The following is a 141767-nucleotide window of genomic DNA, read 5'->3' on the forward strand; positions in this document are numbered from 1 at the left end:
CATGTCTCTACTAAAAATACAAAAATTAGCTGGGCATGGTAGCGGATGCCTGTAATCCCAGATACTTGGGAGGCTGAGACAGGAGAATCACTTGAACCCAGGAGGCAAAGGTTGCAGTAAGCCAAGATTGCACCACTGCACTCCAGCCTGGGTGACAGAGCAAGACTTGGTCTCAAAAAAAAAAAAAAAGAAAAGTTTATATTTTTGTTCTAACGGTTATCTTAATATCTTCATTCTATAATTATATGTTTTATATAATTAGCTATATAAGATATAATACCCCTAGTATGTTGTTTTTTGGATATTCTACTCGCTCCTGATGGTTAATTTATGTGTCAACTTGGCTAAGCTATGGTGCCCCGTTGTTTGGTCAAATACTTGTCAATGTCTTGCTGGGAGGTTATTTCATAGATGTGATTAACACTGACAGTCAGTTGACTTTAAGTAAAACAGATTACCCACCATAATATGGGTGGGCCACCTCCAATCACTTGAAGGCCTTAAGAACAAAAACTGAGGTTTCCCAGAGAAGCAGGAATTCTGCTTCAAGACTGTAACACACAAACCCTGCCTGAGTTTCTGGCCTGCTGACTGCTCTACAGAGTTTAGGTTCCAGACTTCGAGATCAACTCTTACCTGAATTTATAGCCTGCTGGCTTGCCCTACAGATTTTAAACTTGCTAGTCCCCACAATCATGTGAGCCAATTCCTCAATAAATCTCTCTGTATGTATAATCTATTGGTTTAGTTTCTCTGAAAAACTTTCACATCCAGTTTCCTGGATGTTAAGAATTACCGAAACTAGCTAGTAACTTCTTTTTTTTTTTTTTTTTTTTTTGAGACAGAGTTTTGCTCTTGATGCCCAGGCTGGAATGCAATGGCACAATCTCAGCTCACTGCAACCTCCACTTCCTGGGTCCAAGCAATTCTCCTCCCTCAGCCTCCTGAGTAGCTGGGATTACAGGCATGTGCCACCATGCTTGGCTAATTTTTGTATTTTTAGTAGAGACAGGGCTTCTCCATGTTGGTCAGGCTGGTCTTGAACTCCCAACCTCAGGTGATCCGCCGCCTTGGCCTCACAAAGTGCTGGAATTACAGGCACAAGCCACTGCGCCTGGCTCCTAGTAAATTCTTCTTTTCCGTGATGTGTCTCTTACCTCTAATAATACTTTTGTTCTTAAAGTCTACTTCATTAAAAATAGTTATGCTGGGCATGGTGGCTCATGGCTGTAATCTTGGCACTTTGCTGGAGGTCGAGGTGGGTGGATCACTGAAGCCCAGGAGTTCAAGACCAACCTGGGCAACATGGCGAGACCCTGCCTCTACAAAAAATACAAAAATTAGCTGGGTGTGGCTAATATAATTCTAAGTTGGCACACTTGTAGTCCCAGCTACTTGGGATGCTGAGGTGGGAGAATCACTTGAGCCTAGAAGGGAGAGATTGCTGTAAGCCAAGATCACATCACTGCACTCCAGCCTGGGAGACAGAGTGAGGCTCTATCTCCAAAAAAAAAAAAAAAAAAAAAAAAAGTTATACAGCTTTCTTGCTTTCTTGGTTAGTGCATGCATGACATATTTTTCATGATCTTCCACCTCTCTGTATTCTTATATAAAAGGCATTAGTTGGGTTTTACTTTATTTTCAATTATTTTAATTTTTATTGTCCTTTTAAATGTAACTAATGATTTATTTGGGTTGAAACCCACCACCAATTTGTTTTCCATGCCTATTCTATTTCTTCTTATCTCCTCTCACATCTTGTTTTGGATTTATTATTTTTATTATTTAATTTCCTCCTCTATTAGTTTCATAACTGTGCAGTCTTAGAGTTATTTTAAAAGATGACTGGATTATTTTAGAGCTTACAACATGCATCCTTCACTTATCAAAGTCTAACATGAGCTAGTACTTTTTGTTGTTATTGAGATAGAGAGAGTCTTCCTCTGCTGCCCAGGCTGGAGTGCAGTGGAGCAATCTTGGTTCACTGCAACCTCTACTTCTTGGGTTCAAGCAATTCTCTTGCCTCAGTCACCTGAGTAGCTGGGACCACAGGTGTGCACCACTGTGCCCGGCTAATTTTTGTATTCTTTTTTAATAGAGACAGGGTTTCACCATGTTGGCCAGGCTGGTCTTGAACTCCTGACCTTAAGAGATCTGCTTACCTCGGCGTCCTAAAGTGTTGGGATTACAGGCGTGAGCCACCACGCCCAGCCTATGAGTTAGTACTTCTATCCTCTTCCTAGTCAGTACAAGAACCTTGGAACAGGAACTAAATTTACCCCCAGTGACTTATATGCTAATATTTTTGTGTATTTTAAATATATGTGTGTGCATAGATGTATCTGTGTGTTTTTTGTGTTTTTATTCTTATTTATGTTGAGAGTGTAGAGCTATGTAAGAGTAAAAAGAATTGTGTAATGAAGCCCCGAGTATCCATTCAATTTCAACAACAATCTTATGGCCAAGCTAATTTCATGTATCCTCTTTCCTGCTTCCCTCTACCCCACATTATTTCAGTGCAAATCCCAGATACATACCTTTACCCACACATATTTCAGTATGTTTCATTTATTTTAAACCCCACAAGATACCATTTTCTATACTCCTGTCATTTCATACCAATAACATTCATTTAGATTTACCCACACGTTTACCCTACCCTCTGGGTCCTGTTTGAAAATCAAACCCATGCTCACAGGCCAATTTTTTTTTCTTTTAGAGACAGGGTCTCACTTTGTCACCCAAGCTGGAGTGCAGTGGTGCGATTATAGCTCAATGCAGCCTCCAATTCCCGGACTCAAGGGACCCTCCTGCCTCAGCCTGCCAAGTAGCTTGGACTATAGCTGTATGTTTTATTATTATTTTGTAGACATGGGGTCTGGCTATGCTGTCCAGGCTATTCTCAAAATTTCCGGCCTCGAGCAATCCTCCCACCTCGACCTCTCAAAGGTTGGAATTACAGGTGTGAGGCAAGGCACCCAGCTCAGCCACAGGGCCCTGTTGCATCTCTCTTACTAGGAGCAAGAGCTGACTGCCCCCTCATCCCCATTCCAGAGTGTTGGGGCTGTTTTGAGCCGAGGCCGGGCCACTGGTATGGCCCAGGGAGCGGGATCATTCACTGCTGCCCCAAATCTGAGATCATTCCACTTTGACAAGACTTCCTCATCCAATCCCTTTACTTGACAGCTGGAGAAACCAATGCGCACAGAGCACCCCCAGCTCACTCGGGGTCTCAGAGCTGATCCATGAGCGGAGGCTGAGATCCTGGGATCTTGTCCCCCAGCCTCCCTGCAAGCTTACTCCCTTTCTGCTGGAAGAGATGGGGCCAGACCTCGACCAGCAGCCCTGGCCTGGACATGACTGTGCTCACGCAGGTATTGAGGCCAAGATGCCCCGGCATCATATGTTTTTCTCTTTTTTTTTCTTTTTTTTTTTGAGATGGTGTCTCACTCTGTCACCCAAGCTGGAGTGCAGTGGCATGATATTGGCTCACTGCAACCTCCGCCTGCCGGTTAAAGTGATTCTCCTGCCTCGGTCTTCCAAGTAGCTGGGCCTACAGGCTTGTACCACCACGCGTGACTAATTTTTGTATTTTTACTAGAGACGGGGTTTCCCCATGTTGGCCAGGCTCGTGTCGAACTCCTGACCTCAGGTGATCCACCTGCCTTGGCCTCCCAAAGTGCTAGGATTACAGGCATGAGCCATGGCGTCACTTAAATGTAGTGAGAGGCCAGGCAAGGGGCTCATGCCTGTAATCCCAGTAGTTAGAGAGGACGAGGCTGTCAGATCACCTAAGGTCAGGAGTTCAAGACCAGCCTGGCCAACATGGTGAAACTGTGTCTCTACAAAAAAATAGAAAAAAAAATCCCTGTGTGGTGGCGAGTATCTGTAGTCCTAGTTACTCAGGAGGCTGAGGCATGAGAATCACTTAAACCTCTGAGGCGGAGGCTGCAGTGAGCTGAGATGGCGCAACTGCACTCCAGCCTGGGTGACAGAGCAAGACTTTGTCTCTAAATAATTAAAGAAATAAATATGGCCGAGCATGGTGCCTTAGGCCTGTAATCCCAACACTTTGGGAGGCTGAGGCAGGTGGTTCATGAGGTCAGGAGCCCAAGACCAGCCTGGCCAAGACGGTGAAACACTGTCTCTACTAAAAATACAAAAATTAGCCAGCTGTGGTGGCAGGCACCTGTAATCCCAGCTACTTGGGACACTGAGGCAGAAGAATCGCTTGAACCTGGAAGGCAGAGGTTGCAATGAGCCGAAATTGCACCACTGCACTCTAGCCTGGGCAATGGAGCAAGACTCCATCTCAAATAAATAAATTAATAAATACAGAGCAAGATTCCATCTCAAATAAATAAATAAATGTACACCTGTAATCCTAGCACTTTGGGAGGCTAAGACAGGTCGATCACTGGAGGTCAGGAGTTCAAGACCAGCCTGACCAATATGGCTAAACTCCATCTCTACTAAAAATACAAAAATTAGCCGGGCATTTTGATGTGTGCCTGTAGTCCCAGCTACTTGGGAGGCTGAGACAAGAGAATTGCTTGAACCCAGGAGGTGGAGGTTGCAGTGAGCCGAGATCTCGGCTGCACTTCAGCCTGGGTGACAGAGTGAGACTCTGTCTCAAAAGGAATAAAAAAAATACAAAGTAAAAAAAAATGTAGTAAGATTGCAGAGTTGTGCCGCGGAAGCGTGCTGGTCCTATCCATGTAGTGAAGGCTGATTTCATACACAAATGTCACAAGAACTTTTCTTTTCTTTTTCCTTTTTTTTTTTTTGAGACGGAGTCTCGCTCTGTCACCCAGGATGGAGTGCAGTGGTGCGATCTCGGCTCACTGCAAGCTCTGCCTCCAGAGTTTATGCCATTCTCCTGCCTCAGCCTCCTGAGTAGCTGGGACTACAGGCGCCTGCCACCTAGCCCAGCTAATTTTTTTGTACTTTTAGAGGAGATGGGGTTTCACCACGTTAGCCAGGATAGTCTTGATCTCCTGACCTCGTGATCCGCCCGTCTCGGCCTCCCAAAGTGATGGGATTACAGGCATGAGCCACCACACCCGGCCTTCTTATATGCTTTTATTGCATTTGAGCGTACCTCTTTTACAGCTAAGATCTTTTTTTTAAATTTAATTTTATTTTTAGAGATGGAGTCTTGCTTTGTTGCCCAGGCTGGAGCACTGTGGTGTGATCATAGCTCACTGCAGCCTTGAACTCCCGGGCACAGGTGATCCTCCCACCTCAGCCTCCTGAATAGCTGGGACTACAGGCATGCACCACCATGCCTGGCATATTTTAAAAATGTTTGTAGAGATGAGGTCTCGCTATGTTGCCAGGCTTGTCTCAAACTACTGGGCTCAAGCCATCCATCCATTTCAGCCTGCCAAAGTGCTTGGATTATAGGCATGAACACTGCGCCTGGCCATCACATTGTTTTTTTTTGTTTGTTTGTTTGTTTGTTTGTTTTGAGATGGAGTCTTGCTCTGTCGCCCAGGCTGGAGTGCAGTAGTGGGATCTCACCTCACTGCAAGCTCCGCCCTGTGGGTTCACGCCATTCTCCTGCCTCAGCCTCCTGAGTAGCTGGGATTAGAGGCGCCCGCCGCCACGCCTGGCTAATTTTTTGTATTTTTAGTAGAGACGGGATTTCACCATGTTAGCCAGGATGGTCTCGATCTCCTGACCTCGTGATCTGCCCGCCTCGGCCTCTGAAAGTGCTGGGATTACAGGCATGAGCCAATAAATATTTTTATAATCATTAACTACCGAGGAGAAGCTGGAGAGAAAAAAGGTGGATGAAGTTAAGGCAGAGAGACTTTGTAAGTTTCTTAGCTGAGCTTTTGGAGACTGTATATCAGAGATCCTATTTGAGGTGATTTTCAGCTACAGAGATAGGCCTGGTCATTTGAAAAATAACGGATTAGGTGAAGCTTGCGTTTGAAATCCTCCTTCTACTTTTCATCTTTCTCTCTTGTTTATTCTGAGCATCCATCTTAGACACCCAATCTTTGTCACTTTGTGGTTGTCATTGATTTCTCTGTTATTGAGATTAGAGGTTGGCAGAGTTTCTCTGTAAAGGGCTGGAGAGAAAGTACTTCAGACTTTGTGGTCTGTGCAGTGTCTGTTGCAACCACTTAACTCTGCCCTATAGAGCAAAAGCAGCCATAGACAGTACATGGGCAGATGAGCATGGCTGGGGTCCAGTTACATTTACTTGCAAAAAGAGGGTTGGAGACTGGGTGTGATCTCACACCTTTAATCCCAGCACTTTGGGAGGCTGAGGCAGGAGGATCACTTCAAGCCAGGAGTTCAAGACCAGCCTGGGCAACAAAGCAAGACTCCATCTCTACAAAAAAATAAAAATTATTATAGCTAGGCATGGTGGTACACACCCATAGTCCTAGCTACTCAGAAAGCTAAAACTGAGGCAGGAGGGTCAGTTGAGCCCAGGAGCACGAGGCTGTGGTGAGCTATTATTGTGCCAGTGCACTCCAGCCTGGTGACAGAGCAAGAACGGTCTCGTCAAAAAATAAAAGGCTGGGCACGGTGGCTCATGCCTGTAATCCCTGCACTTTGGGAGACTGAGGTGGGCAGATCATGAGGTCAGGAGATTGAGACCATCCTGGCTAACACGGTGAAACCCTGTCTCTACTAAAAATACAAAAAGTTAGCTGGGTGTGGTGGCGGGCGCCTGTAGTCCCAGCTACTCGGGAGGCTGAGGAGGGAGAATTGTTTGAACCTGGGAGACGGAGGTTGCAGTGAGCCAAGATTGTGCCACTGCACTCTAGCCTGGGCTACAGGGCAAGACTCCATTAAAAAAAAAAAAAACAGCAACAACCAAACAAAACATAATGCATGTTCTCTCTTATAAATGGGAGCTAAACATGGGGACTCATTGACTTAAAGATGGCAACAACTGGGAACTGCTGGATGGGGAGGGAGGGGAGGGGCAAAAGGCCAACTGTTGGGGAGTATGCTCATATCCACGTGACAAACCTGCACATGTGCCCGCTGAATCTAAAATAAAAGTTGAAAGTAGATGTAAAAAACCCCAAGAGGGCTGGGTTTGGCTTGTGTGTCCATAGCTTGTTAACCTCCGCTTTAGATATTAACTAATAGAAACATAGTGCTTATCTTCCCAGGCCACCTATTTTGTTCCTCTCCAAGGTGATGGATAGATGAAGGCTTAATCCAGCGGCCTGGAAGTTTGCTGACGCTTGTCCTGTCGGGGATTAATGAAGCATTGTTTTCTGATGAAGGTTTCATGCCGCTGTGCTGATGTGTCTTCTCTTCTCTCTAGGCAGGAAACTGCATATCTTCTGGTTTACATGAAGATGGAGTGCTAATGGAAATGCCCAAAACCTTCAGAGATTGACACGCTGTCATTTTCCATTTCCGTTCCTGGATCTACGGAGTCTTCTAAGAGATTTTGCAATGAGGAGAAGCATTGTTTTCAAACTATATAACTGAGCCTTATTTATAATTAGGGATATTATCAAAATATGTAACCATGAGGCCCCTCAGGTCCTGATCAGTCAGAATGGATGCTTTCACCAGCAGACCCGGCCATGTGGCTGCTCGGTCCTGGGTGCTCGCTGCTGTGCAAGACATCAGCCCTTTAGTTATGAGCCTGTGGGAACTTCAGGGGTTCCCAGTGGGGAGAGCAGTGGCAGTGGGAGGCATCTGGGGGCCAAAGGTCAGTGGCAGGGGGTATTTCAGTATTATACAACTGCTGTGACCAGACTTGTATACTGGCTGAATATCAGTGCTATTTGTAATTTTTCACTTTGAGAACCAACATTAATTCCATATGAATCAAGTGTTTTGTAAGTACTATTCATTTATTCAGCAAATATTTATTGATCATCTCTTCTCCGTAAGATAGTGTGATAAACACAGTCATGAATAAAGTTATTTTCCACAAAAGGACTTTGCAGTTTTAACGGGGGGCAGTAGGGATTGTGCTATAGAAATTCAAAGGCAAGGGAAGTCACTTCTGTTGTGGGGCCCTGGGAGGAGCCTCCAGGCTGGAAAGGGTTAAGGTGGAGGTCTCCGATAGGGGCAGCGTACACAGTGGACTGGCTGCAAAAGGCCGTGCTCAGCATTCAGACAGCATCACACACTCTGCTTTTCTCTACCAGGGAGGCAGGTGGGGAAGGATAGCGATGGGAAGGCAGGCGGAGCTCAGAATGTGGAAGGGGATCCAGCGAGGCTTGGAAGTTTGCACCTGATCTGGTGGGTGGTGAGGAGCCCTCGAAGGGGCAAGGAGGCGAGGAGCACTCAGCTGTGTTCTTACGCTGATCTGCCACTGGGGTTAGAGACAAACGTGGTGGGAATGGAAAGCCACGCACAGTCACTAGCGCCTCTGGGGGAGAATGGATGTGGCTGGTGAGAGAACAGGGGCCCAGGGAGAGTCTGGCACCAACCTGGGAGGGGAGCCCGGTGGGTGTGAGCACCCCCACTTTAGAGATGAAGTGATGGAGACATTCAGATGTTTAACCCGTTGTTCAAGATTCCATACTTGATAAATGGCAGATCAAACTCCCAACATAAAATGTGGGTCATTTCTTTATTATTTTATTTGTATTGGTTAACAATGATCAGCCATGCAAGAATAAATGATTATTGTAAAATCTGCAAACAATGTAGATATGTAGAGAATCCCTTCCTTGGAGCTTGACCTTGTCAGACAGGTATAGATGAGTGTTCGGGGGCAGCCGTAAAAACTGCCAGAGACTGGGCTGCTTATAACAGAAACGCATGGTCTCCCAGAAGCCCACATTCAAGGTGTCCAAAGGCCTGGCTCCTGGAGGCTCTGGAGGAGAGCCTGTTCCCTGTCTCTCAGCTTCTGCCGGTTGCCAGCAAGTGTTGCCGTTCATTCACTCCAGCCACTGCCTCCATCTGCACACAGCAAAACAGCATATCCTGAAGTGCTCAACCTTATAGCCATTATTTTTAAATATCCGGAACATACAGGACCGTGGGAGTGGCTGTTGGAGAAATTTTCATGAAGGAAGAAAGATTACAACTAAGTTTTAAAATGCTAGTTTTGTTTGTTTTGTCTTGGAGAGGAGGTAAAAGTGGGAGTAAAAATAGGGAGTTTGGTGTAAGGTGGGAAAAGCAAAGGATCCCCGCATGGATGGGCTGGAGGGTGTGATGGGAGAACAGTGAGAAGTACGTTTGGGGAAGCAATTGGAAATAGTAGCTAAGCTTAATCACAATCTATCAAAAGGGACTTATTGAAGAATTAATGTGTGACTAGGAACAGGGAGGTTATGGGCTTGTCAGCTCGACAGTGGGCACTCAGTTCCACTAACAAATGCTGCCCGTGTGGGCAGACAGAATGATGGACAGACAGAATGATGGGCAGGCAGATGAATGCATGGGCTTTACGTGAAACAGGTCCACTTGGTTGCTGACAAGATACTGTTTTAAAGTTCCATTTTGCCATACTTCGAACAGCTTGTCATTAGCTCAATTTAGCCACATGTAAAATCACTAAGGCAGACTTCCAGAGTTCCCACATGAAAATCAAAATGTAAACCAGCTGTGACCTGCTTCAACACCATCATCGGAAGTCAGAAGTTGAACTCTTTTTTGATGTTTAAAGCCTGCATAATATTCGCTGTATTATTATTCAGCATATTACTATTTCCTTCGTGATGGAAATTTGGTTTATCCCATTTTTCTATTCTATCAAAACACCGCTACATAGAAAATCCCCATGTACATATTTCTCCTAATTGTGGAAATAGTTTACATAGAAGACTCTAGACATGGGATGAAATTCCCAGGTTATTGGAATTTTAAAATAGATAGGTACTTCCAAATTGACCTCTTACAAATTATATGAATTCATAAACTTCCAACTGTTATGGAGTTACCCATTTTGAGAAATCTGTGCTAAAAGGACCCAAACAATGCTGATGACAATGATCAGGATAATAAGTGCGCTGGGAAGACAACAAAATGATTTAGATCTTAGACAAGTCATTCTAGGTGTCTCCATTGTTTCAGTTCTTGCGTTCGTTCATTCTTGTGCTTTTTCATTTTACCAAATAAAATAGCTCCTTGATGTCATATGAATCCACGCTATGCTTAATGAGTATTGGTTAGTAAAATGCCTATAACTAGTAATCTTCATCTATGCAATTAAATATTAATTCATAAAACACTTCAAATGTAAACAATAATTAGTAAATGAAAAGTACATAATACCTCAATTAGAAAAAAATCACTCCATTAAAAAGACATTATTTGTGTGATAAAAGAGATTGCCATTTTTGTATTTTTCTACAAGGTTAAAGAAAACTAAGTCAACTTATACAAGTGAATTTTAAAAGACTTTAGGGTGGGCATGGTGGCTCACGCCTGTAATCCCAGCACTTTAAGAGGCCGAGGAGGGCAGATCACCTGAGGTCGGGAGTTCGAAACCAGCCTGACCAACATGGTGAAATCTCATTTCTACTAAAAATACAAAAAAATTAGCCCAGTGTGGTGGCACGTGCCTATAATCTCAGCTACTTGGGAGGCTGAGACAGGAGAATAGTTTGAACCTGGGAGGCAGAGGTTGCAGTGAACCAGGATCGTACCATTGCACTCCAGCTTGGGCAACAAGAGCGAAACTCCATCTCAAAAATAAATAAATAAATAAATAAATAAATAAATAAATAAATAAATAAATAAAAGCCTTTAACCCAGAATGCTGAGTAAATTGGCCAAAAATGCTAACCTACGCATTTCAATACTATAGGAGTTGCATGGGTAGAAATAACTAGATGAAATACTTCTGGTATTTCACCTTCCCAACCCACACGAGCCAGTGTTTTTTCTGTGAATAACAAAAACAGCAGAATTTACTTGCCTATCCATAAGAGGTTACCACTTCTGTGTGTTCCCCTGAAACAGGTGGTGGCTGGATGAGAAGGTGGACGGCACTAGGGCAGGAGATGGGGGCTCCAGTATCGTGGGTGAGCTTCCTAAACCTCTGCAACTTTCAGCCCCTAAATGGGATGAGCCATCAGAATTTTTAGCACAATGCCCAGAACAAAGTAAGGATTTGACAAATGACGCCTCTCTCCACATTGTTCTGTCATCAGCCACCGCGTCCTGTACCTCCAAGCCCACTGGGCTCCGGCTGTTTCCATCACATGCAGAATGACTCAGAGCCTGGCCTCCAGCCACCCTCCTGGCCTTTCTGCTTCTCACTCTGCCACTGGCCTGGGTGTCCTCAGACATACCACACACTTCACTGTGGGAGTCACGCAGCCCTCACTGCTCCTTCGCCAGGGAGCCATGGGGCTTTCCTCCTCAGGAGGACTCTGCAAGCAGCTGGATGAAGGGCCCTCCCGTCTCTCATCCTTCCTTAATTTTTGTCGCAGCTCTCCTTCCTTCCACTCAGTGCAGCGCACACTGATTGATCCTCCATCTTCCCCAAAAGACAGGAACAGCATGAGCAGTAGAGAGTAGATTCCAATGATAGAAAAAATAGTCAGTGATGTCTCATTTCCATTGATCATCAATGAAGAAAATGTATCCTGAAGGTCATGTACCTCCTATGGGGCTGCTGCATCCTCAGCCTCCTGAATTTCAGCCCAGCACCTTCCTCCCCAGCACAGCAATAGGTCAGCCCTTACCAGCATCCCTCTCTTATTGCCTTTGTGCAGAGCCAGCACCAGGGCCAGGGGAGGCCTTGGGATTGTCCCTCCCCAGCAATCTGTGAAACAATCCTTTATGTCACCAACAAAGCACAGCCTTATGCACTGGTGGTCAGTCCCTCCCAACACCTCTGTCACTGTAAAGCTGGCAGGCAACCCTCCAAGGTTGGCCTTCCCAAGCACTGCACCTCTAGGTGACAGAGCACGTCCTTACCTTGAGGCCTGGGCGCCCAGTCTATCCTATCCAATGAGCGAGCTGTGGAGAAGGGGGGATTCCGGGTTAAGGGGTGACTAGCAGGGCTCCTGCTTTTATGTTGCCCTGTTGGGAAGGCTATTAAAGAAACACAAAGTGCTAAGCAGTGAGGATAGAACATGTTTTCATTATTTAAACCAATACATTCCACAGATGGAATAATAAGAAATGCTACAACCAAGCTAACTGAATCCAACAGCATATCAAAAAGATAATCCACCATGATTCAAGTGGGTTTCATACTAGGGATGCAGGGATGGTTTAACATACGCAAGTCAATAAATGTGATACATCACATAAATAAAACTAAAAACAAAAATCACATGATAATCTGAACAGATGCAGAAAAAGCCTTTGACAAAATCCAGCATTTCTTTATGATTAAAACCGTTCATCAAAATCAGCATAGAATGGACATACCTTAAGGTAATAAAAGCTATCTATGACAAACCCACAGCCAACAGTTTCCTGAATGGGGGAAAGTTGAAAGCATTCCGCCTGAGGACGGGAACAAGACAAAGATGCCCACGTTCACCACTTCTCAACACAGTGCTGTTCACTACAGCATTGGTTATAAGAGCAAGACTGGAAACAGAACAAATGGATACCCATAGCGGGGTGCTTAAGTAATTTTGGGAATAGTCATGGGGTGCAGTACTTTATAGCTCTGAAACAATACAATGGATTTACATTTGAAATGTGGAATGATAACTAAGGTGCATTGCCCAGTGATATATGCAGAGGTACAGAGGACTTTGTGTAAACACAATCACACATCAGCCTGCATTCCAGGTGCATGCTTCTATTTGCACATAGATTGCAGGGATGATATGCAAACAAAAATGTTGACTTGGTGTTTGGAAGTTCAGAGTGGAAGGGAAACTTCCTTGCTAACCTTTTATGATATTTAGAGTTTCTAAATGTGAATACATAATACATTTAGAAATCTTAGTTAATAAGAAAAGCCTCTGTTCCTGGCCTCTTGCTGGCACATGTCAGGTGGAAATGGGGCTGTCATGCTAATGTGTGCAAACTGAGAAAAATCCAAGAATGGGAGTCTGCTTTTTTCATCATACAAATAATTGTTAATAGAAACAGTATGATAATTGCTCATTGATATACCATGCATATTCTATTAGATAATAATAAATTTCTGAAATTTGAACTATACTTACACATGGAAATTGAAATATATGGATGAAACATTGTGGCTTATATAGGCAATTGTTTTATTGGCATTTTACAAACTGATCATCATTCCTCATGGCACGGGTCTATGTGATATTAAGTAGCTTGTTATGCTTGGGAAAGGCAGTGATGACCACAAGAATGACTTCAACTACTAAAGTACAATGGAGATTTCAACAATGTTTTGTTTAATATTTAAATATTTCATTGTGCTCCCAGGCTTTTTCTCACCCTAATAGCTCTCATCCATATCATGTGGGTCCCATTAATACAGATACCTCTGAATGCACCACTCTTCCATTATATCCACTCAATTGCTGGTTACCTTGGGCCTACAACTGGGGGAGGGCAGGGGCTGCTGGCCACCTCCTCATCTACAGTAAGAGTCAATGAGCAGTTAAATGGATACTGAAAACCATTTATCCTGCTGGAGTGAGAAATAAATGGTTTCTTTCAATAGCGTGGTAAAATGCATCTTTTCCAAACTATTTATATGACTCAAGGCCCATCTCAATTTCAGATGTGGTTAGCCTCAATTTCTGATTCTCACCAAGGTGTGTAATGTCATCCACGGCCCAGTGCAGAGGAACACAGGTGCTGCCGTCAGACTGCCAGGGTCCGATCCCGCCTCCTCACTCACCCCGGGAGATCCCTTTAAGCCAGGAGTCAACAGTGAGGCTGGAAACATGAGTGCTTTTTAAAGTCCTGAAAGTTCAGAGGCAGACTGTCAATTTCTCCTCCACCCCTGGGCACATACCAGGAGAACTCTGTCTCCAGGTTGAAGGAAGTGCCTGTGAGAGAGTTGTGTCCCTCAGATTCTGTTCACCACAGGTGACACTCGATGCAACCCCAAACCTCTTCTGCACAATCCCAAGGGGTGCTGACTAATCCAACCCAAAGGCTGTGATGTTTGGCAGAGGCAGAAAAGAAAAGGCCAGGTGTTCTGGGAAAGACCACCTTTAAATAACACAGCACCCTCATAGCCCAGAGAGACAGTTCTAACTATTATGCCAATAAACCCGGAAAAGACCAAATCCAATATGACACATATTTCCTGTTTCGTTTTGATTTCATGCCCCCTCCCTTAACCTCCCAAGCAGCATGGATACCCCGAAGGCCCCTGGGAACTCTCTCCAATTGGATCTTACGTGGAAAGTAGTTACCTACCTACAAATCCCCATCATCAGATATGCTCTCCACAATCAAATCTTTAGAAACACAAACACCAGGATAAGTCATTAGAGAGAGGCCCACCCACTCCTCCCACCCTAGCTGAAGCCATGGTGCTTCGCACAGGATCCCCTGGTGTTTCCTCTGGGCTCACAGATATCCCTACAGCCTCTCTGGACATTGTTTTATACTTGCAAAATCATTTGCTCTCACCAGACCCCAAATCCTCCTTCCCAAAAGGAGCCCAGAATCAGGTTTCTGTACCCTAGAGATGGCGCTTTTTCCTCAGGAAGTGAGTTCTTTCAGGGTACGTATCATTCTCCAGTGTCAATGGCTCCTGCAATTATAGAAAAGAAAACATTAGGAGGGTGAAATGATGCCATACATGTCACACAGATCTGATAGTCTCTCGACAACTTGAGAGAGAAAATAAGAAGGGGTATAGTGATTGAGTCAAAGGTCGAAGTCCCCCAAAACTGGCACGGAAGACACCTGTGGAAAAGACAAGACCTTTTCCCACAGAATTTATCTTTAAAGTGTATCTAGATTGGCAGTTTCACAACTCTTAATCCATGGGGGATAACTGCTGTGGAGGGAAACACCTCTGCATTGCAGTGGATCATGGATGCTGCCATCTACCACACCCCAGTGTGCCTGGCATGGGTTGGTGAGAGGCTGCCAATCAATAGCACCACACCAAGGGAATTGCAGATGTCATAAATAGTCCACATTGGCAGATGTTCATGTCTACATTTGATTAAACTGCAGATGACATCGATAATGCACACCAGCAGATGTTCATGTCTACATCTCATTGGAAAGAAGCCAGGAAAGTAACATTTATGTTCAAGACAAAGAAAAGTGTCTTACATTGGCAGCATCTTCTTTTTTACCGATGTCTTGTACAGTGTCCTCATTAGCAATGTCATATACAGCGTCCTTATTAGCGAATTCGTATACAGCATCCTCATTAGCGATGCCATATACAGCGTCCTCATTAGCGATGTTGTATACAGCGTCCTCATTAGTGATATCGTATAGAGCGTCCTCATTAGCGATGTCATATACAATGTCCTCATTAGCGATGTCATATACAGCAACCTCATTAGCTACGTCTTGTAAAGCATCCTCATTAGCGATGTCATATACAACGTCCTCATTAGCGATGTCGTATACAGTGTCCTGGTTAGCGATGTCTTGTACGGTGTCCTTATAAGCAATGTCGTCTACAGCATCCTCGTTAGCATGCCTTGTGGGTGTCATTAGCGATGTCATATACAGCATCCTCATTGGTGATGTCTTATATGGTGTCCTCATTAGCGATGTTGTGTACAGCGTCCTCGTTAGCAATGCCTTGTACAGTGTCCTCGTTAGCGATGTCATATACAGTGTCCTCATTAGCGATGGCTTGCACACTGTCCTCATTAGTGATGTCGTGTACAGCATCCTCATTAGCATGCCTTGTATGGTGTCATTAGCGATGTCGTATACAGCGTCATAATTAGCGATGTCTTATACGGTGTCATCACTAGCGATGTTGTGTACAGCGTCATCGTTAGCGATGCCTTGTATGGTGTCCTCATTAGTGATGTCGTATACAATGTCCTCATCAGCGATGTCATATATAGCGTCCTCATTAGCGATGTCGTATACAGCGTGCTCACTAGCAATGTCTTTTTTTTTATATATATACTTTAAGTTTTAGGGTACATGTGCACATTGTGCAGGTTAGTTACATAAGTATACATGTGCCATGCTGGTGCGCTGCACCCACTAACTCATCATCTAGCACTAGGTATATCTCCCGATGCTATCCCTCCCCCCCACCCCCACCCCACAACAGTCCCCAGAGTGTGATATTCCCCTTCTTGTGTCCATGTGATCTCATTGTTCAATTCCCACCTACGAGTGAGAATATGCGGTGTTTGGTTTTTTGTTCTTGCGATAGTTACTAGCGATGTCTTATACGGTGTCCTCATTAGCAATGTTGTGTACAGCGTCCACGTTAGCGTGCCTTGTCGGTGTCATTAGCAATGTCGTATAAAGTGCCCTCATTGGTGATGTCTTGTACAGTGCCCTCATTAGCGATGTCCTGTACAGCGTCCTCGATAGCATGTCTTGTACGGTGTCATTAGCAATGGCGATGCCCTGGGCGGCGTACTCGTTGGCGATGCCCTGGGCGGCGTCCTCGTTGGCGATGCCCTGGGCGGCGTCCTCGTTGGCGATGCCCTGGGCGGCGTCCTCGTTGGCGATGCCCTGGGCGGCGTCCTCGTTGGCGATGCCCTGGGCGGCGTCCTCCTTGGCGATGCCCTGGGCGGCATCCTCGCTGGCGATTCCGTGGGCGGCATCCTCGTTGGCGATGCCCTGGGCGGCGTCCTCGTTGGCGATGCCCTGGGCGGCGTCCTCGTTGGCGATGCCCTGGGCGGCGTCCTCGCTGGCAATGCCGTGGGCGGCGTCCTCGTTGGCGATGCCCTGGGCGGCGTCCTCCTTGGCGATGCCGTGGACGGCGTCCTCCTTGGCGATGCCCTGGACGGCGACCACGTTGGCGATGCCCTGGGCGGCATCCTCGCTGGCGACTCCGTGGGCGGCGTCCTCGTTGGCGATGCCCTGGGTGGCGTCCTCGTTGGCGATGCCCTGGGTGGCGTCCTCCTTGGCGATGCCGTGGATGGCGTCCTCCTTGGCGATGCCCTGGATGGCGTCCTCCTTGGCGATGCCCTGGGCGGCATCCTCGCTGGTGATTCCGTGGGCGGCGTCCTCGCTGGCGATGCCGTGGGCGGCGTCCTCCTTGGCGATGCCGTGGACGGCGTCCTCCTTGGCGATGCCCTGGACGGCGACCACGTTGGCGATGCCCTGGGCGGCGTCCTCCTTGGCGATGCCCTGGGCGGCATCCTCGCTGGCGATTCCGTGGGTGGCATCCTCGCTGGCGATTCCGTGGACGGCGTCCTCGCTGGCGATGCCCTGGGCGGCGTCCTCGCTGGCGATGCCCTGGGCGGCGTCCTCCTTGGCGATGCCCTGGACGGCGTCCTCCTTGGCGATGCCCTGGACGGCGACCACGTTGGCGATGCCCTGGGCGGCATCCTCGCTGGCGATTCCGTGGGCGGCGTCCTCGCCGGCGATGCCGTGGGCGGCGTCCTCGTTGGCGATGCCGTGGGCGGCATCCTCGTTGGCGATGCCCTGGACGGCGACCACGTTGGCGATGCCCTGGGCGGCATCCTCGCCGGCGATTCCGTGGGCGGCGTCCTCGTTGGCGATGCCCTGGGCGGCGTCCTCGCTGGCGATGCCCTGGGCGGCGTCCTCGCTGGCGATGCCGTGGGCGGCGTCCTCGCTGGCGATGCCCTGGACGGCGACCACGTTGGCGATGCCCTGGGCGGCGACCACGTTGGCGATGCCCTGGGCGGCATCCTCGCTGGCGATTCCGTGGGCGGCGTCCTCGTTGGCGATGCCCTGGGCGGCGTCCTCGCTGGCGATGCCCTGGGCGGCGTCCTCGCTGGCGATGCCGTGGGCGGCGTCCTCGTTGGCGATGCCCTGGGCGGCGTCCTCGTTGGCGATGCCCTGGGTGGCGTCCTCCTTGGCGATGCCGTGGACGGCGTCCTCCTTGGCGATGCCCTGGATGGCGTCCTTCTTGGCGATGCCCTGGGCGGCATCCTCGCTGGCGATTCCGTGGGCGGCGCCCTCGTTGGCGATGCCCTGGGCGGCGTCCTCGTTGGCGATGCCCTGGACGGCGTCCTCGCTGGTGATGCCGTGGGCGGCGTCCTCGTTGGCGATGCCGTGGGCGGCGTCCTCCTTGGCGATGCCCTGGACGGCGACCACGTTGGCGATGCCCTGGGCGGCATCCTCGCTGGCGATTCCGTGGGCGGCGCCCTCGTTGGCGATGCTCTGGGCGGCGTCCTCGTTGGCGATGCCCTTGTCGGCGGCCTCGTTAGTGATGTGGTGTACAGTGTCCTCGTTAGCGATGTCGTGTGTGGCGTCCTCGTTAGTGATGTCGTGTACGGCGTCCTCATGGGGAGCTAGAAGAACACAGAGTTAAGGTCAGTGCCCTGGTGGTGGAGACTGTGAATCACCCAGGGGCTTGCTTGGTGTGGTGCATGGAGGTGGCTGATCACAGCATGGGCCAAGCTGACGCTGGGACATCCTCCCAGGTGGACCTGCACTAGTGAAGCTAAGGGATGTGGCTCAGAACACTTTCTACAGTGGGAATCAGTTTCCAGGTTCAGGTATGCATTATCCGGTGAAGTGGGGAAATATAAAAAATAAAAATTGACAAATTCATGAAAAGCCTTCCATGAGTGCAAGTGTGAGTTTTTTATCCACTTTACATTCAGTATGCATTCACACATACAAAATATTTTTACAAGAAATCAGAAATTTTAATTTTTGTCAGTTATGTTAAATCTAACTTAGCTGCCAACATAAAGATTCTATCTCATTTACTTGGTCTCGAGAAAATCTAGCACATAGTAAGTAGACCAAAATGTTTATTAAATGAAAACACAGAGCAGAGATAGGGGGGCTGCTAGGCAGACTGGGTTGCACCTGATTACCTGGATGATAATAAACTGCACAAAACCTCGGTCAAATTAATATTGAAACTGCCTTTTGCTTGGGCTCGTTTCCCTTGCGGAAGAAGGATGACCAAGAAGTTGAACAGGAAAGAAATGAGAAACAGAGGCCTTTGCTTAGTAGCTAAAGGCCACCTTCTGTAACATGAAATAGTCTACAAGTGGCCTTGAACTCTGCCGTGATTTAGTGACAGAGTTCCCTCATGTCTTCTACCCAGGTTGAAGTCCAGCAAAATTGCGACTGTCCTCTTTACAACTTGCGAGACCACACTGCTTCTGCATTTGCCTGTTGTATGTATGAGATTTACACTTGTTTTAAAGCAACATTTTGTTTCAGTTGGGCTGGTGGCCATACCCGGCACTAGCCAGTCAATAGTGAGATGGCTCCTCATGGAGGAGGCTTGGCTTGAGGCTGAGGGTCTTTAACCCACATATACAAGACAGTTGCCACTAAGGGATGGAAGCCAGGCTAATAACCAAGTGCCACACAGAGTTCCTATCTGTTCCTCCTCACCATTTTCAGCTGGCAGGATTTGAGCATTTTAGGGCTTGGGAAGATAGTATTACTAAATCTACTAAAATACATCACCCAACCTTATAGACTTTGGCCAGTTGCTGAGCAAATTAACTTCACAACTGAAGTGGGCCACACTGGCCTTTGTGGTCCCCCACTCCTCTTAGAATTTGTGAGCGTGGGGCCTACTGGAGGGTGGGAGGTGGGAGGAGGGGGTGGATCAGGAAAAATAACTGATATTAGGCTCAATATATGGGTGATGCAATAATCTGTACAACAAACTCTCATGACACACATTTATATATGTAGCAAACCTGCACATCCTGCACACGTACCCCTGAACTTAAAAGTTAAAAAAAAAAAGGGATCTGTGAGCTGAGCCAAACACCTGGGGATCTTTGTGCTTTTGACACACTGATGACTATGCCGGTCCGTGGGGAGATGAGCCTATAACTGCCCTGGGTTGTGTGACCACGGAGGCCACTTTATGATGATGGGCAGTGTCTGGGGCCTTTTGGGCTCATTGCTTTAGGGCTTATACATGAATGCTGGACTCCCTGTGTGGTGGTGAACACCCCATGACTAAGTGCATGTCAGCGTCAGCACTGGCCCACACTCCTGGGTTCGTGTTTTCACTTTTTCGTTCAGGAACTCGGGAGCTGGGGCCACTCCCTTGGCCCTTCAGGTTCTCCACCTGAGCAGTGGGGTAATAAGGCAGACCCGGGGATGGCTCTGGTGAGGGTGGAGGAATCACTGTACAGAGAGAGTAGAGCGGGGGTGGATTTTATTGTTAGAAGTGGACACTGGTGATTGGGTTGTATAAGTGGGAAATCTCTCCTGAGAAAACACACAGCCTCACCTGTACAGAAACACACACATTCACACCACACGATGCAGCCTCACACAAGACACCACCAATCCTCAAGCACCCAACTCAGCACCACCCAAAAGGGAGCACAACTGCTTCCTCAAAATTTGGCCATAATTTTTCCCTGGGGAATTCAGGTTTTAAAAAAACACTTCCCCTATACTTATTCCTATCACAATCCCAGGATCAGGGAGGCTCTTCACATTGAAACTAGGCAAGGATGCCACACCTTTCTTGGCATCCAGATTGTTTTCTTGGCAAGTGATTCCAGAACACTTACTAGATTCACGCCTCAGAGGGGCCACCTGCACCACCTGCAATACAGAAACAAAGCTTTTTGAGGGGTATGTCATGTTGTGGATTGTTTGCACAAGGCTGTGTTTCTCTCAATGAATACTGAAAACTTGATCAGAAAGTGTAGTCAACTTCAAGGCCTCCAAAACAAGGGTAGGATACACACTGGAAAAGACATCAGCTTCTGGATGGTGGATCTCTCAGGTCCACGTAGGTTGGCAAGTGCAAAATACTGAATCCAAGGAGAAGACATTGCTTCCAAGGACAAGGACCCCAAGGATACAGTCTACAACCTGAAGCCGTCATAGCTAAATGCCATTTTGGATTACATATCAGTTGCTAAGAGTCACTTCTTCCTCCCCCTCAGAAAACTGCATTTAATACCTGTCATGGACATTGTCATTTTTTCACATGTAAAGTCAGTTGAAAAAGAAAGACACCAAGAAAGGAACATTTCTATTTCAGAGAAAGCAAGGCAACCTTACCCTCACGTTGACTGGCCTCTCTCCATCTCCTCTGTCCTTGTGAACTAGAGACTCCTCAGAGGCTAGGAGGACACAGAGCAATGGTTAGTCATAGATGCTTTTGTTCATGAGTTATTCAGGGAGCTCTGCTTAATGTGGACAACAGGACAGTGTGTGTGGATGTGTTTCATTAAAAGCACAGCTTGAGCTCCTGCTAGAAAATCTTCCCTCGTGGAAAGACAGGCAAGAACGAGGAGCTAAGGAGCAAGAAATAGAGTCCCTGGCATTTTGCTGATGGCAACTTAAGGCAATGGGAATGAGTCAGTCTACAAATGGTACTGAAGCACATGCTATAGTTTGATGAGAGTCCCACTGCTCACACTGTGAGGTTTGAAACCCAGCTAAATGGTTTTCTAAACCTGTAAAAACAATATTAGCTTGCAGGATTTATGTCCCAAGACTACTTTTACCTCTGAGGATCCACAGTGGCTGTCACTGCAGTTGTGTATTTTAGCATTTTGCACTTGAATAAAAGCAAAGTTTAATAGATAGATTGGATTCAATTCTAGGCAAAACAGTCTATGGTATTTATTCACTAATCCTTTGTTATAACTGCTGATGGGAGAATTAGAAGTACTGAAATTATATCTTTTAAAATTAATTAAAGCATAATTATTAATCACACAATATTTTTTCATCCAGGCTTCCTTTTCTTTGTCATGCATGCATATTAATTGAGGATGGAGAATATCTACGCTTGTTCAGGCCAGCCAACATACGACAGTTTACTTCAAGAGAGGAGACATGGGTTGAATGCTGGTGTGTTTTAACTCTGCAGCGCAAACAGTTGCAACAAGTGTGGTGAACTAATCACCAGATGGCCCTTTGCTGCCTTATTTGTCATTGTGCCTTACATGTAGCTTGCAGGATTTGATTACGCTTATGTTTTGTGGTGATCATACTTTCAACTATTCCTAAAATACTGCTTCAGTCTTATCTGTTTGGGGTCAACTGCTGAGGATTTCATACAAATTAATGAAGTTTGTGAATCTAAAGTTCTACACAAAGGTGGAAATATTTGCAAATCATTTATCTTGTAAGAGGCTAAAATTTAGAATATATTTTAAATATATTTAAGATATATTCAAAAATCTACAGCAACAAATTAACTAAATAAAAATCAGACAACTCTTTAAAAATGGGCAAAAGACTTCAACATATATTTCCCTAAAGAAGATACAGCCACAGATAGTAGCACACGAAAAGCTGCTCAGGATCATTAGTCATTAGGGAAATGCAAATGAAAAACACAAGCAGCCACCAATATACACCTACTAGGATGATTTAAAGGAAAATAAGTGTGAAGAAGGACGTAAAGAAATTGTAATCCCGATACATTGATGGTAGAAATGGATAAAGTTGCAGCCACTGTGAAAAACAGTCTGCAGTGGCTCAGAAGGTTCAATATAGAACCCCTGTTGGACCCAGGAACTCTACTCTTAGGCACCCCAAAGAATAGAGAACAGAAATCAAACAGATGTTTGTATACTAATGTTTATAGCATCACTTTTCACAGGAGCCAAAAGGTGGAAATAATCCAACCATCAGTGAACAAATGAATGTAATAAAAGCAAGGTGGTCTGCATGCAATGCTACATCATCCATCTGTAAAAAATGAACATAATTTTGATAGATGATACAACATGGGTGGACATTGAGAACATTATGCTTAGTGAAATAAGCCAGACACAAAAGGAATATATTGTATAATTGTAATTACATGAAGTGCCTAGAATAGTCAAATTCATACAAGAGAAAGTGGGATAGGAATCACCATGGGCTGGAAATAGGGGGAAGGTGCTATATTACTTATTGTGGACAAGGTTTTGTAAGAAATCATCAAAATTGTGGGTGTAGATAGTGGTGTTGGTTATGCAACCCTGTGAATATATTGAATGCCATGGAGTGCACACTTTGGTTAAAAGGTTCAAATGATAAATATTGTGTTATATATATTTCCCCACGATAGAAAACACGCACAGCCAAGCCCAGATGCCAGTCTTGTTAGCTGCCTTCCTTTACCTTCAAGAGTGGGCTGAAGCTTGTCCAATCTTTCAAGGTTGCTGAAGACTGTATGATGGAAGTCATCTGCATTGGGAAAGAAATTAATGGAGAGAGGAGAAAACTTGAGAATCCACACTACTCACCCTGCAGGGCCAAGAACTCTGTCTCCCATGCATTGCTGACCCGTCTCAGTATTTCCTGTGACCACCTCCTTTTTCAGCTGAAGACTTTGCACCTGAAGGGGTTCCCAGGTTTTTCACCTCGGCCCTTGTCAGGACTGATCCTCTCAACTACTGACCATTTCACCTCCATTCATGTCCATGCCACATCAGGCTGTCTTGTCTAGATGGAATGAATCTACCCCAAATGTCCCTTTCTGGAGGAAGCCACCATTACGCTGTACCTCCAAGCATAATGATACATCCACACACACCAAGGCACCTCGCTCATGCAAGGTGTGTGTCCTCTAACAAAGTTTCATGCTCTAAACCCAGATAACTTTTCAAACCCAAGTTCTGTTGATTCCCCTACTTTGGGTGCTCCATAGATGCTCATTTGTCTACTAAACACTGCCCCAGGCAATTAAATATTCCAAAGTGACCAGCAGAATTTTTATGTTAATTCTGACATTGCATTGTTAGTACAAGTGTTTTTCCCCCTTCAAATTTATGTCTTTGTTACTGATAAATGTAACTGATAATGCGTTTTTCAGCTATGTTGCCAAGCATATTTATATAAAAATAGATTGTTTTCAGAATTTGACAAAGATGATAGCAACAACGATAATCTCATTTGTTTTATACTAATCTTTATGTGTTACTTTCATCATTTCTTACATATTGGGGCCTACCATACATTGTACGGTGAAATTAGTGCTATGCATCATGGTAGAAATATAAATTGGCAAAAGTAATTTAGAAAACAGTTCTCTTGTTTCTTAAAAAAATTAGGCTGGGTGTGGTGGCTCATGCCTATAATCCCAGCACTTTGGGAGGCAGAGATGGGTGGATCACCTGAGGCTAGGAGTTTGAGACTAGCCTGACCAACACAGCAAAATCCTGTCTCTACTGAAAATACAAAAATTATCCAGGCATGGTGGCGTGTGCCAGTTGTCCCAGCTACTCGGGAGGTTGAGGCACGAGAACTGCTTAAACCTGGGAGGTGGAGGTTCCAGTGAGCCAAGATTGTGCCACTGCACTCCAGCCTGGGTCTCAGAAAAATAAAATTTTTTTTGACCAAAATGTCATTATGCATTACATGACTGTATATGAATGCTCAAAGCTACATTACTCATCAAAGAAAATAACAAAACAATTAAATGTCCATTAACTGATAAATGAATAAACACTATCTGTATGAGTAAACACAGCAGACTATGAAGGAAAACACATGACCAGCACGTGCTAACACGTCAATTAACTTCAAACATAGTATGCTAAATGAAGGAAGTCAGATTCCAAATATATATATATATGTCCATTTCTATTAAGCAAGTGGGAAATTTGTGGAGACGGAATGTCACAGCAGTATTGCTTAGGGCTGGAGATGGGGGTGGGGATTAACTGCCAGTGCGCAAGAGAGAATTTGGGTGAGGGAAACATATTTAAATTAGATCGTGGTGATGGGTGCACACAGTATCAATTTAATAAAGCATCAAATTGTAGACCTTTTCAGTGGGCAAACTTTATGGTGGGTTCACACCCAATATAGGTGTTAAAAATAAATTAATGTTACGGAAATTCTTCTCGGGTTTTTAACAAGCCAAGAGATATGCTGTGAAAGCAGCATTAATTCAAATGGTTGTCACAGGTCACTTAAAGTTAATCAGATGGTTGTCCTACAAATATAGGGTGAATGTTATTCATGAATTTCCTGAATCTATTGCAATAATCACATTTTTTTCCATTAAACTCTTGAGGTAGCTAATTTTATTTATTGCATTTTCAATGTTAATCTACTATTTCATATATTGAGATTAACTCACATTAGTCAGAATTTACAGTATTTTAAAATATCACAGAATTTAATTTACCTTATCTGGTTTCGGTTTCAAGACTATACTAGCCATTTCATTTAATTGTACATGTAGGGTATTCTAATTTATGGAAAACTATTACATCTTCCTTCATTTTTTTTTTTTTTTTAGAAATTACTTCTAGGGATCTATATGGTAGAGTCCATGGAGAATTGTTTTAATTCTTCATTCATGTCTTCAGTGGGTATAGGATTGGTCATATTGGTCATAGTTTTCTGCTCGGATTTCAATAAGAAACTTGTGGAAGAACCTGAAGGGTGGGATCTTTGAGGGAGCCTAAGACAGAGCAAGACAAGCTAAGAAGGAGGGCAGTGCCACAGCAGAAGTGCCATTGATGCCCCCTTGCCTAGATTGCGGAAGAGACATCCAGCTGTAGACACTGAGGTGCAGGAAAACAATGGAGCACCATCAGAGAAAGCAGTGCCCAGGAACAAGGAGGCACTGATGGTGGCAAGGGGCAAAGACAGCTGCCACAAGGCTGTTCACATGAGGGTCTCAGGCTGCATAGACACCCACACCAGCTGAGGGGTCCTGGTTTTCATAAAGTGTGTGGCTCAGCCAGGCCACCAACAAGCAGTTCACAAACAGTAGTAATACGACACTTTCCAAAGACCTTACTTGAGTAACACGGTGATCCTCACAAATTTCCAATCAGGATGGTTGCACAGTTCCTCCTGCTTTAGGACTCAGAGCCTGCCCGTGGTCACAGTGGGTAGGTGCAGACTCTGAAGATGCACTTTGGTCAGAGACCCCGCTGAACTCTGTCTAATGAGGACCTCTGTCCTGTCTGCTGACCACCGGTCAGAGGTGCAGGCTGCAGTGGGGAGTAAGAATGCCACCTTCTCAATGTTGGGAAAACTCCCTGCCAGAACTGAGAATGGCCCTTTCTAAGCAGAAGGCAAGCTCAGACTAAAGAAGGAGGCCGAACACATCAGGTTGGCAGATTGCCAAAGATTCACTCAGGGAGAGCCCACATCCTGGGCCATCTTGGGTGGTGGCAAGATGAGGTAGACGACTGCTTTTGCAACACATACCTGACAACAAAAAATCAACAACTGTAAAAGAGCCACAAAATCCCCAAATATTTGCAAATTAGCAATGCACTTTTAAATAACTCATGGGTTAAAGAAGAAGTCTCAATAGAAAATTAAAAATACTTTTAACTACATTAAAAGAAAATGTGACTTGGCAAGATTTCTGGATGTAGCAAAAGCAGTCCTTAGAGGGAAATCTATAGCATTGGATGCAATATACTAAAAATCACAAGACCTAAAATCAGTAATATCATGTTTCAATTAGGGAACTGTAGAAAATAGAGGAATGCAATGGAAAGCAAGTAAAAGTAATACACAACATCACAGAAATCAATAAAATTAAAACACTCAAATCATCAGAAAATCAATAAAACCAAAAGCTGGTTCTTTGATATGCTCATTACAATGAATGAATTGATATGCAGGCTAACCAAGAAAAAGAAGATAACACAAATGACCAATTTCAGAAATAAAAGAGGAGCCATCTCTACTGAACTGTTAGGCATTAAAAGGAATATCATGAACAGTTCTATGACCGCAGTTTGATAACCTCAGTGAAATGTATCAATTCCTTGAAAGGCAATCTTCCCAAGGTCATGCTAGGATCCTAATTTGAATAATCTTATGTCTATTAAATAAGTTGAATTCACATTAAGAGCATTCCGAAAAAGAAAGCACCAGGCCCAGATGGTTTCTCTCATGAAATCTACCGAATTCTTCAACAGGTGAATAAAAAGACAAAAATTCATTTAATGCAATATTATTTGGTAATTTAATGTGCCATTTTTTGCCATTAAGGCATAAAAAAGACATGAAAGCAGCTAAAGCGTACATCAATTTAGTGCAATAAATTCATCTGAAAAAACTACATAATATATGATTCCAACTATATGACATTCTGGAAAAGACAAAGCTGAAGCGATAGTGAAAATATTAATAGTTGCCAAGGTTTCTGGAGAAAGAGGACAGAGATTAATGAGAAGAGAGGATTTTTAGGGAAGTGAACATTTTCTTTATGAGACCATAAGGGTGAACATAATGTTTTAAATATTTCAAAATTCATATATATGTATAACAGAAAGAATGAACATTATGCAAATGTAGGCTTCAGATAATAATGTATCAATATGTTCTCATTATTCTAGCAAATGTACCACAGTAATGTAAGATGTTACTAATAGGTGAAATTAGGAAGTGAGGGTGAGGAGACAGAATAATATGGGAACTTCGTGTATTATATACTCAATTTTTATTTATTTATTTATTTATTTATTTATTTTGAGATGGAGTTTCACTCTTGTCACCCAGGCTGGAGTGCAATGGCATGATCTTGGCTCACTACAACCTCTGCCTCCTGGGTTCAAGCGATTCTCCTGCCTCAGCCTCCTGAGTAGCTGGGATTACAGGCACCTGCCACCACACCCAGCTAATTTTTTTGTATTTTTAGTAGAGATGGGGTTTCACCATGTTGGCCAGGCTGGTCTCCAACTCCTGACCTCAGATGATCCGCCTGCCTTGACCTCCTAAAGTGCTGGGATTATAAGTGTGAGCCACCAGCCCGGCCATATGCTCAGTTTTTATGTCAATTTAAAACTCTCTAAAGAAATATATTAATTGAAAAATAATAATATAGCACCATTCTTTCAGGGAGATCCATGCTTATGTTTAACAACCAGGTAAGTTCTAGACATTAGCTTGAAACATTGTCTATCATTAAACATGAACCAAAATTGACTTTTAAGTAGATATTTACTTTTGTGGTTGTAGCAATATTTACTCACCAGGCAAATTAGAATCCTGACACATTAAAAAATATGGCTTAGTCTCTTCATAGTTTCCTCTTACATATGGGACACTGAATACTCCCCGCAATTGCTATTCTTGAATCAACTTAATTAATGAACTTCCACAGTACCTTCTTGTGGGTACCTCTTCTTCTTTACCCGGGAGCCAGGAGGTCTCTGACACTGGTTGGTGTGCACAGCATATCTTCTTGTATTCTCTATCAGAGAAGATGCTGGTTAATGCATTTACAATAGATAGGGCTGTTGACATCTTGCTGACAGAAGACCAGAGGGAAAATAGTGATAATCTGTTCTAAGTTTAAACTTATGATCCTTTTCTTTACAGGCTTCCAAGCAGAGCCCACTGAATCAAAGTTGGGTTTCAGGAAGATCACAGAGTTCAGTGAGCACTCAACACCTCTATCAGACAGACTGCGTGGGCAGTGCCTTCCTGGAGAGGAGAACACAGCAGGATGACTGTGAGTGCAGGGCTGGTGCAGAGTGGGGGCCTGGATTCAAATTCCACTAAGCCATGTGGACCTGGCAAGCTCATGTCCTCCCTCTGCCCTCAGTTCTCTGCACTGTCATAATGTAATTTTAGCAATACTTTTTAGGCCCTATTTAGGCCCTACTTCTTAGTATCACAGTACAGGGCTAAAAAATCACTAAATACAGGAAAACCTTAGAGAGGACTGGTACTTCAGTAATGTTCTCTAAGTGTTTACTACATGCCAGGAGGAATAAGCTGGACACTTAGCAGTGGCGGAATATGGAGGGGGAAGTTGGATGGCTCCGGGGCAGTGGAGCATGCTTTCCTGTTCGGCTTTTCCGTGGGCGTGATGCCTTATGGTTTATGGAGAACATCAGCCCTGCAGGGGGTGCAGAGGAGGGGCTGTGGCTGAGATTTTACACTTGAGGGTGCTGACATTCAGAGATGATAAGTGACGAGCAGAACCTCAACCCCGCTGAGTGAAGGACCTGAGATGGGAAATGTATTTGGTTCCCTAGAGAGAGAGATTCCTGAAAAACTGCCACCTCTTCCTCACGCCCTGTGCCAGAGACCCAAGAGACCCCTCACTGTCTTTCTCCAGTCCTCCTAGCCCAAGGTGTGTGGGTGGACAAAGGTGATGCTCTGGAGGAAATGCCTGAGATAAGGACAGGTCCTTAATGATAAAGAATTCTCCTTCCTCTTTCAGATCCTTCACCTCCCCAGTATGACAGCTTAAAGGCTGTCATCTCTGTGGCCTGCCTCCCCTTTCCCTTCACCCTGCCAGCTGCCTCTCAGTGACTGTCTCCTCCAGTGACTACACTGAGGGACCAGGGACTGCTTGCCTCCTGAGGCTGCTCAGACCTTCCGACACTGCAAAATGATTGTCAAAAGATGGGTCTGCAAAGAGTAACTTCCCTTCCACTGATCAAACCTGAATATGCAAGCTACTGTGAATTAACTGGAAAAGTGGCCGTGTGGGCTGGTGCTTTGGTGATTTAATGAATAAAGTCTGCAACCCCCACTGCCTCCTTGACTATTGATCAGAGCTGCCTGCAATAAGGTCTGGCTAAGAATGGGCAGCGGCTGCACCAGCTCTGGGTAAAATTTGACCTAAAATGACCAATCTCATTCACTAACCTCACCATAGTCTCATGGGTTCAATGGACCTGTCCAATCCTTTGCTCTGTTCTCTCCGTCACCTTCCTGTGTAAGTTTCCTCCACCACGCACATAATAGAAACATGGCACAGGGGAGCTAATCACCTCCTTTATCCCCCACTTCAGGCTCACACAGAAGTTTATAGTAAAAGCCTTTTCAAATGACTGCTTTAACTGCTGCTACAGCATGTGTCATCAGTTGAATGGAATCTGTCATGTGACTTTAAGCAACCCTTTGTTGAGAGACAAGATTCAATACTAGGGACAGTATTCTAGTGTACTACATCATTGATTTTATGTTATGAAGATCATCATTTATTGAAAATGTGTAAATAACGAAGCCCAGCCTTACTCTTCAATGCTGTGTGTGTAAATCCACTGAGTGTGCTGACCCCCATGCTTGTACCCACCTGCTAACACAGAAAGGGTCCACTCAGAAGGGAGGCACAGCTCCAGCACTGAGGCTGTCCACACCAGCTTCACAAGAGTTGCCACAAGGATGATGGATACCCGGATAACAACCAAATGGTAATTTGAGTACTTAATGGTCATGATCCCTAAAGTGTGTAGCTCAGAGGGCTTGTGGTGATAACTCCATCAAGACTCTAAAGCATCTCCCCAATTCTTATTGGACTTGATCCATGTCTTGAGGAGACCCAGCTATGACACGCAGGTACCACATTGCCCTACTTAGTGCCTCCCTTAGTGTTTCAGAACCTGTGATTTGATCAGAAACATGGGCTTTCTATGTTGGTTTCACACTAAGGACTATGTGACACCTGCAGGAAGATGCCTACATAGCTACCTGGATTATGAGATCATGAGGCTCTCTTATGTGAGGGATGGCGTTTGGGATCTCTGCAGGAGTGGGTAATTCCAGGCATAGAGGGTGCTGGAACTCCCTTGCATGGTGAATAGTGATCTCTTCACTGGCTGATAAATAGAGGTTGTAGTTCAGGCCTTCAACGTTAGCGCCGTATGAGTAAACATTTTGACTCTTCACTATGCAGCAAGTGAACCAGGGCACATTCATTTATGTGGCTTAGTTTCTCCATCTGGCATGTGGGCTCAATAAACAAGCTCACAACATATGGGCATGATGATGATGAGGTGTGAACTAATGTAAGTAAAGTATGTGGTCTGATTTGTTAAATTAAGAAAAATGGCACTGAGATTTGTGCTGGGTAAACACATTTTTTTCCTGGGGGAAACACACATAGACACACATTCACAAGCAAATCATGCAGACGTGCACACAGACCACCTCACCCCACCCCCGCCCTAATACACACATACCCACACACAACCTAATGTGAACACGTTCCCAGAAACTATACATAGATAAAAAGAGTATGTCACCTGGAAAACCAGTTTCTTTTACTCTACCCCACATCCTCATTCCCACCAGATGTCTTGGATCATGGAGGCTCTCCAGACAAAAGCCAGCAGTTAAGCTCCAGATTTCCCATAGAATCCTTTTCTAAGAACCAGTGAGTGATTCCAGAATACGTACCATTGAATGTGCTCCCTGAAGTCACCTGTAATTAGAGAAGGAAAACACTCTGAGAATCAGGCTATGCTATGGATGGCTCACACAGGTCTTTTGTTCACTTGGAAACTCTGGGTAACCAAGATTGGAAATAAGGTTCAAGTCAAAAGCCCCAACTCTAGAGTAGAGTTCCCTTAGGAAAGCACAGGGGCTTTTCTGGAAGAATGTTTCTGTCTAGGTAATTTTTGAGTAGCAATTGCAGAATTCTTATCTAAAGTGGAAAGCTTGTTCCTGAAGAAAACATCCCTTAACACGCAGTGTACTGTCTGACACTGCCAATTTTGCACGTCCTCTGGAATCAGGTGTCAATTGGTAAAATACACCTCCTCCATCCCCAAGGAAATATTATCTAACATCTATAATGTAGTGGATAATTTTCCCATAGCTGATATCAACTGAAAAATAAAGGATCCAAGAAAACAACATTTACATCTTAGGCAAAGACAGGCTACTTTACCTTGGTAGTAGAGTAGGTCTCCTTTTTCACACGCTTTTTGGAAGGCTTCTTTGAGTCACCTAGGGGATGTGGAGGGACACAGCATGGCTGTCAGTTCATTGGCAGTGCTACTCATGAATGACTCAGGGACTGGAACTTAGGGGTGTGCCTGGTTAACAAGCATGGAATGAGCTTCTCCTGGACCATCTTCTTCATGGACCAAGGAAGGCAAAGAAAGAGCAGCAAGGAAATGAGAGTAGAGCCCTTGGCTTTCCAGGTAATGGCAAATGAAAGCAACGTGAAATAATCAAACTCCAAATGAACAAATGCTAAAATACATGCTAGGATTCAACCACAGCATCCTGTCACTTCTTCAGACCCTTTAAAAGCCCAGCAGGACTGCCACTACCTTCTTGACATCTACCAAGTCCCTTTCAACCTCCACAGACCCACATACACTGCTACTGCATTTATCATGGAGGGTATAGGGTTCTGCCTTGTTTATGTGTGAATTTTTTAAAAACTAGATTTAATACCATGCACCAGCATTAATTATATTTATTTCTTTTCTTGGTTATGAAAATAATCAGTCAGGCATAGTGGCTCACACCTGTAATCCCAGCAGTTTGGAAGGTGGAGGTGGGCAGATCATTTGAGGTCAGGAGTTCGAGACCAGCCTGACCAACATGGTAAAACCCCATCTCAACTAAAAAAAAAAAAACAAAAAAACCCCAGCTACTCAGGGGGCTGAGGCAGGAGAATCCCTTGAACCTGGAGGCAGAGATTGCAGTGAGCTGAGATTGCACCACTGCACTCCAGCCTGGGTGACAGAGACTTCATCTCAAAAAATAAAAAAATAAAAAATCAGGCCAGGTGTGGTGGCTCATGCCTGTAATCCCAGCACTTTGGGAGGCCGAGGCGGGTGGATCATGAGGTCAGAAGATTGAGACCATCCTGGCTAACAGAGTGAAACCCCGTCTCTACTAAAAACACAAAAACTTTGCCAGGCGTGGTGGCACGTGCCTGTAGTCCCAGCTACTCGGGAGGCTGAGGCAGGAGAATCGCTTGAACACAGGAGGCAGAGGTTGCAGTGAGCTGAGATCATGCCACTGCACTCCAGCCTGGGCAACAGCGCAAGACTCTGTCTCAAAAAAAAAAAAAACCTCCCCTAAAAATAATCAATTATTAAAGATTAGAAAATACTGAAATACTTATATTTTAAAATAACCACTATAACCATACATTTTCCGTTCAGTCTTCCTTTGCCCTGTGTTTGCAGTCATCATGTGAGGGGCTGCCTATGTTCAGCCCAGGCAACCCACAGCGAGAGAGGGCAGAGCGCGGAGATGGCCCCTGGTGAGCACTGAGGCTCTTCAAACCAGCTGCCGAGGGAGTTGCAAGCAGGGTGACACATGAGGCTCATTATTTAGTGGTATTTTGTGTTCTTACTTGTCTTGTCCCCAGTTTGTGTAGCTCACAGACTTTTTTTTTTTTTTTAACATTTCTATAGGGGTCATTTGAAGTTCATAACGCCATCAAACATCAGTACAGGGTCTTCCCATTATTTACCGGCTTTGGGACATGTGCTGAGGAGTGACCGCGCACTGAAGGAATGTGACCGGTTGTCCCAAGTGTTGTCCTCCAACTCAAAATCCGCAACCAGTTCAAAAGGATTTGGGCTTTTATGTGCCTTTCACATAAAGACTATGACACAGCTAAGCTATTCATGTACTAATACCTGCCCTGAGCTGTGTGACCACAGACACCACCCTATAATGTGGCCAGTGTGTAGGAACTCTACAGGCTCAGATCATTCCACACATACATGCAGATGTTGGAACTCCCTTGCACAGTGACTCATGATCCCAAGGCTGAGTGCTGAGGGCAGGTCAATAGTTCAGAGCCTCAGCACTGGGGCTGTATGCTTGGGTTCCCATCTTGGCTCTTTTGCTGAGGGGCTCATAAGCTTGGGCACATTCATCTCTGTCTTTTTCTGCCCAGCGAAAGGTGATAGTAAATCAATCATGCCATTTGTCTGTGGTGATGGCCGAATGATTTGATGTAGGTAAAGTGTACAGTATAAGTGCTCATGAGGCTTAATTATCAGTGAAATGTCTTGCTTTAGATTTCACAGCTTAGTAAGGCTCAGAGGCTTATTCACGCCCAGGATTCTGAACTCCCAAGTCATTGTTCTATGACATACACCTGCTTGGCCTAAAACCGACCACTTTATCATAATGCAGACCCAGTTTTGAAAGAAGCAGATAAAGTTGTCAAAAGCACTGACTCTGCCTCAGCGCACACTCAGTGCGCTCCACACAAAGGGCATCACCATCTGCCACAATGGCACAGTGGCCTGGCTGGCACAGACAGTGGCAGAGCAAAGGGCAAGAGATCCCTAATCCCATCACCATGGTCGATAGGGCATCATAGACATTCCAGGGTAAAGGCACAATCCACATTGTGAGGTCCAACTGCTGCCATGTAGACAGGTATGTTTTTACATGTACAGGAAGATCATTGAAGATAAGTGTTTTATATCCATGGTTAACAGATGAGATGACCATGAAATGAACACCAGTGTACTGGGTGGAGCAGCCTATCTATTCATTCTTCTGCGCTAAAACCTGTGAAACAATATCATCTTGCCTTATTTACTAACAAATACAAGTGCCTCTAAACTTAGACAGTTTCCAAGTCATGGAACTGATGAGCACTTAGCTCCTGCAGAGAGCTCTGGATGATGGGTCGGGAGAACAAAGACACAACACATCAAAACAGCATTAAGAAGTAAACAGGTTTTCAAAGCTCACTACATGCAAATTTACACAATTATCCTCTTAATTTTTATCTTCATATATATGTACATAATCTACTTGCTTCTGAGTATAAATAAAACTGTATGTTCTTAGTTAATAGTCTCTACCAATTCATTCTATTTATCTTTCTGAGTTGAAATACTGCATCTCATTGGATAACAAAAAAAAATTTGACTAAGACTACACTGGAAAGGTGAGTAGGTTGGGTGATTGACTGTGATTGCCAATTCCATGATTCTGGATGACTTCCAAAGCACAAAAATAAATGTGTGTTTTATTTCACATGTAGACAAGACACATACTTATTACTTTAAAAAATTAATATGTGAATGGAAGTGACTTACCACAAATTTATTAAAGTAAATACACATTTCACAAAAAAAGAAGAGAGGAAGGGAAAAACATGTTAAAAACAAAGAGAGGTACATTTTATTGTGTGAAAAGCCTCCAACCCATCCATAGTAGTGTCGCTTTGTTCCAAAGTTTTGGAAAGTAATGATTTCATAGGTTCTTAATTAGGTTAAAAACTGCATTAAAATAGACTTTGCCATATTCTCCCATGGGGAATAACTTAATCTGTGGGGTGGGGGATGGAACGTTGAAAGATGCAGGAAGTAAAAGGAAATTATATATATATTATATAATTATACATATTATATATATAATTATATAATATATATTACATGTAATATATATTATATAATATATATTACATGTAATATATATTATATAATATATATTACATATAATATATATTATATAATATATATTACATGTAATATATATTATATAATATATATTACATGTAATATATTATATAATATATATTACATATATTAAATATATAATATATATAATATATACATTATAAATATTATATATAAATAATATATATTATATATTATATATTTTATACATTATATATAATATATAATATCTTACATATATAATATATTTTATATATTATACTATACATATAATATATATTGTATATTTATTATATGTATATATTATATATTATATATATATATATAATTTGGGAATTTGGGAATAAACTGAATCCCAATTCACACTGGGACTACACCAGCTGACACCATGGCTGGCTAATTTTTTCTATTTTTCGTAGAGACAGGGTTTCACTGTATTGGCCAGGATGGTCTTGATCTCCTCACCTTGTGATCCTCTTGCCTTGGCCTCCCAAAGTGCTGGGATTACAGGCCTGAGCCAAGATACATATTTTTTAAATGAAGAAAAATTTCAAAGGTACTCTGCTTGGTACAATAATCAAATATATAAATTGAGGAATAAAACATAACCATGAAACATATTTATAACTGCATATGGAAAATACAGAGGAGAATTTTTTAAACATCATATTTTGAAAGCGTTAACTAGTAATTTGAAAAGATCGCATTTGACAGGCCAGTATGAACATACCTTGAATGCAGCCACACAGATTCCCCATAAGAAAAATCAAAATCAGGGAAAATGAAACCGCAAAGGTTCAATCTGCTCTGACCTTTGAAAAACTCAGCACAGATAGTAGCACTTAGGACCAAGGGAAGGAGATCCCTAATCCCATCACCATGGCGATAGGGCATAAACATTCCAGGGTGAAGGCACAATCCACACTGTGAGGTCCAACTGCTCCCATGCAGACAGGTGTGCTTTTACATGTACAGGAAGGTCATGGAAGGCTCAGTGTTTTCTTTCAAAAACTGAATGCCAACCCCACACATTATTAGGCTGTGCTTCTTAAAATAAGTTATGAGATGGGAAATAGGGCATCCCCACATATATATATATATACACATATATAATTATATATAATATAATATATAAAATTTCTTTTCACATCCTGCATCCGTATATTACATATAATATAATATATATAATACAATATATAATAATATATAATCATTATATATATAATATTATATATTCTTATATATATAATTTTATATATAATATTATATATTCTTATATATATAATTTTAAATATAATATTACATATAATGATATATAATATATATTACATACAAAGATATATAATATGTATTATCTATAAAGATACATAATATATATTATACATAAAGATGTATAATATATATTATATATAAAGATGTATAATATATATTATATATAAAGATGTACAATATATATTATATATAAAGATATATAATATACTATATTATAAAATGCATTATATATAATATACATTCCATGTAAGATAATATAATATATAATATATATTATATTATAAAAATGTAATATATATAATATAATCTGATATATATTATATTGTATAAAATAATATATATTATATATTATATTGTATAAAATAATATTTATTATATATTAAGTAAATATAATATATACTATATATAATATCATATAAAATAATATATTATATATCATATATTATATTATATAAATATAATATATATCATATATTATATTATATAAACATAAAATATATCATATATTATACTATATTTACATAATATAATATATAACATATATTATATTATACTATATATAATTATATATTATAATTATATATAATTATATATAATATATATTATAATTATATATAATTATACATAATTATAATTATATAAAATTGTAATTATATGTAATATTATATTATATAATAGTATAATATAATGTATGATATATTATGATATATATAATATAATATAATATATAATATACTATGATATATATAACATACTATAATAATATATAATGTAATATATAATATAATATAATGATATATAATATAATATATGATATAATATAACTATACATAGTATATAATATATATCTCATATGATATATAATATATATCTCCTATGATATATATTACATATCATCGAGGATATATATCATAGATGATACATTATATATATCATAGATTATATAATATATATCATAGATTATATATAATACAAATGATATATATTATATATCATCTATGATATAATATTATATAATCTATGACATATATGACATATTATATCATATATGATATATTATATCATATATGATATGATATATTATATCATATATGATATGATATAATATAACATATATGATATGATATAATATAACATATATGATATGATATAACATATATTATATGATATAACATATATGATACGATATATATCATATATTATATATTATTATATAATATATTATATATATTATTGTATAATATATATTATATATAATATAACATATTATATATATTATTGTATAATATATATTATATATAATATAACATATTATATATATTATTGTATAATATATATTATATATTATATTACATATTATATATATTATTGTATAATATATATTATATAACGTATTATATATTATATATAATATATATTATATAACGTATTATATATTATATACAATATATATTATAAGTCACATATATTATATATGATATATATTATAAGTCACATTATATATTATATAATATACATAGGTAATTTATTTTTAGACAGTGTCTTCTTCTGTTGCACAGGCTGGGGTGCAATGGCGCCATCTTGGCTCACTGCAACCTCTGCCTCACGGTTTCAAGCGGTTGTCCTGCCTCAGCCTCCCAGGTAGCTGGGACTACACCACAGTGGGACTACACCAGCTGCCACCATGCCTGGCTAATTTTTTGTATTTTTAGTAGAGACAGGGTTTCACTGTATTGGCCAGGATGGTCTTGATCTCCTCACCTTGTGATCCTCTTCCCTTGGCCTCCCAAAGTGCTGGGATTACAGGCCTGAGCCAAGATACATATTTTTTAAATGAAGAAAAATTTCAAAGGTACTTTGCTTGGTACCACAATCAAATATATAAATTGAGGAATAAAACATAACCATGAAACATATTCATAACTGCATATGGAAAATACAGAGGAGAATTTTTTAAATATCATATTTTGAAAGCATTAACTGGTAATTTGAAAAGATCGCATTTGACAGGCCAGTATGAACATACCTTGAATGCAGCCACACAGGTTCCCCATAAGAAAAATCAAAATCAGGGAAAATGAAACCACAAAGGTTCAATCTGCTCTGACCTTTGAAAAACTCAGCACAGATAGTGGCAGTTAGGACCAAGAGCAGGAGATCCCTAATCCCATCACCATGGCGATAGGGCATAAACATTCCAGGGTGAAGGCACAATCCACACTGTGAGGTCCAACTGCTGCCATGCAGACAGGTGTGCTTTTACATGGACAGGAAGGTCATTGAAGGCTCAGTGTTTTGTTTCAAAAACCCAAAGCCAAGCCCACATATTATTATGCTGTGCTTCTTAAAATAAGTTATGAGATGGGAAATAGGGCACCCCAAAATATATATATATATATAATTATACATAATATAATATATATAATTTCTTTTTACATCCTGCATAGTTACATTACATATAATATATTATATATAATATAATATATAATAATATATAATTTTATATATTATTATATATAATTTATATATACTGTTATATATAATGACATATAATATATAATATATATAGATATATAATGTGTATTACATATAATATAATATATTACATAGTACATAACATATATAATATATATTCCATGTAAGATAATATATAATATAATATACATTATACAAAATAATATATATTTACGTAAATATAATATATATATTATATATATAATATATATATTATATATAACATATATATTATATATATAATATATATGTTATATATAACATATATATTATATATATAATATATATATTATATATAACATATATATTATATATATAATATATATATTATATATAACATATATATTATATATAATATATATTATATATAACATATATATTATATATAATATATATTATATATAACATATATATTATATATAATATATATGTTATATATAACATATATATTATATATATAATATATATTATATATAACATATACATTATATATAATAACATATATTTGTATAAATATAATATATATTATGTTACATATATTATATATAACATAATATATATTATATATAACATAATATATATTATATATAACATAATATATATTATATATAACATAATATATATATTATATATATAATATAATATATATATTATATATATAATATAATATAATATAATATATAATATATATTACATCATATGAAGAAAATATATAATATATTACATTATATGAATATAATATATAACATATTATATTATATAATATAATATATAACATATTATATTATATAAATATAATATAACATGTTATATTATATAAACATAATATATTATGTATTATATTATATAAATGTAATATATAATATACTATATTTTATAAATATAATATATAATATATTATATTATATGAACATTATATATAATGTATTATATTATATGAATGTAATATGTAATATATTATATTATATAAATATAATATGTAATATATTATATAATATAAAATAATATATAATATAATATAATATATACATATAATATAATATAATATAATATATACATATAATATAATATAATATAATATATACGATATTATATAAAATAATATAATATATACTATATTATATAAAAGATAATATATACTATATTATATTATATAAAATATAGTATATACCATATTATATATTATAGTATAATATATTATACGATGTAAATATAATATATACTATATAATATAATATAATATATTATGATATAAACATAATATAATATGTTATATTATATAAATATAATATATAATATATTATATTACATAAATATAATAAGTAATATATTACATTATATAAATATAATACATGATATATTACATTATATAAATATAATATATAATATATTATATTATATAAATATAATATATAATATATATTATGTTGTATAAAATAATATATTATATATTATACATTGTATAAATATAGTATATATTATATATTATATATTATATAAATATAGTATATATTATATATTATATTTATATAATATAATATATAATATACATTATATTATACTATATCTAATATAATATTATAATTACATATATTCATATATAATATATAATTATGATTATATATATTATACATATATTTAGATATGATTATAATTATATATCATTATATTAATACTATATATAATTATCATCATATATAATCTTATATTATACAGTAATATAATATAATATATAATATATTATGATATATATAATATAATATAATATATAATATATTATGACATATACAATATGCTATAACATAATTATATATATTATAATATATAATATAATATAATTATATATCATATAATATATTATATAATTATATATTGTATAATATATGATATAATATAGCTATATATAATATAATATATACTATATTATAGTTATATATAATATAATGTATACTATAATATAGTTATATGTAATATAATATAGTTATATATAATATAATATATAATATAGTATAATTATATAATATAAGAAATAATATCACATAATTATATATAATATTATCTATAATGTAATTATAGATAATATTATCTATAATATAATATAATTATATATAATATAATATATAATAATATTACGTATATAATATATAACATAATTATATATAATATAATATATAATATAATTATATATAACATAATATATAATATAATTATATATAATATAATATATAATATAATTATATATAATATAATATATAATATAATTATATATAATACAATATATAATATAATTATATATAATATAATATATAATATAATTACATATAATATAATATATAATATAATTACATGTAATATAATATATAATATAATATAATAATAAATAATATAATATATAATATAATATAATTATATATAATATAATATATAATGGATATCTCATGATATATAATATATATCTCATATGATATATATTATGTATCATCAATGATATATATCGTAGATTGTATATGATATATATCATAGATTTTATAATATATATCATAGATTGTATATTATATATCATAGATTACATATAATATAAATGATATATATTATATATAATCTATGATATATAATATATAATCTACCATGTATATTATACCATATAATAAAATATATTATATCATATAACATATAATACATTCTATAATATGATATAATATATTATATATTATATGATATATAAAATATTATATATTATTGTATAACATATTATATATTATTGTATAACATATTATATATTATTGTATAATATATATTATATATTATAAAACATGTATGTCATATAATACAATATATATTATAAGTCATATTATATATTATATATTATAAGTATTATAAGTCATATTATATATTATATATTATAAGTCATATATATTATATATAATATATATTATAAGTCATAATATATATTACCTATTATATATATATAATTTATTTTTAGACAGTGTCTTGTTCAGTTGCACAGTCTGGGGTGCAATGGCGCCATCTTGGCTCACTGCAACCTCTGCCTCACGTGTTCAAGCAGTTGTCCTGCCTCAGCCTCCCAGGTAGCTGGGACTACACCACAGTGGGACTACACCAGCTGCCACCATGCCCGGCTAATTTTTTGTATTTTTAGTAGAGACAGGGTTTCACTGTATTAGCCAGGATGGTCTTGATCTCCTCACCTTGTGATCCTCTTGCCTTGGCCTCCCAAAGTGCTGGGATTACAGGCCTGAGCCAAGATACATATTTTTTAAATGAAGAAAAATTTCAAAGGTACTCTGCTTGGTACCACAATCAAATATATAAATTGAGGAATAAAACATAACCATGAAACATATTTATAGCTGCATATGGAAAATACAGAGGAGAATTTTTTAAATATCATATTTTGAAAGCATTAACTAGTAATTTGAAAAGATCGCATTTGACAGGCCAGTATGAACATACCTTGAATGCAGCCACACAGGTTCCCCATAAGAAAAATCAAAATCAGGGAAAATGAAACCACAAAGGTTCAATCTGCTCTGACCTTTGAAAAACTCAGCACAGATAGTGGCACTTAGGGCCAAGGGCAGGAGATCCCTAATCCCATCACCATGGCGATAGGGCATAAACATTCCAGGGTGAAGGCACACTCCACATTGGGAGGTCCAACTGCTGCCATGCAGACAGGTGTGCTTTTACATGTACAGGAAGGTCATTGAAGGCTCAGTGTTTTGTTTCAAAAACTGAATGCCAAGCCCACACGTTATTGTGCAGTGCTTCTTAAAATAAGTTATGAGATGGGAAATAGGGCATACCCAAATATATATATATATAATTATATATAATATAAGATATATAATTTCTTTTCACATCCCACATCCTTATATTACATATAATATATTACGTACAATATAATATATAATAATATGCAATTATTATATATATATAGTATATTATTATATATAATTTTATACATAATATTACATAAAAAGATGTGTAATATATAATATATAAAGATATATAATATATCATATATAAAGATATATAATATATATTATACATAAAGATATATAGTATATATTATATATAAAGGTATATAATATATATTATATAAACATATATAATATATATTATATATAAAGATATATGATATATATTATATATAAAGATATATAATAGAATATATTATAAAATACATAATATATATAATATATATTCCAAGTAAGATAATATATAATATATAATATATATTATATTACATTAAGATAATATATGATATAATATAATATAAGTTTTATTGTATAAATATAAGATATATTATATATTATATTATATAAATATAATATATACTATATATAATATCATATAAAATAATATATTATATACTTAATATTATATTATATAAATATAATATATATCATATATTATATTATATTTACATAATATAACATATTATATATTATATTATACTATATATAACTATATAATATTATAATTATATATAATTATATATATTTCATATATTTTATATAAAATATATTTTATATATTTTATATATTTTATGTATATATAATTATATATAATTATATATATAATACATATATATATAATTATAATTATATATAATTATATATATAATTATATATAATTGTAATTATATGTAAGATTATATTATATAAAAATATATTATATTATATGATATATTATGATATATATAATATAATATAATATAAAATATATTATGATATATAATATATGATAAGATAATTACATATAATATAATATAAAATAAATTGTGATGTAGATAATATATGATAATATTATTATGATATATATAATATATGATAATATAATTATATATAATATAATACATACTATAATATACTTATATATAATATAATAGAATTATATATAATATAATATATAATATAATAGAATTATATATAATGTAATATATAATATAATAGAATTATATAGAATATATAATATATATCTCATATGATATATAATATATATCTCCTATGGTATATATTATATATCATCGATGATATATATCATAGATGATATATGATATATATCATACATTATATAATATATCATAGATTATATATAATATAAATGATATATAATATATCATCTATGATATACATTATATATCATCTATGATATAATATATCATCTATATGATATAATATATCATCTATGATATGATATAATATATCATCTATGATATTATAGAATATATCGTCTATGATGTTATATATTATAGTATATATTATATATTATTCCATAACGTTATATAAATTATTTTATAATATATATTATATATTATATAACATATTATATATATTATTGTCTAATATATATTATATATTATATAACGTATTATATATTATTTTATAATATATATTATAAGTCACATATATTATATATAACATATATTATAAGTCATATTATATATTATATAATATATATATAATTTATTTTTAGAAAGTGTTTTGTACTGTTGCACAGGCTGGGGTGCAATGGCGCCATCTTGGCTCACTGCAACCTCTGCCTCAGGGGTTCAAGCGGTTGTCCTGCCTCAGCCTCGCAGGTAGCTAGGACTACACCACACTGGGGCTACAGCAGCTGCCACCATGCCTGGCTAATTTTTTGCATTTTTAGTTGAGACAGGGTTTCACTGTATTGGCCAGGGTGGTGTTGATCTCCTCACCTTGTGATCCTCTTGCCTTGGCCCCCCAAAGTGCTGGGATTACAGGCCTGAGCCAAGATACATATTTTTTAAATGAAGAAAAATTTCAAAGATACTCTGCTTGGTACAACAATCAAATATATAAATTGAGGAATAAAACATAACCATGAAACATATTTATAACTGCATATGGAAAATACAGAGGAGAATGTTTTAAATAACATATTTTGAAAGCATTAACTAGTAATTTGAAAAGATCGCATTTGACAGGCCAGTATGAACATACCTTGAATGCAGTCACACAGGTTCCCCATAAGAAGAATCAAAATCAGGGAAAATGAAACCACAAAGGTTCAATCTGCTCTGACCTTTGAAAAACTCAGCACAGACAGTGGCACTCAGGACGAAGGGAAGGAGATCCCTAATCCCATCACCATGGCGATAGGGCATAAACATTCCAGGGTGAAGGCACAATCCACACTATGAGGTCCAACTGCTGCCATGCAGACAGGTGTGCTTTTACATATACAGGAAGGTCATTGAAGGCTCAGTGTTTTGTTTCAAAAACTGAATCCCAAGCTCACACATTACTATCCTGTGCTTCTTAAAATAAGTTATGAGATGGGAAATAGGGCACCCACAAATATATATACATATAATTATATATAATATAATATATGTATAATTGTATATAATATAATATATATAATTATATATAATATAATATATATAATTATATATACTATATATATAATTATATATATAGAATATACATAATTATATATTATACATATAATTATATATAATATAATATATATGTATAATTATATATAATATAATATATAATTATATATAATATAATATAGATGATATATATAACATATATATAATTTCCTTTTACATCCTGCATCCTTATATTATATATAATATAATATATATAATTGTACATAATCATTATATATAATATAACATATATAATTATATTTATTATATACAATATTATACATATAATTACATATATTATATAATTATATATAATTACATATATTATATAATTATATATAATATAATTATATATAAGGAGTAATATATAGTATATATAATATATAATATAATATATAATACACATTAGATTATAATATATTCTATAATATATAACATATATTGTATATAATATATAACATATATTTTATATAATATATAACATATATTGTATATAATATATAACATATATTGTATATAATATGTAACATATATTGTATATAATATATTATAATATAACATATATTATAATATGATATATTATATAATATATAACATATATTATATAATATATTATATAATTATAACATACATTATATATTATATTATAGTATAGTATATATTATAAAATAATATATACAATGTATATGATAATTATATGTATATTATATATCATATATATGATATTATATAACATTATATAATATATAATTATAATATAATATATAATATATTGTGATATATTACATATAATACAATATAATATAATTATATATCATATATCATATATAATATATATCACATATAATATATGATATATTTTGTATATGATATATGATATATAATATATAATATATGATATATATTACATACAATATATGATATATTACATATAATATATGATATATAATATATGACATATATTACATATAATATATGATATATATTATATGTAATATATTATACATATTATATAATGTATACGTTATATATCATATATTATATAGAAAATATATTATATGTATTATATACAATATATTATAATATATTATATATAAGATACATTGTGTATGTCATATAATATAATATATATTATATGTCATATTGTATATATTATATATAATATATATAATACATTGAATACCTAATATATTTATTATATATATTATATATTATGTATATAATATTTTGTAAATAATATATAACATATATAATGTGACATATAATATGTTATATATATTATGTAATATATATTATATATATATAATTTTTTTTTAGACAGAGTCTTGTTCTGTTGCACAGGCTGGAGTGAAATGGTACCATCTTGGCTCACTGCAACCTCTGCCTCAGGGGTTCAAGCAATTGTCCTGCCTCAGCCTCCCAGGTAGCTGGGACTACACCACACTGGGACTACACCAGCTGCCACCATGCCTGGCTAATTTTTTGTATTTTTAGTAGAGACAGGGTTTCACTGTATTGGCCAGGATGGTCTTGATCTCCTCACCTTGTGATCCTCTTGCCTTGGCCTCCCAAAATGCTTGGATTACAGGCCTGAGCCAAGATACAAATTTTTTAAATGAAGAAAAATTTCAAAGCTACTCTGCTTGGGACAACAATCAAATATATAAATTAAGGAATAAAACATAACTATGAAACATATTTATAACTGCATATGGAAAATACAGAGGAGAATTTTTTAAACATCATATTTTGAAAGCATTAACTAGTAATTTGAAAAGATCTCATTTGACAGGCCAGTGTGAACATACCTTGAATGCAGCCACACAGGTTCCCCATGAGAAAAATCAAAATCAGGGAAAATGAAACCACACAGGTTCAATCTGCTCTGACCTTTGAAAAACTCAGCACAGATAGTGGCACTTAGGACCAAGGGAAGGAGATCCCTAATCCCATCACCATGGCAATAGGGCATAAACATTCCAGGGTGAAGGCACAATCCACACTGTGAGGTCCAACTGCTGCCATGCAGACAGGTGTGCTTTTACATGTACAGGAAGATCATTGAAGGCTCAGTGTTTTGTTTCAAAAACTGAATCCCAAGCCCACACATTATTATGCTGTGCTTCTTAAAATAAATTATGAGATGGGAAATAGGGCACCCCCAAATATATGTATATATATATTTATGTATTATATAATATATATATTATATATAACATATATATAATTTCCTTTTACATCCTACATCCTTATATGTAATATATTATATGTAATATAATATATAAAAATATATATAATGATTATATATGGTATAATACATATAATTATATATAATCATATATTGAATATAATAGTATATAATTATATATGTAATATAATATATCATAGATAATATATAATATATATTATATATCATATATCATATATATTATATTATATATCATATATCATATATATTATATTATATATCATATATCATATAATATATATTATATTATATATCATATATAATATAATATATATTATATAATATATCATATATAATAAATATATATTATATAATATATCATATATAATATAATACATATTATATAATATATCATATATAATATAATATATATTATATAATATATCATATATAATATAATACATATTATATAATATATCATATATAATATAATATATATTATATAATATATCTTATAATATATATTATATAATATATTATATATGATATTATATTATATATCATATATAATATATATAATATATTATATTATATTATATTATATATAATATAGTATATATTTTATATTATAGAATATATTCTATATAGTATATTATGTATTATATATTATATAATATATAATTTATGATATATTTATACTATATATTATATATACTATATTATATAATATAGTATATATTATATAATATAGAATATATTATGTCATATATTATATGTAATATATGATATAATATATAATATGTAATATATCATAATATAATGTGTATTATAATATAATATATAGTATATGTTATATTATATATAATATTATGTAAAATTATATAGTATATAATATAATATATAATATATAATATACAATATACAATATAAAATATAATATATAATATATAATATATATAATATATAATATATATAAGATAATATATGATATATTATGATATATTATATATAATATAATATATGTAATATATATTATATATTATATATAATATATATCATATATTATATATAAGATATATCATTTATTAAATATAATATGTTTCATTTATTATATATATTATTTATCATTTATTGTATAATACGTATCATTTTATATTATATGTTATATATAAGATATATGATATATATGATATATATAATATATGTCATATTATATATTAATATAATATATATCATATGTATCATATATAATCATATATCATATATATTATATTTAATATATATCATATATTTATTTAAGTTTGGAGATTGCGCAGAATTATATATTTATTTTCAACTGCGCAGGAGCTGGTCCCCTAACCCTTGCACTGTTCAAGGATCAACAGTATTTACAATACTACACATTTTATTCATATTTTAGAGTGTAGTACTTCTGCTCATTAAAAAAAATTAACTATAAAACAGCCTCAGGAAGGTCTTTCAGGATTTCTTCCAGAAGAAAGCCTTGTTATCATAGAAAATGACAGCTGCATGTATGTTATTGCCACTGAAGACCCTGAAGACCTTTCGCTGGGACAAGATTTGGAGATGGAAGACAGTGATATTGATTATCCTGACCCTTACAGGGCTAAGCTAGTGTGTGTGTTTGTATCTTAGTTTTTAACAAAAATTTTAAAACATAAAAAATAAAAATAAATAAGGCTTATCAAATAAAGATATAAAGTATTTCTGTACAGCTGTTCAATGTGTTTTTGTTTTTAGATGTGTTATTATGAAAGAATCAAAAAATTAAAAAAATTAAAAGTTTATAAAGTTATGGTAAGCTAAGATGAACTTGTTAAGGAAAGAAAAAATTTAAATACATTTAGTGTAGCCTAAGTGTACAGTGCATATAAAGTCTATAGTTATGTACAGTAATATCCTTGGCCTTCGCATTCACTCACCAAGTACTCACTGACTCATGAGAGCAACTGCCAGTCCTGCAACCTCTGTTCATGCTAAGTGTCCTATACTGGTGTACCACTCTCTTTAACTTTTGTAATATATATATATTTTTTTCTTTCTTTTTTTTTTGAGAAGGAGTTTTATTTTGTTGCCCAGGCTGGAGTGCAATGGCACGATCTTGGCTCACTGCAACCTCTGCCTCCGGGGTTCAAGTGATTCTCCTGCCTCAGCCTCACGAGTAGCTGGGATTACAGGCCCACGCCAGCACGCCCAGCTAATTTTGTATTTTTAGTACAGACGGAGTTTCTCCATGTTGGTCAGGCTGGTCTCGAACTTCTGACCTCAGGTGATCCGCCCGCCTCGGTCTCCCAATGTACTATGTTTTTACCGTATCTTTTCCATGTTTAGATATTACTATTGTGATATAACTGCCTACAGCAGTGGTCCCCAAAGTTTTGACACCAGGGACTGGTTTTGTGAAAGATAATTTTTCCACGGAGTGGGGATGGCTTTGGGCTGAAACTGTTCCACCTCAGATCATCAGGCATTAGTTAGATTCTTTTTTTTCTTTTTTTTTAGACTGAGTCTCCCACTGTTGCCAGGCTGGAGTGCAGTGGCACAATCTCGGCTCACTGCAACCTCTGCCTCCCGGGTTCAAGTGATTCTCCTGTCTCAGTCCCCCGAGTAGCTGGGACTACAGGCATGCGCCACCACACCCAGCTAATTTTTGTATTTTTAGTAGAGACGGGGTTTCCATGTTGGCCAGGATTGTCTTGACCTTGTGATCCACCTGCCTCGGCCTCTCAGAGTGTTGGGATTACAGGCGTGAGCCACAGCACCCAGCCTAGTTAGATTCTCATAGGGAGCACATAACCTAGATCCCTTGTATGTGCAGTTCACAATAGGGTTTGTGCTCCTGTGAAGGTCTAATGCTGCTGCTGATCTGACAGGAGGCGGAGCTCAGGCAGTAATGCTCAGCTGGCCAGCCACTCATCTCCTGCTTTGTGCCCAGTTCCTAACAGGACACGAACCGGTGCTGGTCCATGGCTTGGGTGTTGGGGACCACTGGCCTACTGTATTCAGCACAGTGACATGCTGCACAGGTGTGTAGCCCAGGAGCAATAGGCTGTACGATATAGCCTAGGTATGTAGTAGGCTACACTGTCTAGGTTTGTATAAAGTACACTCTTTGGTGTCTGCACAGCCACAAAATCACCTAATGATGCATTTCTTGGAATATATTACCGTTAAATGAGATTTACCTGTATTAGTGTCATCTCAGGTTTATTGTCTAGTAATTTTAAAAGTATTTGTATATTCTTTCCCAGACACATCATCATACCCCGGTGCATATCTCTATTTTATTCCCTAGACCCACTCTTAATTTTTCTGCATTCTGCTTTGTTCCTTAGGAGGCTCAACTGAATTGGATACTTCAGAGATCTCCCTTACCCTCATGCTTTTATTGGGGTTCAGCTAATGGAGGGGGTGGCAGAAGATAGGTGAGAGAAGAGTGTGTTTATCCCCCACCTCTGCCCCTGCAGGGTCAGCACAGGCAGACTGTGTCCCTTTGCTGAAGATCACAGCTTCTGTCTGGGGCCTTCTTGGCAAGCTGGCACTGTCTCTAGTCAGGTGACTGCTTGGCCCCTTACTACTTACACTCTTCTGTCTGGTTTCTTTGTGTCTTTCCTGCTATGCTGTAAGTAGTCCCTTTATTAGAATCCATCCACATTACCCAGTTATATAAAGACAAATAGTTGGTCACTGATCAAGTTCACTCCCTGAGAATCAGCCTTCATCAAAGATCCCTAACAGTCAGATATTCTGTTGGCCGCTCCATTCCTGCTCCCCATTATTCTAGTTGTGTCTTCCTTGTCTCTAGCGCAGTCACAAAGCATAAGCACCTCCACTGTCACTTGTTCTTTGCAACTCTAGGATCACATCATTCCCCTTGAAATCAGAGAACCTGCAATCTCCCCAAGCCCACAAAATTCAGCCGTGACAGTACTTTTCAAGCATGCCAGCAGCCCTCCCCAACAAATGAATCCTTAATTTCTTAGAGAAACATCTTCTGGGGCTTCCTGTGGGACACAGTGGGGCTCGGCTTGGCATGTGGATCACACCTGATATTTTTACCCCCACCTCCTACTATTCCTATTCCTTTGTCTGCACCTCTCTTTATTATGCTAGGAAAGCTCTGGCAACACAACCTCAAAATAAGCAGGCCAGTGTGGATTCGCAGTTTCTGTCAGACAAACAAACTTGAGCACCCCTTCTAACTTCTTGGGCTAAGACTTTAACTTCAGAATCTCTATGTATCTATGTTGATAAACTTAGCCTATGTCAAGATTATATTCTGCATGCCTTAGTCAAACACCATGTAAATCTATGCCTCATATATTCTCTAGGCTTTAGCTGATAGGGATTAGCAAAGTAGTGTGGTTGTTTTGGTCTTTAAACAATGTCCATTTTCTACCAGCTTTCCATTGCACTCTTTTTTTTTTTTTTGAGATGGAGTCTTGCTCTGTCGCCCAGGCTGGAGTGCAGTGGTGCGATCTCGGCTCACTGCAAGCTCTGTCTCCCGGGTTCACGCCATTCTCCTGCCTCAGCCTCCCGAGTAGCTGGGACTACAGGCGTGTACTGCCACACACGGCTAATTTTTTGTATTTTTAGTAGAGATGGGGTCTCACTGTGTTAGCCAGGATGGTCTCGATCTCCTGACCTCGTGATCGGCCCACCTTGGCCTCCCAAAGTATTGGGATTACAGGCGTGAGCCACCGCACTGGGCCGACTCCATTGCACTGTTACAGACCATGTTGACAAAATTATAACTTCAACAGTCAACTACAATAGCAATTATACCTCTCATGTACCACTTTAAAAAACACATCATTCCCAATAACAACATTTGATGATTTCAGTAATCATGATACCACCGTACACTACAGATGATCAGGTTTCTGTCTCCTCCCGACAAGAAGGTCAGGAATTCATTCAGACTGAAACAGGTCAGCAAACCACTTCCAGATTCTCATCTATAAAGATCTATTTCTAGAACCATTTCTAGTACCTATACAATATTAGAATCAAGTCAGGAAGCAGAAAACATTCTAGATATTTTAAACAGAAAACAATTCATGGAGAGATCAATTACAAGAGTATGTGTAGCAAAAGATGAAAGGGTCAGGTTGTTTAAGTAACTTGATAAATCTCTGCTTCTTTTGTGTTGGGTGATAAAAATGTTGACCAGAGATCAGTGGCAGATGATCCAAGGCGTCAGCTGTCCGAGCTCAGCATCTGGAGCCGGTGCTGAGGAAATGTGCATTTCTAGGTCTGGGCGCCATTGGACCATCACTACTGTCCTTGAAGCTGCCACCGTGAGAACTCACATCTCAGCTGCTACAGCCACAGCTGATATTGTCATTGCTTCCAGAATTATTTCCCTTGCTCCATCGTGGGGATCCCGCAATACTGCTGCTGCTGAAATCACTGTTGTTGCTCCCTCCAGAACTGTCGGCACTGCAGCATTATTATCACTGCAGCTACCACTGGAGATGGCTACAGACACCAGAAACAGAAGAGCACCTTTCCCCTCCTCCCGCAGTGTGACTTTCAGTCGGCTCCTCTCATAGCCAGATGGTATAGAAATGACACACCAATGTCCTTCAGAACATAGATGCAAAATATTTTAAATATATTAGAAATTCTATTCCCCTTAGAAAACTAAGTCCACCTACATATTTTTCAAGAATCCATCAGCAATACAGAATAAAGGCATTGGTTCTATACAGCGTTGCAAGAATATTTTAACAATAGAAGGTATTTTAATGTCATTCACCACATTAGGAGATTGAAAAAGGGAAAACACAGGATTACCTTAGCAGATGTAGGAAAAAAATAAGATGATAAAATACAACATTCATTTATATTAAAATCTTTATACCAAACTAGGAAAAGCAGACAAATTTCTTAACCTGATAAGCTTATCTATAACAAAACCATCGACACCACCATATGTAATGTTGAAGCATAATCGTCATTTTTTATAAAAGCTAGGAAAGGGAATGAGATGTCTGTTGACACTGCTCGTATTTATCATTGTCCTGGGGTTTCTGGCCAGTTCACTTAAAATAGGACAAAGAAATATTATAGAAAGAGGAAGAAAAAAAGAAAACACATACGTTGTCATTGTGTGGAGTTTGTGTTTGTTTGTTTATGTGTTTTTGTGAGATGGTGTCTTACTCTGTCGCCCAGGCTGGAGTACAGTGGTGTGATCTTGGCTCACTGCAACCTCATTGTGTGGAGATTTTTAATTACCCATAGAAAATCAAAGAAAATTTGTGGATGCACTAATCAAATCAGCAAGGTTTTCAGATATGAAGGCAAAGTAAAAAGAAAATGAAATTCTTATAAACAGTAACAACCAATTAAAAATATTATATTATAATATCACATTCATGGTAACAAAACATTAATGTATCTAAGAATTAATTCAGAAAACAAATACATGATCTTTCATTTAATTTTATTAAAGTTATTTCAATAAATATACCACCAGCATTTTTTTAGAACTTGATTGGAAAAGTCATATTAAAATAATCAATGGAAAGGAAGAACCAAAGTTATTTTGAACAATAATAGCCTATCAATATTTAAATGTGTTTTAATTATAATAATTAAAATGGTTTGCTTTGGCTCAGTGATACACCGTTAAACAATGGGAAAAAATGGAAGCACCAAGAAATAGATCCATAGATATGCTGAATACATTGGACTTGTAATAAAAGATATGATACTAAAAGTCAGTAGAAAAATTATACTATTCAATAAATGATGTCAGAAAAAACATATAAATTTTTATCCGTATATAAATAAAAATCTGTATATTACAGCATATCACAAAATCCTGTATCTATTTAGGTCAAAGACTCAAATCTTAAACTACTTGTGAAATTACTTATGAATATTACATGTTTAAGATATTTAAAAGTATATACAGAGAACTAATGACGCTGGAGATTTTATTTCTAATTCTGTCCTCCCCAGGCTTAAAAGGGAGCAGTCTAGTGCAGCGGGCAGAGCTGCATGGTGGTGCTGCCTGTGGCCCCAACCCATCCAGAAGAGCAGGGCAAGTGGAACTGGCCATGGCACACATGGCAGGTAGCCAGGTGGAGAGTGAACAGCATGTGCAGAAGCTCAGAGGTGAGACAGTAAGATGAAGACAAGACACGCAGAGGCAGGAAGGCTGAGAGGTGACCCTGGCAAGGTGGATGGGTTCGAGGTGACCAGATGCCTGACTCAGAGGGCAGCCGGGGAAGAAAGGCCTTTTGCACAGAGGGTGACGTGATCATATGGTGTCTTGACGGGGGGCGGGGGAAGCAGAGGGTGGGGACACAGTCTTGCTCTGTTGTCCAGGCTGCAGTGCAGGGGTGCAATCACGGCTCACTGCAGCCTCCAACTCCTGGGCTCAAGTGGTCCTCCCGCCTTGGCCTCCCAAAGTGCTGGGATTAGATGTGTGAGTCCCTGTGCCTGGCATAATGGTTTGTCTTGAAGGTGGCTTTGGTGGTGTGTAAGGTGGTTGGAGCCAGCAGTTACGAAGGCCAGTTAGGGAGGCCATCTGAATAATTCAGGTGAAAAATGGCAACTTCAGACTGGAACCAAGGCTGTGAAAATGAACAGGAAGCAGCAGATCTGAGAGCCATTTAGGTGCTAAAACTGATGGCCCTAGCTGTTGACTGAAGGTGGCAAGAGAGGAAATGGGGGAGAGGATAAGACCTCAGCGAACACCCAAGCCTGGGTGGATGGTGGAAGCTTTTACAAAGACAGGGACGGGAGGAGGAAGGGCCAGTTCCAAGTCTGGTTTTAGACATGCAAGCAGAGGCCCACGAGATGGTCAGTGACACAGGGCTGCAGCTCAGCTGGTGTTGCTATAGTGTAGACCACATCCACACCAAGTGAGAGGTAAGAGTCTAGGGAAGGTGCACAGAGCAGAGAGAAGAGGCCCAGGCCAGAAAAAAGTTGTTTTGGCAGCAATAGGGCCAACAACACAGCAGGGCACATTCATCTAAGGGATACTGTGCAATCAGTAAACATCACGTGAGGATGCTCACTATGCCATGGCCAGTGTGGTAGCCAGACTCTGGCGTGAGTGCTGTGCTTCCGAGGGTGCATAAGGCTTTATTTATTTATTTGTTTGAGGTGGAGTTTAGCTCTGTCACACAGGCTGGAGTGCAATGGTGCGATCATGGCTCACTGCAACCTCTGCCTCCCGGGTTCAAGCAATTCTCCTGCCTAAGCCTCCAGAGTAGCTGGGATTACAGGTGCTCACCACCACGCCCAGCTAATTTTTTTTTTTTTTTTTTTGAGATGGAATTTCACTTTTGTTACCCAGACTGGAGTGCAATGGCACGATCTCAGCTCACCGCAACCTCTGCCTCCTGGGTTCAAGCGATTCTCCTGCCTCAGCCTCCTGAGTAGCTGGGATTACAGGCATGCACCACCATGCTCAGCTGATTTTGTAATTTTAGTAGAGACAGGGTTTCTCTATGTTGGTCAGGCTGGTCTCGAACTCCTGACCTCAGGGTGATCTGCCTGCCTCGGCCTCCCAAAGTGTTGGGATTACAGGTGTGAGCCATCACGACTGGCCACATGTAGCTTTAGAAAAGTCTATCCGCACACAGAGGAAGGGCCCAGAGGAATCAGTGACATGGTCAGTTATTAGAGAACTGCTATCTCTGGGTGGAAAGATTATGCAGGATTTCAGTAACCTTTCAGCCTCATTTTCAGTATATTCATATATGAATCAAACAAAAATATGAATTTTTTGAAATATGAATTTTTTCAAATGAAATTCATTTGAAAAAAATGAATTTTTTGGGAACAGGAGGTCCTCTGGGCCAAAAGCGGTGAGGGTCTCACACTGGAACCCAAATCCCAGTGTATACTCTGAATTTTGTTAAAGAGGACAAAGCAAGCATCAGAGGCTGGGGTGAGAAATAAAGACCAGAAAGCTGGGGCTGCAGCCACTGTGGCAGGTTGGGGCTGGGTGGTGTGTGGCAGCGGAGGGGGATGGAGGAGGGGCTGCCTTCCCCGACCCCCGTGTTCTGTGCTCCACAGCTTATCGGCTGCCTTTCCCACAGAAAGGTGTTTCTCGAGCTTTCTAGACACCTAACATGCTCAGCAGTCACTGTCCAATAAATTAAGCCGAATTTATCACTTATTTATCAACCAACTCAGAAGAGAAGTCTACAAAAAGAATGTTGGAGAAGAAAAACAGACAACCTTCTGCTCAACACCCACCCCAGTCCCCTTTCCCTTACGGAGGGCTGCCATCTTGGCCACAGCCTGGAAGCCCTCACTGACATTGACCCTGACCCTGATGCTGGCCCTGACCCTGACGCCGATGCTGACCCTGATGCTGATGCTGATGCTGATGCTGACTCTGACCCTGATGCTGATGATGGCCCTGACGCTGATGCTCACACTGGCCCTGATGCTGATGCTCACGCTGGCCCTGACACTGATGCTGGCTCTGACCCTGACGCTGACGCTGGCCCTGATGCTGATGCTGATGCTGACCCTGACACTGACCAACGCCAGCCGCCCCTTCCCTGGTGGCCCCCTGCCCCCAGTCCCACACCCCCAGCTGCCCAGCCAACACCACTGGCTCAATATTTCTATTCCTGCCTCCCCATCCCCATCAGCAGGTGGCCATTTGGTCCCAGTGGCCAGGTTTGTTCCCTGTTGTATCCCAGAACAGGTCTCAGCACACAGGCAGTGCTCAGTACGTGCTGAAGGGAGGCGGGCGGGAGGGTCTGGCGGGGGACCTGAGAAGGGGAGATGGAGCCGGGGCAAACTGAGGGAGGAAAATAGGGGCCATAGGAGGAGGTGCCACCAGGGGTGCTGGGGCTGGCACCCTTCCACCTGTGCCTCTGCTCACCTGGACAGGGCCCTCTGGGGACTTCCCTCTGCATGCTCCATGGCTCCTCGCCTCGTTCCAGATGAGAGATCACATCTGGCTTGTGCAGTGGAGGTCCTGCTCGTGGAGAGAAAGTGGGCTGGGCATGCTGCAGCTCTCCAGGCCCAGCTGACCTTACAGGCCGCCCCCTAACAAGGACAATGCCTGTGAAGTGGACACCCTCTCTGGGAACAGGAGGTCCTCTGGGCCAAAAGCGGTGAGGGTCTCAGACTGGAACCCAAATCCCAGTGTATACTCTGAAGACCCCACGTGTGCTGACGTCCTTACTTCATTGCTCGAGGACCGTTACAGAGCCAGCTGGGCTCCAGGGTCCCACCTTCTTCTCTTCTCTCCCTGCCCCCATCCCAGGACCAGGGGAAACACCAAGCAAGGATGCTACCAGCTCTCACGCTGTCCCCTGGGGACTTCTGGCGTGGCCGAGGCCCCTGGCCATGAGTGCCCCAAGGCACAGGCCTTGCTTCCCACCCCATGACATATCTGGCACCAGGGCCGGCACTGAAGGGATCCTCCTTAATATCTACCATGCAGAAGAAGGCTGACAGCCGACACCCAGCCTGGGGCTGGGGGAATTTTACCTAGGGCAAGAAGGTTCTGGTAGTTCTCCAACATCACATCCCGGTACAAGGCCCTCTGAGGGGAGTCTAGTTGACCCCACTCCTCCTGGGTGAAGTCCACAGCCACATCCTTGAAACTCACCGATTCCTGAAATGACATATAGGTTCTCACTCACCCAGGACTGATTCTGTGTCCATGGTTCCAAAGGAGCCAGAGATTGATTAAGGACCCTACAAGTAAAGGGTTAACCTCAGGTGACCTTCTCCCATGCCAGAAGGTCGTGCTGTAGACACTGACCATGACTGAATTCGGGGACCAGGGGCAGGGAGGGGGGCTGGGAATTGGCATGCATTCCCACACCACCTTCTAGATTGGGAAAGCAGGTCTGAATAGACACCACAGGGCCCTGGCAACTTGAGGTGGGACCCAGGGGCCGTACATGGCTGTTGTATCAGGCTCTAAGTCCTGGGTGAGATGCTATGCTTCCTGGAGTCAAGAATTTCAAACTCAAAAATTTGAGAGAATATTAATAGTACAAAAATCCCAGCAACTCTATTCAAAGCTCACTAATGCAAAAGGATCCGAAGCCAGACTAGAAACTGTTATTACACTCTAAGGAAGGAAACCTTGTATATATCAGCAAGTTCTGTGCCCCAAGGGACCAAGAGAGGCTACCTGCAGTCCTCACCTGACTGCCTTCCAATCCTTCCTGCCTGCTCCCCCTGGGCCTGGGCATCCTGGCCACCACCCAACTCCAGACTTGCTTTGATCCTTGAAACGATCAAATAGATACCAAGTAATTTCACTGCATCCCAGAACAAATCCCAGAAACACGGAATTCCAAAAACCTACTCAACAAAGTAAAATTCACAATGTCCAGCATCCAATCAAATAACTAAAAGGTGAAAAATACTAATGAAATCAGAGGAATTAAGAGTATATTAGAACAGTATGTGTTTACCTCAAAAGAAGTCATTAAGGGAGGAAACGGGAAACAAAAAAGACATAAGACATAGAAAACTAATAGCAAGGCCGGGTGGGGTGGCTCACGCCTATAATCCCAGCACTTGGGAGGCCAAGGCGGCAGATCACCTGAGGTCAGGAGAATTGCTTGAACCCAAGAGGTGGAGGTTGCAGTGAGCCAAGATTGCGCCACTGCACTCCAGCCTGGGTGACAAGAGCCAAACTCTGTCAAAAGAAAAAAAAAAAAGGACATGTAAATCCAACCATATTAATAATTACACTAAATGCGAATAGTTTAAACACTCCAATTAAAAGGTGGAGATTGTTAAACTGAATTAAAAAAGCAAGCTACAGAAACCCACTTTACATACAAAGATAGGTTAAAAGTGATAGGATAGAAAAAGATAAACCCTGCAAATACTAATTTAAATAAAAAAAAGCTCAAGTGCCTATAGTAATAGCAAAGTAGATTTCAGAGAGAGGACTATCGGAGATAAAGAGAATATTACATAATGATAAAACAGTCAACTCATTAAGAACTCATAGCAATCCTAAATATAAATGTATCTACTAAAAGAGCTTCAAAATACATAATGCAAAAACTGACAGAACAATTAAAAAACACCATCATTCAACTTCACTTAACTGATATTTACATAACACTCTAACCAACAAAGGCAGAATACATATTTTTTCAAGGGCATGTGGAACATTTACCAAGATAAACCACACTCTGGGAAATAAAATAAATCTTGGTAGACTTGAAAGACTTTAAATCACACAAAGTTCATTCTTTGATGACAATAGAATTAAATCAGAAATCCATAATAGAAAGTTATCTGGAAAATGCCCTAAATATTAGGAAATGAAACAACACATTCTGAAATAACATATGGCTGAAGAATACAACACTAGGGAAATTAGAAGCTATTTTGAGCTGAATAAAAGTGAAAATGTAACATAACAAAAGTTGTAGGATATAGTTGAGGCAGTGCTTAGAAATTTACAGCGCTGAATGCTATATGAGGAAAAAAGGTATCAAATCAATATCTATGTTTCAATCTTAAGACACTAAAGTAAGTAAAGTAAGTTTCAATCTTAAGACACCAAGGAGATAATAAGGATCAGAAATCTCTGAAATGGAAAACAGAAAATAGAGAAAAATCAATAAAACAAAAAAATTGTTTTTTGAAAAGATCAATAAAATTGACAAACATATATTTACTATATGGCTCAGCAATTTCACACCTAGGTATTTATGCAAGAGAAATTAAAATGCACAGCCATACGTGTACTCAAATATTTATAGCGGGTTTATTTGTAATAGCAAAAGCCTATGAGTAACCTAAATGTCCATTGGCTGGTGAATCGATAAGCAAACTGCGGAGCAGTTTGCTCCATCCAATGGAGCAATGGGATGAACTGTATACCCCTCACCTCAAATTCTTATGTCTCAATGCTCGGTAACTCCGAGAGAGGTTTTTTTTTTGTTTGTTTGTTTGAGACATGGTCTCACTCTGTCACCCAGGCTGGAGTACAGTGGTGCAATCTCAGCTCACTGCAACCTCTGCCTCCTGGGTTCAAGAGATTCTCCTGCCTCAGCCTCCCGAGTAGCTAGGACTACAGGCGCGCATCACTACGCCCAGCTAAATTTTTGTATTTTTAGTAGAGACAGGGTTTCACCATGTTGGCCGGCTGGTCTTGAACTCCTGACCTCAAGTGTTCCACCCACCTCAGCCTCCCAAAATGCTGGGGTTACAGGCGTGAGCCACTGCACCCGGCCTGGAGAGAGGTTCTTTAAAGAAGTAATTCAGTTAAAATGAATTCAATGCAGTGGGCCTTGATCCAATATAACTGGTGTCCTCATAAGAAGAGGAAATTTGGACACAGACATAGAAGAGGTAAGACCATGTGAAGATGCAGGGAAAAGGTGGCCATCTACAAGCCAAGGAGAGGCCTCAGAAGAAATCAACCCTGCTGACACCTTGATCTCAGATTTCTTGCCTCTGGAACTGTGAGAAAATACATTTCTGTCATTTAAGCCCTCCTGCCATACTTTGTATGGCAACCCTAGCAGACTAATACAAATGGAATATTACTCACCCATAAAAAGGAACAAACTACTGATTCACACAACAATATGGATAAACTCAAAAGCATATGCTAAGCAAAATAAAGCAGAGACAAAAGACCACATAGTATAAATTCCATACGAAATCCTTAAAGAGGAAAATCTATAGCAAAACTATAGTGGTTACCAAGGGGAGAGGGGAGACGACTGAATGCACAGGGGCATGAGGACATTTTTGGGTCATGGAAACGTCCCATATCATGATTGTGGTGCTGGTTACACAACTGTATACGTTTGCTCAACCTCATCAAATTGTATACTTAAAATTGCATGATTGTGCTGTATATAAATTATACCTCAATAAAACCTTACCCCCCAAAACACTGGATTTCAGATGAGGAGGTAGAGATGAGGACAAATGCTGAGAACACACCCCTAACTGAGGCATGCAGGCATGAAGGATGACGATAGCAGAGGGAAGGAGAAAATGGGCTGAAACAAGGCTCCAAGCCAGGTGTGGGGGCACACACCTTGGTCCCAACTACTTAGGAGGCCGAGGTGGGGGATTTGCTTGAGCCCAGGAGTTGAAGGCTGCAGTGAGCTATGATTGTGCCACTGCACTCCAGCCTGGGTGACAGAGCAAGACTCTGTCTCAAAAAAAAAAAAAAAAAGAAAAAGAAAAAGAAAGAAAAACAAAAAAATAGCTCCAGAGGTATCAGAATATGGTGTTGGCCAGTGAGGCTGTCAGACGCTACATGGCTTCAGTGCGGGGAGCATAAACCAGCAAGAGTAGGGTAGGGTCTGAGGCCCGCACAGGCCTTTTTGATGGGTATTTCTGGCCACTGGGAGAAGTCCATGTCTAATGTGTCATCATTCTGCAGGGAAAGGAATAAAAAACCCAGACAGTATGCACTGGAATCAGATGCTGATGTGGTAATGACACTAGCAGAGAAGTCAGAACAGACCACACAAGATGTCCCAGGAGACAGAACAACTTGAACTGTGAGTGAGAATGAGACTGTCAAGAGAAAATGCCAAAGCTGATGTGTACTCAGGAGAGTCAACTGGTTATTCAAAGATCTAACAAGCTAATATTTTAGGAATAGGAATATCACATGCACGAGGGACCTACCACCTAGATGGAGCTGCACAGACACATACAGACATACATACATGCACACACATTTTTTTTTGCTGAACCATTTGAAGGTAAGTTGCAGACATCATGATGTCTCACTCTACAGTCTTCAGCTTGTATCTCCTGTGGATATTCTCTTACATAATCACAGTACTATTATCACATGCAATAAATTTCATATTGATACAATATGACCTAAGAGACAGCCCATTTTCAAATTTCCTCTTGTCCCAAACTGCCCTTTATCAATTTTTTTGGATCTATCCCCTAAGCAAGGAACATGCATTGCATTTGACTGTCAAGTTTCTTGAGGACTATAAAGCACTGTGACACACTACAGAAGTGAGGCACAGCTCACAATACACGTTTTGCAGCTGTTTCTAGCTGGCTATAATCTGCCATCACCTCTTTTGAGTGGCAGGCTGACAAAATCACAAAATGCTAAAAAAAAAAAAAAAACCCAAAGACCCCTTATTCCTCCAGATCTTTCACTCTACTGTGCTCTCTTTGTCAACTGCACCATTCTAAATACAACCATGGGGTGACGTGGTTGCGGTAGAAAAACAAAATGAGGAACAGAGTCCACAGTCTGTAAAAGGAGGGATCTGGGTCCCATTTGGCTGCAGAAATTCCCAGGGCCAATTCCTTGCTGAGCCCCCAGATTCTCTAAATCTCCAGGACTCTCCATGAAGGCCCCATGCCAGGGGCCGGGTACAGAGGAAAGCACACAGGGATGTGTCCCCTACTGCCACTCTTAACCAAGTGCTGCAATCCAGCCCTTCCTGAGCTGCTCCACGTGCCCCTGTCTGATTCCACTCCCAGTAAACCAACCGTGCAAACATCCTGCACCAACCCCTGGCCAGCACGTGGATAGGCAAAGCGACCCCATGTGAGCCGTCAACTACTTTCTCAGATTCCACTAAAACCACTCCTCAGAGCTCCCAGCACAGCGCTGGGCAGAGAGATCCCCAGCAACTGACCCACTGAATTGGACTGGGCGAGACATTCAATAGAGTACATCTCGAGGGCACACCTCGGGCAACATCTGGACTCTTCACTTGGAGCTGTTCCCACTGCCCAGAGCTTCCTGAGGACTGGCCAGCAGGTACCCGGGTGAAGGTCTGTGGAAGGCTGACGATCCAGGGCTGGGGAGGGAATGTGCCAACCCTCTTCATAAAGAAGGAAGAACACACAGCCACTCACCTTGGACCTGGCTTCGGGAAGACCCCAACCCGATATATCCTCGAGATTCTCTTTCAGGGAAAGAGCAGGATCCTGAGAGGAAAGAGCTGGGGAAGGAGAAATGAGTCAAGGTCACGGCTACCAGGCTCACGGCTGAGCTTAAAGCCCACCTGTCGTGGCACAAGTGAAAATCAGAGAGGAGGCAGAAACTGCCAGCAAGGCCAGGTGGGGAACGAGACCCAGTAGCTAGCACCAACAGAAACAGCATCGAGGAATAATCTGCCTGTGTCTCAGACACTCCAATTCATGACGAAAAGAGCCGCTACCCCCAATCAAGCACGTCTGAGTGGGAACAAATGATTGGGCACGGGGAAGAAAGAAGCAGGAGGCCAGGAGCGATGGCTCACGCCTGTAATCCCAGCACTTTGGGAGGCCGAGGCGGGCCGATCGCTTGAGCTTAAGACCAGCCTGGGAAACATGGCAAAACCCCGTCTCTACTAAAAATACAAACATTAGCCGGGCGTGGTGGCGCGCGCCTGCAATCCCAACTACTTGGGAGGTTGAGGCGGGAGAATAGTTTGAACCCGGGAAGCAGAGGTTGCAGTGAGCGGAGATCAAGCCATTGCACTCCCGCCTAGGTGACAGAGTGAGATTCCATTAAAAAAAAAAAAAAGATGTTGGATGCTTCTGGGAAACTGGCCTGATCTCTCTGAGTGTCAATATCCTCAAGTGCAAATCCACAGACATACTGACTACAAGAGTGAAGCTGTACCTGTCTTCTCGGGCTCCGGGGCAGGGATCTCCATGGCCTCCACGGCAGCCTCCCCGGGAGGAGTGGGCAGCTGTGTAGCCTCCAGGATCCAGGGCAGGCCCTGAAGAGCGAGTCCTGCTCCTGGGGCTGAGGGGCCTGCAGCGGAGCCCCGCGGGGCGGCCACGCGCTCACAGCTGCACGATCACACGCACGGAGCCCCGTCCCCGCGCCCAGCTGAGGTGGGGTTCAGGCCGGCTCCGCAGATACCCACTCCCCACACCAGGCTCAGCCCCATGCCCGGCGCACTCACGCCCCGGCACACCCCCGCCACACGCTCCTCCCGGCGAACCCGCGCTCGGAGACCAGGGCCAGGCCTAAGGTTCCGCGGCCCGGAGCCATCGGACGCGGAGCGACCAGCGGACAGGTCCCGAAGCGGACAGAGACCGCCGACGGTCTGAGGGACCGGCAAGTGGACAGACCGGACTCCCACAAAAGGACTGCGACTGCCACAAAGAGCAGCAGGCGGCCGCTGCGGGAAAGTGCGCCTGCGCGAAATGGGCGCAAACTACACCTCCCGGGAGCGTTTGCGCCGCGCAGGCGTCAGACTCCATTTGCTAGAGCGAGTTCGGGCCGGTGCTTGCGTCCGGACGCGAACGAGTATCTAGCACATCCTTCTAGGAAATGTAGTTCCTGGGCCCACAGCCGGGAGCTCGGGCACCCGCCATGCTCTTGCGGGCGAATGTCGCTGTGTATCTCCGTGTGCGGATCAGTGTAGTGCCGCTGCATGGGTGTCTAATTGCGAGGATATTGGGAGGGCGGTGTCCAGGAACTAGGATTTGTCCTGTTAGTTCGTCCACGTCCCCACGTAGCTGGGAGTCGGGTGGGTTCCTGCCCACATCTGTCTGCAGGAAAGACTCAAGCCCCTGGTCTTGCGGATATTGGGAGTGGTGGGCCTGGCCTCGAGGGGTTTTCCAGGGGCCCTGCCCCCACTCCCCCTTCTCGAGCCACATATCTGAGGCCCATGGGTGGGGGTCCCCAGAGGTGGGAGAGCCTTGGCCTAGTCCCCCCAGAGGGTCCTGTCCACAGTTCACCCTTGGGGCGGGAAAGGAAGGTCTGGGTGGCGGCCCAGTCCTGGCGGCACAGAGCTCTGCCATGAACACAGTGATGACGCCAGCGACAGAAACATTGAAGATGTACTGAGCACCAACCACACGCCAGGCCTACTTCAAGAGCTTGGAGTACATTTTTCTGGCAGAATGCTCACGGCAGTCCAGGGAGGTTTGCTAACTACTGTCATCCCATTTGGGAGATGAGGAAGTTGTGGTACAGGTGCGTGGGGTAACGTGTCGCAAATCACACAGCCAGAAGTAGGAATCCAGCACCGAAGTGCATTGCCACATTCCTACTGAGAGGTGGTCCGGGGTGGGGCGGGGTGGTGCACACTCCAAACCCTTCAGCCTCCCACCTTAACCGCAGCTTAGGCTTGGCCACAGGCTCTCACTTGACACCTGTCCACTGTCCACATCAGCACAGCTGTGCCCAGACCTCCCCTGCCCAGGGCAGCGCCCGTGTTTGATTTTGTTTTGAGACTGGGTCTCACTCTGTCGCCCAGGCTGGAGTGCAGTTGCACAATCACGGCTCACCGTAGCCTCAATCTCTCGGGCTCAAACTATTCTCCCACCTCAGCCTCCCGAGTAGCTGGGACTTACAGACATGCACCACCACGCCCGGTTAATTTTTATATTCAGCGCCCATTTTTAATAGCAACCCAGTGAGAGGGGACAGCGTGCCGGCAGTCCTCACAGCCCTTGCTCGCTGTCCGCCTTGGCGCCCACTCTGGCCGCGCTTGAGGAGCCCTTCAGCCCACCGCTGCACTGTGGGAGCCCCTTCCTGGGCTGGCTGCGGCCGGAGCCGGCTCCCTCAGCTTGCCGAGAGGTGTGGAGGGAGAGGCGCGGGCGGGAACCGGGACTGCGCGCAGCGCTTGCGGGCCAGCACGAGTTCCGGGTGGGCGTGGGCTCAGCGGGCCCCGCACTCGGAGCTGCCAGCCGGCCCCGGGCAGTGAGGGGCTTAGCACCTGGGCCAGCAGCTGCTGTGCTCGACTTCTCGCCGGGCCTTAGTTGCCTCCCCGCGGGGCAGGGCTCGGGACCTGCAGCCCGCCATGCCTGAGCCTACCCACCGCCGTGGGCTCCTGTGCGGCCCAAGCCTCCCCGACAAGCGCCGCCCCCTGCTCCACGGCGCCCAGTCCCATCGACCACCCAAGGGCTGAGGAGTGCGGGCGCACGGCGCGGGACTGGAAGGCAGCTCCACCTGCGGCCCCGGTGCGGGATCCACTGGGTGAAGCCAGCTGGGCTTCTGAGTCTGGTGGGGACTTGGAGAACCTTTATGTCTAGCTAAGGGATTGTAAATACACCAATGGGCACTCTGTGTCTAGCTTAAGGTTTGTAAACACACCAATCAGCACCCTGTGTCTAGCTCAGAGTTTGTGAATGCATCAATCGACACTGTATCTAGCTACTCTGCTGGGGACTTGGAGAACCTTTATGTCTAGCTAAGGGATTGTAAATACACCAATTGGCACTCTGTATCTAGCTCAAGGTTTGTAAATGCTCCAATCAGCACTCTGTGTCTAGCTCAGGGTTTGTGAATGCACCAGTGGACACTCTATCTAGCTAATCTAGTGGGGACGTGGAGAACTTTTGTGTCTAGCTCTTTGGGTCCAGGCTGCCTTTATGAGCTGTTAACACTGCGAAGGTCTGTAGCTTCACTTCTGAAGCTAGCGAGACCACGAACGCACCAGAAGGAAGAAACTCCGCGCACGCTGCGTTTAAGAACTGTGACACTCACCACGAGGGTCTGTGGCTTCATTCTTGAAGTGAGTGAAACCAAGAACCCACCAATTCTGGACACACCAGGACAAGAGCCTTGGTGGGGTATAGAACTGTTGATTACACAGTGCATGAGTCTATGTGTAAGTTTGTGTATGTGTTTGTTTCTCTGTGTATCTTACAGGTGTAGGTGTTGGTCTGCTTTTGCCTCACATTTCTTATGTGTTTCTGTCCTGGTGTGCCTCTGGGAAACAATGTGTACGTGCGCCTGTGCACAGGTGACTATGAGTGTGTATGTGGGCACTGTCTCAACAGTTCTGGAGTCTGGATAGGTGTTTGTGTGCAGGCTTGTGTACATGGGACAGGAACGTGTACATGGGAGTGGAACTTGTGTGCACGGTGTGCTTGCTGATGAGTCTAATGTGATTATCTGTTGGCATCTGGCTGTTGACTAACAGGTCAGGTCTGAGTCTTTCTTTTTTTGTTTTTGAGATGGAGTCGCGCTCTGTTGTCCAGGCTGGAGTGCAGTGGCGCAATCTCAGCTCACTGCAACCTCTGCCTTCTGAGTAGCTGGGACTACAGGTGCCCGCCATCACACCCGGCTAATTTTTTTGTAATTTTAGTAGAGATGGGGTTTCACCATGTTAGCCGGGATGGTCTCGATCTCTTGACCTCGTGATCCACCCGCCTCGACCTCCCAAAGTGCTAGGATTACAGGCCTGAGCCACCATGCCTGGCTGGGTCTGAGTCTTTCTGTATAAGTGCACATGTGTATGTGTGTGTGTGCCTCACTGTTTACACAGATCTGAATGTATGACTGGCATATCTGTGCATGTAACTCTGCAGTTCATCTCTGTAGATTGTGGATGTATCATCTATGTCTGCTTGCCTGAGTGTGTTCTGTGTGATAGTGAGTAGATGCCTTACGCCGGTGACTATGGACGGCGTCTTGTTCAGGTGAATTTGTAGACCTGTGTGTGTGTGTGTGGTTCTCTCAAAGTTCTAGTTTGTTGTGAGATGGTATGCACCTCTTTTCATTTGTGGGGCTGTAGACCTTGCAGGTCCAGTTGTGGCTGTGTGTGTGCCTGCATGTGTTCTTCTGTATGCCACTCTGTGTTGACTTCCAGGGCTCATCAGCATCAGTATGTGCATCCTTGTGTACATGTGTATGTCACTGTGGGCCTCATGGATCCCCTGTGTCTGTAGGAAAGCCAGTGTGAGCCCAGGGATTCTATATTGAGTGCTCTGTCACCTGCGTCTCTGCAAAGGCTGTAGGGACAGGGATGTGTCCAGCCTGAAGGGAAGAGTGGAAGGGAGGATGCTGTTACTGCTTTCTGCTCACTATAGACTTCTGAGGATGGGAAAGGCATTTACCGCAAGACCATTTAGCCTAAGATTCTCACTTACATAAGAAGTCCCAGGTCATGTTCTGATTCCTAAGTTCTCTGATTCCTCAATTCTCGAGGGTTGACCAGCAGGGCTGTGTGAAGGCCCAGTGAAATAATGGATATATATGCCCTTTTTTTTTTTTTCCTGAGATGGAGTCTCACTCTGTTGCCCAGGCTGGAGTGCAGTGGTACCATCTCGGCTCACTGCAGCCTCCGTCTCCCGGGTTCAAGCAATTCTCCTGCCTCAGCCTCCCTGGTGGCTGGAACTACAGGCACCTGCCACCACGCCTGGCTAATTTTTGTATTTTTGGTAGAGATGGGTTTCACTATGTTGGCCAAGCTGGTCTCGAACTCCTGACCTCAGGTGATCTGCCTACCTTGGCCTCCCAAAGTGCTGGGATTACAGGCATGAACCACCATGCCTGGCCTAAAGGCTTTTAAAATTCACTTGTATAAGCTGACTTAGTTTTCTTTAACTTTGTGGAAAAATACAAAAATGGCAATCTCTTTTATCACACAAATGTCTTTTTAATAGAGTTTTTTTCTAATTGATGTATTATGTACTTTTCATTCACTAATTATTAATTGCTTACAATTGAAGTGTTTGATGAATTAATATTTAATTGCATAGATGAAGATGACTAGTCATAGGCATTTTACCAACCAATACTCATTGGATTCATGTGATGTTGCAGGCCGAAAGAGGGAGGGTCATGATCAACTCTGTGTACCACTGGAGGTTATATGAGTAAACAGTAAACTGTTCTCATGAATGCAGAATGTTGGCAAACTGCGTCTGCCACCCAGAGGGAATGCTGAGGGCAGTCATGCCCCAGGCGCGGCGTTTCTTGAGATTAGGCACATCTGAAGCCTGTTAGCAATAATGTGAACCTGTGATCAATTGAGAAGCTGACCAATCATTACCTCCTGCTCCCTGCTCTTTCTACTCAATAAATATGAAGGACTGTAGAAGCTCAGGGCTGCTGCCCTTGCTCACTAGAAGCTGGGAGCCCTCTTCTTCTTCCCTGGACCCTTCTTTAAACAGTTCCTTTTTTCCTTGGTTTTCATTTCTTCATTCGTCCTCCTTCGTTCAGTCCCACAGTAACTGTGGCAAACCATGGGGACTGCCACAATGTGATGTCAGGGAGCTTTTTTATTTGGTAAAAGGGAAAAGATACCACAAGAATGAACGCAAGAACTGAAACAGTGGAGACACCTAGAATGATTTGTCTAAGATTTAAATCATTTTGTTGTCTTCCCAGCGTACTTATTATCCTGATCATTGTCATCAGCATTGTTTGGGTCCTTTTAGCACAGATTTCTCAAAATGGGTAACTCCATAACAGTTGGAAGCTTACGAATTCATGTAATTTGTAAGAGGGCAATTTGGGAGTACCTATCTATTTTAAAATTCCAATAACCTGGGAATTTCATCCCATGTCTAGAGTCTTTTATGTAAAATATTTCCACAATTAGGAGAAATATGTGCATGGGGATTTTCTATGTAGCAGTGTTTTGATAGAACAGAAAGTTGGGGCAAACCAAATTTCCATCATGAAGGAAATAGTAATATACTGAATAATAATACAGTGAATATTATGCAGGCTTTAAACATCAAAAAAGAGCTCAACTTCTGACTTCCGATGATCACATTGAAGTAGGTCACTGCTGGTTTACATTTGATTTTCATATGGGAACTCCAGGTGTCTGCCTTAGTGATTTTACATGTGGCTAAATTTAGCTAATGAAAAGCTGTTCAAAGTATGGCAAAATGAAACTTTAAAACAGCATCTTGTCAACAACCAAGTGGACTCGTTTCACATAAAACCCTCACATTCATCTCCCTGTCCATCATTCTGTCTGTCCACACAGGCATCATTTGTGGCTTCATCTACATCTGGGGGCATCATCCACAGCTGGGGGCTTCATCCATGTCTGGGGGCATCATCCACAGCTGGGAGCTTCATCCACAGCTGGTTTGCCTGATCTGTATCTGAGTCACAGATACAGATTATTAAACCTAGTAATTTTATTGAGTTCCACTTTAATAGTTTTTGTTTCAAAAGTTGTTTGTTGATAATTTAATGAAATAAACTAAACCAGAATTACCCCCTTTTAATTATTTCCTTGTGTCAATATAGAAAGAGTGAATTTAAGGAAACACTGAGATGCCCCTGTCCATGTTTGTGAATGGGAGTGTTGGATCTAAAGCCTTTCTCTGGTAGGTCTCCAGAAGATTGCCCTGCCTTACGCTTGCCGTCTGTGGGTTCCAGAGGCTTCCATTTGAAAGGAGCCTCTCTCCCCACTCTGCCTCAACCCACAGCAGCTCTCCCGTAACCCACTGACTTTGTAAATGCTTTCTTCCACCTGCACCTCATTGAATTCAAGACTTTGGAAAATAGCCAAAAACTCTAAGAAGGTGGGAGTGGGTGTGATCTGGAAATCCCTGCTGTAATATTTTTAAGGGACTCTACTGGAAACTATTAGTTTATGTTTTAAATAAAACCATCCCTTAGCACTAGAATATCAAGCCATTCATTTTTTAACAGAACTTTGAGATATAATTCAAATACAATAAATTTCACCCACACACAGTGTACACACAATTCAATGGTTTCTAATATATTCACAGAGGTCTGCAAAAATTACCACAGTTTAATTTTAGACAATATCATTTACTGAGATCCTTACATGCATATAGATGTAGATATATATAATTTTAATATCATCTTGAATATTGTAGTATTTAATATTGTACTGTATCTGTGTCTTTATATTGCTGTTTTATTTTGTTATTCTGAATGACAATCTCCATGTACCTTTATATAGGTTTAAAATACACCTTTTACAACTGAAGAAATTAAATTGTTTCTAGTAAATCACATAAGAAACACATATGCTATTGTTATAAAAATTCAAATACTGCTTAGGTCTGTAGAATGAAATGTGTCTCCGCCAGCTCCCAGCCCACTCAGCCGTCTACATCCACTTACACACAGATAGACATGCCCATGTTTTTACATAACGTAATCCTGCTTTGTGTGTTGTTCCCTAACTGGCTTTTCCATATAAAATAGAATGTGGTGATCATTGCTTATGAGTGCATATAGGTCTCTCTCATTCTTATTTATAGTTGCATCATTATTCAACAGGGTATTTGACCATAATTTGGTCACTTTTTCACTGTGGAATTTTTATGTTGGATTCAGTTATTTGTTACCGTTACCTACACTATCCTGGGCATACCTGTATATTCATCTTTATGGTACCTTAGTTAGGTGGGTTTTTTCTTTTATGATTGATTTCTAAAAATAAAATACTGAGGCAAAGTATAAATTTTTTTAATATTATTATTATTTTTTTTGAGACAGAATCTCGTTCTGTTGCCCAGGCTGGAGTGCAGTGGTGTGATCTTGGCTCACTGCAAGCTCAGCCTCCCAGGTTCATGCCATTCTCCTGCCTTAGCCTCTCAAGTAGCTGGGACTACAGGCGCCCACCACCACACCCAGCTAATTTTGTTTTTGTATTTTTACAAATAACACGGGGTTTCGCCATGTTAGCCAGGATGGTCTCGATCTCCTGACCTCATGATCTGCCTGCCTTGGCCTCCCACAGTGCTGGGATTGCAAGCGTGAGCCACTGCACCTCATCATATTTTGATAAAAAATTAAAAATCTGTGTTTCAAAAAAATTTAATGATATTATACTCCCACCATCAGTATATGAGAGTTCCTATTTCCACACACCCTTAGTTACAGAGGAAATGACCAATGCTAATCTTGGCCAATTTTATGATTAAGAAATATTTCCATTTTTAATTTGGATTTCTCCACTTATTAGAGAGATTGTGCATTTTTGCATATGTTTACTGGCCAATTGTATTTCTCGCTGAGAATTTCATTATGATTTACTAGTTTTCTAATTCATGTAATGATATTGTTTATATATTCTGCACATTTATTAATTCCATATAATTAGCAAGTTTGTTTCTTAAGGTCTGTATCATAACTTTTATTTTGTTTATATTATCTTTGTTTTGAAGAAACTTTCATTTTTACATAGTCAAATTGTTGAACATTTTCCCTGCCATTTCTGGATTTTGTGACTTGCTTTCAATAGTATGTCCTTTTAGGGCTTTATTGATTTGTTTTGTTTAAAGAACGTGCTCAAATCTTACATTATTTAGTAATTTTCTTTCTCCCATTAGAGTACATGGACATTACTAATTCCAGCTAATGTAGATCAAATGTATCAGTTGAATTTCTGTGTAGTAATGTGCATTATAGATAAGTTCTGATTTCTTTATTCCCTATTAGATGGATATTATGGTTTTTAAAAATTCCCACCACTAATGACTTTTCAATAATCATCAACATACATGGATCTCACCGATGTTTTTGTTTTATATTTCTTCTTTTCTGTAGTATAGGATTCTCAAAGTGCTGTAACTGACCTATGATACATTTTAATTATAATTTTAATTATACTGGCAGATTACTTTCCAAAAAGTTGATCAATTCACACTCTTATCAACTACATAAGTAAGCCTCTTCCTATGTAGGCTAAATAACACTAAAAGATTTTTTAAATAAAAATGCTAATTTGGCTGATGAAAAATCCCATAGATGTTTTAATTAATCAATTTTTTTCTATTTCAATTAGTTGTCTATTCATAGCCTCTGTGTGTGTGTGTGTGTGTGTGTGTGTGTGTGTGTGTGTGTGTATTTCTATTTGGCAGTTTATGGTTGGAAAGACTCCTAAAAAAGGAAATCTAAAAAACACACTAAATACTAAAATATATATGATGAGTAAGAATTAAATTTCTGCACATCCAAAAAATTGCTAAAAATATTAAAACTGTAGTCAAAATAGCAGCTCATGAAACAAAACAAACAAAAATACTAAACAAAAGAAACAGACCAGGAACAATGGCTCACGCCTGTAATCCCAACACTTTGGGAGGCCAAGGCAGGAGGACTGCTTGAGTCCAGGAGTTCGAGACCAACCTAGGCAACACAGCAAGAACCCATGTCTACAAAACAATTAAAAATTAGCCGGGCATGCTGATGCATGCCTGTAGCCCTAGCTTTTCAGGAGACTCAGGTGGGAGGATCACTTGAGCTCAAGAGATCAATGAAGCCATGTTAATGCCACTGCACTGCAGCGTGGATGACAGAGTTAGATGCTGTCTCAAAAAAAAAAGGAAAAGAATACTCTAGCTCCACTTCCCCACCACAGAAATCTAACTGGCAACTATCCACAGATGGGAATACCCTCAAGAATATATATCCCAGAACACAGAAGGAATGTTGCCCAGGCTGGACGGAGTGCAGCGGAGTGATCTCGGCTCACTACAACCTCTGCCTCCTGGGTTCACGTGATTGTCCTGCCTTAGCCTCCCGAGTAGCTGAGATTACAGGTGCCTGCCACCACACCCGGCTAATTTTTTGTATTTTTATTAGAGATGGGGTTTCACCATGTTGGCCAGGCTGGTCTTGAACTCCTGACCTCAGGTGATCCACCTGCCTTGGCCTCCCAAAGTGCCAGATTACAGGCGTGAGCCACCGTGCCCAGCCGACTGTCTATTGACTTTTGATAAAGGCACAAAGAACACACCAAAGGGAAAGAACACTATTCAATAAATGGTGCTGGGAAAAGTGGCTATTCATATGCAGAAAATAAAATTAGACCCTTATCTTACACCATGCCCCAAAATCAACCCAAAATGGATCAAAGACTTTAACATTATGCCGGGAACTGTAAAATTACTATAAGAAAACACAGAGGAAAAGCTCCATAACACTGATCTGGGCAATGATTTTTTGGGTATGTCCCCAACAGCACAGGCAATAAAAGCAAAAATAGAAACAGGATGGCATCAAACTGAAAAGCTTCTGCACAGCAAAAGGAACAAGTAATAAAGAGATAACCCACGTTGTGAGAAAAAATATCTGCTAACCATACATTAGAAAAGGGGCTAATATCCAAAATATATAAGGAACTCAATCAACTCAACAGCAAAAGAACCAATAAGCCAATGTAAGAATGAACAAAGGAACCAAACACATTTTTCAAAAGTAGACATACAAACAGCCAATAGGTTCATGAAAAAATGCTGCCTCAAAGGCAGGTCCTGGGACCAGTAACATCAGTATTATCTGGGAGTTTGTTCAAAAGGCAAAATATCAGGCCCCACTGCAGACCCACTTACCTGGAAGCTGCATTTGACAAGGTTCCCAGGTGATCCACATGCACGTTAAAGTTTGAGATGCTTACTATAGACAGCAAGTACTGAAGAAGCTCTGGGGCCCGGAGCTGACCAGCGGCAACCTAAATCTTTAGGAAAATGCAAATTAAAACCACCGTGACATAACATCTCCCTCTCATCAGAACAAGTTTTATGAAAAAGATGGAAGGTAAGTTTTGGCCAGGATGTGGAGAAAGGGGAATCCTAGTACACTGCCTGTGTATAGTACAGCCGCGATGGAAAATGGCATGGCGGTTCCTCAAAACACTAAACACAGAACTATCGTGTGAGCCAGCAATCCCACTTCTGGGAATATATCCAAGGGAATTGAAATCAATGTGTTCAGGGATGTCTGCACTCCCATGTTCACTGAGGCCCCATTTACAGTAGCCAAGATGTGGAATCTGCCTAAGTGAATCAGCCTAAGATGAATGCGTACAGAAAAGGCGGTGCACGCATACGACGAAGTACTATTCAGCCTTAAAAAGAACAAAACTCAGCCGGGAGCAGTGGCTCATGCCTGTAATCCCAGCACTTTGGGAGGCCCAGGCGGGCAGATCACCTGAGGTCGGCAGTTCAAGACCAGCCTGACCAACATGGTGAAGCCCCATCTCTATTAAAAAAAAATACAAAATTAGCCAGGTGTGCTGGCACATTCCTGTAATCCCAGCTACTTGGGAGGCTGAAGCAGGAGAATCACTTGAACCCGGGAGGTGGAGGTTGTGGTGAGCCGAGATCATGCCATTACACTCTAGCCTGGGCAACAAGAATGAAACTCCATCTCCAAAAAAAAAAAAAAGAACAAAACTCTGTCACTGGGAATGACACGAATAAATCTAGAGGGCATACTGCTAAGTGAAATACAAATACCACAGAAAGACAAATACCACATAATCTCACATGCCCGTGGAATCTTTTAAAAGTTGAACTTGGGGGCAACCCACTCGGGTCCCCTTCCACACTGTGGGAGCTTTGTTCTTTCGCTCTTCGCAACAAATCTTGCTGCTGCTCACTCATAAAAAAAAAAAAGTTGAATTTGGGCCAGGCGCCCTGGCTCATGCTGGTAATCCCAGCATTTTGGGAAGCTGAGGCAGGTGGATCACTTGAGGTCAGCAGTTTGAGACCAGCCTGGCGAACATGGTGAAACCCTGTCTCTACTAAAAATACAAATATTAGCTGGGCATGGTGGCGGGCGCCTGTAATCCCAGCTACTTGGGAGGCTGAGGCAGGAGAATCGCTTAAACCCGGGAGACGGAGGTTGCAGTGAGCTGAGATTGTGCCACTGCACTCCAGCCTGGGTGACAGAGTGAGACATCTGAAAAAAAAAAAAAAGTTGAATTCATTCAGTAGAAGAATAATGGTTACCAGAGCTGGCAAGGTGGCAGAACAAGGGAATGGAGACTTCCTCTTCAAAAGGTACAAAGTTTCAGCCAAGCAGGAGAAAAAGGTTTTGAGGTCTATTGTACAGCAGGAGACTATAGTCAATAATAATGAATATTTCAAAATAACTAAGGAATTTTTTTTTTTTTTGAGACGGAGTCTGTGTCGTTCAGGCTGGAGTGCAGTGGCATGATCTCGGCTCACTGCAAGCTCTGCCTCATGGGTCCATGCCATTCTCCTGCCTCAGCCTCCCAAGTAGCTGGGACTACAGGTGCCTGCCACCACGCCCAGCTAATTTTTTGTATTTTTAGTAGAGGCGGGGTTTCACTGTGTTAGCCAGGATGGTGTCGATCTCCTGATCTCATGATCCCCCCGCCTCAGCCTCCCAAAGTGCTGGGATTACAGGTGTGAGCCACTGTGCCCGGTCTAAGAGAGAAAATTTCTAGTGCATCAACTTAAAAGAATGCCAAGTAAGTGAGGTGACAGGTATGTTCATTAGCTTGACTTAATCTTTTCATATTGTATTGTTAAGTTAAATTTGGTCTAAAACTGCCTCCACAATTCATATTAGTGCCAAACTGGAAAGTCCAGCCACAGAAGAGTAGATGAGCAAATTATGGTACACTTGTGGAATGGAATACTACTCAGCAATAGAAAACAATGCAGCAACACCAAGGAGCCTCAAAAACATTAGCTACAAGAGAGTACATACTGCATGACTCCCTCTATATGAGATTCTAGAAAAGGCAAAACTAGTCTACAGTGACAGAGGGAAGATCAGGGGTTGCCTGGGGCTGGGTGGGGAAACTGCCAGCAAAGGGCCACAGGGATTTCCAGGTTATGGGAATGTTCTGTATCATGATTGAGGAAGTGGTCATGAGGGTACACACATTTCTGAAAATTCATCCAGCTGAACACTTAAAATGGGCGTATTTTCTTGAATGTAAATTTTTCTCCGTAAAGTTGATTTTATTTAATTAATTAATTAATTTATTTATTTATTTATTTTTGAGTTGGAGTCTCACTCTATCACCCAGGCTGGAGTGCAATCGTGCAATCTCAGCTCACTGCAACCTCTGCCTCCTGGGTTCAAGTGATTCTCCTGCCTCAGCTTCCTGAGTAGCTGGAATTTCAGGTGTGCACCACCGTGCCCAGCTAATCTTCGTATATTTTAGTAGGGACAGAGTTTTGCCAAGTTGGCCATGCTGGTCTTGAACTTCTGACCTCAAGTGATCCACCTGCCTCGGCCTCCCAAAGTGCAGGGATTACAGATATGAGCCACCATGCCCAGCCTATAATGTTGATTTTAAAACAAGAGAAATCAACATCACCAACAAATAAATTAATTAATTAAAATAAAATAAAGCTGCCTCCATATATAGCACACTGTAATCTAACTTAATAGATGTGAAAGGACAATAAATCTTGGGGCCCCAAGAAGCTAAAGGGAAAAGTCAAGCTGGGAACTGCTTTGGGCAAACCTGCCTCCCATTCTATTGAAAGTCTCCCCTCTGCTCACTGAGATAAATGCATATCTGATTGCCTCCTTTGGAGAGGCTCATCAGAAACTCAAAAGTATGCAACCATTTGTCTCTTATCTATCTAAGACCTGGAAGCCTCCTCCCCACCTCGAGTTGTCCCACCTTTGCTTCGAGCTGTCCTGCCTTTCCGGACCGAACCAACGTTCATCTTACGTATGTTGATTGATGTCTCATGTCTCCTTAAAATGTATAAAACCAAACTGTGCTCTGACCACCTTGGGCACATGTCAGGACCTCCTGAGGCTCTTATGGATGCACGTCCCCAACCTTGGCAAATAAACTTTCTAAATTAACTGAGACCTGTCTCAGCTATTGGGGGTTCACATAGGTAAACAAAACAAACTGCAACCTAACCTGAGAATATGCCCTTGGAATAAGTAGCCCAGTCTCAGCCAATCACAGCAGCTGAGCTCTTGGCCCTTCACAGGCTGCAAGCTGCCAAAAATGTTCAAATAAGGCAACTGCAGAGCTGTAACCAACAGGCTATTTCTCAATGAAACTTACATTTTCTGGCTATAAATATTCTCTGCCCACCTGTGGAGCAGAGATCTCTGAACCACTTTTGCTTCTCAGTGCTACCTGGTTCACGAATCTTTTTTCTGTTCAACTAAACTCTGTCAAATTTAGTCAAAGGCTTTTCTCTTTAACAGTATACATACATCACACATCACATTGTACTACATAAATGTAATTCAATTGTGATTTATAAATTTAAAATAGTATATTTTTTTGAGACAGAGTCTCGCTCTGTCACCCAGGCTGGAGTGCAGTGGCATCATCATAGCTCCCTGTAACCTCAAACTTCTGGGCTCCAGCAATCCTCTCACCTCAGCCTCCTAAGTAGCTGGGACTGCAAGTGCATGCCACCATGCCCAGCTAATTTTTTTTTTTTAAACTACTGTAGAGATGGGGGTCTCACTATGTTGCCCAGGCTGGTCTCAAACTCCTGGTCTCAGTGGATCCTCTTGTGTGATCCTCCCACCTCAACCTCTGAAAGAACTGGGATTACAGGTGTGAGCCACCACGCTTGGCCCAAAAATAATATATAATTTGTTTTAAAACACTAGATGATTTTTTTTCAACTTTTATTTTAGAATCGGGGGTACCATGCAGGTTAGTTACAAAGGTATACTGTGTGATACTGAGGCATGGGGTATGCTGGAACCCATCAAGGGGATATTTTGGTTGTCAACGACCTGAAAAAAGTATCTTTTCAAATCAACAGCTGCAGCACTATTTTAAAAAATGGAAATGTAACAATAAAGGTTAAATAAATTTTGACAAATTTATAAAATGGAATACTATGGTGACATTAAAACCATTTTAGACTGTTTAATGAAGATAGAGAAAACTACAATATTTTACTGAATAAAAAAAGAAATTATAGAGAAATCTTTTTTGGGTTTTTTCAGACAGGGTCTCACTCTATCACCCAGGCTGGAGTGCAGTGGCACAATCTAGGCTCACTGCAGACTCCTCCTCCGTTCAAGTGATCCTCTGGTCTCAGCCTCCCAAGTGCCACCATATCCCAAGTGCCACCATATCCCAAGTGCCACCATATCCACCACCTAATTTTTTACTTTTTGTAGAGATGGGGTCTCACTGTGTTGCCTAGGCTGGTCTGGAACTCCTGGGCTCAAGCAATATGCCTGCCTCAGCCTCCCAAAGTGCTAGAATTACAGGCATGAGCCACCACACCAGCCAAGAAATCATATTGTATGAACCCAGCTTTATAAAACATAAATATAAACTACTCACACATACTGGTGGTGGAGGGGGAAAGAACTGAGAGGAAATATACCAAAAATGGCATTAATGTGTAACTCTCAGAGGGATTACAAATCATTTTTACCTTTTTTCTTCATATGTCTCTTACTTTCCAAATTTCCTATAATTAATTAATATGCAATTTTAAAATAAGCAATAATTCATTTAGAGAATAGATTTAACATCTATATTCTCTAATTACTTTTGTTGGCAGTAGTGTTCCTATTCCAAGTTCAAAAAAATGAATAAATTAGGGATAAAAAGAAGTGTTCAAATCTTTTTTCTTAATTCTTTTTTTTTTTTTTGAGATAGAGTTTTGTTCTTTTCACCCAGTCTGGACTGCAACGGCATGATCTTGGTTCACCACAACCTCTGCCTCCTGGGTTCAAGCTATTCTCCTGCCTCAGCCTCCCAAGTAGTTGGGATTACAGGCATGCACCACCACACCCAGCTTAACTTGTATTTTTAGTAGAGACAGGGTTTCTCCATGTTGGTCAGGTTGCTCTTGAACTCCCGGCCTCAGGTGATCTGCCCACCTCGGCCTCCCAAAGTTCTGGGAATACATACCCTAGGCCATGTGCTTTCCTATGCGTCACCTCCATCCATCCTCAACAGCTCTGTGGCTTCTGCATTGCTAGACCCATTGTGCATTTTTATGCGGGAAGTGGGGATTTGAAGTCATTTTTCTCTCCCAAGAAAACCCATGCTCTTGTCATGACCCCACATCAGACAGACTTGGGTTCAGATTCTGACTGTGACACTCATTAGCTGTGCGACCTTGGGCACATCTTTTAACTTCTCTGAAGTTCAGCTACTTGTACTAAAACAGGGGTAATGACAGAAAAATGAGGTTATTAAGAGAATTAGAGAGTACATCTCTAGGGTTTTTTTATTGTAAACAACAGCAATATACTCTAGGGCTAACTTTGCAGAAGGATGGAAGACATTTATTAGAAGCATATGAATTAGCTCATATAACTAAATGCAAAGCAAACAGCCAGGTCTTGGAAAGGATGAGAGCCAGGCCAGCTGAAGAGATCTCGAGAATAGGGAGGTAACTGCCTTCCTTCTTCAGGGGATTCTTGACTGCATGAAGCAGCTCCAGTTGTTTTCGGTGCCTAAGATGTAGGCACTGTTACCTGGCCCTCCCTTACCCCTCCAAAAGTTTGAAAGAGGGGTCCTCCCCATGAGCGCTGAGGCCCAAGGCCCAGTAGAGTCAGCAGTGGTATCTCTGCCTTTGCCCCACCGATGACTGCCAGCTGCCAGCTGTCTTCTGCCACTCGCTCCTTAGGACTTTCATTGTCAGGAAGTCAAGCTTTTCAGGAAATAAAAAGTAACCTTTTTTTTTTGAGACAGAGTCTTGCTCTGTCATCCAGGATTGAGTGCAGTGGCATAATTTTGTCATCACACCATATTCCAAGTTCAAAAAAATCAGTAAATTAGGTCCAATGATTCTTCTGCCTTAGCCTCCCAAGAAGTTGGGATTATAGACACCTGCCACCACGCCTGGCTAGTTTTTGTATTTTTAGTAGAGGCAGGGTTTTGCCCTGTTGCCCAGGCTGGTCTTGAACTCCTGACCTCAGGTGATCCGCCCACCTTGGCCTTTCAAAGTGCTAGGATTACAGGTGTGAAACACCACACCCTGCTGTAAGTTCTCTTCTTCTTCTTTTTTTTTTTTTTTTTTGATGGAGTTTCACTATTGTTGCCCAGAAAGGAGTGCAATGGTGTGATCTCGGCTCACCACAACCTTCACCTCCTGGTTTCAAATGATTCTCCTACCTCAGCCTCCCGAGTAGCTGGGATTACAGGCATGTGCCACCATGCCCAGCTAGTTTTGTATTTTTTAGTAGAGACGGGGTTTTACCATGTTGATCAGGCTGGTCTCGAACTCCCAACCTCAGGTGATCTGCCCACCTCGGCTTCCCAAAGTACTGGAATTACAGGCGTGAGCCACCATGCCCAGCCTTGTCAACTTCTTTACCTAGGCCTTGCCCTCAGCATTTTGTTCTCTTCCCCTTATAGGCCTGGTTGGTTTACACAACATTGGACAGACCCGCTGCCTTAACTCCTTGATTCAGGTGTTTGTAATGAATGTGGACTTCGCCAGGATATTGAAGAGGTAAGACTGTTCTTCAGGCTGATAAGCGTTTGTATTATTTCTTTTTCTTTTTTTTTGAGATGGAGTCTTGCTCTGTTGCCCAGGCTGGAGTGCAGTGGCGCGATCTTGGCTCACTACAAGCTCTGCCTCCCGGGTTCAAGCGATTCTCCTGCTTCAGTCTCCCGAGTAGCTGGGACTAGCCCGCCACCGTGCCTGGCTAATTTTTTTTGTATTTTTAGTAGAGATGGGGTTTCACCGTGTTAGCCAGGATGGTCTTGATCTCCTGACCTCGTGATCTGCCCACCTCAGCCTCCCAAAGTGCTGGAATTACAGGCAAGAGCCACTGCACCCGGCCTGTATTATTTCATTTTTAATATATTCAGTTATTCACAGTGACTTGGACTTTTTGAGATCTTCTCTCAAAAGCTGGCAGAGGAAAGATCGTCTTCTGCATATTCTGGCCTACACATTATTTCTAAAACTTCTTAGGTTGGTCTGGGGTGCGGCCCAGGTATTGGTACTTTTTTTTTTTTTTTTTTTTTTTTTTTTTTGAGATGAAGCCTCACTCTGTCCCCAGGCTGGAGAGGGATGGTGCAATCTCGGCTCACTGGAACCTCCGCCTCCCAGGTTCAATGGATTCTCCTGCCTCAGCCTCTCAAGTAGCTGGGATTACAGGCGCCCGCCACCACACCTGGCTAATTTTTGTATGTTTAGTAGATACGAGTTTTCACCATGTTGGCCAGGCTGGTCTCGATTTCCTGACCTTAGGTGATCTGCCCGCCTCAGCTTCCCAAAGTTCTGGGATTACAGGCATGAGCCACTGGGCCCGGCCAGGTATTGGTACTTTTTAAAAGCCCTCTTTGGGTGATTTTAAATGCAGCCAGGATTGACAGCCACTGACTTGGTTAAAAGACAGAGTTGGGACTAGACCAAAGTCGGAGAAGGAGTAAGTCAGTGGGGAGTACACACCCCTCCTTCCACCAACGCTCACACAATGCACTCTCTCCCTCTGTCTCTCTCTATCACTCCTTTTCTGCCCTGTGCTCTCTCCTTTTTCCCATCCGAAAAATGCCTGTGATTAAATGAATCATTGCCAAACCACACGGACAGCCTTTCATGTTGCCTTTCTTCCCAGGACCTAACCCAGCATGTGCCTCTGCAGTCTGGAGAGCTTTAGGCTGGACATTTTGCTGCTTGCCCGAGATGTGGAGCCAGGACCTCGTGCATCTGCCGTCTGCTCTAGCACGATTGCTGGGCAGGGTGCAGAGGGGCCAAGGCAGCAGTCATGCTGATTCCCCTCTCTAGAGGGTCCGCTGTAGAGCAGATTCACTCACATGGTGCTTCTCAACCTTGACCACACATTGAAATAATCTGAGGAACTGAAAAATTCTGATAACTGCCCGCGCCCTGCCCCCCCGCGCTCCGCACCCCCGCGCCCCGACCCAGAATTCTGCTTTAATTTGTATGGGGGTGGCCTGGATATGAAGATTTAAAATTTCTCCCAGGTGATTCCAGTGTGCACCTAGCTTTGAGAACTACGTGTAAGGAGGTTTCTGGTTGTTCTTGTGTGGCAGGATCACGGTGCCCAGGGGAGCTGACGAGCAGAGGAGGAGCGTCCCTTTCCAGATGCTTCTGCTGCTGGAGAAGATGCAGGACAGCCGGCAGAAAGCAGTGCGGCCCCTGGAGCTGGCCTACTGCCTGCAGAAGTACAACGTGCCCTGTAAGATACCCACCCACTGGGTTCCTGGCTGCTGATCCAAAGGGGATGGGAAGCTTAGAGAGTGAAGAGAGGAACTAATGGGCAGTGAAACAACAAGAAGCAAGTTAGGTAGCCTGGACCCCTCAGATTATAGAGACATTTGTGTAAGAGGTACACATCTTTGGAGGTGCAGAATTGATATTATTTATGGACATTTTACTTCCATACCTAACCTTTCTCTGCCTCTCAGTAGAGTAAGTGAAGGCATCTCCTCCAAGCTTATTCCACCACAGTTAGGGAACTGCAGGAAAACAGAATAAAGGAATAAAAAAGAGAAAACATGTTCTACAAAATAATTCACAAATAGGTTAGGTTTTTTTTTTTAGATAGCTATATTGGGATGTGCATCACATACTGTAAAATTCATCCATTTAAAAACATACAATTCAAAGGTTTGTAGTGTATTCACAGAGTTGTGCCTCCATCATCACAATCTAATTTCATAACATTTTCATCACCCCCAGAAGAAATCCCACACTTACGGGTTTTCCCTTGTGCATAATACATTGCTTTTCTCTTGCTGCTTTCAGAATTCTTTGTCTTTAACTTTTGAAATTGATTATGATGTGCCTTGATGTGGGTTGCTTTAGATCAGTCTTATTGGTGTCCTTTGGGCTTCCTGGATGTGGATTTGTATTTTCTTCCCTGGGTTGGGAAGTTTTCAGTCATTATAGGTATGCGTTGCTTACCAACAGGGATACGTTCTGAAAATGCATCAGAAGGTGAATTTGTCATTGTGTGGATATCATGGAGTGCACTTACACAAACTTAGATGGGACAGCCTACTACACAGCTAGGCTGCATGCTATGGCCACTGTGCTCATGTGGTCTGCCATTGACTGAAATGTTGATCTGCAACTCGTGACTGTTATTTCTTTGGATAAGCTTTCCATCTCTTCTCACTCTCCTCCTTCTGGGACTCTGATAATGCCTATTTTGGTCGGCTTGATGTCCCCTAACTCTCTTAAGATATCTTCACTCTTTTTCATTCTTTTTCATTTTTGCTCCTCTGAATGATTTCCAGTGACCTATCTTCTAGTTTGCTAATCCTTTCTTCTGCTTGGTTTAGTCTGTTGAGCTTCTCTTTTGAGCTCTTATTTCAGTTATTGTATTCTTCAGCTCTATTATTTCTTTTGAACCTTTTTCTGTCTCTTTGCTGAAATTCTTACTTTGTTCATGCATTGCTGTCCTAGACATGGTAAGCATCTTCATGATCATTATTTTGAATTGTCTGTAAGGTAAGTCACTTATCTTCATTTCACCGGGGGCATTTTCTGGAGATTTATCTTGTTCTTTTGCTTGGAACAGATTTCTCTGTTTCTTCATTGTTCTTGATTCTCTGTTATTTTCTGTACTTTAGTTAAGAAAAATACCTCTCCCAGGCTGGGCATCGTGGCTCACACCTGTAATCCCAGCACTTTGGGAGGCCGAGGTGGGCAGACCATGAGGTCAGGAGATGGAGACCATCCTGGCTAACACGGTGAAACCCTGTCTCTACTAAAAATACAAAAAATTAGCCGGGAGTGGTGGCAGGCGCCTGTAGTCCCAGGAACTCGGGAGGCTGAAGCATGAGAATGGCATGAACCTGGGAGGCAGAGCTTTCAGTGAGCCGAGATCACACCACTGTACTCCAGCCTGGGCCGCAGAGCGAGACTCCGTCTCAAAAAAAAAAAAAAGAAAAACACCTCTCCCAGTCTTGTCCCACGGGCCTTGTATAAGAGACGAACTTACCAATTAGCCCTGCCAGACACTCGGAGCACCTCTTGACCCTTTGTGTTGTCCAAACTGTCATCTATGTTCTTAGCGGCCCTCAGGAGATTAGAATATGTCATGTCCTGTCAGTGCCCCAGACAGGGGAGATAGAAACCAGCCCCTTGAGGTGCAGCTGGAGACGTTGGGGCATTAAATGTGTGTTCCAGTTTATTCTATCCTCAGGGAAAAGCTGGGAGCATGAGTTTATCCGCCACTTGCTCTGCAAAACGCTGGACAGAGGATCTGTGGCAAGTGCCTGCACTCATGTTTAATCTGCACACTCCTTCATGCATTGTTTTACTCTTTGTCATCCCCAGGGGCCTAGCAAATGCTGGCTGTTCTCTGCTTAGAGACGGACAGGTTAGTTGGAAGCTTGACGCTATCTGTTGAGCAAACTAGTGGGAGCAGCTGTGGAGGTGCTCACCTGCCTGTTCAGGGTCTCAGAGGAGCACTGGTTTCCTGCTCTGTCAGCTCCCAGATGCATGGAAACCCCAGGGCAGCAGCTGCACTGTGCAGACAAACTCCTTCTAGGGAGAAAGTAGGAGCCGGGCCTTTTTGCCTGTTCATGCTGCACTGGGCCTGGGGGGATGTTCTTTGGTCTCTGTGCCCCTGTGGGACTTACAAATACAGAGCCTTGTCAGCTCCCAAAGCTCAGTGATTGAGGAGCTAGACCTTCATTTGAGAGGGGTAAATGTTGTGTACTCAATATGTGAAGTTAGAGACCTGATTTTATCGTAGAGCAGGGGGTGGGAGAAGGCATGGGACTTGCCCACAGGCCTGTCCAGACTCCTGGAAATCTATTGTTTACCTGCCTCATTGGCTCCAGGTGCAGGCCAGTTATTAATAGAAGCCCATCCCTCGGGCAACAGCTAGGAGAGCCCGCAGACATATCCTTCCAGGGAGGAACTGGGAGCTTGGCATTTCTGCCTGTTTGCTCTGTGCTGAGCACAGCTGCTGGAAGTGCTCACGTGCCCGTTTAAAACTGCCTCTTTGTCCTCTGTGGTCGCAGAGGATTCATAACTGCTGACCCATGTCTGCTCCCAGAGCTAGGTGACCCAGCAGCCAAGCCCTTGAGTGGGAACTCAAAAGCTGGGGCTGCCTATGTGTGGTCCAAACCCTCCCCTCTCCAGGAGAAAGCTGGGAGTAGGGATTCCTTCCTCACAGTAAGGTACTGTGTCTAGGGTGGGGCTTGTGGTGCGAGTGTGTCTCAGCTTTTCCAACCGGTTGTGATGTGGGTGTTCTCCCCATTGCCCCCTGTGCAGGCCTCTCTCAGCTGGTTTCTGGGTTTCTTTCAGAGGGAGTTGATCTGTGTGTAGATGAGAGTTTTACCGTGTGTCCATGGGAGAAGGGGAGCACCAGGAGCCTCCTTCTCTACCATCTCGCTTATGTCACCCTCTGTGATTCTTTTTATACATAGTTGAACTTGATTCACTAATATTTTGTTGAGGAATTTTGCATTTATGTTCATGGGAGATACTGGTTTTTAGGTTTTTTTCTTACAATGTCTGTCTGGTTTTGGTGTTAGGATAATGCTGGCCTCAGAGAATGAGTTAGGAAGTGTTCTCTCTGCTTTTGTCTTCTGGAAGAGGTTGTAGGGAATTGGTATAATTTTTCCCATAAATGTCTGGTAGAACCCATCGTTCACTAGTGAACCCTTCTGGGTGTAACTGAGTACTCCCATTTTCTAAGAGATAGTTATATTAGTTTTCTTATTACTTTCTTTTCACTTCTTCTCATCCCATCCCTCACCCCTCACCGCGGCCATGTTTCCTGTTTCCTGTTAGCCCTTTAGAAATGCAAATATCACCTTTCGCCTACCCCTCTCCAGACATTCCCTGCTGGGCAAAAGGAAGAATCTGTAAATGGAGGTAGGCTGATGGAGGTTTGATTGAGAACAGGGCAAGTTCTTCCAGCTGATCTTTCCTGAGACTTGGCAGTACATTTGCAGCCCAAAGCATACCCACCAGGGAACTCTCCCTGCCAGGGGGTGGCTTCCAAACTTCCACCCTCTAGGGGTTTGTCTTTCACCCACTAGGAAGGCATGGAGAAAGCATGCCCACTCGGCCTTTTTCTGCCTGGAAAGGCGCCAACGCAGCTGCTGGGAACTTGATAACTGCCCGGTAGAAAACCGCCATTGCTCACTCCCGCCACCCCCACAATACACCTTATGAAAATGCCCCTCTCTCCTCCAAAGGAGAAATGGCACATTAAAAGGCAGGATGTGTCTTGCTCCTTGCCCCAGGCTGGCTTCAGAATAAATTCACGTTTGTATATAAAACCTTTTGTATCACATTTTTTTTGGTATCAGAGTTAGTTGAGCTGTACACGCAGTGAGCAGCTCATCAGCTTTTGGCTGCATAGGTACTGTGTTCAGCTTTCCTTCCGTCCTCAGTCTGGAGAACCTCAATCAACCTAGCTCCGGGTTTATGGATTCTTTCTTTTGCCAGCTCTAATCTGCTATCGACCTCCTCTAGTACATTTTTCATTTCAGTTATTGTTCTCCTCAAGTCAAGAATTTCTGCTTGGTTCTTTTTTTATAGTTTTTTCTTTATTGATACTTTTTATTTGGTGAGGCAGCATTTTCACACTTTCTTTTACTTCTTTTGACATGGTTTTCTTTAGTTCTTTGAACATATTATAACAGCTAAAGTCTTTGTTTAGTAATGCCAACATCTAGGGCTTCTCAGTGAAAGGTTCTATGATTGCTGTTTTCCTGGGTGGCCATGCTTTTCTGTTTCATTGTAGATCTTGTCTCTTTTGTTGGAAAATGAACATTTTAGATAATGTAAGGTGGCAACACTGGACATCAGAGATCCCCACAGCAGGGTTTGTTGTTGTTGCTGTTTTATTGTTCCTGGGCAGTTCGTGATTCTGTATTCGCCTTCATTGCTTTCTTGCATGTGGCCTTGTGGTCAGCCAGAGGGGAGGGATCGGAGCCCTCTCAGGTCTTACTTGGGCATGCGCCTGGCCTTCTAGATCCTCAGGAATGTATCAGTGCTTTTCAAAGACCCTGTGGACATCTCATTCCCCAGGCTGAGTGCAGTGGTGACATCACAGCTCACTGTAGCCTCAACATCCTGGGCTCAAGTGATCCTCCTGCTTCAGCCTCCCAAGTAGCTCTGACTACAGGCATGCACCGCTACTCTCAAGTAATTTTTTAAATTTTTTATAGAGACGGAGTCTTGCTATGTTGCCCAGGCGGGTCTCAAACTCCTGAGTTCAAGCGATCCTCCCACCTTGGCCTCCCGAAGTGTTAAGATTATAGGCATGAGCCACTACATCTGGCACTGGAGCTTAAGTATTAAGAGGCGTTCTCAAAAATCAATACCAAACTTACTGTTCGTTTATTGATCACTTCTTCTGTCATGCCAACTTAGCCTTGCAGTGGGGTGGAGGACTAGGAAGAGACAAAGTGATGAGTGTTCCTGTGTGTCTAAGTACCAGGGCATGAGAAGCAACTCTGAAGACCTCACTAATTGGCTGTTCCTTTTCTCTGTGGCCAGTGTTTGTCCAACATGATGCTGCCCAACTGTACCTCAAACTCTGGAACCTGATTAAGGACCAGATCGCTGATGTGCACTTGGTAAGAACCTAGAACCAGAGCACTCGGAAGCTTAAGATGCTGCTCATTTCACTCATTCAGCTGTTGTTCCCATAGTGTGTAGAGGAATAAAAGAGTTAATCCCCTGTAATCCCAGCACTTTGGTAGGCTGAGGCAGGTGGATCACGAGGTCAGGAGATCGAGACCATCCTGGCTAACACAGTGAAACCCTGCCTCTACTAAAAATACCAAAAAATTAGCCGGGCGTGGTGGCGGATGCCTGTAGTCCCAGCTACTCGGGAGGCTGAGGCGGGAGAATGGCGTGAACCCAGGAAGTGGAGCTTGCAGTGAGCCGAGATCGCGCCACTGTACTCCAGCCTGGGTGACAGAGCGAGACTCTGTCTCAAAAAAAAAAAAAAAAAGAGTTAATCCACATAAAACACTTATCACAGTTTCATAATATTGTTACTGGTATTATTTTGCACCTTTGTGAGGAGCTTCTGTCTCTTGGCTCCACCTTCTGGCAGTTGGCCTGACCTGGCTTATGGTGGTGTTCCCATCTCACCTCTCCGCTCTCCCTCTTGCAGGTGGAGAGACTGCAGGCCCTGTATATGATCCGGATGAAGGACTCCTTGATTTGCCTTGACTGTGCCATGGAGAGTAGCAGAAACAGCAGCATGCTAACCCTCCCACTTTCTCTTTTTGATGTGGACTCAAAGCCCCTGAAGACACTGGTAAGGGGATTCTCTTGGTATTTGCTGCCCCTGTATGTGTTAGTCCATTTTCTGTTGTTATAACTCAATATCTGAGACTAGGTAATTTATTTCTTACAGTTCTGGAGGCTGGGAAGTCAAGGTTGAGGGGCTGCACCTGGTGAGGACCTGTTTGCTGGTGGGAACTCTCAGAGTCCTGAGACGAGGCAGTGCAGGGCATCACATGGCGAGGGGCTGAGCATGCTAATGTGCCGGCTCAAGTCTCTCTTCCTCTTCGTATGAAGCCACCAGTCCCACTCCCAGGATAACCGATTAACCCATTAATCCATGAGTGGATTAATTCATTTACGAGGGCTGTGCCCTCATGATGCAATAACCCCCCTACCTTTTTTTTTGGAGACAGATTCTTCCTCTGTCACCCAGACTGAAGTGCAGTGGCACAATCTCAGCTCACTGTAACCTCCGCCTCCGGTGTTAAGCGATTCTCCTGCCTCAGCCTCCCAAGTAGCTGGGATTATAGGTGCCCACCACCATGCCCAGCTAATTTCTGTATTTTTAGTAGAGATGGGGTTTCACCATGTTGGCCAGGCTGGTCTGAAACTCTTAACTTCAAGTGATCCCCCTGCCTCAGACTCCCTGGGATTACAGGCATGAGACACCTTGCTCTCCCCAATTATCTCTCAAAGTCCCCACCTTTCCATACAGCCACACTGGGGATTCAGTTTCTACCTGGGTTTTGGGGAGGACAAACCCTCAAACCATCACACCACGCAGCACAGTGTGGCCAATTCCCCCTTGCTTCTTTGATCTATCTCTGGCTTCTGGAAAGTCACTTATTTCATTTTCATGGTGCTGGCCAATTTCTCCTTCGTTTTGGCAAAAATGTTTTTCCCTCCTACCTCCACTTCCCTCATACTGCTCCCTTAATAGGAGCCCCCTCCTGTTTTGTTTCTCCAGTCAGTAGGTGCCCTTTGAGATCCTGCCAAGTGGACCACACCAGGCCAGGCATTAAGGGGGATATGAGGAGAACCAGAAGAAAAGCTGAAATCCTCAGCTGCAAAGTGTGGGGAGGCTGTACCTGATACAGTTTGGGTCTGTGTCCCTGCCCAAAAATCTCCTGTTCAACTGTAATCCCCAATGTTGGAGGTAAAGCCTGGTGGAAGGATATTGGATCATGGGGGAGGGTTTCTCGTGAATGGTTTGGCACCATCCCCTGTGGTACTGTCTTTGTGACAGTGAGTTCTCATGAGATCTGGTTGTTTAAAAGTGTGGAGCCAGGCTGGGTGTGGTAACTCACGCCCACAATAACAGCACTTTGGGAGGCTGAGGTGGGTGGATCACCTGAGGTCAGGAATTTGAGACCAGCCTGGCCAACATGGTAAAACCCTGTCTCTACTAAAAATATAAAAAATTAGCTGGGCGTGGTGGTGTAGCCTGTAGTCCCAGCTACTTAGGAGGCTGAGGCAGGAGAATCCCTTGAACCCGGGAGGTGGAGGTTGCGGTGAGCTGAGATCATGCCCCTGCACTCCAGCTCCCCACTTGGTCTCTTGCACCTGCTCCTCCCAGGTAAGGCGCCTGCTCCTGCTTGGCTTTCCGCCATGATTGGGAGCTTCCTGCGGCCTCCCTAGAAGCAGATGCTGCCATGCTTCCGGTCGGCCTGCAGAACCATGAGCCAATCAAACTTCTTTTCTTATAAATTACCCAGTCTCAGCTATTGTCTCACAGCAGTGTGAGAACAGACGAATATAGTATTCTAGGTGGGAAATACCAACGCTGCTTTTTCCCTGTTCTCTTGGGTGGGACAGGAGGACGCCCTGCACTGCTTCTTCCAGCCCAGGGAGTTATCCAGCAAAAGCAAATGCTTCTGTGAGAACGGTGGGAAGAAGACCCGTGGGAAACAGGTACTCATTCCCTAAATCAGACTCAGCTGTCCCTCGGTGCATATGGGGGATTTGTTCCAGGACCCCTGCTTTTACCAAAATCCACACACACTCAAGTCACACCCAGTCGGCCCTGTGGAACCCACGTATAGGAAAAGTCAGTCCCTCATCTATGCGGTTGTGCATCTGGGATACTTTATTTTTGATGAGCATTTGGTTGCAGATGTGGAACTCGTGCCTATGGGGGAGGGCAGGCTGTATTTATTTACAACAATTTGTGTATAAGCGGACCCATACAGTCCAAACCCGTGCTGTTCAGGGGTCATCTGTCCTTCACTAGTCTGGGGTTGCCCCCCGTGGATTTCCTGATAGAATCATCAGAGGCCCCGAGACACCCCATGGTGGGTGAGAAAGGGAATCTGGGTCTGGCTAGTATCTGGGACGCTGTGGTTCTGATATCTGGAGCCGTGGATGTGGCTTCTCATGTCGCATCACTGAGAGGGACTGCAGGAGGGGGCCTGAGAGCAGCCGGCAGGGTGTTTCCCTCGGGGCGAGACCAGCTCCCTGGAGCAGACGCGGTGGCTCCCTGGGTCCCGGTACCTGTGCAGAGCACTGTGCCCTTGTGCCTCTTGTGGGGGGCCACATGGTGGTAGAATAGCCAAGTTTTGCATTATTCTCAGAGGAGCTCAGCAGATTCAGTGAACAGGAGCCTTGAACTCCATGATGTCGCCCTGCTCCCCTCTTTTTGGGAAGAACGCGTTGCTAGCCCTGACATTTCTCTGACTCTCTCATTCCAAGTGGACTTCATCTCCAGAGTGATTTTGTTTTTTCAGGTCTTGAAGCTGACCCATTTGCCCCAGACCCTGACAATCCACCTCATGCGATTCTCCATCAGGAATTCACAGACGAGAAAGATCTGCCACTCCCTGTACTTCCCCCAGAGCTTGGATTTCAGCCAGGTCCTTCCAATGAAGCGAGAGTCTTGTGATGCTGAGGAGCAGGTGAGATGATCCCGACCTCCTTGCCATCCTGCCTCTCCCCAGATGCCATGTCCTTTCTGTTTCCCTTCCTTCACCCCCAGTCTGCTAGGAGCCACCTGTTCCTCAGAGACTGTCCCCAGCCTCAAAAGCCTTTCTTCTTTCTAAATATTGGATTTGTGTTCATATGCCTCACAGCACTGAGGGACAGAATCCAGAATTCAGTAGGCTTCTTTGGAAATAATGTGGAATACATAGAAATGCGTAGGCAAACATGTCATTATGTGTTCATAGTACCAACCAAACTTTCTTCCTCAGATGGCCTGTGCCCCCTTTGAGGATAATCATAAAGTAGCCAGTTGACTGGACCACATTTAATCAGAGTAAAGTTTAATTCACTTGTCCTGAGATAATAACTTATCGAGAGATTCTGAGAAAAAAAGAGACACAAGGCCAGGTGATGTGGCTCATGCCTGTGATCCCACACCTCAAAAGGCTGAGGCAGGAGGATTGCTCGAGCCCAGGAGTTCGAGACCAGCTTCGGCAACATAATGAGACCCCGTCTCTCAAAAAAAAAAAAAAAAAATTAGCTGGGTGTGGTAGCACAAACCTTTAGTCCCAGCTACTTGGGAGGCTGAGTTGGAGGATCACTTGAGCCCAGGAGTTTGAGGCTGCAGTGAGCTATGATCTGTCATTGTACTCCAGCCTGGGCAACAGCACAAGACCCTGTCTCTAAAAACAAAACAAGAAAAACTAAAAAAAAAAAAAAAAAGACACAAATATCTTTTTTTCCATAGATTTGAAATGCTACATAACAAATTTTGTATTTCTGTATGTACGGGTCTATTTTTGGAGTGTCTCTTCTGTTTTATTGGTCTGTTTGGCTATTTATGCTCTAGAACCATGACATTTAGAAAATTAAGACCTGATAATACGTTACAATAGCTCCTATTATAACATGATTTCTTTCCCTACTTAGGCCATATACATTTCATAGGATTCTCTTTTTCTTTCCTTCTAGTTCTTTTTATTTCTACCTGCAGATTCTGCCCGATGAAGTATATTTAAAATTGTTTTTCACTTAAAAAAGACTTTTTTGGCTAGATGCAGTGGGTCACACCTGTAATCCCAGCTCTCTGGGGGGCCAAGAGGATTGCTGGAGTCCAGGAGTCGAGCCCAGCTGGACAACAAAGCAAGACTCCATCTTTGCAACAACAACAAAAAAGACTTTGTTATGGAACATTACAAATAGATACCAAAGTGTGTAGTGAAGGAAGAGTTAAACAGTGAATCCTTGGCTGTAACAGTTACCAAAACGCATGGCAGGTCTTGCTTTTCCTATAACCCACCCTTTTGTTTCACCCAACCCTGTACTGGATTTTTTTGAAGCAAATCCCAGACATCATACTATTTCACTTATAAACACTTCATTATGTATCCCTAAAGAATAAGCACTCAAAAGATAATCATCTCCATCTTGCAATTCCTTAATAGCATCAAATATCTGGTCAACATTCAGACTTCCTGACTGTTGTGTAATCTATGTGGTTTGTTTGACTCTAGATCCAAACAACACCTACACTTGCATTTGGTTAAGTTTCTTTCTTTTCTTAAGTTCCTTTTAGATTTCCGCTCCTTTTCTTTTCCTTGCAGTTGATTTGGTTGAATATTTTTTTCATATGCCAGCACTGGCTGGTTGATATCATTTAACATCACCTATAACCCTTTTATTTCTTGTAAACTAATATTTAGATACAGATATTGCCCTGCATTTTGTAAAGTTCTGCACAAAGTCTGCAAATGGAAATAGGGATAATTTCAGCCTCCACACGGGTGACTCAGCTTTGCGTGTGCTGCCCTTGCCCTCTGTCTCCCCTCCCCCTACAAAAGACTTTTTTGGCTGGGTACGGTGGCTCAGGTTAGGGTCATTCCTGGGCTTGTGGAGAAACAGAACTGTGTTCTGATGATCCCCACCCCTCCCAGGGGAAAGTTCTAATCTTGCCTTGGCTTTGGGGGCCTCTCTCATGACCTCCTGCCTTCCATCTCTTGTGTGCTCTGCCCTGCCAAGCTGCTGAGCCTTCGCAGTTCAGGATCCACACTCAGGAAAGCCCCTCCTGGAGGGTGCCCACTGGCCATGGGTCAGGACTGTTTTCTAATATTCTAAAGTCCCAGAGTCGGGCCTCGGGTGGACAGGTATAAATGTGTGAGGCAGTCGTGTTTGTGGTGGTGGGTGAACTGTCTCGTGCCTGTCTCTTTCCAGTCTGGAGGGCAGTATGAGCTTTTTGCTGTGATTGCGCATGTGGGAATGGCAGACTCCGGTCATTACTGTGTCTACGTCCGGAATGCTGTGGATGGAAAATGGTTCTGCTTCAATGACTCCAATATTTGCTTGGTAAGAAACATCATCCACAATTGCCTCCAGGCTCTTGGGAGTTGCTAGGGGTGGGCTTGTCTGGAGGATGAGGGGCACATTATAGCGTCCTGTCCTCTGTGGGTGCTTGTGTCAGCTGGCTGCTTGACCCCATTTGTTTCTGGCTTCCAGGTGTCCTGGGAAGACATCCAGTGTACCTACGGAAATCCTAACTACCACTGGTAAGAAACAGATTTGGGTAATTGGAGTCTGATGAGCTCACATAGGGTCCTTCGAGCTGCATGAAATGCCCGTGGATTTCCCTGTTACTAACATGCTGATGGCTCACTGTCCACCTCATCTCCAGCACTCACCCCACCACCCCATGTTTGCCTCACACGTCACACTCCAGGAATATTAAAGTACAGGTAGCTGCCAATCAGCCGTGCCCTCCATCTCCCGTCTGCTGTGCACATGCACTTCCTGGCCGTATTGTCCTCTCCTCGTTTACCATCTAGGCCAACTCCCCACTCATGTTTTCATACTCATGGCCTTTTCCTATCCTGTGAATCCTTTGCTGATTCACCCAGATTCGTAGGGGCTTCTTGTATGGTTTTTTTTCTTTTTTTTGACGGAGTCTCGCTCTGTTGCTGGGCTGGAGTGCAGTGGCACAATCTTGGCTCACTGCAACCTCCGCCTCCCAGGTTCAAGCAATTCTCCTGCCTCAGCCTCCTGAATAGCTGGGACTACAGGTGTGTGCCACCACGCCCAGCTGATTGTTTTTTGTATTTTTAGTAGAGACGGTGTTTCACGATGTTGGCCAGGATGGTCTCAGTCTCTTGACCTCATGATCCACCTGCCTCAGCCTCCCAAAGTGCTGGGATTACAGGCATGAGCCACCACACCTGGCCTTCTTATATGATTTTATTGCATTTGAGCATACCTCTTTTACAGCGAAGATCTTTTTTTTAATTTAATTTTATTTTTAGAGATGGAGTCTTGCTTTGTTGCCCAGGCTGGAGCATTGTGGTGTGATCATAGCTCACTGCAGCCTTGAACTCCTAGGCACAGGTGATCCTCCCACCTCAGCCTCCTGAATAGCCAGGACTACAGGCATGCGCCACCATGCTTGGAATATTTTTAAAAAATGTTTGTAGAGATGAGGTCTCGCTGTGTTGCCAGGCTTGTCTCAAACTACTGGGCTCAAGCCATCTGTATGGTGTCCTCATTAGTGATGTCGTATATAACGTCCTCATCAGCGATGTCATATATAGCATCCTCATTAGCGATGTCGTATACAGCGTGCTCACTAGCAATGTCTTTTTTTTTTTTTAATTATACTTTAAGTTTTAGGGTACATGTGCACATTGTGCAGGTTAGTTACATATGTATACATGTGCCATGCTGGTGTGCTGCATGCACTAACTCGTCATCTAGCACTAGGTATATCTCCCGTTGCTATCCCTCCCCCATCCCCCCACCCCACAAGTCCCCAGAGTGTGATATTCCCCTTCCTGTGTCCATGTGATCTCATTGTTCAATTCCCGCCTATGAGTGAGAATATGCGGTGTTTGGTTTTTTGTTCTTGCGATAGTTACTAGCGATGTCTTATACGGTGTCCTCATTAGCGATGTCGTGTACAGCGTCCGCGTTAGCGTGCCTTGTCGGTGTCATTAGCAATGTCGTATAAAGTGCCCTCATTGGTGATGTCTTGTACAGTGCCCTCATTAGTGATGTTGTGTACAGTGTCCTTGTTAGCGACGGCTTGTACGGTGTCTTCGTTAGCGATGTCATATACAGCGTCCTCATTACCGATGCCTTATATGGTGTCCTCATTAGCGATGTCCTGTACAGCGTCCTCGTTAGCGTGCCTTGTACGGTGTCATTAGCAATGTCATATACGGCGTCCTCATTAGCAATGCCGTGGACGGCGACCACGTTAGCGACGCCGTGGGCGGTGTCCTCCTTAGCGACGCCGTTGGTGGCGTCCTCGGTAGCGACGCCCTGGGTGGCGTCCTCAGTAGCGACGCCCTGGGCAGCGTCCTCGTTCGTGATGCCCTGTGCGGCGACCTCTTTAACGATGCCGTGGACGGCGACCTCGTTAGCGATGCCGCGGACGACGTCCTCGTTAGCGACGCCCTGGACGGCATCCTCGTTTGCGACGCCCTGGGCGGCAACCTCGTTTGCGACGCCGTGGGCGGCGACCTCGTTAGCGACACCCTGGGCGGCTACCTCGTTAGCAACACCGTCGGTGGCACCCTCAGTAGCGACGCTCTGGGCGGCGTCCTCCTTAGCGATGCCCTGGGCAGAGTCCTCATTCACGATGCCCTGTACGGCGACCTCTTTAACAACGCCGTGGACGGTGACCTCATTAGCGACGCCGTGGACGACGTCCTCGTTAGCGACGCCGTGGACGGCGTCCTCCTTAGCGATGCCATAGGCGGCGTCCTCCTTAGCGACGCCCTGGGCGGCAGCCTCGTTCATGACGCCCTGGGCGGTGGCCTCCTTAGTGATGCCCTGGGCGGCGTCCTCGTTCGCGATGCCCTGGGCGGTGACCTCTTTAACGACGCCATGGACGGCGACCTCGTTCGCGATGCCCTGTGCGGCGTCCTCGTTAGCGACGCCCTGGGCGGCGTCCTCCTCAGCGACGCCCTGGGCGGGGTCCTCCTCAGCGACGCCCTGGGCGGCGTCCTCGTCTGCGACGCCCTGGGCGGCGTCCTCGTCAGCGACGCCGTGGGCGGCGTCCTCCTCAGCGACGCCGTGGGCGGCGTCCTCCTCAGCGACGCCCTGGGCGGGGTCCTCCTCAGCGACGCCCTGGGCGGGGTCCTCCTCAGCGACGCCCTGGGCGGGGTCCTCCTCAGCGACGCCGTGGGCGGGGTCCTCCTCAGCGACGCCCTGGGCGGGGTCCTCCTCAGCGACGCCCTGGGCGGGGTCCTCCTCAGCGACGCCCTGGGCGGGGTCCTCAGCGACGCCCTGGGTGGCGACCTCGTTCGTGATGCCCTGTGCGGCGACCTCTTTAACGATGCCATCGACGGCGACCTTGTTAGCGATGCACTGGATGGCGTCCTCGTGTGCGATGCCCTGGACTTCGACCTCCTTAGCGACGCCCTGGGCGGCGTCCTCCTTAGCGACGCCCTGGGCAGCGTCCTCGTTCGCGACGCCCTGTGCGGCGACCTCTTTAACGACGCCATGGACGGCGACCTCGTTAGCGACGCCGTGGGCAGCGTCCTCAGCGACGCCCTGGGCGGGGTCCTCCTCAGCGACGCCCTGGGCGGGGTCCTCGTCTGCGACGCCCTGGGCGGCGACCTCGTCTGCGACGCCGTGGGCGACGACCTCCTCAGCGACGCCGTGGGCGGCGTCCTCCTCAGCGACGCCATGGGCGGGGTCCTCCTCAGCGACGCCCTGGGCGGCGTCCTCGTGTGCGATGCCCTGGACTTCGACCTCCTTAGCGACGCCCTGGGCGGTGTCCTCGTTAGCGACACCCTGGGCGGCGTCCTCCTTAGCGATGCCGTGGGCGGCGTCCTCGTTCGCGATGCCCTGTGCGGCGACCTCTTTAACGACGCCATGGACGGCGACCTCGTTAGTGACGCCGTGGGCGGCGTCCTCGTCAGCGACGCCGTGGGCGGCGACCTCAGCGACACCGTGGGCAGTGGCGTCCTCAGCGACGCCCTGGGCGGGGTCCTCCTCAGCGACGCCCTGGGCGGCATCCTCGTGTGCGATGCCCTGGACTTCGACCTCCTTAGCGACGCCCTGGGCGGTGTCCTCGTTAGCGACACCCTGGGCGGCGTCCTCCTTAGCGACGCCGTGGGCAGCGTCCTCATCAGCGACGCCCTGGGCGGCGTCCTCATCAGCGACGCCCTGTGCGGCGTCCTCGTCAGCGACGCCATGGGCGGCATCCTCGTCAGCGACGCCCTGGGTGGTGACCTCGTCTGCGACGCCGTGGGCGGCGTCCTCCTCAGCGACGCCCTGGGCGGGGTCCTCCTCAGCGACGCCCTGGGCGGGGTCCTCCTCAGCGACGCCCTGGGCGGGGTCCTCCTCAGCGACGCCCTGGGCGGCGTCCTCCTCAGCGACGCCCTGGGCGGGGTCCTCCTCAGCGACGCCCTGGGCGGGGTCCTCCTCAGCGACACCCTGGGCGGCGTCCTCGTGTGCGACGCCCTGGGCGGTGTCCTCGTTAGCGATGCCCTGGGCGGCGACCTCGTTCGCGACACCCTGGGCAGCGTCCTCCTTAGCGACGCCGTGGGCGGCGACCTTGTTAGCGATGCCCTGGATGGCGTCCTCGTGTGCGATGCCCTGGACTTCGACCTCCTTAGCGACGCCATGGACGGCGTCCTCGTTCGCGATGCCCTGTGCGGCGTCCTCGTTAGCGACGCCCTGGGCGGGGTCCTCCTCAGCGACGCCCTGGGCGGCGTCCTCATCTGCGACGCCCTGGGCGGCGACCTCATCTGCGACGCCGTGGGCGGCGTCCTCGTAAGCGACGCCATGGGCGACGACCTCAGCGACGCCGTGGGTGGCGTCCTCCTCAGCGACGCCGTGGGCGTCCTCCTCAGCGACGCCCTGGGCGGGGTCCTCAGCGACGCCCTGGGCGGCGTCCTCGTCTGCGACGCCCTGGGCGGCGACCTCGTCTGCGACGCCGTGGACGGCGTCCTCCTGAGCGACGCCCTGGGCGGGGTCCTCCTCAGCGACGCCGTGGGCGGCGTCCTCCTCAGCGACGCCCTGGGCGGGGTCCTCCTCAGCGACGCCCTGGGCGGCATCCTCATGTGCGATGCCCTGGGCGGCGACCTCGTTCGCGATGCCCTGTGCGGCGTCCTCGTTAGCGATGCCCTGGGCGGCGTCCTCGTTAGCGATGCCCTGGGCGGCGACCTCGTTCGCGATGCCCTGTGCGGCGACCTCTTTAACGATGCCATCGACGGCGACCTTGTTAGCGATGCCCTGGATGGCGTCCTCGTGTGCAATGCCGTGGACTTTGACCTCCTTAGCGACGCCCTGGGCAGCGTCCTCGTTCGCGATGCCCTGTGCGGCGTCCTCGTTAGCGACGCCCTGGGCGGGGTCCTCCTCAGCGACGCCCTGGGCGGCGTCCTCGTCTGCGATGCCCTGGGCGGCGACCTTGTCTGCGACGCCGTGGACGGCGACCTCGTCAGCGACGCCGTGGGCGACGACCTCCTCAGCGACGCCGTGGGCGGCGTCCTCCTCAGCGACGCCCTGGGCGGGGTCCTCCTCAGCGACGCCCTGGGCGGCGTCCTCGTGTGCGATGCCCTGGACTTCGACCTCCTTAGCGACACCCTGGGCGGCGTCCTCGTTCGCGATGCCCTGTGCGGCGTCCTCGTTAGCGATGCCCTGGGCGGCGTCCTCGTTAGCGATGCCCTGGGCGGCGACCTCGTTCGCGATGCCCTGTGCGGCGACCTCTTTAACGATGCCATCGACGGCGACCTTGTTAGCGATGCCCTGGATGGCGTCCTCGTGTGCGATGCCGTGGACTTTGACCTCCTTAGCGACGCCCTGGGCAGCGTCCTCGTTCGCGATGCCCTGTGCGGTGTCCTCGTTAGCGACGCCCTGGGCGGGGTCCTCCTCAGCGACGCCCTGGGCGGCGTCCTCGTTCGCGATGCCCTGTGCGGCGTCCTCGTTAGCGACGCCCTGGGCGGGGTCCTCCTCAGTGACGCCCTGGGCGGCGTCCTCGTCTGCGATGCCCTGGGCGGCGACCTCGTCTGCGACGCCGTGGACGGCGACCTCGTCAGCGACGCCGTGGGCGGCGTCGTCGTCAGCGACGCCGTGGGCGACGACCTCCTCAGCGACGCCGTGGGCGGCGTCCTCCTCAGCGACGCCCTGGGCGGGGTCCTCCTCAGCGACGCCCTGGGCGGCGACCTCATTCGTTATGCCCTGTGCGGCGACCTCTTTAACGATGCCATCGACGGCGACCTTGTTAGCGATGCACTGGATGGCGTCCTCGTCTGCAATGCCCTGGACTTCGACCTCCTTAGCGACGCCCTGGACGGCGTCCTCCTTAGCGACGCCCTGGGCAGCGTCCTCGTTCGCGATGCCCTGTGCGGCGACCTCTTTAACGACGCCATGGACGGCGACCTCGTTAGCGACGCCGTGGGCGGCGTCCTCGTCAGCGACGCCGTGGGCGGCGACCTCAGCGACACCATGGGCAGTGGCGTCCTCAGCGACGCCCTGGGCGGGGTCCTCCTCAGCGACGCCCTGGGCAGCGTCCTCGTGTGCGATGCCCTGGACTTCGACCTCCTTAGCGACGCCCTGGGCGGTGTCCTCGTTAGCAACACCCTGGGCGGCGTCCTCCTTAGCAATGCCATGGGCGGCGTCCTTGTTCGCGATGCCCTGTGCGGCGTCCTTGTTAGCGATGCCCTGTGCGGCGTCCTCGTTCGCGATGCCCTGGGCGGCGTCCTTGTTCGCGATGCCCTGTGCGGCGACCTCTTTAATGACGCCATGGATGGTGACCTCGTCAGCGACGCCGTGGGCGGCATCCTCCTCAGCGACTCCGTGGGCGGCGTCCTCCTCAGCGACGCCGTGGGCGGCGTCCTCCTCAGCGACGCCGTGGGCGGGGTCCTCCTCAGCGACGCCCTGGGCGGGGTCCTCCTCAGCGACGCCGTGGGCGGCGACCTCCTCAGCGACGCCGTGGGCGGCGTCCTCCTCAGCGACGCCGTGGGCGGCGTCCTCCTCAGCGACGCCCTGGGCAGTGTCCTCGTTCGCGACGCCCTGTGCGGCGACCTCTTTAACGATGCCATCGACGGCGACCTTGTTAGCGATGCCCTGGATGGCGTCCTCGTGTGCAATGCCCTGGACTTCGACCTCCTTAGCGACGCCCTGGGCAGCGTCCTCGTTCGCGATGCCCTGTGCGGCCACCTCTTTAACGACGCCATGGACGGCGACCTCGTTAGCGACACCGTGGGCGGCGTCCTCATCAGCGACGCCGTGGGCGGCGACCTCCTCAGTGACACCGTGGGCGGCGGCATCCTCAGCGACGCCCTGGGCGGCGTCCTCCTGTGCGATGCCCTGGACTTTGACCTCCTTAGCGACGCCCTGGGCGGCGTCCTCCTTAGCGACGCCCTGGGCGGCATCCTCGTTCGCGATGCCCTGTGCGGCCACCTCTTTAACGATGCCATGGATGGCGACCTCATTAGCAATGCCATGGACGACGTCCTCGTGTGGGATGCCCTGGACTTCGACCTCGTTAGCGACGCCCTGGGCGGCGTCCTCCTTAGTGACGGCCTGTGCGGCATCCTCGTTAGCGACGCCCTGGGCGGCGTCCTCGTTTGCGATGCCCTGTGCGGCGACCTCTTTAACGACCCCGTTGACGGAGACCTCGTTAGCGACACCATGGATGGCGTCCTCGTTAGCGACGCCCTGGGCGGCGTCCTCAAAAGCGACGCCATTGGTGGAGTCCTCGTTAGCGATGCCCTGTGCGGCCTCCTTGTTCGCAATGCCCTGGGTGGCGTCCTCGTTAGCGATGCCCTGCGCGGAGTCCTCGTTAGCAATGCCCTGGGTGGCATCCTCATTAGTGATGCCCTGGGCAGCGTCCTCGTTAGCGACGCCGTGGACGGCATCCTCCTTAGCAACGCCCTGGATGGCGTCCTCAAAAGCGACGCCGTTGGCGGAGTCCTCGTTAGTGATGCCCTGTGCGGCGTCCTCGTTCACGATGCCCTGCGCGGCGTCCTCGTTCACGATGCCCTGCGCAGCGTCCTCATTAGCGACGCCCTGGGCGGCGTCCTCCTTAGCAATGCCCTGGATGGCGTCCTCAAAAGCGACGCCCTTGGCGGAGTCCGTGTTAGTGATGCCCTGTGTGGCATCCTCGTTAGCGATGCCCTGTGCGGCGTCCTCGTTCACGATGCCCTGGGTTGCGTCCTCGTTACCGATGCCCTGCGCGGCGTCCTCGTTAGCGATGCCGTGGGCGGTGACCTCGTTAGCGATGCCGTGGGCGGTGTCTTCATTAGCGATGCCCTGGACTGCGTCCTCGTGTGCGATGCCCCGGACTTCGACCTCGTTGGCAATGCCCTGGACAGCGTCCTCGTTTGCGATGCCCTGGGTGGTATCCTCCTTAGCGACGCCATAGGCGGCGTCCTCGTTAGCGACGCCCTGGGCGGCGTCCTCGTTAGCGACGCCGTGGACGGCGTCCTCGTTAGCGACGCCCTGGACGGCGTCCTCGTTAGCGACGCCCTGGACGGCGTCCTCGTTAGCGACGCCCTGGACGGCGTCCTCGTTAGCGACGCCGTGGACGGCGACCTCGTTAGCGACGCCGTGGACGGCGTCCTCGTTAGCGACGCCCTGGGCGGCGTCCTCGTTAGCGACGCCCTGGGCGGCGTCCTCGTTCATGACACCGTGGGCGGCGACCTCGTTAGCGATGCCATGGGTGGTGTCCTCGTTAGCGATGCCCTGGACTGCGTCCTCGTGTGCGATGCCCTGGACTTCGACCTCGTTGGCGATGCCCTGGATGGCGTCCTCGTTGGCGATGCCCTGGACGGCGTCCCCGTTAGCAGTGTCATATACAGCATCCTCAGTAGCGATGTCATATACAGCATCCTCATTAGCGATTTCGTGTACGGTGTCCTCATGGGGAGCTAGAAGAACACAGAGTTAAGGTCAGTGCCCTGGTGCTGGAGACTGTGAATCACCCAGGGGCTTGCTTGGTGTGATGCATGGAGGTGGCTGATCACAGCATGGGTCAAGCTGATGGTGGGACATACTCCCAGGTGGACCTGCACTAGTGAAGCTAAGGGATGTGGCTCAAAACACTTTCTGCTGTGGGAATCAGTTTCCAGGTTCAGGTATGCATTATCCGGTGAAATGGGGAAATATAAAAAAAATAGAAATTGACAAATTCATGAAAAGCCTCCCATGAGTGCAAGTGTGAGTTTTTTTATCCACTTTACATTCAGTATGCATTCACACATACAAAATATTTTTACAAGAAATCAGAAATTCAAATTTTTGTCAGTTATGTTAAATCTAACTTAGCTGCCAACATAAAGATTCTATTTCATTTACTTGGTCTCGAGAAAATCTAGCACATAGTAAGTAGACCAAAATGTTTATTAAATGAAAACACAGAGCAGAGATAGGGGGGCTGCTAGGCAGACTGGGTTGCACCTGATTACCTGGATGATAATTAACTGCACAAAACCTCGGTCAAATTAATATTGAAACTGCCTTTTGCTTGGGCTCGTTTCCCTTGCGGAAGAAAGATGACCAAGAAGATGAACAGGAAAGAAATGAGAAACAGAGGCCTTTGCTTAGTAGCTAAAGGCCACCTTCTGTAACATGAAATAGTCTGCAAGTGGCCTTGAACTCTGCCGTGATTCAGTGACAGAGTTCCCTCATGTCTTCTACCCAGGTTGAAGTCCAGCAAAATTGCGACTGTACTCTTTACAACTTGCGAGACCACACTGCTTCTGCATTTGCCTGTTGTATGTATGAGATTTACACGTGTTTTAAAGCAACATTTTGTTTCAGTTGGGCTGGTGGCCATACCCGGCACTAGCCAGTCAATAGTGAGATGGCTCCTCATGGAGGAGGCTTGGCTTGAGGCTGAGGGTCTTTAACCCACATATACAAGAGAGTTGCCACTAAGGGATGGAAGCCAGGCTAATAACCAAGTGCCACACAGAGTTCCTATCTGTTCCTCCTCACCATTTTCAGCTGGCAGGATTTGAGCATTTTAGGGCTTGGGAAGATAGTATTACTAAATCTACTAAAATACATCACCCATCCTTATAGACTTTGGCCAGTTGCTGAGCAAATTAACTTCACAACTGAAGTGGGCCACACTGGCCTTTGTGGTCCCCCACTCCTCTTAGAATTTGTGAACATGGGGCATACTGGAGGGTGGGAGGTGGGAGGAGGGGGAGGATCAGGAAAAATAACTGATATTAGGCTCAATATATGGGTGATGCAATAATCTGTACAACAAACTCTCATGACACACATTTATATATGTAGCAAACCTGCACATCCTGCACATGTACCCCTGAGCTTAAAAGTTAAAAAAAAAAAAAAAAAGGATCGGTGAGCTGAGCCAAACACCTGGGGATCTTTGTGCTTTTGATACACTGATGACTATGCCTGTCCGTGGGGAGATGAGCCTATAACTGCCCTGCGTTGTGTGACCACGGAGGCCACTTTATGATGATGGGCAGTGTCTGGGGCCTTTTGGGCTTGGTGCTTTAGGGCTTATACGTGAATGCTGGACTCCCTGTGAGGTGGTGAACACCCCATGACTAAGTGCATGTCAGCGTCAGCACTGGCCCACACTCCTGGGTTCGTGTTTTCACTTTTTCGTTCAGGAACTCGGGAGCTGGGGCCACTCCCTTGGCCCTTCAGGTTCTCCACCTGAGCAGTGGGGTAATAAGGCAGACCCGGGGATGGCTCTGGTGAGGGTGGAGGAATCACTGTACAGAGAGAGTAGAGCGGGGGTGGATTTTATTGTTAGAAGTGGACACTGGTGATTGGGTTGTATAAGTGGGAAATCTCTCCTGAGAAAACACACAGCCTCACCTGTACAGAAACACACACATTCACACCACACGATGCAGCCTCACACAAGACACCACCAATCCTCAAGCACCCAACTCAGCACCACCCAAAAGGGAGCACAGCTGCTTCCTCAAAATTTAGCCATAATTTTTCCCTGGGGAATTCAGGTTTTAAAAAAACACTTCCCCTATACTTATTCCTATCACAATCCCAGGATCAGGGTGGCTCTTCACATTGAAACCAGGCAAGGATGCCACACCTTTCTTGGCATCCAGATTGTTTTCTTGGCAAGTGATTCCAGAATACTTACTAGATTCATGCCTCAGAGGGGCCACCTGCACCACCTGCAATACAGAAACAAAGCTTTTTGAGGGGTATGTCATGTTGTGGATTGTTTGCACAAGGCTGTGTTTCTCTCAATGAATATTGAAAACTTGATCAGAAAGTGTAGTCAACTTCAAGGCCTCCAAAACAAGGGTAGGATACACACTGGAAAAGACATCAGCTTCTGGATGGTGTATCTCTCAGGTCCACGTAGGTTGGCAAGTGCAAAATACTGAATCCAAGGAGAAGACATTGCTTCCAAGGACAAGGACCCCAAGGATACAGTCTACAACCTGAAGCCGTCATAGCTAAATGCCATTTTGGATTACATATCAGTTGCTAAGAGTCACTTCTTCCTCCCCCTCAGAAAACTGCATTTAATACCTGTCATGGACATTGTCATTTTTTCACATGTAAAGTCAGTTGAAAAAGAAAGACACCAAGAAAGGAACATTTCTATTTCAGAGAAAGCAAGGCAACCTTACCCTCGTGTTGACTGGCCTCTCTCCATCTCCTCTGTCCTTGTGAACTAGAGACTCCTCAGAGGCTAGGAGGACACAGAGCAACAGTTAGTCATAGATGCTTTTGTTCATGAGTTATTCAGGGAGCTCTGCTTAATGTGGACAACAGGACAGTGTTTGTGGATGTGTTTCATTAAAAGCACAGCTTGAGCTCCTGCTAGAAAATCTTCCCTCGTGGAAAGACAGGCAAGAACGAGGAGCTAAGGAGCAAGAAATAGAGTCCCTGGCATTTTGCTGATGGCAACTTAAGGCAATGGGAATGAGTCAGTCTACAAATGGTACTGAAGCACATGCTATAGTTTGATGAGAGTCCCACTGCTCACACTGTGAGGTTTGAAACCCAGCTAAATGGTTTTCTAAACCTGTAAAAACAATATTAGCTTGCAGGATTTATGTCCCAAGACTACTTTTACCTCTGAGGATCCACAGTGGCTGTCACTGCAGTTATTATGTGTTTTAGCATTTTGCACTTGAATAAAAGCAAAGTTTAATAGACAGATTGGATTCAATTCTAGGCAAAACAGTCTATGGTATTTATTCACTAATTCTTTGTTATAATTGCTGATGGGAGAATTAGAAGTACTGAAATTATATCTTTTAAAATTAATTAAAGCATAATTATGAATCACACAATATTTTTTCATCCAGGCTTCCTTTTCTTTGTCATGCATGCATATTAATTGAGGATGGAGAATATCTACGCTTGTTCAGGCCAGCCAACATACGACAGTTTACTTCAAGAGAGGAGACATGGGTTGAATGCTGGTATGTTTTAACTCTGCAGCGCAAACAGTTGCAACAAGTGTGGTGAACTAATCACCAGATGGCCCTTTGCTGCCTTATTTGTCATTGTGCCTTACATGTAGCTTGCAGGATTTGATTACGCTTATGTTTTGTGGTGATCATACTTTCAACTATTCCTAAAATACTGCTTCAGTCTTATCTGTTTGGGGTCAACTGCTGAGGATTTCATACAAATTAATGAAGTTTGTGAATCTAAAGTTCTACAGAAAGGGGGAAATATTTGCAAATCATTTATCTTGTAAGAGACTAAAATTTAGAATATATTTTAAATATATTTAAGATATATTCAAAAATCTACAGCAACAAACTAACTAAATAAAAATCAGACAACTCTTTAAAAATGGGCAAAAGACTTCAACATATATTTCCCTAAAGAAGATATAGCCACAGATAGTAGCACAGGAAAAGCTGCTCAGGATCATTAGTCATTAGGGAAATGCAAATGAAAAACACAAGCAGCCACCAATATACACCTACTAGGATGATTTAAAGGAAAATAAGTGTGAACAAGGATGTAAATAAATTGTAACCCTGATACATTGATGGTAGAAATGGATAAAGTTGCAGCCACTGTGAAAAACAGTCTGCAGTGGCTCAGAAGGTTAAATACGGAACCCCTGTTGGACCCAGGAACTCTACTCTTAGGCACCCCAAAGAATAGAGAACAGAAATCAAACAGATGTTTGTATACTAATGTTTATAGCATCACTTTTCACAGGAGCCAAAAGGTGGAAATAATCCAACCATCAGTGAACAAATGAATGTAATAAAAGCAAGGTGGTCTGCATGCAATGCTACATCATCCATCTGTAAAAAACGAACATAATTTTGATAGATGATACAACATGGCTGGACATTGAGAACATTATGCTTAGTGAAATAAGCCAGACACAACAGGAATATATTGTATAATTGTAATTACATGAAGTGCCTAGAATAGTCAAATTCATACAAGAGAAAGTGGGATAGGAATCACCATGGGCTGGAAATAGGGGGAAGGTGCAATATTGCTTATTGTGGACAAGGTTTTGTAAGAAATCATCAAAATTGTGGGTGTAGATAGTGGTGTTGGTTATGCAACCCTGTGAATATATTGAATGCCATGGAGTGCACACTTTGCTTAAAAGGTTCAAATGATAAATAATGTGTTATATATATTTCCCCACGATAGAAAACACGCACAGCCAAGCCCAGATGCCAGTCTTGTTAGCTGCCTTCCTTTACCTTCAAGAGTGGGCTGAAGCTTGTCCAATCTTTCAAGGTTGCTGAAGACTGTATGATGGAAGTCATCTGCATTGGGAAAGAAATTAATGGAGAGAGGAGAAAACTTGAGAATCCACACTACTCACCCTGCAGGGCCAAGAACTCTGTCTCCCATGCATTGCTGACCCATCTCAGTATTTCCTGTGACCACCTCCTTTTTCAGCTGAAGACTTTGCACCTGAAGGGGTTCCCAGGTTTTTCACCTCGGCCCTTGTCAGGACTGATCCTCTCAACTACTGACCATTTCACCTCCATTCATGTCCATGCCACATCAGGCTGTGTTGTCTAGATGGAATGAATCCACCCCAAATGTCCCTTTCTGGAGGAAGCCACCATTACGCTGTACCTCCAAGCATAATGGTACGTCCACACACACCAAGGCACCTCGCTCATGCAAGGTGTGTGTCCTCTAACAAAGTTTCACGCTCTAAACCCAGATAACTTTTCAAATCCAAGTTCTGTTGATTCCCCTACTTTGGGTGCTCCATAGATGCTCATTTGTCTACTAAACACTGCCCCAGGCAATTAAATATTCCAAAGTGACCAGCAGAATTTTTATGTTAATTCTGACATTGCATTGTTAGTACAAGTGTTTTTCCCCCTTCAAATTTATGTCTTTGTTACTGATAAATGTAACTGATAATGCGTTTTCCAGTTATGTTGCCAAGCATATTTATATAAAAATATACTCAGATTGTTTTCAGAATTTGACAAAGATGATAGCAACAACGATAATCTCATTTGTTTTATACTAATCTTTGTGTGTTACTTTCATCATTTCTTACATATTGGGGCCTACCATACATTGTACAGTGAAATTAGTGCTATGCATCATGGTAGGAATATAAATTGGCAAAAGTAATTTAGAAAATAGTTCTCTTGTTTCTTAAAAAAATTAGGCTGGGTGTGGTGGCTCATGCCTATAATCCCAGCACTTTGGGAGGCAGAGGTGGGTGGATCACCTGAGGTTAGGAGTTTGAGACTAGCCTGACCAACACAGCAAAATCCTGTCTCTACTGAAAATACAAAAATTATCCAGGCGTGGTGGTGTGTGCCAGTTGTCCCAGCTACTCGGGAGGTTGAGGGACAAGAATTGCTTAAACCTGGGAGGTGGAGGTTCCAGTGAGCCAAGATTGTGCCACTGCACTCCAGCCTGGGTCTCAGAAAAAAAAAAATTTTTTTTTGACCAAAATGTCATTATGCATTACATGACTGTATATGAATGCTCAAAACTACATTACTCATCAAAGAAAATAACCAAATAATTAAATGTCCATTAACTGATAAATGAATAAACACTATCTATATGAATAAACACAGCAGACTATGAAGGAAAACACATGACCAGCACGTACTAACACGTCAATTAACTTCAAACATGGTATGCGAAATGAAGGAAGTCAGATTCCAAATATATATATATGTCCATTTCTATAAAGCAAGCGGGAAATTTATGGAGATGGAATGTCACAGCAGTATTGCTTAGGGCTGGAGATGGGAGTGGGGATTAACTGCCAGTGCGCAAGAGAGAACTTGGGTGAGGGAAACATATTTAAATTAGATCGTGGTGATGGGTGCACACAGTAACAATTTAATAAAGCATCAAATTGTAGACCTTTTCAGTGGGCAAACTTTATGGTGGGCTCACACCAAATATAGGTGTTAAAAATAAATTAATGTTATGGAAATTCTTGTCGGGTTTTTAACAAGTCAAGAGATATGCTGTGAAAGCAGCATGAATTCAAATGGTTGTCACAGGTTACTTAAAGTTAATCAGATAGTTGTCCTACAAATATAGGATGAATGTTATTCATGAATTTCCTGAATCTATTGCAATAATCACATTTTTTTCCATTAAACTCTTGAGGTAGCTAATTTTATTTATTGCATTTTCAATGTTAATCTACTATTTCATATTCTGATATTAACTCACATTAGTCAGAATTTACAGTATTTTAAAATATCACAGAATTTAATTTACCTTATCTGGTTTTGGTTTCAAGACTATACTAGCCATTTCATTTAATTGTACATGTAGGGTATTCTAATTTATGGAAAACTATTACATCTTCCTTGATGTTTTTTTTTTTTTTTTTAGAAATTACTTCTAGGGATCTATATGGTAGAGTCCATGGAGAATTGTTTTAATTCTCCATTCATGTCTTCAGTGGGTATAGGATTGGTCATATTGGTCATAGTTTTCTGCTCGGATTTCAATAAGAAACTTGTGGAAGAACCTGAAGGGTGGGATCTTTGAGGGAGCCTAAGACTGAGCAAGACAAGCTAAGAAGGAAGGCAGTGCCACAGCAGAACTGCTATTGATGCCCCCTCGCCTAGATTGCAGAAGAGACGTCCAGCTGTAGACACTGAGGTGCAGGAAAACAATGGAGCACCATCAGAGAAAGCAGTGCCCAGGAACAAGGAGGCACTGATGGTGGCAAGGGGCAAAGACAGCTGCCACGAGGCTGTTCACATGAGGGTCTCAGGCTGCATAGACACCCACACCAGCTGAGGGGTCCTGGTTTTCATAAAGTGTGTGGCTCAGCTAGGCCACCAACAAGCAGTTCACAAACAGTAGTAATACGACACTTTCCAAAGACCTTACTTGAGTAACACGGTGATCCTCACAAATTTCCAATCAGGATGGTCGCACAGTTCCTCCTGCTTTAGGACTCAGAGCCTGCCCGTGGTCACAGTGGATAGGTGCAGACTCTGAAGATGCACTTTGGTCAGAGACCCCGCTGAACTCTGTCTAATGAGGACCTCTGTCCTGTCTGCTGACCACCGGTCAGAGGTGCAGGCTGCAGTGGGGAGTAAGAATGCCACCTTCTCAATGTTGGGAAAACTCCCTGCCAGAACTGAGAATGGCCCTTTCTAAGCAGAAGGCAAGCTCAGACTAAAGAAGGAGGCCGACCACATCAGGTTGGCAGATTGCCAAAGATTCACTTAGGGAGAGCCCACATCCTGGGCCATCTTGGGTGGTGGCAAGATGAGGTAGATGACTGCTTTTGCAACACATACCTGACAACAAAAAATCAACAACTGTAAAAGAGCCACAAAATCCCCAAATATTTGCAAATTAGCAATGCACTTTTAAATAACTCATGGGTTAAAGAAGAAGTCTCAATAGAAAATTAAAAATACTTTTAACTACATTAAAAGAAAATGTGACTTGGCAAGATTTCTGGATGTAGCAAAAGCAGTCCTTAGAGGGAAATCTATAGCATTGGATGCAATATACTAAAAATCACAAGACCTAAAATCAGTAATATCATGTTTCAATTAGGGAACTGTAGAAAATAGAGGAATGCAATGGAAAGCAAGTAAAAGTAATACACAACATCACAGAAATCAATAAAATTAAAACACTCAAATCATCAGAAAATCAATAAAACCAAAAGCTGGTTCTTTGATATGCTCATTACAATGAATGAATTGATATGCAGGCTAACCAAGAAAAAGAAGATAACACAAATGACCAATTTCAGAAATAAAAGAGGAGCCATCTCTACTGAACTGTTAGGCATTAAAAGGAATATTATGAACAGTTCTATGACCGCAGTTTGATAACCTCAGTGAAATGTATCAATTCCTTGAAAGGCAATCTTCCCAAGATCATGCTAGAATCCTAATTTGAATAAACTTATGTCTATTAAATAAGTTGAATTCACATTAAGAGCATTCCGAAAAAGAAAGCACCAGGCCCAGATGGTTTCTCTCATGAAATCTACCAAATTCTTCAACAGGTGAATAAAAAGACAAAAATTCATTTAATGCAATATTATTTGGTGATTTAATGTGCCATTTTTTGCCATTAAGGCATAAAAAAGACATGAAAGCAGCTAAAGTGTACATCAATTTAGTGCAATAAATTCATCTGAAAAAACTACATAATATATGATTCCAACTATATGACATTCTGGAAAAGGCAAAGCTGAAGCGATAGTAAAAATGTTAATAGTTGCCAAGGTTTCTGGAGAAAGAGGACAGAGATTAATGAGAAGAGAGGATCTTTAGGGAAGTGAACATTTTCTTTATGAGACCATAAGGGTGAACATAATGTTTTAAATATTTCAAAATTCATATATATGTATAACAGAAAGAATGAACATTATGCAAATGTAGACTTCAGATAATAATGTATCAATATGTTCTCATTATTCTAGCAAATGTACCACAGTAATGTAAGATGTTACTAATAGGTGAAATTAGGAAGTGAGGGTGAGGAGACAGAATAATATGGGAACTTCGTGTATTATATACTCAATTTTTATTTATTTATTTATTTTGAGATGGAGTTTCACTCTTGTCACCCAGGCTGGAGTGCAATGGCATGATCTTGGCTCACTGCAACCTCTGCCTCCCGGGTTCAAGCAATTCTCCTGCCTCAGCCTCCTGAGTAGCTGGGATTACAGGCACCTGCCACCACACCCAGCTAATTTTTTTGTATTTTAAGTAGAGATGGGGTTTCACCATGTTGGCCAGGCTGGTCTCCAACTCCTGACCTCAGATGATCCGCCTGCCTTGACCTCCTAAAGTGCTGGGATTATAAGTGTGAGCCACCACGCCCGGCCATATGCTCAGTTTTTATGTCAATTTAAAACTCTCTAAAGAAATATATTAATTGAAAAATAATAATATAGCACCACTCTTTCAGGGAGATCTATGCTTATGTTTAACAACCAGGTAAGTTCTAGACATTAGCTTGAAACATTGTCTATCATTAAACATGAACCAAAATTGACTTTTAAGTAGATATTTACTTTTGTGGTTGTAGCAATATTTACTCACCAGGCAAATTAGAATCCTGACACATTAAAAAATATGGCTTAGTCTCTTCATAGTTTCCTCTTACATATGGGACACTGAATACTCCCCGCAATTGCTATTCTTGAATCAACTTAATTAATGAACTTCCACAGTACCTTCTTGTGGGTACCTCTTCTTCTTTACCCGGGAGCCAGGAGGTCTCCGACACTGGTTGGTGTGCACAGCATATCTTCTTGTATTCTCTATCAGAGAAGATGCTGGTTAATGCATTTACAATAGATAGGGCTGTTGACATCTTGCTGACAGAAGACCAGAGGGAAAATAGTGATAATCTGTTCTAAGTTTAAACTTATGATCCTTTTCTTTACAGGCTTCCAAGCAGAGCCCACTGAATCAAAGTTGGGTTTCAGGAAGATCACGGAGTTCAGTGAGCACTCAACACCTCTATCAGACAGACTGCATGGGCAGTGCCTTCCTGGAGAGGAGAACACAGCAGGATGACTGTGAGTGCAGGGCTGGTGCAGAGTGGGGGCCCGGATTCAAATTCCACTAAGCCATGTGGACCTGGCAAGCTCATGTCCTCCCTCTGCCCTCAGTTCTCTGCACTGTCATAATGTAATTTTAGCAATACTTTTTAGGCCCTATTTAGGCCCTACTTCTTAGTATCACAGTACAGGGCTAAAAATCACTAAATACAGGAAAACCTTAGAGAGGACTGGTACTTCAGTAATGTTCTCTAAGTGTTTACTACATGCCAGGAGGAATAAGCTGGACACTTAGCAGTGGCGGAATATGGAGGGGGAAGTTGGATGGCTCCGGGGCAGTGGAGCATGCTTTCCTGTTCGGCTTTTCCGTGGGCGTGATGCCTTATGGTTTATGGAGAACAGCAGCCCTGCAGGGGGTGCAGAGGAGGGGCTGTGGCTGAGATTTTACACTTGAGGGTGCTGACATTCAGAGATGATAAGTGACGAGCAGAACCTCAACCCCGCTGAGTGAAGGACCTGAGATGGGAAATGTATTTGGTTCCCTAGAGAGAGAGATTCCTGAAAAACTGACGCCTCTTCCTCACGCCCTGTGCCAGAGACCCAAGAGACCCCTCACTGTCTTTCTCCAGTCCTCCTAGCCCGAGGTGTGTGGGTGGACAAAGGTGATGCTCTGGAGGAAATGCCTGAGATAAGGACAGGTCCTTAATGATAAAGAATTCTCCTTCCTCTTTCAGATCCTTCACCTCCCCAGTATGACAGCTTAAAGGCTGTCATCTCTGTGGCCTGCCTCCCCTTTCCCTTCACCCTGCCAGCTGCCTCTCAGTGACTGTCTCCTCCAGTGACTACACTGAGGGACCAGGGACTGCTTGCCTCCCGAGGCTGCTCAGACCTTCCGACACTGCAAAATGATTGTCAAAAGATGGGTCTGCAAAGAGTAACTTCCCTTCCACTGATCAAACCTGAATATGCAAGCTACTGTGAATTAACTGGAAAAGTGGCCGTGTGGGCTGGTGCTTTGGTGATTTAATGAATTAAGTCTGCAACCCCCACTGCCTCCTTGACTATTGATCAGAGCTGCCTGCAATAAGGTCTGGCTAAGAATGGGCAGTGGCTGCACCAGCTCTGGGTAAAATTTGAGCTAAAATGACCAATCTCATTCACTAACCTCACCATAGTCTCATGGGTTCAATGGACCTGTCCAATCCTTTGCTCTGTTCTCTCCGTCACCTTCCTGTGTAATTTTCCTCCACCACACACATAATAGAAACATGGCACAGGGGAGCTAATCACCTCCTTTATCCCCCACTTCAGGCTCACACAGAAGTTTATAGTAAAAGCCTTTTCAAATGACTGCTTTAACTGCTGCTACAGCATGTGTCATCAGTTGAATGGAATCTGTCATGTGACTTTAAGCAACCCTTTGTTGAGAGACAAGATTCAATACTAGGGACAATATTCTAGTGTACTACATCACTGATTTTATGTTATGAAGATCATCAGTTATTGAAAATGTGTAAATAACGAAGCCCAGCCTTACTCTTCAATGCTGTGTGTGTAAATCCACTGAGTGTGCTGACCCCCATGCTTGTACCCACCTGCTAACACAGAAAGGGTCCACTCAGAAGGGAGGCACAGCTCCAGCACTGAGGCTGTCCACACCAGCTTCACAAGAGTTGCCACAAGGATGACGGATACCCGGATAACAACCAAATGGTAATTTGAGTACTTAATGGTCATGATCCCTAAAGTGTGTAGCTCAGAGAGCTTGTGGTGATAACTCCATCAAGACTCTAAAGCATCTCCCCAATTCTTATTGGACTTCATCCATGTCTTGAGGAGACCCAGCTATGACACGCAGGTACCACATTGCCCTACTTAGTGCCTCCCTTAGTGTTTCAGAACCTGTGATTTGGTCAGAAACATGGGCTTTCTATGTTGGTTTCACACTAAGGACTATGTGACACCTGCAGGAAGATGTCTACATAGCTACCTGGATTATGAGATCATGAGGCTCTCTTATGTGAGGGATGACATTTGGGATCTCTGCAGGAGTGGGTAATTCCAGGCATAGAGGGTGCTGGAACTCCCTTGCATGGTGAATAGTGATCTCTTCACTGGCTGATAAATAGAGTTGTAGTTCAGGCCTTCAACATTAGCACCGTATGAGTAAACATTTTGACTCTTCACTATGCAGCAAGTGAACCAGGGCACATTCATTTATGTGGCTTAGTTTCTCCATCTGGCATGTGGGCTCAATAAACAAGCTCACAACATATGGGCATGATGATGATGAGGTGTGAACTAATGTAAGTAAAGTATGTGGTCTGATTTGTTAAATTAAGAAAAATGGCACTGAGAGTTGTGCTGGGTAAACACAACATTTTTTTCCTGGGGGAAACACACATAGACACACATTCACAAGCAAATCATGCAGACGTGCACACAGACCACCTCACCCCACCTCCACCCTAATACACACATACCCACACACAACCTAATGTGAACACGTTCCCAGAAACTATACATAGATAAAAAGAGTATGTCACCTGGAAAACCAGTTTCTTTTACTCTACCCCACATCCTCATTCCCACCAGATGTCTTGGATCATGGAGGCTCTCCAGACAAAAGCCAGCAGTTAAGCTCCAGATTTCCTATAGAATCCTTTTCTAAGAACCAGTGAGTGATTCCAGAATACGTACCATTGAATGTGCTCTCTGAAGTCACCTGTAATTAGAGAAGGAAAACACTCTGAGAATCAGGCTATGCTATGGATGGCTCACACAGGTCTTTTGTTCACTTGGAAACTCTGGGTAACCAAGATTGGAAATAAGGTTCAAGTCAAGAGCCCCAACTCTAGAGTAGAGTTCCCTTAGGAAAGCACAGGGGCTTTTCTTGAAGAATGTTTCTGTCTAGGTAATTTTTGAGTAGCAATTGCAGAATTCTTATCTAAAGTGGAAAGCTTGTTCCTGAAGAAAACATCCCTTAACACGCAGTGTACTATCTGACACTGCCAATTTTGCACGTCCTCTGGAATCAGGTGTCAGTTGGTAAAATACACCTCCTCCATCCCCAAGGAAATATTATCTAACATCTATAATGTAGTGGATAATTTTCCCATAGCTGATATCAACTGAAAAATAAAGGATCCAAGAAAACAACATTTACATCTTAGGCAAAGACAGGCTACTTTACCTTGGTAGTAGAGTAGGGCTCCCTTTTCACACACCTTTTGGAAAGCTTCTTTGAGTCACCTAGGGGATGTGGAGGGACACAGCATGGCTGTCAGTTCATTGGCAGTGCTACTCATGAATGACTCAGGGACTGGAACTTAGGGGTGTGCCTGGTTAACAAGCATGGAATGAGCTTCTCCTGGACCATCTTCTTCATGGACCAAGGAAGGCAAAGAAAGAGCAGCAAGGAAATGAGAGTAGAGCCCCCTTGGCTTTCCAGGTAATGGCAAATGAAAGCAACGTGAAATAATCAAACTCCAAATGAACAAATGCTAAAATACATGCTAGGATTCAACCACAGCATCCTGTCACTTCTTCAGACCCTTTAAAAGCCCAGCAGGACTGCCACTACCTTCTTGACATCTACCAAGTCCCTTTCAACCTCCACAGACCCACATACACTGCTACTGCATTTATCATGGAGGGTATAGGGTTCTGCCTTGTTTATGTGTGAATTTTTTAAAAACTAGATTTAATACCATGCACCAGCATTAATTATATTTATTTCTTTTCTTGGTTATGAAAATAATCAGTCAGGCATAGTGGCTCACACCTGTAATCCCAGCAGTTTGGAAGGTGGAGGTGGGCAGATCATTTGAGGTCAGGAGTTCGAGACCAGCCTGACCAACATGGTAAAACCCCATCTCACCAAAAAAAAAAAAAAAAACAAAAAAAACCCAGCTACTCAGGAGGCTGAGGCAGGAGAATCCCTTGAACCTGGAGGCAGAGATTGCAGTGAGCTGAGATTGCACCACTGCACTCCAGCCTGGGTGACAGAGACTTCATCTCAAAAAATAAAAAAATAAAAAATCAGGCCAGGTGTGGTGGCTCACGCCTATAATCCCAGCACTTTGGGAGGCCGAGGCGGGTGGATCATGAGGTCAGAAGATTGAGACCATCCTGGCTAACAGAGTGAAACCCCATCTCTACTAAAAACACAAAAACTTTGCCAGGCGTGGTGGCACGTGCCTGTAGTCCCAGCTACTCGGGAGGCTGAGGCAGGAGAATCGCTTGAACACAGGAGGCAGAGGTTGCAGTGAGCTGAGATCATGCCACTGCACTCCAGCCTGGGCAACAGCGCAAGACTCTGTCTCAAAAAAAAAAAAAAAAAACCTCCCCTAAAAATAATCAATTATTAAAGATTAGAAAATACTGAAATACTTATATTTTAAAATAACCACTATAACCATACATTTTCCGTTCAGTCTTCCTTTGCCCTGTGTTTGCAGTCATCATGTGAGGGGCTGCCTATGTTCAGCCCAGGCAACTCACAGCGAGAGAGGGCAGAGCGGGGAGATGGCCCCTGGTGAGCACTGAGGCTCTTCAAACCAGCTGCCGAGGGAGTTGCAAGCAGGGTGACACATGAGCCTCATTATTTAGTGGTATTTTATGTTCTTACTTGTCTTGTCCCCAGGTTGTGTAGCTCACAGACTTTTTTTTTTTTTAACATTTCTATAGGGGTCATTTGAAGTTCATAATGCCATCAAACATCAGTACAGGGTCTTCCCATTATTTACCGGCTTTGGGACGTGTGCTGAGGAGTGACCGCGCACTGAAGGAATGTGACCGGTTGTCCCAAGTGTTGTCCTCCAACTCAAAATCCGCAACCAGTTCAAAAGCATTTGGGCTTTTATGTGCCTTTCACCTAAAGACTATGACACTGCTAAGCTATTCATATACTAATACCTGCCCTGAGCTGTGTGACGACAGACACCACCCTATAATGTGGCCAGTGTGTATGAACTCTACAGGCTCAGATCATTCCACACATACATGCAGATGTTGGAACTCCCTTGCACAGTGACTCATGATCCCAAGGCTGAGTGCTGAGGGCAGGTCACTAGTTCAGAGCCTCAGCATTGGGGCTGTATGCTTGGGTTCCCATCTTGGCTCTTTTGCTGAGGGGCTCATAAGCTTGGGCACATTCATCTCTGTCTTTTTCTGCCAAGCGAAAGGTGATAGTAAATCAATCATGCCATTTGTCTGTGGTGATGGCCGAATGATTTGATGTAGGTAAAGTGTACAGTATAAGTGCTCATGAGGCTTAATTATCAGTGAAATGTCTTGCTTTAGATTTCACAGCTTAATAAGGCTCAGAGGCTTATTCGCGCCCAGGATTCTGAACTCCCAAGTCATTGTTCTATGACATACACCTGCTTGGCCTAAAACCGACCACTTTATCATAATGCAGACCCAGTTTTGAAAGAAGCAGATAAAGTTGTCAAAAGTACTGCGTCTGCCTCAGCGCATACTCAGTGCGCTCCACACAAAGGGCATCACCATCGGCCACAATGGCCCAGTGGCCTGGCTGGCACAGACAGTGGTAGAGCAAAGGGCAACAGATCCCTAATCCGATCACCATGGTCGATAGGGCATCATAAACCTTCCAGGGTGAAGGCACAATCCACATTGTGAGGTCCAACTGCTGCCATGTAGAGAGGTGTGTTTTTACATGTACAGGAAGATCATTGAAGATAAGTGTTTTATATCCATGGTTAACAGATGAGATGACCATGAAATGAACACCAGTGTACTGGGTGGAGCAGCTTATCTATTCAGTCTTCTGCACTAAAACCTGTGAAACAATATCATCTTGCCTTATTTACTAACAAATACAAGTGCCTCTAAATTTAGACAGTTTCCAAGTCATGGAACTGATGAGCACTTAGCTCCTGCAGAGAGCTCTGGATGATGGGTCGGGAGAAAAAAGTCACACAATACATCAAAACAGCATTAACAAGTAAACAGGTTTTCAAAGCTCTCTACATGCAAATTTACACAATAATCCTTTTAATTTTTATCTTCCTATATATGTACATAATCTACTTGCTTCTGAGTATAAATAAAACTGTATGTTCTTAGTTAATAGTCTCTACCAATTCATTCTATTTATCTTTCTGAGATGAAATACTGCATCTCATAGGATAAGAAAAAAAAATTTGACTAAGATTACACTGGAAAGGTGAGTAGGTTGGGTGGTTGACTGTGATTGACAATTCCATGATTTTGGATAACTCCCAAAGCATAAAAATAAATGTGTGTTTTATTTCACACGTAGACAATACACATTCTTATTAGTTTAAAAAATTAATATGTGAATGGAAATGACTTACTACAAATTTATTAAAGTAAATACACATTTCACAAAAAAAGAACAGAGAAAGAGAAAAACATGTTAAAAACAAAGAGAGGTACATTTTATTGTGTGAAAAGCCTCCAACCCATCCATACTACTGTGGCTTTGTTCCAAAGTTTTGGAAAGTAATGATTTCATAGGTTCTTAATTAGGTTAAAAATTGCATTAAAATAGACATTGCCATATTTTCCCCTAGGGAATAACTTAATCTGTGGGGGGCGGATGGAACGTTGAAGGATGAAGGATGTAAAAGGAAATTATATATATATAATTTGGGAATTTGGGAATAAACTGAATCCCAATTAACACTGGGAATACACATATATACATATATATAATATATACATATATAATATATATATGTATATATACATAAATATAATATGTATATGTATATATATACATAAATATAATATGTATATGTATATATATACATATATATATATAATCCCAATACACACTGGGACTACACATATATATAAATATACACACATAATTATATATCATATTATATATTATATATTGTATATATTATATATAATATATATATTTTATATATATTATATATATTATATATATAATATCACATGTAATATATCTTATATATATTAGATATATAATATCTAATATATAGATAATATATATTATACATATGTAAATTTTTTTTAGACAGAGTCCTGCTCTGCTGCACAGGCTGGAGTGCAATGGCGCCGTCTTGGCTCACTGCAAGCTCTGCCTCATGGGTTCAAGTGATTCTCCTGCCTCAGCCTCCCAGGTAGCTGGAACTACATCACACTGGGACTACACCAGCTGCCACCATGCCTGGCTAATTTTTTGTATTTTTAGTAGAGACAGGGTTTCACTGTATTGGCCAGGATGGTCTTGATCTCCTTACATTGTGATCCTCTTGCCTTGGCCTCCCAAAGTGCTGGGATTACAGGCCTGAGCCAAGATACATATTTTTTAAATGAAGAGAAATTTCTAAGGTAATCTGCTTGGTACAATAATCAAATATATAAATTGAGGAAGAAAACATAACCATGAAAAATATTTATAAGTGCATATGGAAAATACAGAGGATAATTCTTTAGATAACATATTTTGAAAGCATTAACTAGTAACGTGAAAAGATCGCATTTGGCAGGTCAGTATGAACATACCTTGAATGCAGCAACTCAGGTTCCCCATAAGAAAAATCAAAATGAGGGACAATGAAACCACAAAGGTTCAATCTGCTCTGACCTTTGAAAAACTCAGCACAGACAGTGCCACTTAGGATTAACGGCAGGACATCCCTAATCCCATGACCATGGCAATAGGGAACAAACATTCCAGGGTGAAGGCACAATCCACATTGGGAGGTCCAACTGCTGCCATGCAGGGAGGTGTGTTTTACATGTACAGGAAGGTCATTGAAGGCTCAGTGTTTTGTTTCAAAAAGTGAATCCCAAGCCCACACATTATTATGCTGTGCTTCTTAAAATAAGTTATGAGATGGGAAATAGGGCAAACCCCAAAAATATATATAATATATATATAAACATGTTAAATCTAATATATATAATATATATAACATATATATATTTTGCTTTCACAACCTGCATCCTTATATCATATACAATATATTACATATAATATACTGATATATAATAATATATAATTACTATATATATAATATAATCTATATAATTATATATATAATTATATATAATATATAACATAATATATATTATATATTACATAAGATATTATATATTATATATAGTATATAACAGATATTATATATGATGATATATGTATATTATACATTATATATACATTATATATTATATATTATATATTAATTATATAATATATATTATATTAATATATTAATATATAAATAACATATTAATATTATATTAATTAACAATATATTAATATATAAAATATTATATATTATATATTATATATTATGTTATTATACTATATTTAATTATATATATAATTATATATATATCTGATATGGATATCCTCTGATATGAAAAATGCACAGGATAATTATTCTTAATAACATATTTTGAAAGCATTAACTAGTAATTTGAAAAGATCACATTTGACAGGTCAGTATAAACATACTTTGAATGTACCAACACAGGTTCCCCATAAGAAACATCAAAATCAGGAACAATGGAACCACAAAGGTTCAATCTGCTCTGACGTTTGAAAAACTCAGCACAGACAGTAGTACTTAGGACCACATATATTATATATAATTTATATACTATATACTATATTATACATTATATAAGTAATACCTAATAATATATAATATATATAATATATAATATAACATGTACTATAGATAATATCAAATATAATATATAATAAATATATAATATATAATATATATTATATATAACATAATATATTATATACTATAAACAACATAATATATAATATATATTATATACGACATAATATGTAATATCTATTATATACAACATAATATATAATGTATATTATATACAACATAATATATAATATATATTATATGTAACATAATATGTATAACATATATGATATATATTATATTATATATGTTATAAAATATATTATATATATTATATAACATATATAATATAATATATATAATAGATATAACATATATATTATATAATATATATTATATATAACATATATAAAATTGCCTTTTACATCCTGCATCCCCATATCGTATACAATATATCATACATAATATAATAACATATAATAATATGTAATTATTAGAACCATATATCACATATCATATAATACGATTTATTAGGAACAAATATCATATATCATGTGATATATGATATTCCATATCATAAAGCATAATATAATATATAACATTTATTATATATGATATATAATATATAATACTACAATATTTATAATATATATTATACTACAATATTTATAATATATATTATAGTATAATAATATAATATATATTATATATATTATATATTATAGTATAATATATATTATATATAATATACATAATATATATTATATATAATATATATAATATATTATAGTATTATATATATAATATATTATAGTATTATATATATAATATATATCATAGTATTATATATATAATATATATCATAGTATTATATATATAATATATATCATAGTATTATATATATAATATATATTATAGTATTATATATAATATATTATAGTATTATATATAATATGATATATTTTAATATGTATAATATATCTTATATTTTAATATAAATGATATATAACAGTATAATATATATGACATATATTATACTATAATATACATGACATATATTATACTATAATATACATGACATATATTATACTATAATATATGTGACACACATTATACTATAATATATGTGACATATATTATACTATTAAATATGACGTATATTATACTATAATATATATCATATGTTATACTATTATATATCATATATTATACTATTATATATAATACAGTATACTATGATATATATAATATAGTATACTATGATTTATAATATCGTATACTATGATACATAACATAGTATACTATGATATATATCATATAGTATACTATGATATATATCACATATTATAGTATGATATATATCACATATTATAGTATGATATATATCACATATATTATAATATAATTTATCATATACTTTATAATATAATATAACACATATAATATATATCATATATAATACATATATAATATGCATTATAATCTAATATATAAAATATACATTATAATATTATATATATAATCTATATAATAAGATCATATATCTAATATATACAACAATATAATATATAATATACATTATAATATAATATATAATACCTTTATAATATAATATATATTATAATATATATAATATGATATATATTATATTATATATAATATAATATAACATATATAATCTACATTATATTATAATGCATAATACATATTCTAATATATATATTATATTATAATATAGATTAAATATATTATATTATTATATATTATATTATAATATAGAATGTATATATTATCTTATACTATAGATTATATATATTATATATCTATATTATAATATAATATAATGTAATATATAATATATATAATATACATTATATGTATAGATTCCATATACAATATATATTATATTATATATTACATATATTATAATATAATGCATGTAATATATATTATATCTAATATACTGGAGATTATAATATAATATATGTTATATATATTATATATAATATATATTATATATGATATATATTATATATATAACATATTATATTAGGTATATAATATAATACAATGTGAAGTATGACATAATATACAAAAATAATATTATACATGTAATGATATATATAATATCATATATAATACATATATATGTATTATATATTATATATCATATATAATACAATATGATTATATATAATATAATATCATTATATATAATATAATCTAATTATATATAATATAATATATAATATATATCATATAATATAAATAATATATGTCATATATCATACCTAACATGTCTTATATTATATATTATATATCATATATTATATATAATACATATTATATATTATACATAATGTATAATGTATTATATATGTCATATATAATATATTGTACATATCCTCTATATGATATAATATATATATCATATATAATATATATTATATATCATATATAAGATTTAATATTTATAATATTATATATAATATATATTACATATGACAGATATATTTAAGATATATAAAATGAATATAATATAAATACATATTATATATGATACATGTTATATATTATATGTAATATATTAAACATATAAAATATTTTATATATTATACATATTACATATTGTACATATATATTTTATATATAATATATTATATATGTCATATGATGTAATATATATTATATGTCTTATTATATATATTATATATAATACGTATATTTTATATATATTATATATTATACGTATATTTTATATATATTATGTATAATATATAATATATGACACATTATATATTATATATTATATATAGTATATTATATATAATATATGTTATATATAATATATAATATGTATTATATATTATATATTATATATTATATATTATGTATTATATATATTATGTATTATATAATATATAATATATATAATATGACATATAAAATATATTATATATTGTAGACAATATATAATATATGTGGTATATATTATATAATATATATCATATATTATATAATATATATTATGTAATATATATTATATATGATATATGGTATACCATATATAATATATAATATATATTATATATGGTATACCATATATCATATATAATACATACATAATATATGTAATTTGTATATAATTTTTTTAACAGTCTTGTTGTGTTGCACAGGCTGGAGGGCAATGGCGCCATCTTCGCTCTCTGCAACCTCTGCCTCAAGGGTTCAAGCGATTTTCCTGCCTCTGACTCTGACCTTTGACTCTGACCAATCTTCTCTGACCTTTGAAAAATTCAGCACAGACAGTGGCAGTTAGGACCAACGGCAGGAGATCCCTAATCCCATCACAATGGCGATAGGGCATAAACATTCCAGGGTGATGGAACAATGCACAGTGGGAGGTCCAACTGCTGCCATGCAGAAAGGTGTGCTTTTACATGTGTAGCAAGGTCACTGAATGCTCAGTGTTTTGTTTCAAAAACTGAATCCTTAGCCCACACATTATTATGCTGTGCTTCTTAAAATAAGTAATCAGATGGGAAATAGGGCACCCCCAAATATATATTATATATAACCATATTTAATATAACATATATAACTTATATAAAATTTCCTTTTACATCATGCATCCCAATATTATATACAGTATATTACATGTAATATAATAATATAAAATAATATCTAATTATTATATATAATATATACAATTATATATACAATTATATATTATATATAATTTTTATATAATATATCATATATATTATATAAAATATATAAAATATATATGATATATTATATATCATATATAATATTATATAAAATATTATACATGATATGTAATATATATTATATACTATTATATTATATATAATTATACCTATAATTATGTATATCTAATATGGATATCCTCTGATATGAAAAATACACAGGATAATTTTTTTAATAACATATTTTGGAAGCATTAACTAGTAATTTGAAAAGATCGCAATTCCCAGGCCCCTATGAACATACTTTAAATGTAGCAACACATGTTCCCCATAAGAAAAATCAAAATCAGGGCAATGAAACGACAAAGGTGCAATCTGTTCTAATCTTTGAAAAATTCAGCACCGATAGTGGCACTTAGGACCATACATATTATATAAAATATATATATGACATATACTGTATTATATATCCTATATAATATAGAATATACATAATATAAATATCATATATAATATTATGCAAATTATGTATTATAGATAATATAATATTAATTATATATTACATAATATATTACATGATATATTATATATCTTCTATAATATAATCTATTATATATCATATAATATAATATATAATATATTATATGTAAAACAGTATGTATTACATATGCATAATATATACAATATAATATATAATATATAATATATGTATATTTTATATAACATATATATAATTGCCTTTTATATCCTGCATCCTCATATTACATACAATATATCATATATAATATAAGAATATTTAATAATATATAATTGTTACTACCATATATCGTATATCATATAATATGATGTATTAGGACCATATATCGTATATCATATGATACATGGTATTCCATATCATATATCATAACAATATATATTATAATATAATATGTACTATATATAATATTAAATATATAATATAATATAAAATATGATATACATAATAATGATACAATATATAATATGTTATGATATATAATGTAATGATTATATGCTATATAATATAAATAATATAATTATATATAATAAAATATATAATATATATCATATATATCATATAATGCATATTATATATCAGATATCATATATAATATATGTCATATATTATATATTATATCACATGATATATGTCATATGTATCATATATTATACATAATATATTATGTGCAATATATATATTATATAGAATGCATTTTATATACCATATTTAATATACAATATATATCATATATAATGTATATTATATATCATACATAAGATTTAATATATATCACATATAATATGTATAATATATATTATATATGACAGATATAATATTCAATATATATAATATACATATAATATAATTATATATATTACATATATAATGCAAATTATAAATTATATATCTAGTAGATTATATAATATATAATATATTATATATAATATTTAATATAATATATGTTATATATAATATATTCTATATTATATATAATATAATATATATTATATTATATATTATATATAATATTTAATATTTAATATATTATATATCATATATAATATATAATGTTTAATATCTTATATATTATATGTAATATATAATATATTATATACTCTATATGTTATATTTAATATATTATATGTTGTATATAATGTTTTATATATTATATATAATGTTTAATATATATGATATATAATATATGTTATACATGTATATTATATACTATATATTATGTATGTCATGTAATATAATATATGTCATATGTCATATTATATATTATATATTATATATATTATGTATAATACATATATTTTATATATATTATGCATAATATATATTATATGACATAAGATATATTATATATAATATATGCTATATATAATATAGAATATATATCATATATATTATATGGTATATTTAATATATATTATATATAATATATATTGTATTACACGTTATATATAATATATATTATATATAATATATATTGTATTACATATTATATATAATATATCTTTTATGTCATTATTAATTATCATGCCAATTGTATTATGTCATATATATTAAATCATGTCAATTATCTTATATGTCATATATATTATATATAATATATTATACAATATATAATACATATATAATATGTATAATATGTATATAATTTTTTTTTAAACAGAGCCTTGTTCTGCTGCACAGGCTGGTGTGCAATGGCGCCATCTTCTCTCACTGCATCCTCTGCCTCACGGGTTCAAGGGATTGTCCTGCCTCAGACTCCCAGCAGCTGGGACTACACCACACTGGGACTACACCAGATGCCACAATGCCTGTCTAATTTTTTGTATTTTTCGTAGAGACAGAGTTTTACTGTATTGGCCAGGATGGTCTTGATCTCCTCGCCTTGTGATCCTCTTGCCTTGGCCTCCCAAAGGGCTGGGATTAGAGGCCTGAGCCAAGATACCTATTTTTTAAATGAAGAAAACTTTCAAAGGTACTCTGCTTGGTACAGTAATCAAGTATATAAATTGAGGAATAAAATATAACCATGAAACATACTTATAACTGCATATGGAAAATACAGAGGATAATTTTTTAAATAACATATTTTGAAAGCATTAACTGGTAATTTGAAAAGATCGTATTTCAAAGTCCAGTATGAACATACCTTGAATGCAGCAACTCAGGTTCCCCATAAGAAAAATCAAAATCAGGGACAATGAAACCACAAAGGTTCTATCTGCTCTGACCTCTGAAAAACTCAGCACAGACAGTGGCAGTTAGGACCAACGGCAGGAGATCCCTAACGCCATCACCATGGCGATAGGGCATAAACGTTCCAGGGTGAAGGCACAATCCACATTGGGAGGTCCACCTGCTGCCATGCAGACAGGTGTGCTTTTACATGTACAGGAAGGTCATTGAAGGCTCAGTGTTTTGTTTCAACAACTGAATCCCTAGCCGACATATTATTATGCTGTGCTTCTTAAAATAAGTTATGAGATGGGATATAGGGCACCCACAAACATATATATATATAATGATATTTAATATAATATATATAATACATATAATATATGTAACATATATATAATTTCCTTTTACATCCTGCATCCTTATATTATATACAATATATTATATATAATATAAAAATATGTAATGTTATATACTTATTATATATAATATTATATATATGATTATATATAATTATATAATCATATATATAATTATATATATAATAAAATGATATATAATATATAATATGTAATGTATATTATATATAATATAAATATATATTATATATTATATATTGTATATATTATGTATTATATATAATATATATTATATATAATTATTTATATGATTATATGATTATATATAATTATTTATATGATTACACAATTATATATATAATTATATATATCTGATATGGATATCCTCTGATATGGAAAATACAGAGAATAATATTTTAAATAACATATTTTGAAAACATTAACTAGGAATTTGAAAAGATCACATTTGACAGGCCAGTATGAACATACCTTGAATGCAGTAACACAGGTTCCCCATAAGAAAAATCAGAATCAGGGACAATGAAACCACAAAAGTTCAATCTGCTCTGACCTTCGAAAAACTCAGCAAAGACAGTGGCACTTACGACCATATATATGATATATAATGTATATATTATACATAATATATACATTATATATAATATTATATACAATATACGACATATATATAATTGCCTTTTACATACTGCATCCTTATATTATATACAATATATCATATATAATATAATAACATATAATAATATGTAATTATTAGGACCACATACCGTATATCATATAATATGATATGTTAGGACCATATATGATATCTCACATGGTATATGATATTCCATATCATATATCATAAGATAGATTATAATATAATATATCTAATATTATACTACATATAATATAAATAAAATATTATATTTTATATTTAATATAATATAAAATATTATATTATATATAATGTAATGTAAAATATTGTATCATATATAATATAATATGAAATATTATATAACATATAATAATAACATAATATATAATATGTTATGATATATTATAAGTAATATAATATACTATGATTATAGATAATATAATATAATATAATTCTATATAATTATCTATAATATAATATATAATATATACAATTTATATCATGTAATTTATATAATATATGATATATATCATATAATATATATTATATATGATATATATCATATAACGTATAATATATGTCATATATCATACATAATATATATCATATACCATATATTATATATCCTATATATAATACATATAATATATTATACATAATATGTAATGTATAATATACATATCATATGTAATGTATTTTATATATCATATAAAATATATACTGTATATCTCATATATAATAGATAGTATATATCATATACAGGATATAATATATGTCACATATAATATATATATAATATATAGTATATATGTCAGATACAATATTTAATATATAATATACATATATATATTATATGTATAATATATATTATACATAATAATTAAGATATGCATTATATAGATAATATATTATACATTTATAATACATATAATATATATTGTATGTATGTCATATAATATAAAACATATGACATATTATATATATTATATATATTATATATTATATGTAGTATATACATCTTATACACAACATTTAATATGTATAATATATATAATATGTCATATAAGATATATCATATGTTATAAATAATATATATAATATGACATATAATATATATTATATACATAATATATTATAGATATTATATAATATATAATATATAGATTATTCATTATATGTATTGTGTGAATATAATATATATTATATATTATATTTTATATATATGATATATTATATAATATATTATATATACATTACATATAATATATATATAATTTTTTTTTTAGTCATAGTCTTGTTTTTTTGCACAGGCTGGAGTACAAAGGCACCATCTTGGCTCACTGCAACCTCTGCCTCAAGGGTTCAATCGATTGTCCTACCTCAGACTCCCAGCAGCTGGGACTACACCAGATGCCACCATGCCTGGCTAATCTTTGTATTTTTCGTAGAGACAGGGTTTCACTGTATTGGCCAGCTTGGTCTTGATCTCCTCACCTTGTGATCCTCTTGTCTTGGCCTCCCAAAGTGCTGGGATTACAGGCGTGAGCCAAGATAGATATTTTTTACATGAAGAAAACTTTCTAACGTACTCTTCTTGGTACAATAATCAAATATGTAAATTCAGGAATAAAGCATAATCATGAAACATATTTATAATTGCATATGGAAAATACAGAGGATAATTTTTTAAATAACATATGTTGAAAGCATTTACTAGGAATTTGAAAAGATTGCCTTTGACAGGCCAGTATAAACATACCTTGAATGCAGCAACTCAGGTTCCCCATAAGAAAAATCAAAATCAGCGACAATGAAACCACAAAGGTTCAATCTGCTCTGACCTTTGAAAAACTCAGCACGGACCGTGGCAGTTAGGACCAACGGCAGGAGATCCCTAATCCCATCACCATGGCGATAGGGCATAAACATTCCAGGGTGAAGGCACAATCCACATTGGGAGGTCCAACTGCTGCCATGCAGACAGGTGTACAGGAAGGTCATTGAAGACTCAGTGTTTTCTTTCAAAAACTGAATCCCAAGCCGACACATTATTATGCAGTGCTTCTTAAAATAAGTTATGAGATGGGATATAGGGCACCCCCAAATATATATCTATATAATGTTATTTAATATAATATATATAATATATATAATGATATTTAATATACTATATAATATATATAACATATATAGAATTTCCTTTTACATCCTAAATCCTTATATTATATACAATATATTATATATAATATAATAATATATAATGATATATAGTAATTATATATAATATTAGATATAATTATATATTATATAATCATATATAATTATATATAATATTAGATATAATTATATATGATTATATAATCATATATATAATTACATATATAATATAGTGATATATTACATATAATATATAATATATAATATATTACATATATTATATAATATATAATTTATATTATATATATTATATCATATATATTATATAATATACAATTTATATAATATATAATATAAATTAAATCTTATATAATATATAATATAAATTAAATCTTATATAATATATAATATAAATTAAATCTTATATAATATATAATATAAATTAAATCTTATATAATATATAATATAAATTAAATCTTATATAATATATAATATAAATTATAAACTATATATAATATATAATATAAATTATAAATTATATATTATATATAATATATAATATAAATTATATATTATATATAATATATAATATAAATTATATATTATATATAATATATAATATAAATTATGTATAATATATAATATAAATTATATATTATGTATAATATATAATATAAATTATATATTATGTATAATATATAATATAAATTATATATTATGTATAATATATAATATAAATTATATATTGTGTATAATATATAATATAAATTATATATTATGTATAATATATAATATAAATTATATATTATGTATAATATATAATATAAATTATATATAATGTATAATATATAATATAAATTATATATAATATATAATATATAATATAAATTATATATTATATATATAAATATATGTATGATTATATAATTATATATATAATTATATATATCTTATATGGATATCCTCTGATATGGAAAATACAGAGTATAATATTTTAAATAACATATTTTGAAAGCATTAACTAGTAATTTGAAAAGATCGCATTTGACAGGCCAGTATGAACATACCTTGAATGCAGCACCACAGGTTCCCCATAAGAAAAATCAGAATCAGGGACAATGAAACCACAATGGTTCATTCTGCTCTGACCTTTGAAAAACTCAGCACAGACAGTCGCACTTAGGGCCATATATATTATATATATTTTATATATTATTTAGAATATAACATATATAATATATATAACATAAATATAATTGCCTTTTATGTCCTGCATCCTTATATTGTATACAATATATTATATATAATATAATAATATATAATTATATATAATTATTAGGACCATATATCATATGTCATATAATATGATATATTAGGACCATATATTATATATCATATGATATATGATATTCCACATCACAGATCATAATATAATATATATTATAATATAATATAATATGTAATATGATGTAATATATAGAAACAATATAATATATGATATATTATATATAATATAATCTAATATAATTATATAGAATATAATGTAGTTATATATAATATAATATATATTATATATCATACAATGTATATCATATATCATATATCATATATCGTGTATCAATCATATATATCATATAATATATATCAGATATTATATATAATATATATCACATATTACATAATATATGTCATATATTATATATTATATATTTTATATAACATACATCATATATAATATATTTTATATATCATATATAACGTATAATATATATCATATATAATATATTATATATAAGATATAATATATATATCATATATAATATATTATATATAAGATATATATCATATATTATATATAGAAGATATATTATATATGATGTATAGTATTTTATATATAATATACATATAATATAAATATATAATATGTATCATATATTATATATAGAACATATATTATATATGACATATAATATTTAATACATTTAATATACATATAATATAAATATATATAATATAAAATATACATATAAGATAAATATATATTATATATAGTATATTATATATTATATATAATATTTAATATATTTTACATATATACTATATTATATACATAATATATAATATATCATATTCATTACATGTATGTCATATAATATAATGCATTTTATATGTCATATTATATATTATATACATTGTATATTATACATGTTATATATTATATATTGTATAGTATATATTTTGTATATTATATATATTATGTATACTATATATAATATATGATATATAGTATGACAGATAATATATATTTTATATTATATATTATATACATCATATACTATATTATATATTATATACATCATATACTATATTATATATTATATATCATATACTATATTATATATTATATATATCATATAATATATTGTATATTATATATATCATATAATATATTATATATTATATATCATACAATATATTATATATTATATGTCATATAATATATAATTTATTATAGGACATATAATATGTCATACAATATATTATATTATATGTCCTATAATATATGTCCTATAATATATTATATGTCATATAATATATTATATATTATGTCATATAATATATAATATATGATATATATTATACATGATATGTTACATATATAATATATTATATATATTAGATACTATATATCATATTATATGTTATATATATTCATATAATATATATATAATATATTATATATAATATATTATTCATATAATATATTAGTCATATAATATATATAATATGTTATTCATATAGTTTATATATAATATATTATTCATATAGTATATATATAATATATTATTCATAAGATATATATATTATATTATTCACATAATATATAATATATTATTCATATAATATATATATTATACGTATAATATATTATGTATGATATATTGTATAATATATAAGACATATTTGTTATAGATTATATATGTATAATTTTTTTTAGACAGAGTCTTGTTCTGTTGCTCAGGCTGGAGTGCAATGGCGCCATCTTGGCTCACTGCAACCTCTGCCTCACGGGTTCAAGCGATTGTCCTGCCTCATCCTCCCAGGCAGCTGGGACTACACCACACTGGGACTACACCAGATGCCACCATTCCTGGCTAATTTTTTGTATTTTTAGTAGAGACAGGGTTTCACTGTATTGGCCAGGATGGTCTTGATCTCCTCTCCTTGTGATCCTCTTGCCTTGGCCTCCCAAAGTGCTGGGATTATAGGCCTGCGCCAAGATACATATTGTTTAAATGAGGAAAAATTTCAAAGATACTCTGCTTGGTACAATAATCAAATATATAAATTGAGGAATAAAACATAACTGTGAAACATATTTATAAGTGCATATGGAAATTACAGTGGATAATTTTTTAAATAACATATTTTGAAAGCATTAACTTGTCATTTGAAAAGATCACATTTGGCAGGTCAGTATGAACATACCTTGAATACAGTAACTCAGTTTCCCCATAAGAAAAATCAAAATCAGGGACAATGAAACCACAAAGGTTCGATCTGCTCTGACCTTTGAAAAACTCAGCACAGACAGTGGCACTTAGGACCAACGGCAGGAGATCCCTAATCCCATCACCATTGTGATAGGGCATAAACATTCCAGGGTGAAGGCACAATTCACATTGGGAGGTCCAACTGCTGCCATGCAGACAGGTGTGCTTTTACATGTACAGGAAGGTCATTGAAGGCTCAGTGTTTTGTTTCAAAAACTGAATCCCAAGCCCACACATTATTATGCTGTGCTTCTTAAAATAAGTTATGAGATTGGAAAAAGGGCACCCCCAAATATAGCCAATAGTGAGAGTTTCAAATTGAAGAGAGGCACAACTGATACGTTGAGAATAAACAGATTCCATTCTGTTTTTTCTTTTTCAACTTTTATGTTAGATTCAGGGTGTACATGTGCAGGTTTATTTCCTGGGTATATTGTGTGGTGCTGAGGTTTCGGGTGTGAATGATCCCAACACCCAGGTACTGAACATGGTACTCAGAAGTTTTTCATCTTTTCCTTCCTCCCTCCCCCTCCTAGCAGTCCCTAGTGTCTATTGTCACCATCTTCATGTCCATGGTACTCAGAATTTAGCTCCTACTTATAGGAACATGAGGTGTTTGTTTTCTTTTACTACATTAGTTCACTTCCTGGATTCCAGCTCTATCCATTTTCCCTCAAAGAACATAATTTCATTCTTTTTTGTGGCTGCATAGCATTCCATGTTCTATATGTACCACATTTTTATCCAGTCCACTGTTGATGGGCACGTAGGTTGATCCCATGTCTTTGCTAAGGTGAATAGTGTTGCAATAAACATATAAGTGCATAAGTCTTTTTGGTGGAATGATTTGTTTTCTTTTGGATACATATTCAGTAATGAGACTGCTGGGTTGAATGTTAGTTCTGTTTTATGTTCTTTGAGAAATCTCCAAATTGCTTTCCACAGTGGCTGAACTAACTTACATTCCCACCAAAGGTGTATAAGCATTCCCTTTTCTCCTTATCCTTGCCACTATCTGCTATTTTTTTTTTTTGACTTTTTAAAATTAGCCATTCTGACTGGTGTGAGATAATATCTCATTGTGGTTTTGATTTGCATTTCTCTAGTGATTACTGATGATGAGCATTTTTTTCATGTTTGTTGGCTCCATGTATATCTCCTTCTGAGAAGTGTCTATGTCTTTTGCCCCTTTTTAAATGGGGTTGTGTTTTGCTTGTTGAATTATGTTCCTTATAGATTCTAAATATTAGACCTTTGTTGGATGCATAGTTTGTGAATAATTTCCCCCATTCTGTAGGTTGTTTACTCTGCTGATGGTTTCCTTTGCTGTGTGGCAGCTCTTTAGTTTAATTAGGTCCCATTTGTCAACTTTTGCTTTTGTTGCAATTTCTTTTGAAGACTTAGTCATGATTTATTTCCCATAGCCCATATCCAGAATGGTACTGTTGAAGTTTTTCTTCTAGGATTATTGTAGTTTGAGGTCTTAAATTTAAATCTTTAATCCAACCTGAGTTAATTTGTGTATATGGTGAAAAGGTGACCAGTTTTTTGTTTTTTGTTTTTGTTTTTTGTTTGTTTTTTGAGAGTTAGTCTTCCTGTGTCACCAGGCTGTAGAAGAGTGGCACCATCTCAGCTCACAGCAACCTCCACCTGCCGGGTTCAAGCGATTCTCCTGCCTCAGCTTCCTGAGTCGCTGGGATTACAGGCACGTGCCACCACACCCAGCTAATTTTTGTATTTTTAGTAGAGACAGGGTTTCACCATGTTGGCCGGGCTGGACTCGATCTTCTGACCTTGTGATCCTCCCAGCTTGGCCTCCCAAAGTGCTGGGATCACAGTCGTGAGCCACTGTGCCTGGCCAATAAGGTGCATTATTAACATCAATAAAGCTCAGGAAACAGCTTTCACCATATTTTTGTTTAATTTACAGTTTTTCCCAGAGTCTTTGGAATAGATTCCTCCCTCCATGAGCCAGAGAACTTACAATGTTCACTGCAGTGTCTTTAAATGTAGCAGTAGCAGCTGTGGGTTGAGAACACAAGTCTTCCACTCTTCCTTTTAGAGCCAGCCATTCACGGTGCTCTGTGTTCTTATTCGGCATTGGGTAGGGGCATCTGGGTGCTGGGCATAGCACCAGTGCCCCATGGAGGGGGGAGGCAGGAAGCCCCTTTCTTCCTTCTCTAAAACCTTTTCTCTTTACGTAGATCCAAGTTTTTAGCCTGTATCATTTTCTTCTCTCTGGATAACTTCTTTTAACATTTTGACAGATCTACTGACAGCAAAATTGTGTTTCTCTGAGAAAGTCTTTATTTTTCTTCATTTTGGAAAGATAATTTGGCAGGATACAGAATTTTAGGTTGGTGGAGTTTTCTTGCTTGCTTGCATGGGTTCTGAAGAAAAGTTTGATGCAATTTTTATTCTTATCCTAACATGTGTTAGGCCCTGCTAAAGCCCAAGGTGGTTAGACTCTTGTGAAATAGTTTCCCTGGGGCAGGCTTTTGCTAAGGAGAACGGAACACCCAGGGTGTATTTCAACGTAGTTACTTTTCCCCTTCCCTGTGGGAAGCAGGAGGGAGTTTTTCTCTGATGTGCATAAGAGCGTCTGGCAGAGCTCTTGGAGGTTCATGAAAGTGTAGGGCCCCCTAAGACCGGGCTCCCTTAATTCTTAATTCTCAAGTTTATGTGCATGGAGCCTCCAGCGATTTGTTGTTTACATGTAAGTCTTCCCACCGTGGTTCTGGCTCCAGTGGCCAGCCTCCGATCCTGTTAGGCTGGGACTCACTGCCTCTCCAATTTGGGGGATAATGGTTTGGCGTGTTAACCTCAAGTCTCTGATGGATCTAAGAAAAGTTGTTAATTTTCAGTCTGTTCAAGGTGTTTTTTGTTGTTGTTGTGAGGACAGCAGTGACAGCTTCCAAGCTGGAAAACGGAAGTCACATTTGGGTTTTGTTTCAAGATATTTTTCCAATGACAGAGAATGATGCCACACACATTTCCATAGATGTCTTTTGATGCAGACGTGCATGCGTTTCTGTTATCCTAACAGTGAAATACCTGAGTCCTGAATGTGCTCCTTTCTAGAACCTTTCTTCAATGCCAAACACAGTATCCCCTCCAGCAGTGATGAGAGTTCTTGTTGCTCCAGATTCTCTCCAAGACTTGGTGTTCTGTCTTTTACATTTTAGCCGTTTTGGAGGGTATGTTATCCTATTGTGATGTTAATTTGCATTTACATGAATATTAAGAAAGCTGAACACACTCAAGTATTTGCTTTTGTAAATTACATGTTTAAGTGTTTTACCCATTGTTCTTTCTCTTAGTGATTTTTAAGAGCTCTTTATATATTGTTGATGTGAGCCCTCTGTCAGTTCTATGTGTTCATAGATCTGTTCCCACTCTGCAACTTGCCTTGTCACTTTCTTAGTCTCTTAATAAACAGAAATTCTTAATTTGAATACAGTCTAATTTATCAATTTATTCCCTTAAAACTATGGCTCTTTGTGAACTGTTTAAGAAATCTGTCCCCATTCATGGTCATAAAAATTGGCTGGGCATGGTGGCTCACACCTGTAATCCCAGCAGTTTGGGAGGTCAAGGTGGGCAGATCACCTGAGATCAGGAGTTCAAGACCAGCTGGCCAACATGGTGAAACCCTGTCTCTACTAAAAATACAAACATTAGCCAGGTGTGGTGGCAGGTGCCTGTAATCCCAGCTACTCGGGAGGCTGAGGCAGGAGAATCACTTGAGCCCAGGAGGTCAAGGCCGCAATAAGCAGTCATTGTACCACTGCATTCCAGCCTGGGTGACAGAGCAGGATGCTGTTTCAAAAATAAACATAAAAGTAAATCTAATGAGCTCTAGGATTTCTAATTTGAAGATAGAAGCCATAAACAAAATGAGAAACCAAAATACATTCTGTTTTGATTAAAGCAGAGGTCAGCCGTAACTCTGAACCTAAAAAGGAGGTCACCTGAAGCAGCTGTGAGTAAGCAGGGTAAGATAGGAAGCAGAGAACCGATGCTCATTGCCAGATCTTAGGAAAAAAATAATAAATTAGGATGACATACTTTTGCAAAATTAAAGAAATCCCCTGAGGTTCTAATACAAAATTTCATTTGTGATAGGACTAATAAAGAAATTCAGCTAGTAGTGGGATCTGTCGTGGACTGAGTTTGATTCCAAGAACAGAAGAGGCAGGACCAGTGAGAAATAGCCCAGACATATTTGCAAAAGCAGCCCTCCCACGTTAGGAAGAAGGGATACTTTTGCACAGTGAACAGCACTACAACTGCTCATCTCTTTCATGTACTATCACACATGGAATGACTGAGATAATCCTGTGTTCCACACATAGCCCTCCTCCCATCCCCCACCACTTAGGCAAGAGTTGTGCCCAGGAAATGTCACCCGTAACTGGTCTGCACAGACCCTGTCTTCTAAAAGGGTGCTGTGCCTCCACCAGACCCCATGAGCAATACATTTGTCAAGCACACGCAAGACATGCCAAGGCCAAGGCCTGACTGATGTGACAGTAAAGACACAATAAGCCCCTCTCATTCAGAGCTTATTACTCACAGAGTGAAAGTAAGAGAAGTCTGAGGTGGCAGCTCCCTGCCGTCCTGGTGCCACGCACTAAAAAGGACAGCACCGAAACAAAAGGGGTCAGAGGGCATGCATTGCAGGACACCCAATGCAGAGGAGCCCCTTGAGACTGTAGCTGGGTGGCGTCCTCATCTGCAGCTCTGTTGTGAGGGCCGGGGGCAGGGAGCCTCACCCTCACCAGGGCCAGTGAGGCAGGCAGTGAGGAACAGTCTTGGGAGACAGAGGAAGTGACCAGTGGCCTGGGTGCAGCCTGATGTTCTGGGAGGAGCAGGCTTAGGTCAGGTGCTGTGTGCACCTCTGTGTGGCCTATGGGGATCCTGCAATGGCTCAGGGTCTCACGGCAGAGCTGTTTCTCTGCCCACACAATGGACTCACAACCTGACACATGAAAATTCACAGAGAAACACAGAAAGGCACACGTGACACTCAAAGACAGACCCACACAAAAGCCATGCAGCAAAGCCTTTTGCCACACATGCACGTGCACACACACACACACACAGGCTCCCATCCTTTCAAACCACAGACTTGGTGTTTGCCCAGACACACCTGTGTCAGAGCAAGGGGATCTGCAGCTCCCCAACACACACCAGTCACTCCACACTAACCCAAGGTGTCACCAGCCAGCCTGGAGGACTTGGGAAGCTAAGTGGAGGTGGACAGTGGCCACAGAGCAAAGGCCTTCAGTGGATACCACCTGATGTAAAGAGCCATGGGGTCCACTGTGTGCACGCACACAAGGGGCACACATGTCTGCGCACCAGCTCCCCCATTCCTACACACATATCACCCATCCCTAGGGCTCTGGGGGATGAGACCCCTCCCTGAAGACCCACAGGAGTCCCCATGCCTGAGTGACCCACTGCTCATGTCCATGCAAAAGAAAAGAACTTTTTATCTGAGGAATGCGAGCCCCCTTTAATTATCTGGCCCAGAGAGGCACTGGACTGAAACAGCAGTCACATGTCACTCCCACTTGAGCTGAAGACCTCTTGAAGCCAGTTGCTCTGTGGGTTCCAGACTGATGCCAAGTAGACATAAAAAGCCAGACGCTGGACACCATAACTCTTCCCCTGTAGTCCAACGCCTTCTAGCCAGTCACTAAGGTTCTCTCTGGAAAGCAGTCAGAATTCCTGCTGACTTCGCATCAGCCCACTCCCTGTCCCCTTCAGTCTTTAAAAACTTGCTTGTAATAAGGCTGAATGAAGCACTCCCAGGGCAACTTGGTATGTCCGGGGCAGCTCTCTTAGCCTTGGTCCAGACAAATTCTCTATATGAACTGTGGTTCAGTTTGTTTCTTTAGGTTGACATCCACATTAGGGGAGCAGTGCTGCTGGGCTGGGGAAGCTGCTTCAGGTCAGACGTTGCACCAAGGGTTGGAGAAGGGGCCTTCCCGCATCAGCACCCGGACAAGGCAGAGGAGCAGGTGTCCAAACCCAGGCCTGGCCTGCTCCTGCTGTGGCTCACAGCCCCCACCCCACCTGGCAGACCTGGCAGACCCCGGAGCTGGCGACAGTGTTGCCCAGCTGGCCACAGACATATCATCACGTGGGGCTGCCCTATATGCTCCCAGTCTCCACACAGACACCCTTCATGGACTGGGGGACTGAGGGCAGGGACACTGGTGAAACAGGCAAGCATCTTCACCCAGCTGCTCATCCCACTCACGACCTCCGGGGGAGGTGACAGTGACCAAGCCTAGCCCCAGCTGGCTCCTGGTCACTCGCTGCAGGCTCAGCTCCCACAATCTCAAGTCCCACCTCCAGCTCCTGCCATTCCAAGGGACCTGGAGGCCAGGGTGCCCGGCGCATGACCAGCTCTGGGTTGTGGACTGCCCTCCACGGCAGTGGCCTGAGCGCTTGTTGTCATTATTCACTTTATTCACTCCTGGTTTCTGTCTGGAAGGGATCACAAAGACATGGCTTGCAGGGGAGCCAATCCTGCCAGGGACTGAGGAAACAGATCCTGGAGAAAACCAGAGACTTTGTTGGCACTTCAGGGGGACCCCAGTTGGCTCAATGCCCCCCTCTCCCCCATAGCCAACTGCTAACCAATGTTCTCTCTGGAAACCAGTCATAATTCCTAACCTGGTCAAAGCAGGGTCATCTCACACAGCCCAGCCACCCAGCAGGCAGCTAAAGAGTGCCTGGTGAAATGCAAGTCTGATCGTGTCTGTGTCACCAAGCCCTTCCGTGCCCCCTGCTGCTCTTTGGACAAGCCCCCAGCAGCCTCTGTAATGCACAGCCCCCGCCCTTGTCTCCTGTGCTGGCTTCCGCAGCCTGGCCACACTGGTCCTCTCGCCCACCCACCTGACCCAACTCTGGCAGGGCCTTTGCAGGAGCCATTCCTCCACCCGAACCCCTCCTATTAAAACGTGTTCCTAGCCGGTTCAGCCCCAGCCTGTAGGGACCAGCCCCACAGGGTCGGTGGGTCTCTCCCTGTGTGCCGTGACGAGAGAGTGTAGAAATAAAGACACAAGACAAAGAGATAA

At 40.7% G+C, this 141767-nt stretch overlaps 5 protein-coding genes across 8 annotated transcripts; 1 reads left to right on the top strand and 4 right to left on the bottom strand.

The window, feature by feature from the left end:
* Window positions 1-8550: 8550 nt before the first annotated feature.
* Window positions 8551-47158, bottom strand: LOC129529664 (uncharacterized). Its single transcript, XM_055375048.2, has 11 exons — window positions 47067-47158; window positions 31538-31596; window positions 31045-31069; window positions 28016-28102; window positions 23050-23115; window positions 20989-21050; window positions 20490-20523; window positions 15139-18275; window positions 14533-14605; window positions 13649-13803; window positions 8551-8990 (listed from the first exon to the last, which is right to left on the bottom strand). The coding sequence occupies exons 1-8, from the start codon at window positions 47092-47094 to the stop codon at window positions 16231-16233; spliced, it is 2406 nt and encodes an 801-aa protein (XP_055231023.2). The 5' UTR covers window positions 47095-47158; the 3' UTR covers window positions 8551-8990; window positions 13649-13803; window positions 14533-14605; window positions 15139-16230.
* Window positions 47159-52418: 5260 nt separating this feature from the next.
* On the bottom strand, window positions 52419-64760 carry LOC129529591 (zinc finger protein 74-like). Of its 4 annotated transcripts, none has more exons than XM_055375056.2 (5): window positions 64050-64760; window positions 63299-63384; window positions 57944-58070; window positions 57330-57425; window positions 52419-55053 (listed from the first exon to the last, which is right to left on the bottom strand). In XM_055375056.2, the coding sequence occupies exons 1-5, from the start codon at window positions 64081-64083 to the stop codon at window positions 55037-55039; spliced, it is 360 nt and encodes a 119-aa protein (XP_055231031.1). In that variant the 5' UTR covers window positions 64084-64760; the 3' UTR covers window positions 52419-55036. The 4 variants fall into 4 exon arrangements, with proteins under 4 accessions (XP_055231031.1, XP_055231029.1, XP_055231030.1 ...); XM_055375054.2 differs by having other exon boundaries at window positions 52419-53053; window positions 64050-64575; XM_055375055.2 differs by lacking the exon at window positions 52419-55053 and adding an exon at window positions 55060-56635 and having other exon boundaries at window positions 64050-64567.
* Window positions 64583-94516, top strand: LOC101150852 (putative ubiquitin carboxyl-terminal hydrolase 41). The gene is made up of 12 exons (XM_055375395.1): window positions 64583-64685; window positions 65115-65306; window positions 70114-70230; window positions 77476-77562; window positions 81199-81295; window positions 82849-82994; window positions 88289-88368; window positions 88914-89060; window positions 90845-90940; window positions 91753-91920; window positions 94157-94288; window positions 94439-94516. The coding sequence occupies exons 1-12, from the start codon at window positions 64583-64585 to the stop codon at window positions 94490-94492; spliced, it is 1419 nt and encodes a 472-aa protein (XP_055231370.1). The 3' UTR covers window positions 94493-94516.
* Window positions 94517-95693: 1177 nt separating this feature from the next.
* Window positions 95694-96721, bottom strand: LOC115931939 (uncharacterized; the record flags this gene model as incomplete). Its single annotated transcript, XM_031005557.3, has 1 exon — window positions 95694-96721. A coding segment is annotated over one exon (867 nt), but the record flags the coding sequence as incomplete, so codon positions are not given.
* LOC134758221 (serine/arginine repetitive matrix protein 2-like) lies at window positions 96712-100224 on the bottom strand. Its single transcript, XM_063704922.1, has one exon. It carries the CDS (start codon window positions 100108-100110, stop codon window positions 96727-96729), a length of 3384 nt encoding a protein of 1127 aa, XP_063560992.1. The 5' UTR covers window positions 100111-100224; the 3' UTR covers window positions 96712-96726.
* Window positions 100225-141767: the final 41543 nt, after the last annotated feature.

This window comes from Gorilla gorilla, chromosome 23, assembly GCF_029281585.2.
Source record: "Gorilla gorilla gorilla isolate KB3781 chromosome 23, NHGRI_mGorGor1-v2.1_pri, whole genome shotgun sequence".
NCBI classification, from domain to species: domain Eukaryota; kingdom Metazoa; phylum Chordata; class Mammalia; order Primates; family Hominidae; genus Gorilla; species Gorilla gorilla.

What these genes read in the sequence shown, in the direction of transcription:
- LOC101150852 (XM_055375395.1), top strand. Translation starts at nt 64,583, where the DNA reads ATGGGCGCAAACTACACCTCCCGGGAGCGTTTGCGCCGCGCAGGCGTC. An exon ending in GCAGAAGTACAACGTGCCCT is followed by an intron (nt 82,995 to 88,288) that starts GTAAGATACCCA and finishes CTCTGTGGCCAG; the next exon opens with TGTTTGTCCAACATGATGCT. An exon ending in AGATCGCTGATGTGCACTTG is followed by an intron (nt 88,369 to 88,913) that starts GTAAGAACCTAG and finishes TCCCTCTTGCAG; the next exon opens with GTGGAGAGACTGCAGGCCCT.
- LOC134758221 (XM_063704922.1), bottom strand. Translation starts at nt 100,110, where the DNA reads ATGAGGTCGCCGCCCAGGGCGTCGCTGAGGAGGACCCCGCCCAGGGCG.
- LOC129529591 (XM_055375054.2), bottom strand. Translation starts at nt 64,083, where the DNA reads ATGGAGATCCCTGCCCCGGAGCCCGAGAAGACAG. An exon ending in CCCGGAGCCCGAGAAGACAG is followed by an intron (nt 63,385 to 64,049) that starts GTACAGCTTCAC and finishes CTCCTTCCCCAG; the next exon opens with CTCTTTCCTCTCAGGATCCT. An exon ending in CCCCAGAGGGCCCTGTCCAG is followed by an intron (nt 53,054 to 57,329) that starts GTGAGCAGAGGC and finishes TATGTTCTGAAG; the next exon opens with GACATTGGTGTGTCATTTCT.
- LOC129529664 (XM_055375048.2), bottom strand. Translation starts at nt 47,094, where the DNA reads ATGGGGAACCTGTGTGGCTGCATTCAAG. An exon ending in GAAGAGGTACCCACAAGAAG is followed by an intron (nt 23,116 to 28,015) that starts GTACTGTGGAAG and finishes TTCCCAATGCAG; the next exon opens with ATGACTTCCATCATACAGTC. An exon ending in CCCTCTGAGGCGTGAATCTA is followed by an intron (nt 18,276 to 20,489) that starts GTAAGTGTTCTG and finishes GTGTTCTTCTAG; the next exon opens with CTCCCCATGAGGACGCCGTA.